The sequence below is a fragment of the Carassius auratus genome, chromosome 26, assembly GCF_003368295.1.
Source record: "Carassius auratus strain Wakin chromosome 26, ASM336829v1, whole genome shotgun sequence".
NCBI classification, from domain to species: domain Eukaryota; kingdom Metazoa; phylum Chordata; class Actinopteri; order Cypriniformes; family Cyprinidae; genus Carassius; species Carassius auratus.
The window spans coordinates 11,680,029-11,823,326 of NC_039268.1; the positions used below are offsets into that span (position 1 = coordinate 11,680,029).

The 143,298-nt window shown below is 36.6% G+C and overlaps 12 protein-coding genes across 20 annotated transcripts in view; 4 read left to right on the forward strand and 8 right to left on the reverse strand.

The window, feature by feature from the left end:
* The window catches only part of LOC113044323 (bifunctional UDP-N-acetylglucosamine 2-epimerase/N-acetylmannosamine kinase-like), a 17,650-nt gene extending 3,377 nt beyond the window's left edge, over positions 1-14,273 (reverse strand). Inside the window, exons 1-8 of one of the 4 annotated variants that reach the window (XM_026204222.1) lie at positions 14,103-14,273; positions 7,327-7,350; positions 5,833-6,041; positions 4,200-4,654; positions 3,890-4,042; positions 1,653-1,865; positions 1,413-1,500; positions 553-763 (exon numbers count right to left, since the gene is read on the reverse strand). In XM_026204222.1, the coding sequence (XP_026060007.1) occupies positions 553-763; positions 1,413-1,500; positions 1,653-1,865; positions 3,890-4,042; positions 4,200-4,654; positions 5,833-6,002 (1,290 nt within the window). In that variant the 5' untranslated portion in view covers positions 6,003-6,041; positions 7,327-7,350; positions 14,103-14,273. Of the gene's footprint in view, positions 1-552; positions 764-1,412; positions 1,501-1,652; positions 1,866-3,889; positions 4,043-4,199; positions 4,655-5,832; positions 6,042-7,326; positions 7,351-9,711; positions 9,891-14,102 lie in introns of those variants that run through there. The other 3 variants (XM_026204219.1, XM_026204221.1, XM_026204220.1) reach the window with 3 other exon arrangements.
* Positions 14,274-20,675: 6,402 nt separating this feature from the next.
* LOC113044324 (complexin-1-like) lies at positions 20,676-29,163 on the forward strand. 3 transcript variants are annotated; one of them, XM_026204223.1, is made up of 4 exons: positions 20,676-21,082; positions 21,800-21,904; positions 26,743-26,921; positions 28,154-29,163. In XM_026204223.1, exons 2-4 carry the CDS (start codon positions 21,874-21,876, stop codon positions 28,343-28,345), a joined length of 402 nt encoding a protein of 133 aa, XP_026060008.1. In that variant the 5' UTR covers positions 20,676-21,082; positions 21,800-21,873; the 3' UTR covers positions 28,346-29,163. The 3 variants fall into 3 exon arrangements, with proteins under 3 accessions (XP_026060008.1, XP_026060009.1, XP_026060010.1); XM_026204224.1 differs by lacking the exon at positions 20,676-21,082 and adding an exon at positions 21,107-21,384; XM_026204225.1 differs by lacking the exon at positions 20,676-21,082 and adding an exon at positions 21,478-21,695.
* Positions 29,164-29,970: 807 nt separating this feature from the next.
* On the reverse strand, positions 29,971-41,070 carry LOC113044326 (tropomodulin-1-like). Of its 2 annotated transcripts, XM_026204228.1 has the most exons (11): positions 40,783-41,070; positions 39,766-39,920; positions 37,850-38,006; positions 37,218-37,337; positions 35,869-35,958; positions 34,455-34,585; positions 34,238-34,345; positions 33,587-33,730; positions 33,305-33,449; positions 32,789-32,894; positions 29,971-31,909 (listed from the first exon to the last, which is right to left on the reverse strand). In XM_026204228.1, exons 2-11 carry the CDS (start codon positions 39,880-39,882, stop codon positions 31,891-31,893), a joined length of 1,137 nt encoding a protein of 378 aa, XP_026060013.1. In that variant the 5' UTR covers positions 39,883-39,920; positions 40,783-41,070; the 3' UTR covers positions 29,971-31,890. The 2 variants fall into 2 exon arrangements, with proteins under 2 accessions (XP_026060013.1, XP_026060014.1); XM_026204229.1 differs by lacking the exon at positions 32,789-32,894 and having other exon boundaries at positions 40,783-41,068.
* A 127-nt stretch (positions 41,071-41,197) lies between these two features.
* Positions 41,198-55,963, reverse strand: LOC113044325 (tudor domain-containing protein 7A-like). Its single transcript, XM_026204226.1, has 18 exons — positions 55,853-55,963; positions 54,616-54,823; positions 54,135-54,279; positions 53,445-53,604; positions 53,312-53,376; positions 52,301-52,479; positions 49,810-50,231; positions 49,282-49,545; positions 48,989-49,175; positions 48,807-48,918; positions 48,390-48,592; positions 48,148-48,282; positions 47,980-48,063; positions 44,054-44,188; positions 43,723-43,833; positions 43,178-43,608; positions 42,902-43,062; positions 41,198-41,915 (listed from the first exon to the last, which is right to left on the reverse strand). The coding sequence occupies exons 2-18, from the start codon at positions 54,820-54,822 to the stop codon at positions 41,695-41,697; spliced, it is 3,222 nt and encodes a 1,073-aa protein (XP_026060011.1). The 5' UTR covers position 54,823; positions 55,853-55,963; the 3' UTR covers positions 41,198-41,694.
* Positions 55,964-56,478: 515 nt separating this feature from the next.
* Positions 56,479-62,089, reverse strand: LOC113044327 (stimulated by retinoic acid gene 6 protein-like). The gene is made up of 18 exons (XM_026204230.1): positions 61,936-62,089; positions 61,172-61,232; positions 60,806-60,906; positions 60,571-60,701; positions 60,350-60,470; positions 60,202-60,247; positions 59,874-60,002; positions 59,576-59,643; positions 59,380-59,491; positions 59,137-59,293; positions 58,974-59,049; positions 58,777-58,858; positions 58,610-58,658; positions 58,304-58,421; positions 58,023-58,142; positions 57,534-57,697; positions 57,095-57,241; positions 56,479-57,019 (listed from the first exon to the last, which is right to left on the reverse strand). Coding segments are annotated over exons 1-18 (1,905 nt in total). The 5' UTR covers positions 61,938-62,089; the 3' UTR covers positions 56,479-56,798.
* A 1,597-nt stretch (positions 62,090-63,686) lies between these two features.
* Positions 63,687-70,811, forward strand: LOC113044328 (beta-1,4-galactosyltransferase 1). Its single transcript, XM_026204231.1, has 6 exons — positions 63,687-64,180; positions 65,251-65,486; positions 67,329-67,516; positions 69,761-69,883; positions 69,974-70,078; positions 70,164-70,811. Exons 1-6 carry the CDS (start codon positions 63,874-63,876, stop codon positions 70,291-70,293), a joined length of 1,089 nt encoding a protein of 362 aa, XP_026060016.1. The 5' UTR covers positions 63,687-63,873; the 3' UTR covers positions 70,294-70,811.
* A 2,269-nt stretch (positions 70,812-73,080) lies between these two features.
* LOC113044329 (probable pancreatic secretory proteinase inhibitor) lies at positions 73,081-75,291 on the reverse strand. The gene is made up of 4 exons (XM_026204232.1): positions 75,161-75,291; positions 74,913-74,944; positions 73,276-73,388; positions 73,081-73,188 (listed from the first exon to the last, which is right to left on the reverse strand). The coding sequence occupies exons 1-4, from the start codon at positions 75,240-75,242 to the stop codon at positions 73,143-73,145; spliced, it is 273 nt and encodes a 90-aa protein (XP_026060017.1). The 5' UTR covers positions 75,243-75,291; the 3' UTR covers positions 73,081-73,142.
* A 4,597-nt stretch (positions 75,292-79,888) lies between these two features.
* LOC113044330 (microsomal triglyceride transfer protein) lies at positions 79,889-91,726 on the forward strand. The gene is made up of 18 exons (XM_026204233.1): positions 79,889-80,146; positions 81,340-81,527; positions 82,295-82,438; positions 82,546-82,653; positions 82,735-82,851; positions 82,943-83,082; positions 83,163-83,313; positions 83,611-83,768; positions 84,147-84,315; positions 84,663-84,770; positions 85,664-85,876; positions 85,965-86,176; positions 86,290-86,387; positions 87,264-87,385; positions 87,492-87,719; positions 88,458-88,582; positions 90,623-90,793; positions 90,901-91,726. The coding sequence occupies exons 1-18, from the start codon at positions 80,086-80,088 to the stop codon at positions 91,037-91,039; spliced, it is 2,652 nt and encodes an 883-aa protein (XP_026060018.1). The 5' UTR covers positions 79,889-80,085; the 3' UTR covers positions 91,040-91,726.
* A 2,738-nt stretch (positions 91,727-94,464) lies between these two features.
* On the reverse strand, positions 94,465-103,973 carry LOC113044331 (uncharacterized protein C4orf54). 2 transcript variants are annotated; one of them, XR_003275871.1, is made up of 3 exons: positions 97,118-103,973; positions 95,319-95,363; positions 94,465-95,228 (listed from the first exon to the last, which is right to left on the reverse strand). XR_003275871.1 is itself a non-coding variant. In XM_026204234.1 (2 exons), exon 1 carries the CDS (start codon positions 101,303-101,305, stop codon positions 97,124-97,126), a length of 4,182 nt encoding a protein of 1,393 aa, XP_026060019.1. In that variant the 5' UTR covers positions 101,306-103,973; the 3' UTR covers positions 94,465-95,228; positions 97,118-97,123. The 2 variants fall into 2 exon arrangements, 1 of the variants encoding a protein (XP_026060019.1); XM_026204234.1 differs by lacking the exon at positions 95,319-95,363.
* Positions 103,974-109,126: 5,153 nt separating this feature from the next.
* Positions 109,127-112,093, forward strand: LOC113044334 (group XIIA secretory phospholipase A2). The gene is made up of 4 exons (XM_026204239.1): positions 109,127-109,771; positions 109,850-109,926; positions 110,077-110,242; positions 111,080-112,093. Exons 1-4 carry the CDS (start codon positions 109,552-109,554, stop codon positions 111,196-111,198), a joined length of 582 nt encoding a protein of 193 aa, XP_026060024.1. The 5' UTR covers positions 109,127-109,551; the 3' UTR covers positions 111,199-112,093.
* Positions 112,004-115,513, reverse strand: LOC113044333 (store-operated calcium entry-associated regulatory factor-like). 2 transcript variants are annotated; one of them, XM_026204238.1, is made up of 6 exons: positions 115,246-115,513; positions 114,421-114,599; positions 113,849-114,344; positions 113,233-113,410; positions 112,516-112,607; positions 112,004-112,348 (listed from the first exon to the last, which is right to left on the reverse strand). In XM_026204238.1, exons 1-6 carry the CDS (start codon positions 115,322-115,324, stop codon positions 112,323-112,325), a joined length of 1,050 nt encoding a protein of 349 aa, XP_026060023.1. In that variant the 5' UTR covers positions 115,325-115,513; the 3' UTR covers positions 112,004-112,322. The 2 variants fall into 2 exon arrangements, with proteins under 2 accessions (XP_026060023.1, XP_026060022.1); XM_026204237.1 differs by having other exon boundaries at positions 113,233-113,413.
* Positions 115,514-118,161: 2,648 nt separating this feature from the next.
* LOC113044335 (sodium/potassium/calcium exchanger 2-like) lies at positions 118,162-136,677 on the reverse strand. The gene is made up of 10 exons (XM_026204240.1): positions 136,461-136,677; positions 133,083-134,139; positions 123,231-123,260; positions 123,002-123,110; positions 122,823-122,897; positions 122,114-122,190; positions 121,849-121,989; positions 121,510-121,599; positions 119,943-120,109; positions 118,162-119,840 (listed from the first exon to the last, which is right to left on the reverse strand). The coding sequence occupies exons 2-10, from the start codon at positions 133,986-133,988 to the stop codon at positions 119,591-119,593; spliced, it is 1,845 nt and encodes a 614-aa protein (XP_026060025.1). The 5' UTR covers positions 133,989-134,139; positions 136,461-136,677; the 3' UTR covers positions 118,162-119,590.
* Positions 136,678-143,298: the final 6,621 nt, after the last annotated feature.

Consider the following 143,298-nt stretch of genomic DNA (forward strand, 5'->3'; position numbering starts at 1 on the left):
AAACACAAGCACACATTTACAAAACGAAATCCTCAATATCTGAAAATATCGGACACCTAATTTCGTGTCTAAGGAAGTGTAAACAACAAACGAACATGACGCAAAACAAAGACAACCAACTATTATATTATAATTATAAACAAATATTTTGCAACTATTTTTAGTTAATGATGAGTAATATTGTAAAATACATAAATCTGACATAAGCAGCCTCATATTTAATTAAACTAATTTAACTAATTAGATATTAAATGGTGAGTCTATCAGTCTGCGGTCAAAGAAACTGCACTATTCACACACAGAAAGAGCTGATTACACAACCCTTCGGATTAAACCTGCCTCTGTTTGTTTTACTAACAGAACTTTGTGCGTCAGATGAATGGAATATTTACATAAGTGCTACATATCCTGCTGGATAAAACACGTCACAGTCTGGCACACAGATCCTGTCATCAGCAAACACAGCTGTACTGAGAACGGAGAGCATGTCCTGCAGCGTTTAAAAGATGAACTGGATCTGAACACCTGACTCTAGAGGTTTGTTCTGCATACCTTCATACTGACAATGGCGACACGAAGGTTGGTTCCCCCCAAATCTACAGCGAGAGCACTCTGGGTCTCCAAAATGTGGTCGATATCTTGAGAGATGCATTCCTTCACCGGTGGGAAACAGAACTTTTTCTGTAGTGGCTCAGAAAGGTCAATGGTCTGCATGAACTTCAAGATACGCTGGACTGCATTTCCATCACCGTAGATCTTGGAGCTAGTGGACAGAGCCAGAACACACAGGATATGTTCAGGGTCCGAGTTTACAGTTGTTACATTTGAGTTATCTAAGAATGAACAAAAATGAGCTGACTGGTCCAAACATAACAGTATGTGATCAAATTTAATTATTAAATAAAAATCTTAACTTGCCTTGGCAACTAACTGAAATAAAATAAGTTCTTAATCAATAATAAAACTTCAAATTACAAAAAAGCTTAAATTCTATATTACTTTGTGTTATTTTTAATGAAAACTATTAAACATTAATTGAAATATATTTATGTTTATAACTATATTAAAAACAACAAATAATAAAAAAAAGAAATTTGTCAACTTGGTAAAATAAAATAAGTTAGAATTTTTGTACTTAGAATTTTACTAAAAATACTATTTCAAATTAAACTGGTACTAATAACTACCACTAAACTATAATGGGAAAATAAAGAAGTCCTTAAGAGAAATATAAAACAAAAATAAAATAATAAAAATCACCAAAATAAAAAAGGAACAAAATTAAACAAAAAATTACTAAAACTTAAAATAAAAATTAAACTGACAACTGAAAATACTAAAATATACACACACAGAGAGATATAAATATATAGAAGGACATATAGTATGAAAGAGAGAGATATATATTTTACCAGGGGTAACGTTTTCCAAACTGCAGCTCCAGGGCATGGTATATTTTATTATGCGTGTCTGCATCTCGTACGTGTAGAACATTTTCACCTAATGCCAAAAAATAACACGAACAAAAGATTTAAACAAAAAGCAGTCTGGGCCTGTTCAGAAGAATAAACATGCCAAGCTGATTTCAAGGATCCTGTAGATCATGGATATAAAAGAACAAACGCTATAAAGATAAACATAACTACTCTGACCTGTTTCTCGGCCTGTCTGGCGAGTGCCCAGGTTAATGACAGGTGTTCCGAACGCTCCGGCCTCACGGACTCCACAGCTGCTGTTCCCGATCATGCAGCCGGCGTGTGCCACCAGCTGGATGAACTGATCGAACGGAACATGCTTCACCGCACGGAAGTTCGGATGCTGTTCGATTCCCTTCCGCCTCATCACACGAACCATCTCCTTACTGCCTACATGACACAAAACACAGCAGTATGGTATTAATGGAGCTGAATTCTACTATACTTCTATAACATTTATTCAGGGAAGAATTCCTAAGATTGTTTCAAATGGTAAAGTTTGTTGAACAATTGAACCAAACTACAGCTAAGATACAGATAAGAGTCACAAATCTTTTTTTGGGGGGGGGGGGGGGGTTGGGGAGTTTACATTTAATTTAAACTACAATTATTACATATTATATTAGGTGTTATTAACTATAACTACTAAATATATATATATATATATATATATATATATATTGAAATAAAGCTTAAATAAAATGAAACAATTATTAGATGAAATACACCTTATTAGATTTAAAAAAGAAAACATGGACAAAAATTAGAAATATTTTCTTGGCAACTAACGAAAATAAAACTTTAGTAGAAACAGTAAAATTACTACAAAAAAAAAACAACCTACAATTTAACGTAACTTTAAAATGAAAGCTATATGAAATAATACAAGTAATACAATGGCAAAAGTAATATTAGAATTGAAAGGCCCTGACATTTGGGGCTGGTGGAATAACCACAAATTTACATCATAGTTACTATTAAAATATATTTATTTTATTGTACGTTAATGCAGTTTTTTATTATTATTAAAGTCCATTGCTCACTGGCTCTGAATACACATAAAGACAAATCATGGGTCACACGAGGGAATGCTCCCGATCAAATTATTTAGGCTAAGCATCAGCATTCACAAACCACTGTCCATTGTTATTTTTAACAGAAAAATATACAACTGAACAGCACTCTTGTGCACCTCTTCCAGCGGAGCCAGGGACTGCTACACGGAATGATCACACTAATAAAACGAACCGGGCTTTGGGGCTTACGATTGGCTAGTGTGAGCACACCCTAAATATTCTCCCGCATTCCACACACAAGGAGTCTATAACCGCACATCAATTGTTGTCCCGTGCCGCAATCGTGCAAATCTCTAATACGAAGATGCGTATTATAATGTTATGATCAATGCTCTGGACTCGGAGCATAACTTGTTTTTCTATAACAAACTATAAAATATGTTCTAGAAAAAAGTTAATGTCCTGGCAGTGACAAATGGCTTGTTTTAGATTTAATTTAATTACATTAATGTTATAAGTTGAGATTTAGGCTACTTAAAATATGTTAACTGCTACTATGTAAAAGGAACACTGCTGTAAAAAGCAAGCACCTTATTTGTTTAAAGTGTTAGCAAACCAAATGTTATTACACTTTTGTTCATATAGCAGTAGACCTACTTGCACAAAAAGTGCACAAATCACTACTCTTGAATGCATTTTTTTTTGTGCATAATGCGATTAATTGCAATTAATCGCAGACAGTAATGCGATTAATCGCAATAAAAAAGTGAAATTGTTGCCCAACACTAAAACAAATATTACATTAGAACATAATTGACACTAAAAGAGCATTGATTATAGTGTCTACATTTTTTTTATTGAAGCTACATCAAAACAACTATATTTTAACCATGTACATAAAATTACACATACTGTAATAAAACTTTGGTGACACCACCCAATCCACCACCCATGTGATTTTGTAAACAGATTTTCTATCAGTAGGTTAGTTGTGTATAGGTTTATACTGTTTTACTTCATTGTTGTTATGTCTGTATTTATGTAGCACCGTGGTCCCGTAAGGCATGACATTTCGTTCCACTGTATGTCCACACATGTAGCGGAATGACAATAAAGCTCAACCTGAACTTTAACTATTCCAATGGAAGAAACAGCAACTCTGCTTTTTGACTGCTGCCTCTAGTAGTGTCTACTCAAAACAAACCGCCAAACTGTTTTGTCTGTTTCTAAAGCCCTTGGTAGTTATCTTACACTGCTGATAAACCACTAAGGCTCACATAAAACCCTTCAATCTGAGAGAAACTGCAGCTGTACTCAGGAAGCAAAAGTGTGTAAATAGTGTTATCAGTCACAAAATGTGGGAAAAACTGAAAAAAGAACAAGAAAAAAAGAGCTGACCTGCATCAATATTCGGGAAGAGAACAAGAGTTTTCTTGTTGAAGGAGATGAGGGCATCCAGCATTAACTCATAGATCTTAATGGAATTCTTGATGTTTGTGGTAACAGGATGCTGCAGAGCTACAATATAGTCCTGTTCCTTCACAGCATCCCCTGTTTAAGACAAAAGTAAAACCACATATTCATAAAAGACAGTGTTAGAAGTTTTTAACAAACTTTAAATTTGTTATTTTGTGCTGTTTTTAATGCACAGTCTTCATTGTTTTTCTCTAGTAACTGCCACCACAACCCATTCCTCTATAGTACATACCAAGCCACGACTTGATGATATCAGTGTAATCATCTCGTTGGTGGGCGGAAAGCAGCTTGTCGTATGAAGGGCAGCCAGCCAATAAAATGTGAGAGTGGTCTTCGCACATAGAAATGAGGTGTCTCTCGGCCGAGCGCGTGCAGACGGCGTGGTAGTGTGCCAGTTTGGAGATGGCGTGACGAATGGAATCATCAATGGTGCCGCTCACTTCTCCACCTTCCAGGTGCAAAATGCGAATGTTCATTAGAGCCGCTGCTGTCGCCAAGGCCAGAGCGTCAAAACGGTCACCGTGAACAAGCAGAACGTCAGGGGCGAGACGCTGGAGTACGTCAGGAAGCTTCACGAGAGCGAGACCCACAGACTCCACCATAGCAGCTTCGTCCTCACCACGAACAATGGTGTGCAACTTAGAGCCGATATCGAACTCATCCTGTTCAATCATACGAAACGTGTTTCTGGGAAAGACAGAAAGAAACGAATCATTAATTATAATTTGCTGCTATTATTTTGACCATCAATTAATCTGATGATTATTTCTATATATATATATATATATATATATATATATATATATATAAAACAATAATTGTGCTTAATAAAAAAAATTTCATCCATTATAAAAATTGCTGTTGCAAATCCTGTCAAACTAATTTGTTTTAAATTATTTTAATGATTATTATTGATTTTAGCGATAAGTTTTTACAGTCCTATTATGCATCAAAGATCAAGAAAGATCCATCACAATTCAGTATGCAAATAAATGTTAAAAAGAAGACCAATTTGGATTCAGTATGCAAATATTACAATAACATCTTAGCTGTATGTTACAGTTAGAATGGGGAACATATTCTAAATGTATTTTATTTTTAGTATTTAGCATTAAAGGCAGAAATGATTTCGAAATGATAAGAGACAGCATGCTGTCCATTAACAGTACTTTGAAAAAGACAGTCTTTGCTCCCTGTAGGTTATGTCAAGTTTAAGTGACCCAAAGAGGAGTCAAGACGGCTTTGGCTTCACTGATAAAAGACAATGTCTTTCAGCCACCATCAGCAGCCCACTGTGAAAGCCAAGCTCCCACAGTCAAGAGCTGCATTCCAACATTTCCATAGCAACAGTGAGAAATAGTGCTGATTCATGTTCTGAAGCTCTCAAGCCCAGGTGAAGATAAGAGTTACTGATATGATACATACTGCTATGATACATTATCACCTAAATTACAGTCAAAACAGATCGGGATCAGATCTGTTCAAAGGAACCGTTCACCAATAAATGAAAATTCTATCATCACTTACTCACAAACATGTCACATTTCAGACTTGCTTTCTACAATGGAACACACAAAAGAATTAAAAATTAAATTAAATTTTGAAGAATGTCTCAAACTGTTGTCTGTTAAATGAAAACCAGTGGGGACCAAAAGAACTTTGGATCACACCAACTTTCAATGCATGGACAAAATGCCTTTGTTTTGTGTTCCATTAAAGAAACAAAAGCATTTAAGTTTTGGAATAACAAAACTAATTTATTCAAGCGCTCATGGTTGTCAGCTGGTCTGATATGCAATATTCCTTAAACATTTTAATGTGGATCAGTTAGACGACTTATGATCAGCATAATCTAGCAGTCTTACCCGTAATCGTCAATGAGATGTGAACCCAGCACCACCACCTCCAGGTCAAAGATTTCAGGGTGAGACTTGATGCCAAACATGATGGGTGCGAGTTTAGAGTAGTCCGCTCTGTTACAGGTGGCCACGCACACACGTAGTCGTTCCTTTGATCTCTTCTCTGATCGCTCCATCTTCGGCTGTGCTTTCTGTGTCTTCAGATAGTAAAGTTCCTAAATGAGGAACATGATTACAAATGAACACAGTATTCTGATAAAGTATAAAGAAGACTGAATATGCAAAATTAGTCACAGCTTAGTAATGCTTTGAAAAAAGTTACTACATAAGCAAATCATTAAAAGCAATGGTTTATTCAGTGCCATCCTTCCACTAGAAGACATAGTCCCTGACATGTAAACTAATGACTTATACACATTACTAGTGCTGGGCGGTTTGAACAAAAATTTATATCATGTTTTTTTTTTTTTCTAAATTATGGCGGGTTCCCGGTTTATGACGTTTTTTTTTTTTTTTCGTGCATAATCAGGTGTACAATGCATTTTCTGCTGGTTGATATTCCAAGACGTGCTTGTAGTCTGACAGCTCTTGCATAAAATGGTTCCTCTTTTTGGCACATGTTCTTCTGTGTCATGTTCTACTAGTTCTGCAGCATCCATCTTCCCTGTAACGCCTGTTTCACACATACTCCGTCTGCAGTGCATATGCAGTCCGCAAACACAACATTTGTTCATTGTTTTGATTTTATATCATCTAATATATATATATATATATATACACACTGGGTATGTAAACTTTTGCTGCACTGCTGCAGACGCACCGCTCCTTGAACGCACTGACGGACCGCAACCCCATGCAATGTGAATGCTGGAATCCATTAACATGGGTGCGTTAAAAAAATACAATACGCACTGCAGACGGAGTATGTGTGAACTGTGAAAGAGTCGTTATAACGTAACACCAGAGCACTACTGTGTTTACCCTCACCACGCCTCGCAGTCGCTGCTACATTGTAAAGTGCAACATTGTAAAGGGTCCTTCTGAAACATTGTCGAATGGCCGCGGCGCAGCATAACGTTCGTTTCGAATATTGAGTAATTAAATACATCGGTATGGCAGTATATAAAAAATTTATATCGAAAATATACAACAGTTTCCGATATGAACCGGTATACCGCCCAGCACTACATATTACTAAAGTATATTTAATTTCAACACAACTTGAACCCTGTATTGACCAATCATCATCCAAGATTGGAACTTGATCTGTTACACTACCGTGCAAAAGACTGGAGTTTGTGTGTGTGTGTATATATATATATATATATATATATATATATATATACACACACACACACACACACACACCAAATTCCAAATCTTTGCCTGTATGCTTAAATGAAAGAAAAAAAAATGAAAAAAATATATGTAATCCTATTGTAGTAAATCAGAGCAAGCTTTCATGCCAGGGGTTTCCAAATTGAGAAGGATCATACTTACATGAGTATTCCTGACCTGAACACTCTGAGGCATGAAAACAGAATAAGAAATGAAAAGAGGTATATTTTGCTATATCACTTCATAGATGAATATAAAACTATGCATCCATTATTAAAGTGACCTGCCTGAATACACAATCCTTTACTGCAGCTCACATTGTTAAATGCTTTCAATGTCAGAGGACACCTTCAAATGCTTATGCATTGTATTTGGACATTGACCATTTCAAAAATTTCAAACCTGTTTTACAGGCATTAAGTAAACAACACAACTGGAAAGTAGCAGAAGCAAAGTACATGGAATATAGTAGCTAATGTTATGAGTGCCAAAGTCCCAACTGCATTATAGGGAAATCACCAAACCTGCCAAAGACCAACTAGCTATATTTGTAAATGTAAATCCTGACAGAATTAAATAACAGTCAGAAGAAAAAAAAAGTTAAATTTTTAGAACGAAATAGTTTAATGAATCTTTACAAAAATATATGTATAAAAGAAAATATTTTTGATACACTAGGCTTTATGGCTCACTTAGTATGACATTGAGAAATACGGAGCTGTCTCATAATATGATTGATTCCATACAACGATATTCAATGATATTAATATTGTCAGCCATTCATTGCACAAATTTAAACGCAAACTATCTCAAACATGGAGGAATGCCACAAGGGTGTGTCTTGTAGCCAATGCAAATATGTTCAAGTTTGTGGTTTTTGGTCGTCTTCTGCCACAAAACCGAAGACAAGTGGAAAATCATGTCAAATGCAAACTGTCACAACTAAATGCCATGACAAACCGGTTGCACAAGAGAGCTGAACCATTAATTAACTGGTACAAAGCATAACAGAGATGTCCTAGAGGTTTCATGCTCTTAAAACATGGGTACATTTCCAAATCAATATATTTTTAAATGTAAATCAATTTTAATTTCTTTTTTCATGTTATTCAAACCACAATTCCTCTGATTTAACAATTTTAAATATTAGTAAAATAAAAAAATGCAACAGCTTTATTGCTGTTTGATCACAACATAATTACTAAATACTACTATTAATATAAAAAATAAAAAAATATGACAAACACCTTAATATCGCTCATTCTCAAAGATTTTAGCCTTTTTATTCTTCATTTAAATATAAGTTTGGTTACGCCAGCTTGACATTATATCTCACAAAAACATTTCAGAATTATTTATAATAGAAGAAGTTTAAATTATATGTAAATCTTTAGAGTATGTTAAATGGGCCGTACATTTATAATTCAATATCATGTGCCACTGAAAAATGTACAGTCGGTACAGTGGTAAGATGTCACAGTGATTTAATCAAGCTAGAAAACACAAACTGGTTAAACAGGATCAAATGAACATTCGGACCAATGATATGAATGAAATAAAGCAAAAGAATGAATGAACATTTTAAGTGTCTTGTGTGTGCTTTACAACAAATCTATGTTTGTTGCCAAGGTTAGTTCAAAACAATGTAGTGTACCTTTAAAATGTTTAAGATTAAGATTTTTTCATATTTTTTTGTATAATTTTTAATCAGGGCTGCATTTTATGATAGAAAAATGTAAAAACAGTAATATTGGGAAAAATTATTACAAATTTATCTAACTTTTTTATTTTAATATATTTGATCACGTAATCTACTCCTGTGATGGCAAAACAGAATTTTAAAGAGCCTTCACTCCATTTCCAGCTGATATTTCTTATTAATAATGTTGAAAAAAATTTTTGTGGAAGCTGATTTTTTTTACACAGGAAATCTTACAGACAACAATGTAAAAGTGCAGTAATCTTTACCTGACATTACATATACAAATATAGGTTATTCACGCAGAAGAACCCTGTATAATAAAGACTTATTCAAAGATTCACGATCACGTGATTTTACTCTCGTGGTATGACATGAACAAGGTCTCAGACAGTTCAGTGTCTGTGCTCTACAGCCAATAGATGTCTACAGAACATCTTCAGGACCAACTGAAAAACGCTTCCTCCAAAAATGAGGTTACGACAGCATATGGCATAGTTTAAGGCAGTGCTAGGCCTTTTGGGAAATCTTCATCACTTTCACTCTTGTCCTACTATGTACTAGAGGGATTCTAGAGCACTGTCCATCTGTCCCACCAGCCTCTGTGTTTGTCATCTATTCCACATAAAAATAAAACATAGTCACATCACTAATACCATTCTGACTAAGTGTCCACATCAAGATACTGAGAAACCCACAATGTTTCCAGCTCACACACTCACCATCTCTGCTAAGAGGCATCACAAGACTCTAGCTGCACCCTAAACATTACAAACGGGGGAGGGAGAGGGATGGACGCAGGCAGAAGAAAGGAAGAAAAGCAAATGACAAAATGGCATCTGACTCACGTGTGGGTTTCTAGCATGTCCTGGCATCATGGTGTGTGCAGTGTTTTCTTTTCCGCTGCTTTCTAATCAAACAGAGACCCTTTCTAGCTGCTCTCCCTCTATTCGGCGTCTCTGACAGCCATTAAAGCAAAAGGGAGGTGGACAACGGCCCTCTGCATGCTTCACACAAAGCAGCTCTGGCAGGACCGGCCCTGGGGGCGGGCATAAGACAACTCTTGCGCACTGATTGGCTGTCTGGGAGAGAGGCGAACTTGTTGTGTCTCCGCCCCCTGCATCCTCTCCACTCAAAGAAGACGTTTAAGTGTTTAAAGGTGGGGAGATGAGAAGGAAATACACGTACACACATTTGGCAAGTATGTGTATTGTGTACACAGAAATATCAGCCCTAAATAATAATTGACAAACTTCCTTCTAGCAGATGAATCAGAAGATGGTGTACATCGTTTGTACATTCCAGCATATAGCTATAATTCCAAAACTCACTTCTGATGACAAATCTGATGTATCACATTCTGTAGCGAAATGGCAATATTTTTGCACATTTAATGATATGAATGATTTTTAGCTTTATTAAACCAGCTAAATAAATACATTTGCTGTTGTCTTTTTATATACAATATTATAATCAAATAATTGACAAATTTGTAATCATTTAAAAAAAAATTAAGAATGATTATCTGTTAAAATATTAATCTGAATATTAATAAATGTATATATAAAATGTATTATACACGTGTATTTTATTATGTTTTGGTATTAATATAACAAATATCATTCTGACTTGCTGACAAAACTATACTGATATGCATTGAAATGTGTGCATTTTAACATTATAGCCACTTTAATTTATCACCAATTATTATTTTCATTTAATTACTTAATTACTTATTAAATACATTTTCATAAATGTGAATGGTTCTCTAGATACAGTAACAGAAATTACAAATACAAAACTTTTTAGGGTATGTTTTCAGTGGTATATTTGACCGAAGAACATGTAAAAAAAATATTCAGTTATGTGTTGAATATTTTTGTATTTAAATAAAACTAACTTCTTAATATAATAAATTATAATCGGACTTGCTGACAAACCTATGCTTATATGCAAAAAAGGTCACTCAAAATTGTCAACGTTCTCCAAAAAAATGCCACGTCCTCAAAACCTGTGACTTCATTGCTCAGAGTGACAGAGCAGGTATTGCTTGCTTCAGTATGTGATGGCATGTGCCTGCATTCATTCTTCAGCCATGCACTTCTTTTCATCTGTAAAGGTGTGTTACGTGTCAAACGTTAAACTTAGGCGTGGTGAACAAGGATCTGTGTTTGTTTGCATTTCAGCTTTTACATCCTAAAGAAGAATTAATGTGTCATATTGACAGTGGTATAACTGACATGATCTGCACCGAGAAGATGCTGCGTCACAAAGTACTGATAAGATATCATCGCCTACAAGGAAGCTTACACAACATTTGTACTTCAAGCTGCCTAGTGCCTACAAGGAAAATCTTTTTTTTGTTTTCCTGAATATCACTAATACTGATCCATGCCATATCTATCTCATTTCTTATTTATTTGGACGTCACAGCTCATACTATTTCCTATAAGTGTAAGTTTCAAATAATGCATACTCGGTCTTAAAAAAAAGTAAAGTGAGGAAGAGATAAGCATAAAGACAACCTTAGTTAAACATGCTGATCAAAACAAGAGCTTCAACCAGAGGTGAGATAGCCGCCCCCCCAAAAAAAATCAGTTCCCTAATGCTGTATCACCGATACTGGAATAATTCACAGTAATACGAACAAGCATCTGGAACTGAAGGCACATCTTTATCACCAGACCTATCAAAACAAAGGAAAATAGTGCCATCTATTGGCAGAACCAGAGATGAGCAACTATCAGTACAATAGCACTGGATGATGAATGACAGTTTCTACCAGAAATAATTTAAAACATACACACATATATATATATATATATATATATATATATATACACACATACTCTAAAAACACTAGAAGATGCCCAGGGTCGCCGATCACCTGTGCGAACATGCCATAGTCCAGGAGGCATGAGGACTGCAGATGTGCCTAGAGAAATAAACTGCTGTGTCTGTAATATAAGATTGACCTAGATGTGGCAGTAATGATGTGTGCCACCAGACATGCTCAAGAACAACTGAACATTTTTTTATGTATTAATAACTCACCCTCATGTCGTTCCAAACCAGTAAGACCTCCATTTATCTTCGGAAAACAGTTTAGATTTAGTCCGAGAGCTCTCAGTCCCTCCATTGAAGCTGTGTGTACGGTCTACTGTCCATGTCCAGAAAGGTAAGAAAAACATCATCAAAGTAGTCCATGTGACATCAGAGGGTCAGTTAAAAAATTTTGAAGCATTGAAAATACATTTTAGTCCAAAAATAGCAAAAACTACAACTTTAATCATCATTGTCTTCTCTTCCGCGTCTGTTGTGAGACAGTGAACACCGAGCCGAGCCAGATAACGAACAAAAGACTGACTCGTTCACGAGTCAAGAACCGTTTCTATCAGACGCGTGCGATTCGTGAACCGAGGAGCTGATGATACTGCGCATGTGTGATTCAGCGTGAAGCAGACTGAAACACAGAGCGCCTGAAAGAGCTACTGGTGATCCGAAAACCGATGCAACTGGTTCTTGACTCGTGAACGAGTCATTATCTGGCTCGGCTCGGTGTTTATTTTCAGTTCTCTCTTCACAGCAGTTCAGTCAGTGTACTGTTTGAGTACCGTATTTTTCGGACTATAAGTCGCACCTGAGTACAAGTCGCATCAGTCCAAAAATATGTCATGATGAGGAAAAAAACATATATAAGTCGCACTGGACTATAAGTCGCATTTATTTAGATCCAAGAACCAAGAGAAAATATTACCGTCTACAGCTGCGAGGGGACGCTCTATGCTGCTCAGTGTAAGCTACAGGAGCACTAAGCAGTATAGAGCGCCCTCTCGTGGCTGGAAAAGGTAATGTTTTCTCTAGGTTCATTTCTCTTGCTTCATGTCAAATTATTTTTGATAAATAAGTCGCACCTGACTATAAGTCGCAGGACCAGCCAAACTATGAAAAAAAGTGTGACTTATAGTCCGGAAAATACGGTACATGAATTACTGCGGGATATTGGTTTGTTTGAACTCAGAGGGAGTGTAAGCCACGTTAAAAAAGTTAACAGCTTAAGTCATTTGTGGATTAATGCATATTGGAGACGCGAACCGTTTAAAACGATTCAGTTCGATTTGGTGAACTGACTCAAAAAGATCTGGCTACATCGAATGATTCGTTCGCGAACCGTATATCACAAACTGCTTTGTTCAGAACTCTCTCACAACACACACGAAAAGACGACAATGCTGAATAAAGTCGTAGTTGTTGCTATTTTTGGACAAAAATGCATTTTCGATGCTTCAATAAACTCTAACTGTCTGATGTCACATGGACTACTTTGATGATGTTTCATTACCTTTCTGGACATGGACAGTATACCGTACACACAGTTTCAATGGGGAGACTGAGAGCTCTCGGACTAAATCTAAAATATCTTAAACTGTGTTCCGAAGATAAACAGAGGTCTCACGGGTTTGGAATAACATGGGCGGAGTTATTAATCACATCATTTTGATTTCTGGGTGAACTATCCCTTTAAAGCAGTTACTAGTAAATAAATCCAGAAGAACTGTGACAAAGCTGCTTCAAAAAGACAGTACTGTGAAAAGCGTAAAAAATTCTGTAAAATGGGGATGTTGTCAAAAATAATGCCATTCATAGATTTTCTTAATTAACTTCAAATAACTAAATTAAATCAACATTTGGTGTAACAGTTTGCATTTAAAGCAGCTTTTGCCCTAGGTGCATAGTTTTTCAGGTTTCTTGAAGCAACTTGGATTCATTCCCACAGTTCTTCTGGATCTCAGTTTGTTGTTTTTCATGTCATTCAAGACAGACTGGATGATAATGATGATGAGATCAGATCTATGTGTGAAGCACTGGCTGTTGTCAGACAAAAATCTCTTTGGATTATTACAATAAATGACAAAATTAATGATTAGATATGTAAACTATATCAGAAATAACTGACTTACAAAAAAATAGCTTCTGAAAATCCTAGTGTTCAAATCATTTTGGACACCAATGTACAAAGTCTGAATATTTGTATCATTCTTACTTATATAAGGACAACATTACTGGCTAAATACACTACAAAGTCAGAAGAGCTGTGAAATAAAGTTATTAATAAACGATGTCGAGTCTTACGTACAGTAACGTTAAATGTAACGTGGCGAAAAGTTTCGCGTGTGCTTTTATAAACACTGCTACTGGACCAAGAAATGCTAGCAAGCTGTGTAAGCACATTACTTACGTTGACACGATTATCTGTAGTACATTCCCTTGCGTGATAACAAGTGTTATAGAATCGGATATACCAAAATGCTGAAAGACTTAGTAAATCAACAGAGGCAGATTAATCCGGCGGCTGAGCTAACGAGGACAGCGCATACAGCGCTGCTGTGAGAAGATTCTTTTTCTCCGTTTCTATTGGAGGAGCGGCCGCACGCGTCACAGCTCACTGCTGCCACCCAGTGACAGGAACTAGCATCAACAGTCGGTTCATTTTCTCCCAAAGCAAAATACTGTAAATGTATTATCAATAATTTCTTGATATTTTTATCTGAAATAACTGTTAGCACAATGACAATAAAAAATGTCTTGAGCACTGTGACTTGATATATCCTTCAATATTAACATGCATAGCCTACAACAAAACGTCCCTTATTAAAACACATTCAACTAAGTATTACTAATTTAAATGTGGATTCTTTTAATATTAGGTGATGATTTTAAATGACAGCAACCACCCAAAAATGAAAATTACCCCATGATTTACTCACCTTCAAGTCATGTGTATATGACTTTCTTCTTTGAGACAAATACAATCAGAAAAAAAGTCCCGGCTCTTCTAAGCTTTATAATAGCAGTGATTGGGATTTTGAAGTCCAATACAGTAAAAAGTGAATCCATCCATCATAAAATGTACTCTATACAGCTCAAGGGGGTTAATAAATGCCTCCTTAAGTGAACCGATGCGTTTGCATAAGAAAAATGTCTGTATTTAAAACTCTATAAACTACGGTATAATCTCTAGCTTCCATTAACCATTGCGCTTGTGTTCATGAGAGAGTGGTGTTCCAGTGGATAATAGGCATAGTGTAAAATCTGGTGAAAATATTCTAGTCTCACGAAAACCTAGTCTCCTCTTGGCTTATAGTGTAATTCTACAACATTTTTCTTTACAAATCTTCATTTTTACTTCTTATTCATAATATCTCACTCTTCTGATATTGTGATATCTTATCTCTCTGATATCCTACTTTTAGATGTTCAGTAAATTCTTATGAATATATAAGAATATAAGTGAAAAAGTTAATTCCCATCAGGCTTGATTTGCCTTGCCCACTTGGGTCCTTTTTGGGGGAGAAGTGGGCAAGGCAAATCAAGCCTGGATGGGAATGAACTTTATTGTCATCATAGTATTATTTTTAAAAGTAATATATTTGTTGTAATTTACAGTGTTATTATTTAATTTTCATGAATTAAATGTACATTTCAGGCTTCTTCATTTTCATGAAAACCTGTGTTAAGGTTCATTTGCATTCATATAGTTGCTTTTATATAAATAAATATGTAAATATTCAAATGTCTATATATGTTATAGATTGTTAAGCCTTTCAGATTAATCTCTTTTGGTGTTCTGCTTACTAAATTTCCTAAATAAATTTGAAATAGAATAATTGATTCAGTATTTTACAGTGTTGACACTTTGAATATATATATAAATATTTGTAAGAATAATATCAAAAGGCATTCATACATTCTGTAAAAGTTTATAAAGCAGGGGTTTCTTAGCCTTATCCTGTTTTGAGGAATTTTGAAGTAAACTACAGTTAAATTAAACAAACAGTTAAATTCCACTAATTAAGAATGACAGAAATTGAAGCTGAGTTGTTGTCTGTTGCTGTAGTATCTATTTAAAAATACAAAGATGTGATTAGATGTGGTAATGACACATCGCTCCAGGATACACTCAACCACTTTTTCACGGTTTGAAATGCAGAATGATACCTGCACAAAAACTGCCCACACCTCCCAACGATCAGGCGCTCTGTGTGTCTACATCCAACGTAATAAAGACCCTATCTAGAATTAACCAATGCAAGGCTGCTGGTCCCGACAAAATACCAGGCCATGAAATGAAAGACTGTTCAGCAGAGCTGACAGATGTCCTAACAGATATCTTCAACACCTCGGTGAGCAAGGCAGTTGTCCCCACATGTCTCGAATCTACAACAATTATACCGGTACAAAAAAAAATCACCTGTGTCCTGTCTAAACAACTACCATCAGCAATGACTCCAATCATGATAAAGAGCTTTGAGAGGTTAGTCAATGCACAACATCAAAACCAGCTTCCTCAACACACTTGATCCTCTACAGTTTACATACTGTCCGAACCGCTCAACAGACGATGCAATTTCCTCCACCCTCCACCTGGCTCTTACCCACCTAAAAAAATAAAGACTCATATGTCAGAATGCTACAACTCAAGCACAGGCGCTCCACAAGGCTGTGTGCTGTTTGTGGATGACACAACTGTAGTAGGTCTCATCAGCAACAGTGATGAATGACACTACAGAGAGGAAGTGGCAAAGCTGGCTGAATGGTGGCACTAACAACCTGTCCCTCAATGTGGAGAAGAGAAAGAAGGTTGTGATGGATTTCAGGAGAAACTCTGTTGACCACCCCCCACCGACCATCGACAGCTCGACTGTGGAGAGAGTCAGCAGCACTAAATTCCTGGGAGTACACATCACAGAGGATCTCAGCTGGAACACCAACACCATGTTACTCTCCAAGAAGGCACAACAGCAGCTACACTTTCTACGCCAGCTGAAAAGAGTAAGCCTCCCTCCACCCATCCTCACCACATTCTACAGAGGAACCAGCGTATCTAAATAGAGAACGCGCTGACCAGCTGCATCACTGTCTGGTACAGGATCTGTAGTGCAGCAGACCGCAATGATCATCGGTGCCTCTCTCCCCTCCATCCTGGACATCTTCCTAACACGATGCTCCAGCAAAGCAAACAGTATCGTGAAGGACCCCACCCATGCCTCCCACAGTCTCTTCCAGCTCCTACCATCAGGAAGATGGTACCGGAGCATCAGAGCCCACTCCACCAGACTGCTCAACAACTTTTCCCCCCAGGCTGTGAGAGCCCTGTACTCAGATCATCACACCCTCCTCTGAAACCCCACACAAACCCCCTACCTCCTGAAACATGGACCATCTCGCCACACACACCCCCAACACCCCCCAACCTTACCACATCACAGAAAAAACTGTCACAGAAAAAAACATTTTGCACAATTTTTTTTTGTGCAGTTAAAATCTATTTTGTGCAATTCTCCTCTATGCGCACTAGACATGTTTCACACCCACTGCTTTATGTACATAATCAGACAAAAGTAGTAATACAAGTAATATGTGTTTACATGCTCATGCTCATGTACAATAGCGGAATGACAGTAAATCTCATCTTGACTTGACTTCTTGCATCTCTCTTCAGTCGAACGTAATTACAGGCATATTCCGTGATTTTAGAAAGTATTTTATAGTCAGTACAGACTATATGCTACATGTGAAATAGCTGCTCTGCACCTGTTCTCAGCAGTAAAAGAAAGATGTGGGAGGTTATTGGCGCGATGATCATAGGCTCACTCTGGCTGCATCATTCCTTATCAATACTCAATACACGCCTACTCAGTACCGCGAGATGATCGCGTGCCGGTAGTGGCCTGCTACTGCAGAACAGCAGCCGCAGCAGCGCGGTCGATGCTGCATTGCAGTGGCACTGGCATGATGTGCGTGAAAGTGGAACAGGTTGCGTAATCAAAAGCACCTCCGTTCCGCAAACTGCGCTTTGTGAAAACCCGAGGCTCAGACGGGAGCGAGTAGGAGGGGTCTGTGGGGTAGAACGGAGTCATTTTGACCCAGCGTGTCGCAGTGAAACGTGAGAGAAGGGAAGGGCACTTTCACAGCAAACACAAGCACTGAACACAGACTACAGTCTTAATGAGGTGATCTGTCAGTTGACAACCACATGATGACAGACTAGCAAAGAAAACATTCAAAGTACACATTGAACTGTTTATTTTATTACACTTTATATATTCACATCTGTAGATTTGATTACAGTTACGTTTAAAAGCCATATAGTCCAAATACCTATATAGCCTTATTTGACTTGCTTAGCTATATAACATTTTACTCATGAAAACTTGGTTAAATTTGTTTGTTTATTTATTTAGACAGTATTTTATGGAGAGATAAAAATAAATATATCCAAAATAACAAAATATTAATAATAATAATACGTCAACCAAATTAAAAAAGGTTTTATCCAATGATCAAATTTCAGACATCATAATTTCTGCCCAAAATATCCATAATATCATCCATAATAACGCTTCCTGCAGTCCATCCTGTTGTCCTCTCACATCAACAACATCCACCAAAATATTTGTTTAGAACAGTTTTGAACTGTTTTCACTTGTAAACAGCGCTTGATCGGTGCAGATTTCTCTCCTGATTTAGACAAATGATTTTCTTTTTATTGAATAATTAAGGATGGAGGACTCATAGCAACAGTTTGATGTTAAAGACGTCTTAATGAATTTGTTCATTATAAACACAAAGCTTTAATAAAACATTAATTGATGGACTGGAGTGGTGTGGATTATCTGGATTATTCTGGTGTTTTTATCAGCTGTTTGGACTCTCATTCTGACGGCACCCATTCACTGCAGAGGATCCATTGGTGAGCAAGTGATGTGGTGCTTAATTTCTTCGAACTGGTTCACATCTTGAAAGTGAAGGCCTGAAGGTGAGTACATTTGAAGAACAATTGAAGGACTGCTGGAACAAATTAGCAAATTAAGTAACAGTATGTGGCAAATAAGTAGGCTGACTAATTTTATTCAGTTAGTCACTCTTGAAATAAGTACAGGTTTAATTTTGACTTCATAACGTTCATTCATTCAGTCTTGCAAAAGTAGCCTATCTCTTTCCTCATCCTGTCCCTCCTTTCTTTACTGTTGCAGTCATAAACTGTTAAAATTGTCCTGACAAGCATAAATGGGGAATGCCATGTATAACTCTTCAGGGACGTGCTAGCAAGTGGAACGGAGATGGCAGAGATGAATATGACCCGTGCAAGGTGTTTACAAGACATTTCAAACACATTTCTCTCTTCCTCCTATTCTTCACCTTTATTTCTTCAGTAATCAGAGTCTCTCCTCTACTCTGCTCTCCCCGCTCTCTCCTCGTTTTGTCCACTCAGCTCTCTGTGCTGAGAGCAAATAAATCAGTGTTTCGCATTTGGCTGCAGTCCAGAAGAGATAAATGCTCACAGAATAAAAAGTTCAGCAGAAACAGTTGGACCATAAAGCATCCTTCCTCTCTCTCTCTCTCTCTCTCTCTCTCTCTCTCTCTCTCTCTCTCTCTCAGTCCTTCAATTTTGATCTACATTCATGATCAATGCAACTGATGATCTCAGCAGGCTTTTCTGTGCAGTGCTTGATTTAAGGACCCACTATATACCTTCTTTGTCAAATTCAGACATGGGAATTTATTTGCGTGATAAAAGAAATAAAATAAAGTAGATGGTTGCATATTTCAAAAAAAAAAAGAGAGAGAGAAGCTGAACTGTGTCTACTGCTGTCCACTGTTTTTGATTTTAGAAACATTGTTAAGAAATACTTTTTTTTTTGGAGCTTGTAACTCTCTCGGTTTGGTAAGTATGCTGTCTCCTCTCAGCAGAGAGAAAACTGAAATACTAAACCTTTTCATGGGTCAGTTGCATCAGTTTTTAACAACACTACAGCAACAGGGAGGTGTTATGACTGCAGGGAGAACCTTTGCGCACTGCAGTGTTGCCCTAAGAGCGAGGGTGTGTTTGAATCATGCAGAGTCATGTGGCGTGTCCTCAGCTAAAAGGTGACTATGTCCCTAAGGTCTAAGTGGATATTTATTCTTTCTGGTGTGAGACAGCTTTTGGCATGAACATATTTTAAAATCAAATGTATTGCCTCTGTGCTTAATTACTTCTACTGCAAGATGCGTTGGATAAAAATAACCTTCTAAATAACACTTCATGTTCTGACATGAACATAAATGGCTGTATTTTTCATAGCTATCTTTTTTTTTCTTTCTCTTTTTTTTTAATGGGAAAGGTGACCTCGTGCATCCAATTTGTAAATGCAGAGCACTTAAAGTAACTGCCAAATGTGCTGACATGACAAACACCATATGAAACATGCATTTTTACATGTTGAAAAATAGTTCATGATCATGTTATTGCGATTGTTTATTTCTGCACACATTAAATTCATTCTCCAAAATTCATTTATTTACCAAAAAAAGTAATTAACCCACAGCTTTTCTCAAAACATTTTTCTATAAGATGTGTCTTATATGCTCGCCAAATAAAATCAGTGATATTGTAAAACTACTGTTTTCTATTTCAGTATATATTTTAATTGAATCCTGCAATGGCAAAATGTAATTTTTTATTTTTTTTTGTATCCATTATTCCAGACTTCCATGTCAGTTGATCATTACGAAATCCATCTGATTTGCTGATTTGGTGCTCAAGTGACATTTCTTATTATAATCATTATTGAAAATAACAACATTTGAGATAGTAAAATGAGTCCTGTTGATGAGTTTATTGCCTCCTTTGTGAATAAAAGTATTATTTCTTTCAAAAGAATTGTTCATTTTGCTACAGGCCATGTTTTAGTATATTGTGGCTGAGTTGTACCTGTAAAGGGAAAGCCCAGTCTGAGCCATAGATTCTGAATCAGCAATTTCTCTTAAGAGAAGCCCAAGTCACGAGGGGCATAGATTCTTCCATCTTTCAGTCTCCAGGTCTGACAGCATCTGTTATAGGAAGCTTCCAACAGCAGTGGAGGGATCATTTGCTAAGCACTGGCAGAGGCGTGTTTCCCACCGGCACCTCCAATCAATTGCTCCTCACTACGGCTGGGGACGTGAGATGTTTTGATGGAAAAAGGCTGCGTGTGATGCACAGGGCTTTCACCGTCTTGCGTTCCGGCTGCAGTTCCCCTGGCCAACGCTCTGACAGGCGCTCGGCGAGCAGGAAGAGACGCCTGGAGATTCTGGGATGCTCATAGCGGGTTAATAATACACATCCTCCACAACTGGCCCACGTCAACTTCCCTATCGGCGCGATAGCCCGTTTCCTTCGCGGACCAAGAGCAGGTATTTACAACCGCTTTTCTTACCGCTGCTAGAGGTGCGCGGGTCACGAGCAGGTGCTGTCCAGCGAAGGTGGTGCTGAAAGAGGCTTGTGGGCTAGATAGAGCCGAGCCTTTGCGGCGGGGGTTCAAGTAAGGCAATGCACCAAGACTACTCAGGTCGGACTATGAACGAAAACACTTTGCATAGATCTTGGTAAGCTTGAGCCATATGACTAAATAGACTGTCCTGAACTGGATTAAGAAAGTCACTGGTCGATAAGTCCAAAGTTACCTTCTGGATCTCTGACCCCCGGGAGTTGATAGGTATTATTTCTATCTAAAATACGCACGGTGGTAATAGACAGTAACGCAAATGAATCAAACTAGCTCTGCACAGTGGGTTTGCTATTGTGACAGCCTGATTGTCGCTTTCAGCAGCAGCTGCACGGAGGGATTTGATTAGGCTATCTGTCATTGTGGAAGACAGAAGTGATATTTACCGTGTCATTTTTGCTCGAAGACCATGCAGCGCTGGAAGAAAATGCATGTGCAAAACTGGTTTCACATTGCATCTTGTAGCTGAAGGACAAAACGTTCCGATCAAGTTGTGCATGTGCATGATTTATTGAACTGCAGTAGGCTATCATCATTTTTGCTATTATTATTACTATTATTTTTATTACTATTATTATATAGGCTATCATTATTAATTATGAAACCATGCTCATTTTGTTTGCAGATCTAAGTGTAAGATCTCTGGTCTCATACATTTGAAGCGCCAAGTACAAGGACAGGAACACTTGAAAAGCCATCATGAATTTCATCCTGAAGGCAGCTATGGGAGGTGAGTGTATATATTCCCGTTGGGAGATCACAAGTAAGAATGAAAGACTGGAGTCAGTGCTGTAGTGCTGCAGCAGTGGTCACGTGCGCGCTCCTTGGAAGTCGTTCGATGTTCAACTTAACGCACCGGAGAAAGAACGTTGTGCTACTGTCTAAAGCGACACTATTTGTCGTTCAGCATCTCCTGCGTGCAGCAGCCCAGAACTGAATGTTGAGCCGTATGAGCAGTAATTATAAAAAATGAATTAGATCAAATGTAGTAAAATTACAATGAACTATGGCATAGTATGGCATATGGATAACAGGATTGCAAATTTTGTTGCAAATTCAGGATCAGGTGCTTTTCTCTTGGGTAACAGAGTTGAGTGGTGAAAGGGATGGTCTGCCCAAAAATGAAAATTCTGTCATTAATTGCTTACCGTCATTTCACGAGTTCACACTTACATATAATTAGCTGAAGTATTATAGTGCATATTTGGCGTGCTGTCCGGGGAAGGGTCTCCGAGCTCGGGAATGGCCCGAACCTAGAGTACCCCCCGTATATGTAAAAGTGTAAAATTAACTCTAGTGGAGGAGATGGGGATGGAGGGGGGATGCTGACAAACCATCAATGGAGACAGGTAGGCTAATTCAGCTGTATTTATACCCTAAGGTTGATTATATTAAGTGGCTCCACCTGTGTTAATTAGGCTAAGTATCTGACGTGCTCCTCCCGAACCTTGTTATGAAACTGCATGTTGTTCCAAAGACCTTCATTCATCTTTGGAACACAAATTAAGATTTTTTTTAATGAGATCCGAGAGCTTTCTGACCCTTCATAAACTTTATTCTGCAATTATGTTACCATGTTACCATCTAACGCCATTATGGAGAGTACCACAGTAATAAATTAAGCTAAATTAGAGATTATTTGTTTGCCATTTTATTATTTGTCATGGCATAGAAATTGTCCATTTCCTGAGTGTCACCAATTTTAAGTAAAGTTACATATTTTGTAACGGGAAAAGACATGTGATAACAGGATTGTATTGCGTAACAGCTAAAAATTCATTTTTTTTTTTTTTACTTTTGTTTGTTAAAATTAGATTCACAACACACCGTTTCACTACAATGAACAATAAACTCAACAGTTTGGCACTTTCTAGTTAGGTTAATTTTATGTAATTTAGTTTACAGTTATAGTTTAACAAACATGTCTAATAAGTCTCACAACACAAAACATATGTCTTTAATATATATTGGAAAAACAAAGTGCACCCTATTTGCAGAACATGCCATGGAATTCTTTAAAATACTATGCAAAAACACATAAGGCATAAACCGTGGTGCATGATTATATTTGTTATAATTTAGGCCAGTGACATCACCACAGAATATTTGTGCAATATTCATATAATAATGGACCATCTCTCATCTTCAGTATGCTGTTATGTGAAAGCTTGTTTGTGTGTGGTCCTATGATGTGGATGCCCAAATGGCAATGCAGTTCAAATATTTGCTTCAGTGCTTTCAGACTCGAGCCAGAGTGTGTTTAAAGTAGAAAAGCTGATGTCACCGCTGGACCGGGGCCACAGAGCAGCTGACTGAAGCAGAGGACAGTGTGAAAAGCACCAGCTGCCCTAACTGTCCCAAAAATAGATACTTCAAAACACAGTACATTAGTGACAGCAAGTCTTCAATCACAGACTCGAAAAAATTAGCAGCTTTGGTTTAACGTTTCAGACAGAGAACCATTTTGATGCCATCTGTTGAGAGGTACAAAAGCGGAAAGGGAGCACATGCAACACCATATGTTAACACTGTAAAGGTAACCAGATTGGTACATTTTTGTTTGTCACCATTTCTGTTGCTGTTGCTCATTTTTTCCATACTCTCCTTGAAGCTAAAATTCAATATGCTCCAAATTAACTCACATGAGTCAAAAACATGGTTTCCATATACATACAACAATATACACTGAAAAATAAACAGGTACTCAAGAGCCTATACAGACACTAAAATATCCATCTGAAAGCTGAATAAATAAATTGACCATTTATGTATGGTTTGTTAGAATAGGACAATATTTTTCTGAGATAAAACTATTTGAAAATCTGAATCTTTGAAATTTAATCTTAAAAAAAAGGAAAAAAAAGAAGAGAAAATCCCCTTTAAAGTTGTCCTAATGAAGTTTTTAGCAATGCATATTACTAATCAAAAAATAAGTTTTGATATACCATATTTTTTGGACTATAAGTCACACCTGAGTATAAGTCGCATCAGTACAAAAATGCGTCATGATGAGGAAAAAAACATATATAAGTCGCACTGGACTATAAGTCGCATTCATTAAGAACCAAGAACCAAGAGAAAACATTACCGTCTACAGTCGCGAGAGGGCGCTCTGCTCAGGAGCACTCAGCAGCATAGAGCGCTCTCTCACGGATGTAGACGGTAATGTTTTCTCTTGGTTTATTTCTCTCGGTTCATGTCAAATTAATTTTGATAAATAAGTCGAACCTGACTATAAGTCGCAGGACTAGCCAAACTATGAAAAAAAGTGCAACTTATATTCCGGAAAATATGGTATTCATGGTAGGAAATGTACAAAACATCTTCATGGAACATGGTCTTTCCTTAATAACCCAATGTATAAAAGAAAAATCGATCATTTTGACCCAAAATGTATTTTTGGCTGTTGCTACAAATATAACTTCTCTACTTGATACTGCTTTTGTGGTCCAGGGTGACATATATTTAAAAAATTATACAATTATTAAAACGTAAAAACATTTATTAATGTACTTTTGAATGCTAACAAAAAATAGCTTAATTAGTAATTAAAGCACTTCCAAAACTATTCATGTTAACATATTCTTAACTTAATATAATAATAATAATCATCACAATTCATAAAGGTCATATATTTGGTCTTTGTTTGTTGTGACTTCTACTATTTACACTTAAAGATAATTTATTAATTCTATGTTCATATTTTTGCAGTTCCCAGTTTCTTTATGAGCGGTCAAATTACTGGAATTCAATAACCCTCTTAACGGATCATTTATTAATCATTTGTTCATGATTTTGTAGTACCTAATCTGAAGTGGGAAATGTTTATAAACGTTTACTAATCATTCTGGGGACTGGACTTTTAGCTGTAAAGGGTGGTTTAAGTTTAGCTAAGTGCTTATTGGGTGGTTTAAGTTTAGCTAAGTGCACATTGTAATTTGGGTTCAAAACTTTTTATTGCATCAAATTAGTGTACTGTATATCATTGAACAGGAAATTCCTTGCCTCATACATTAACAACAGACAAATATATATATTTTTTTATTTTAAGAACTTTAAAAGAACATCCCAATGTAATATAAACAGATTAAACCGTGTTCACTGTACACTTCTGACCTTATAACCAACCTGTAAACCTACCCATAACACCAAACCTTACCCGTATCACATAGCAGCAAAAGTGTTGTACATTAACAAAAACGAATTATCTGTTTAGCATTAATTTTGTCAATGATTTATTAATTAGAGTTATTATAAAGTGTTACCTAATTGGGTCTAGAATGTTGTATTCACTGAAGATCCTTTGAAAGTTTTGTGCCAATTCGTCCACATACAGTGTAACAATGTTTTTGCTGGACATCTTAGCTTTTAACAAAGGCCTGTTCTGCATAGCCACAGGCTTTCAGAGCACTCTTGATCAGTTTGCTCCTTGATATTGCACTTGTTAGTACATTCTTCGCCTTGTGGTGTAATGTTCTGATGATGTTGAGTTTGTGTTTCAGTGGGTGGTGAGAGCCAGACCACACAAATTGAGAAGTAGCACATATCACACAAAGCCAGAATATTGTTGCATATATCCTCCTTTCACATTCCAGACTTTGCTTGGGAGATCTGAATGTGATGTCCTCTGTGTACTGTGGACTTTTGCAAAGTGACGTTCCCTCTGTATATTTTTGGAAGTGTGTTGAGGCATGGTGTGACCAACCCATGAATTATTCCTGTTCCTCCAAGGATGCTCTGTTTAATCCAGTGAACCTGCTGTGGTGAATTTATTATTTACAAGTTAACTTTGTTTTGCCGAGTTGATTGGTGTTTTTTTACTTTTGTTTTGCAGATAAATTGGGATAGTGCTTTTAAGTTTATATAAAACCAATTCAGTTTCAGAACTACCAAAGGCTTGGGAGATTTTTTTTTATTTTATTGTATTTTTTTATTAATACTTTAAATCAGCAAGGATTCATTCATTTGATCAAAGAGAAACCATGCATTACAGTTTCCACAAAAATATTAAGATTTACACAAAAATATACATTGATGAACATGAGAAATGTTTCTTGAATTGGCATATTTGTAATGATTTCTGAAGGATCATGTGACACAGAGGACTGGAGTAATGAGGCTGAAAATTCAGCTTTACATCACAAAAATAAATTACATTTTAAAATACATTTAAATAGAAAATGATTATTTTACTATATAACTTTTTATCATTGACGTTTTTAATAATAATAAAAAAAGTGGTAGGCATGAGAGAAAAAACGTAGCAGTTTTAAATGGTAGTGTATTTGTCATTTTCTTCTATGAAAAGTTTGTATAATTAGGTTTATCATTTTAGCTTCACATCAAATATCAACATATTGTCTAATACACACTATAAGTACTATGCACTTACATCTTCGCTTATTAATTTGGAAATATCTAGGCCTTATCTGTTGAATGAACAGGTAAAATAAATAGTGAAATTGCACATCTTTTTTGTAATTTGCATCCGGTCATCATTTAAAAAACCCAATTTATATAAGCTTTTTGTAATTTATATTCTTTATATGATCTCTTATGTGTTTGCAGGAGGTCCCCCTGATGTTGGTAAAATGTTAGGAGGAGATGAGGATAAAGATCCCGAAGCAGAAAAAGAGAAGGAAGAAGAGAGACAGGAAGCTCTGAGACAGCAAGAGGAGGAGAGGAAGGCCAAACACGCCAAGATGGAAGCAGAGCGGGAAGCCATAAGACAAGGCATCAGAGACAAGGTTAGAGAGACCAATCATCATGGTCAGATCTCTGCTTTTCGGAAAATGATCATTAGCTATCCTCATTGGCTCCCCAAACCTTCTGAAGTCAACTGTAAATATTCTTCTGTAGAACATAAAAGTAGATATTTCGAAGAATGTTAACCAAACCGTCTCTGTTTCCATTGAATTCCATTATATGGACAAAAACTAAAACCCACTGTCTGGAAACAAAACAAAGTATCTTCTATGGACTCTATTCACATTTCCTGTGGACAAAGCCTCAGAAGCTTATGGTTAACAGTGGTGAAAAGAAAAAAAACAACAGATGTAATTCTTGCATTCCCATTTACTCCAATAGGAAAAGAACAAAATCTGTATGTAATTGCATTTCTATATGCTCTTCAAAAGAGAATAAAAAATTCTTAACTGGAAGAGAGAAAGAGGACAAATTGTTGTCACTCCCTCAACTACTGTAAATGCACAGAAACATTAACTAGTTTTCTGTAATCAAACACCAAGTTACTGAAACAAAGTATTGTGTTATAAATGTGCATTACATTTAAATTAAAAATTAAATTAAATTAAATAAAAAATAAAAAAATTAAATGTATGCATTTAGCAGACGCTTTTATTCAAAGCGACTTACAGTGCATTCAGGCTATCAATTTTTACCTATCATGTGTTCCCGGGGAATCGAACAAAGAAACATTTGACTCAAAAGTGCAAAGACAAGCATAAACAGTGTCTTAGTTTCTTCACCTTAAAGGGTTAGTTCACCCAAAAATGAAAACGGTCTCAATTTCTCACCCTCATTTTGTTCCAAAACTCTAAGACCTCTGTTCATCTTCATCTTCAACTATTCATTGTTAAAATAGTCTATGTGACCTCAGTGGTTCAACCTCAACACAAAAGAGTTGTTAAATAAAGTTGTTATTTTTATTGTCTTTGCACACAAAAATTTTTTCTCGTAGCTTTATAAAATTAAGGTTGAACCACTGATGTCACATGGACTATTTAAACAATGTCCTTACTACCTTTCTGGGCCTTGAACGTGGTAGTTGCGTTGCGGTCTATTGAGGGAAAGCTCTCAGATTTCATCAAACTATCTTAATTTGTGTTGTGATGATGAACTAAGGTCTTTGGAACGACATGAGGGTGAGTAATTAATGACAGAATTTTCATTTTTGGGCAAACTAACCATTTAAGCGTTTTTAATTTCATCTTTGTAACTCCCTATGTTTGTGCAACAGTATGGCATTAAGAAGCGCGAGGAGGCCGAAGCAGAGGCGCAGGCGGCGATGGAGCAGGCGAGCGAAGGCAGTCTAACCCGTCCAAAGAAAGCAGTACCATCCGGCTGCGGAGATGACGAGGAGGAGGAAAACATCATGGACACGGTGATGAAGTATCTACCGGGCCCTCTGCAGGACATGCTGAAGAAGTAATTCCCTAAATAATCTCAAGCACACGCAGCTTTAGATATTATTTTAACATGTACTGACTTCGGCGAGAAGAGAGCAACCTAGAGCAAAACACAGACTACACCATTTACCTTTCACACATTTCAAATAGCAAGGAGCTTTAGATATTAGTGACAGATCAATCAATAAAGCAAGAGGGGTTAATTATCAGAATATAAGCCATATTTGATCTTTACAGAGAAACCTGAATCACATCATCTCTTCGACAGTTATTTCTTATTCAATACGTAAAAAGCAATATATATGCATGAATTGTTCAAGTGTCTATTCCACTGTTTTGTATCACCAATCGGTAAGATTTAGCGTTCGATATGAGGAAAAAAGTACTTGGTTGAAGACATTCTAGTCTTGCATGTGTCCATAGTGTTTGTGTGCTCAATGACATCTTGTTTTTGTCGCTGCAGAGATTGCAATCAGATAAAGAAGGCAATAACATTCTCTCATGCTGTAAGCTAAACAACAACTTCTTTGTACGTCTGACACCACGCCATTTAGGTCAATCTGTAGTTTCATCAGTCTGGAACATTTAATGCCTCAATTCAGATTAACAGTCTTGTCGAGACTGCGTTCTTGCACCGTTTTTTGTGCTTTACGACAGATTCTGAATTTACGAAGATTTCTGACTTTAAGATTGAAACTCAGTTTCACAGGGACGCTATGTGTGTTTCAAATGGACTGTAATTTCTCTGGTCTAGAGCCTGTGATCTACAACATTCTCAGCAATAATAACGTATTCTGTTTGCTTGGCTTGCAGTAAAACGAAATAAAATCATAAGAGTGTATGAATGGCTCTGATGATTTAAAACAAATGTCTGTCTTAAGATCTGTTGGGTATATGGTATTGTAATAAACCAATCACACACCTAGTTTTGGTGTTTCAAAAAAAAAAAATTGCAATTAATGGAATCTGCAATATGAAGATGTGTAGTTAACATGATTTATGTTGTGTAATATTATACCTGCAGAGTTTATGAATTGAAGTTTATAGTAAAACTGTACAGAAGTGTGGGTGTTTGGAAATAAATACTTTCATTCAGCTACGGTCCATTAAATTATATATATATATATATATATATATATATATATATATATATATATATATATATATATATATATATATATATATATATATATATATATATATATATAATTATTTTAAATTCATGAAAATTTTTAATAATATGTAAACATCTTACCATTCTTTTGAACGGTAGTGTGTACTTGCATGTTAACAACTGATTTGCATCAGTTGTTAAATCACTGCAGTAAACTAAAAATCTGTTTTTTCACTTTAACCAGTAATATCATAGCATCTAGTATATAGTGAATATTAATAATTTCAATACATTTTAGATTAAACTTCTGAAAAAAGTACATTGCCACAAATGATGTAACACATATAAAGTCTACATATTCTTGGTATTATGCAGCCACTATATAACAAAAAAAATAAAATAAAAAAAAATAAAAAAAGGGTGGCACTGTTGATCATTCTTAAACATTTTAATCTTCTGCATATAAATATTAAAAAAGTATTCCTGATGCAAGGCTATTAATGTGGTTAAAAATAAATAAAAATAAAAACAACATTTCCACACAACTTTTTAGTCTTTATTAACTCAATAAACCACATATAGTAAGGTCTACTAACACTCTATGGCAATGTTTATGGGCCTGCGTCCGAACACAGGACAAGACAATCATCAGTGAATTTTCCCTTTTTGGTTTTGACCAAGATGACGACCCCAAAAGTCCTATAAATGCCCTGTCCTTTAAACAGTAGTAAAATGTTTACATCCATAAAACATACAGACTTTTACTATGTTGGAACAGTGTGAAGAGAGTAAGGTCTGATCACAGACAACATATATCTGAGAAACACACACACACTGCCAAAACACTGCACATGACAGATTGCAAATGATACCCAGTCTCGGGAAAACTGCCAAGAAATGACCAGGGTTCACTTCTTCAAGATGCATCAAAAAGAAATTATATTTAGCAAAATCATTCAGTGCAATTTTAAATGTGCATTCCTGTACAAGAGCTCAACAGAGTGAACATTTCATTCGCAACAACTAAAAATAAATGCATGGAAACTTAAATTAATTTAGGAGCATATCTAAATCATTAAATTTGGGGATGAAAACCTGTACTCACGATAACAACCTAAAATGTTCTCAGGAAGGAATAACTAAAAACATTATTTAACACAGCACAATAATCTGTTTATAACAATTTATAATTATAAAATACCATTTTAAACAAAACTTGTATATATATTTTATTACTGAAATGAGAAATATTAATATTAATATACTTTTATTAATATACTTTTATCCAAAGCAACTTACATATTCAGGCTATATAGTTTTGATTTACCAGTAGCCTATGCGTGTTCCCTGGGAATTGAACCCACAACCTTTTGCACTGCTAACGCAATGCTCTACCACTGAGCCATAGGAACACGATTATTATAATAATTAATTAAATCATTTTCTGATTTTGTTAATATATAATTTCTTTGGATTTTGGAACCTGTAAATGACTTTGTGAGAGCAGGCATAGGCAATAGCACATAGAGTTTTATGAGAAGTTTTCTATTGTGTGTTATTATTCTCACTTAAAAGTAAAAAAGCATTTAATGAGGAAGACTATAGAGAACACATACACATCAATCACAATCATTTAATGATAAGTGGTTATTATAGAGAGAGACCATTAGTATAATATGACAGATATTACTGCTAGTTGTGTAAAATGAAACACAGCTTGACCTAAACATGAAGAAGATAATTTTCCCTCATCAAACATAGAATATAAAATGTATAAATAATTTCATAAATATACTGGAGCGGTGCAAATACACAGAGTTTAGATTTTATACTGTAGTCAGGTGACCAATAAAGGTACTGCCAGTTATTTAAAGGTAAATTTAAGGTAATTTACCAGTTGTTAAACACAGGTCAAAATTATAGCATATCCTAAAAAAAAAACACACACAGTACATGCTTCTACGCGTTGTGTGCGAGAACTGGCCCAGAAAAGGCAAAACCACAGCTACAATCAGTGAAGTTTGAAGTTTGATGTTCTTGGTGTGCATCCAAAAACTGCAAAATGGTTGGCTGGCTGTGAAGATTAATGTCAATTGAAAACAGTGATAAATTGAGCATCATTTTCATCTGTCCTGCTTCCATCAACACAAGTAGGTGATTTTTCCCTGCTAATGTTATGGCAGGTAGTTTACACATTTTTAAAACACTCGGCCATGAGTAACTATGTGTCTGGTAAACAGAGGGTGGTACCTTTGGGTTTCCAGATCTGGGGCTTTGAAAAAAAGCCTTCTGAATTGAATGTTTCCTTTAGATGATTTTGTGAGTAATCTGTGAAAGGGACAGAAATGGTGTGAGGATCTGGGATGAGATGGGGTGTGATGCAGGTCCCAGGCCACAGAGGGTTCCTGATGCTGTTACACGTCTGTCCGACATTTAGGAAAGATAGGTCCTTCTTCAAGCCTTCTCTTTCTTACTGCACACAAAAACAAAAAAAGAGCTGATCAATTTTGAGGACATACAAATGTGAACTGTTTTCATTATAACAGTCTGCAAATACCTTTTAAAAATGCCATTGAAATTTAATTTTTATTTATTTTTTTGTCCTGCCAGCATTTGGTTTTTTAAACGTTTTAATGTTTCTAAATAAATTAAATAAATTAAAAATATTTTAAACCTTTTTTAACAATTTTTTTACATTTAAAAAGACTCTTACAATTTCTCAGACAACCTCTATGCTAGACAATGGGCAATCCTTATTGCATTTGTAGAAAGATACAAACATAAAATTACAATAAAAGAAATAGTTCACTCATTTCAAAGCATAGTTATTATAGGATTCAAAAATGATTTGGACTTAGAATACAAGTCAAATTGACTACTTTTATGTTGCTTTTTGCCCTTATTGTAGCTCATTCATTTTTATTGAAGTTTTCTTTTGCACTGCATAGAAGGAAGTCATATGTCTCAAAAAAGACACCAAATGTAAACATTTTGGATGAACTACTCCTTAAAGAAAAAGGTTGGCATGCACAGCTAGCTGGAGGACATTTTCTATAATATTTTAGTAGAGTTGGCATTAGAATACTGTCTTAATGCAGAAGAAAGTAAAGAATAAACCTTAAAACCTGAAAAAAACATTACACAGCCAAACAAACAAACTGAGAAACAACCAGATGATGGAAAGAGACAGGTTGTGAATTCATTTTGACAGAGAAAAATGCAGTAGCGAAGAAGCGGCAGAAGGTAGCTTGAGGAACAGTACAAAAGTTCAAAACGATCCAGGATTTGAGGGATTGCGAAAAGACAGCAGGTAGTGCCCAGAGGGAGAGAAGGAGGGCAAGACTCTGTTTACTTGGGTTTCGTTGTGAACTTGAACTTTTTACAGAAGGCTCTTTCCAGCTCAGGGACTGACAGAGTGAATGTGATCGCGCCATCTGAGTCCGACCGAACTACACGTGCTGGAAATACATACATGGCATGAAAACAGCAATATACAGTATATACAGTACTCCTTTTAATACGTTTATTCAGTCACACTGCCATAAAATGATCAGAAGTGACAGCTTCCTATTTAATATAAATGCTGTTCTTTTCAACTTTCAGTTCATTAATATTGTAATAATATTAGACAATATTAATTTGAATAGTATTTTTGACCACAATGTTTTTCAAAAATCTCCCACATAACAAACTTTTAAATGGTAGTGTACCCCTTTTTCAGCAAAACTAGCATACAAACACACAGTTATGCATATTTTAACAAATATACGCAATAAACATCAGTAAATGTTAATTCTGAAATACACATACAAATACCAAACTCGACTGCCTTTATCTCAGTGTGTGTGTGTGTGTGTGTGTTTCTTACCCAGATCATTGTTGTTCATCATGGCATTAGATCCACGCAAGCGTGGGCCCTGCTGGGTGAAGTGGTATCCAAACTTTAGCAGAGTAGTGTTCCTCTCCAAAATGTTAGCCATCTCCATCTCAACTTTATTACCTAAAGGCTGGCTCTGTATCCCACATAAACACACAGCTTATAAGAATGGTTCTTTTGCTACTCCTATGATCAGTGCAGATAATGGCTCAGACCTCAAATGACTTTGGTCTATGTACATGTGTGTGTGTGTGTGTGTGTGTGTGTGTGTACCTGATTATCAATCTTTAGCTCCAGCAGTGTAGTGTTACTCTTTAATGATTCCACAAGTGCAAGAATTCCAGCTCCAGTAATGAAGTTTGATTCAACGTTTAGACTCTTCAGAGTGGTGTTCAATTTCAGCATGTCTGCTAGTGCCTGGGAACCAAACAAAATTAAACATTGTTTAATACCTACACTACTGTTCAACATTCAAAACAGCTGTGCTGCTTATTTTTTTGAGAAACCTCAATACATGATTTCAGGATTCTTAGAAAGTTCAAAAAACATTTATTTGAATCCATTTAATGCATTCCTACTGAATAAAACCGTCCATTAAAAAAATTCAAATGTTAGAACAGTAGATGAAGCGTACTCTGTAGAGTAAATCTCAGGAACAACATAGACCCCCCCCCCCAAAAAAAAAATTAAAATGCATTGCAAAAAAATTCTTTAATTTCTTTAAAAAATATTATTAAATTGTTATTAAAATTTAATTAAAATGCTTAATTGTTATAACAAGGTCACAACTCAGATGTAAAAATAGGCTGCATGCTGTATTTTCATTTTGGAAAACATAGCTTATTTAAAAATATATATATTGTATTTGAAATTATTTGAAAAATCTGAATTTTGGGAATGGCTGTGCTTCTTTATGTAACTTACAAAGGCCACAGGATCATTACTTCTGGTGCCAACGATGCTCAGGCGCTCTACAACACTGTTCCCTTTGAGAACTTCAGCATACGCTTTCAAAGTTAGAATTGGAATATTCTACAGATCACCAAAAAAACAGAGGACACATAATGGGGTAAACCATCAAAACATATGAAGACACCATGCAACAGAGAGTATAGTATATATAAATGAGTTAAAGTGGCACCTTGATGTTGTTTAGATTGACCTCAACAAGGTCTGGATCATTTCTCTTGATTCGCTGTAGTGTTTCCTCTACATCTGTGTCATTGGGCTGTTCGTCTGGCACTGGCTTATACTGAGTACACTGGATTACGCCTGTTTATATTATACAACCCTCAATTACAACAAATTATATGGTTCAGTGCCAGATATATAATAAAATACTACATCACATTGTAAAACTCTACACTGTAGACATCAAATCACATCAATCCCAAGCTACACTAACAAATGTATGTGACATTGCATTACATTAATGTAGAGTTTTTTCTTTAAATTCATGCATTCCCTGGGAATTGAACCCATGATTTGGACAATTCTAGTGATGTGCTCTACTGTTCAAGTTATAGGGATGCTTTAAAGAAACTATCACACTAAGATGCATTTATTTTTATAGAATGATAGCTCAAACACACTTCACTAAATCAGCTGGAGACCAGCCGTTTAAACATAATTGCAATAATGGCTCTAAGTATAGAAGGTTTAGCATCATTTGTCTGCAGACGCGTTTGTTCAGGCACATTTAAAGGAATAGTTCATTCAAAAATGAAAATTTGTTTAAAATGTACTCCCCCAATTTAGGCCACCCAAGATTTGGAGAAATTTTGCATTATATAACTTGCTCACCAATAGATCCTATGCAGTGAATGGGTGCCGTCAGAATGAGAGTCCAAACAGCTGATAAAAACATCACAATAATCCAAAAGTAATCCATATGACTTCAGTCCGTCAGTTAACATCTTTTGAAGCAAAAAGCTCATGTTTGTACAAAAATGGATCAAAAATGAAGGCATTTTAACTTAATTCAACTATCACTATACCAGTCCATAAACCATAAAAATGCTTTGTGTAGTCAAAAAGGTCATGCCCTGTTGTACTCTCATGTGGAAATCCACCAACATATTTTCACTTGTAAACAGTGCTTGATCTGAGAATATTTCTCTCCTGATTCAGACAAAACAACCTTTTCCACTGGAAACAGCAGTTTAGATAGAGGACTCGTATTTTTAGCCAAAAGCATAAGATAAAAAAGTTAAAAATGCTTTTCATTAATTGATGGATTGGAGTCATTTGGATTAGCTTGTATAGCTTCATCCAGTGTCGACAGCATTACTATCATATTGTGATGCTTGTATCAGCTGTTTGAACTTTCATTAAGATGGCACCCATCCACTGCAAGGTATCCATTTTTGTCTGGATGAAGAAACAAACTCATCTACATCTTGGATGGCCAGAATGACAGTACATTTTCAGCAGATGTTCTTTTTTCAGGAAACTATTCCTTTAAGTGTAATCTATAATTCGATCAAAAATAATTATTCAAATGTAAAGCATAAAATCAAAGAAACATATTACAGGACAACTGAATGTTCACTTACTGTTCAAGCCCTGTTTGTTGACGATAGTACTGCTGGCCAGAGCTTCGTAATACTGCTGATTACTCATCAGTGTGTGCATGCCCAAAATGGCTTTTCAAATTTAGAAAGAGGGGGAAAAGCATGTCAAAAAAAGCATTTCAAGCATTTTATGTCAGTCAAGTCTTAAAAATGCACAACATATACATATAAATCATCCATAAAATCATGTTTTCCAAGATAACTGATGAAAAAGATCTCAAGGAGAACAGTAATGCCATCAGATGAACTAGTGCAGATTTTTTTTAATTGTACAGCAATAGGGATAGGGAGTCAAGAGGAAAGTGCACTTTATGAGTCTGGAATGTATACTGGATCTGACTGTTGACCCTGGGCCAAAGACAACTGAACTAACCTTATTCCCATATGAAGCTCCAATCTGTCTGGGCATATAAACTGTTCAGACTAAATCAACTCCTTAAATCCTGCTTTCTTAGAAACACGATCCCAAAGAAAAAAAATTACCTCATTTTAAACTAAATCTCTCCTTCACGCTAAATGAGAGCAAGTTAGTGTCTGAGGTTTTTTTTTTTTTAGAGAGCAGGAAAAACTTTGTTCCCCTTTTTTGGTAGCCATGTGTCTTTAGCGCACATGGATGAGTCATCATTGTTATGAAAGAAAAAGAGCTGAAACTCGCACAAGCGGTTTCAAGAATATACATGTGCACGGCTGCACGTCAGTTCACCTAAAAGCAAAAATTAATTATTTACCCTGTTGTTCCAAACCTGAATGGTTTCGTTTTTTTCCCTATTAAAACACAAAACAATTTCGAAGAATGCTGCTGCTCTATGTAGTCTTCCAAAAACAGGAAAGACAGTCAAACAAGTTTGGAAGCAACATGAGGGTAAGTAAATGACAGAATTTTCATTTTTAGTAACCCTGAAATAACACGTAAATCACCATGCAGACATAATATGCTAAAGATGCCATTCAAATAATGAACAAATGTTCGAGTTTTCTGGAAATATTAGAGCAGCATACAAGGTTACAAATAAACCTACTGGAATGATCCGTGGCTTAGAAACCATGGAGCAGGGGAGTGGACAGAGAAAATGAGGAATGAAGATGTAAAAATGAAGTGGAGAAAACTAAAGGACAGACCAGAGAGAGGCACACGGTGAGATACACACACAAGAAGAGGGAATTAGTTCATGAAATTACAGATGGATTCACTCATTTGAATATGCAATAATATGAAAATGAGGATTCAGCACCTTCTGTTCACTAATACATTCATATTTTAAAATAATATTAATAAAGTTGTGTTTTGGAATGCCGTTACATGAATTAAATTGCTAACATTAGTATTGTACCTGCTATATCGCACAATTCTGCGTCAGTAGCACTAGATAGCGCCTCCTCTAGTTCAGGCTCCAGAGTGACATCTTCCAGGATAGGGTCAACAACTTTGGTCTTAGCCACCCACACTTTTCCTACATACGCACATTTACACACATACAGAGATGGAGAGAGAAGGGAAAAAATGTCTTTGTTCATTTTTGCCTGTCCTACATATGAGGCATCATTTCAATATCAAATTTCGTCTCCAAAACAATTTTATAAACATGAGTGCTCTTGTTTAATGAAATGTATATGTAAATAAAACTAAAAAGTTAATATCTCTTTATGTGCATCATTTCCAATGCTATTCATTGGGTTATGCAAAAAATGTCAAATAAAGATTGTTTGTATTTAGTTTTCATAAAAGAGCTACAGTATGTATTTCCCTTAAAAAATGTCAAACGCAAAGCTGGAAATGACAGTGTAGTGGCAATGTTTTAGAACTTTTGACAAAAATTACAATTTCTCATGTGATGTACAGTATATAAATATACACTATTGGACTTTTTAGTTGACAAATTACAAACTAATGAGAGTCTGAAGAGAGTTTATTTCTCTAAAGTTCCAATAGTGCCCATGGTTCTAAATTTAAGTGACTTCTTACCTCTTTTCTCGCCAGTGTAGGGAACAAGATCATCTCGGTCTGGATGCTCTTTGGCCTGTTTCTCAAGATGAGTGAGAAGGTCATCCCTCTGGAACGTTCCGGTCGGAGCTTTCTTGGTCTGATCCCTCTGTCTGAATCCTGCAGGCAACAGTGCGTTCTGAAAACAATATCATTTATGAACATTAGATCTGTTGTCAAAATATCATAACAAAACACACTCAATGTAAACTAATACAATACAGTAAAATATAAAATGGCCATATCTGCTATCCTAAGTTAATATCATTACTGTACATGGTACAGGGGCCTTTTTCCATCAATTTTTCTTTGCAACTATTTGATACAGGCTATATGAGATTGCTGCACTTAACCCGGGTTTTCTCATTTGCACCCACTTACTGAAAACTCCAGCATCACCTTAAAAACAGAGAGCAATGATAACATTCTTCTAAGACAGGGCCTATCAGCCATGAGTAAACGGGGGGATGTGTACGTATGTGCATGTTAAATGCGATGACAGAATCCAGAACACACAACAGCATTTCAGAGAGAACAGAGCTTTACAGGACACCTTAGTATTGTTTATTCTTAGTGCAGATCAAACTGAGCAAATGGAGACTGCAATGGTTTCTAAAGTGACATTTAAAATCGTTAAAGTAGAGATTTCCACTACAAAATTTACAAGCACAGTTTAGTGTTTCGGGAAAGGCTCTGCTTTGGTGGGTACTGTTTATTTTTGTTATACTTGAGCAGATTCACTTTTGTTCCAGCACTAGTATTTATGGTAAACTTCTGCACCTCTGGCTGAACATCTCTGTTTGGGAGAAGAAATTATCTTTTCCCTCCTCACTGTTGCTGGATATTTATCCTACCTCTGTGTCTAAATCTGTCAAGCAGCGCTTCGATGCTGGAGTCAAACCTGATTTCTCTAGAACAAATATAAAACTGTGGTCTGAGTGAGAAAAAGAACACTAACAGTAAAAACACTTCATTCCCTAAAAACACTATACTGCAATACAACAGCGCACACCCCTACCCTAACACAACACAGTCCTCTCAAACTGACTTCACCATGATAGTCTACACTCAGTAATGCCAATGTGATACAACACAGTCCAGACAAAGAAAACCAACAGGAATCAAGTGGTCTTCTCGAACAATAATAGCAATGCTCAACACATAACAAACCAGACTAAGCAGCAACACAGTCGAGTCAAACAAACACCATGATTTGTAATAAAAACCCATTCCAGCCAAACAAACATAATGAAACAGCACAGTGAAACATTGTAGAAAGTGGGTTTCATAAATAAAAATGCCAATGAAACAACAAGACCTAACAAATGATTGTACAAACACACATCCAGTCGAACAAACAACATTATACTTAAAGTCCAGCCAAGCAAACATGACTATGAAACAATCCAGTTACTACATATTAAAGACAAATGGCACATTACACATAAAAACACCGTAAAGGACAAACACTGGGAAACAACACAGTCCAGACAAACAGTCCACATAAACAAACCAGACACAGTAAAAAATACACAGTCCAGACAAACAAACATCGCTACCAAACAACACAGTGCAGACAAAGAATCAGACTTGGTAGCAACACAGACAAACAAACACCACTGTGTAAAATAACACAGTTCATTCAAAACAAAACTAAAATAATAGCCTGGTGAAACTAGTCCCACTACAAAACACAGGACATACAATAGGTCTCCCTTTAGAACATCTTATAAACACCATATTTACAGATCAGGTTTTGGTCAGAAAGTTTTTTTTTTTTTTACTTTTTAAATTGTAAAGTATTCAGAGATGAATGAATTGTGTGAGCACATTTAGGAATCATTTCATTTTATGGAGCTCTTAAAGTCAAATTTTAGATTTGTTTTAAGTTCACTTACATCAGGATCAAGCTCTTCGAGTTCATCCTCTAGTCTCCTGAGCTCTTCTTCACTGAGCTTCTGCAAGAGCTCATCCTCATCCACATCCCGGTACTTATCCATCTCTTTACGGAACATGGCGAAGAAGATAAAATGCAGGAAGGGGACAGAAGAAACTAAAAAAAAAAAAAATTAAAATTAAACAATTTAAAAAAAAGGCGAGAACAGTGGATTTCCCCAGTATTTAAGTGGATTATTCTGGCCAAATTGAAAGCATATGGGTTATGGAAAACAGAATAGTACAGGTGAACTTCATCACATTAACTGCTAACATTTAGCAAGCAGATAATGCACGTTTACATCTATGTCTATGCTTTACCATTTAGAACCTTTTGAATGTCTCTTTCCTAAATATTTTGTTTGAAAACTGGATTTATGCTTGCCTTCTGTAAAATACATGCTAAATATATTTTAAAGAAACATAAACAGTATGATCTTACACATTAGATGAACAGAGTAATTTATTATTATAGGCCTACATCTACACGTAAAGAAAACTTGTCAAACTGACGGCTGGCATCTGTTCTTTACACCATCTCCATTTTCTTTGATGAATCCAATAGACAAGGACATTGACCAGCAAACTCCAACATACTGTATAATGCAAATTGATTATTAACACACTGTCTTGACTTGGAGCCTCTAGTTTATGTTTCCTGAATCAATAAACTAGTTATTATATACACATTTCAAGTTCCTCACACAAAATACTTTTCCACTAGTTAATAAAAGAGCATTCTTGAATAAAAGCGTGTTGATTCTAACTAGGGAAGTCCAAAATACATAACTATTAACATTAGTAAAATAAAGATAAAACAAAGAAAATGTAGATCATACATTCACAACCTCAAGCCCAAATCAATCAAATATAGCTTATTTTCTCAGTCCTGTTAATATACTTATTTGTAGGTTTATGACTATGCAATGATGTGGAAAACAAAGCGTGTTAGGACCGGAGCGTCTATATTTCTCACTTACTTCAGACAGCGCTTATCCCACACTATATATAGCGCATGTGACAGCTGAATACTTTGACCAGATATGGCTTCTTTTCGGAGCCGCTAATTCACACAAATGGGCTGCTGCCTCGAGCAATGTATTCTCAGTTCCAAGGTCCACAGAAGAACAGCGCTCGACACGGCGGAGAAAAGTCTTAACGTTAAAAGCAGTTACTGCTGCAGCCTTCTTTCACAAGTCCAGTAGTCGGTGGCGATCAAAGCGTTTCCACACACCCCGAGTAGCGCAGAACATGGCCCCGCCCACCGCGCGGACCAGCCAACCAAATGACGGCAAATCTCAAGCCCACCAATCAGAGGATTGCACGGGTCCCACAACTCAAGGTTACATTTTTATCTATATCAAGTTGCAAAGACAAATGACAGTCACACAAGTGTTTCTTGTTGTTGTCTTTTTTTAATTCTCCGAACCAATTGTCAACTTGGAAATAAAACAAACCTGAGCATCTGAACACAAATGTTCTATTACAATTAGGCCATTCTCCGTTTAGAAAACACACAATAAGTTGCAAACAAACCAGTGCAAAAATTCAATAAGAGTATAAACAATACAGGCAGCGGTGTCTCACACAATACACACATGAAAAATTACTTAGACAAATGGCCCAACTGTAAAGACACAAAAAGGAAGTTTGGTCAGGTAATAACGAGTTAATTTTGGGAATGCCATTCTAGTAGTAGTATCATTTATAAAACAGCAAAAACTGGTAAAGAAATACCTTTTCCATGGTACTCAGAACGATAACAAGCAATTCTTGACCATGTGGGAATAAAATGACCCACCAAACACATCTAGAGTCAATGCTCTTGAATTCTAGATTCCTTCAGACTCAGAGTTTCAGCAGGGTTCTTGGAAAGGGAAGTGGTGCCAGTCTCAAGCTGCTCTGTTGATCTCATCTAAAAACTCCACCATAATGTTGTGGATCCAGATGTCATTGTCCTCCTGTGTAGTGTCCACTAGGTAGACAGAGATTTTACGCTCCCAGGGCCAATCCCCCTCCTCAAACGACTCGATCTGAGCCACCAGTGGCTTCTTCTCAACATGGTTCCGGAACACCATAGAAGCTTCCTCAGCCCAGACCCCTTGCTTGACCCCTGAAAACAAACATTTCACATACAAATCAGAAGCATCTACAGATACTGATCTGTTTTGAGCAACTTTGCAATAGGGCTGGGTGATGCATCAAATATTTACAAAATATATTATACTTTGTTGAAATCATAAAACCAACTCCATATTAGAGCCCTGCATGGGCCTAAAATCTAGGCCCTAGTTCGGCCCTGGCACAGGAAGCTCAGGCTCTACCCCGGCCCTTGTCCGACAGCTTGTCAGAATTCTGACCAGAGCGGTCTTTCTCCCCACCACCCCATATCCCAAAACAGCTTACACTATTGTCTCAGATATTAAAGTACTTTTTTATATGAAATGGCAAAGTGATTGTATTTAGGGTCATTATTTTATTAAGTTAACTTATATTTAATGAGTAAAAAAATGCTCCAAACATTTTTCTAAGATTATTTTTTTTTTAAAGCATTGACCCAGTGACCAGCAGCAGACAGTGAGTTGATCTTAGTCTATGTTTGATCAATTTAGCCTTTTCAAATCATCACGACTTGTTTAAAATTAAATCTATAGTTATAAAACAGCTCCACAGTGTTAGTTTAACGCTTAACCTATGCAGACCTCTAAAATTCTATTGGTTCAGAATCACTGATTCTACAGTTTCTACAGAAGTCCCTGTGTGGGATTAGAAAAAAAATAAATAATAATCATTCAGTGAAACACTAGGCCTATTTGTTATTTTGTATGTGTTCTACTGGTGTATATACAAATAAAGTTAAATTGTACTCCTTATTTAAAAAAAGGCCTTGTTTTGCTAAATTTTTACTGTACTTCCTTTAAACATGTTTACCGGTACAGCTACTTGCCAACAATAGGCATTTTATATATAATATATGGCTATTTTGAAAGACAATAGCCCTTTCAGAGCAAAGACGTACATCAAATATTAGTAAAAGGGTGACAAATAATCAGAATTAAATAATTTGTTTTAATCCTATTTGGCTCCAGCTTCTCTTACCAGCCAGCTGAGCAGAAATTCCCTGGAATGGCAGCTGCCTGAACTCATCTATGAGAGGTTGGAGCTGGGAATAGTTGATCAACTCATACTTCCCATAATCCAACTCATACACAGAGACCAAGCCATTGGTTAAGACGCCCTTTACCAAAACACGATGCCAACTATAAATAAAGAGAGGTGAAAAGACAAAGGGAGAGTGAAAGAAAAAAAAAAGACAATGATTTAGTTGCCCAGAAGGTTGTGGAAGTATAATCAGAGGTGCCACTCAAATCTCACTTGTTGTCAATCTTGGCAGCGTAGACATTATTCTTCTGGATGTTGATTCGGGTTACTTCCTGTTTGTTGTAGAACAGGACCATTTCTCCCATCAGCACCACCAGCTTGTACAGATCCTGCCAAAGCTGCAACACAAAGTGCCCAGGGTGGCATGCAACCGACACAAACACATCCATGTTTTGTCCGACCACTGGTAAGTCCAGCTGAGGGGGCAGTGTGAGGGCATTAGACAGTGCAGGAGCTGCATAAGGGCTGTCCCCTGCCTCGGGCTGGATAGGTTTCGAAATCCTGGTGATCTTGCTGAAGTAGATATCCCGCTGCCAGAATGGACAGGAGGCAAGCTGACGGTTAACACTGCTCTGAAGGTCCTGGGCTCCATTACAAGTGAAGAGGTAGATATGCACAGTCCTGGTCTCATCAAGCTTCACTATCTAAACACAACACGCATGCCAATAAATAAATAAACTTTACAGTAAGAGTGTAAAAAAAATAATAATAATAATAAAAAAACACATTTGAGTAAACAATAACTGAAAGTGTAAGACCTTCATGCAACTTGGGTCTTTGTTGAGGACTGTCTCTCTCAACCACAGAACAGCTTCAGGAGGCCAAACACTCCCATCTGCATTCAGTTCCTCCAGAATACACTTTATAGCCTACATAGTCAGAAACAATTACTTTCATTCATAAAGCAGACTAATGCAATGCTACAAATTCAACTTGATGTTAAAAGAGTTATTTTATTTATCAAACAAGTGGAAAAACTCACTGCTTGATTTATGATGCAATTGAAACAATGACCTGCACACTAGTGGCAAGCCATGAGCATGAATGGAAACAAATATGCAAAAAAAAAAAAATATATATTTATATTACCTGAGGTGGTATGGTGATGAGCTCTTTGAGGTAGATTGGCGGGATCTCTCTGAGCTCACTAACCTCCAGAGAAGCAGGAAGTCCCAGATCCAAAAACAGAATGTCCAACACCTGACTACCATGAAGGTCAATGATCTATACACAGATGCAACACACATTCATGCAAGCAATGGAAATATGAATCGCTTTGTCTAAAATCTCTGAAGTAAAATTGTGTAAAATAAAGAAATGGTGAAAAATGTCTGAACAATGAAAAAAAAGTCTGAACAATGACATTTAATCAAAAGACTTAGCAGACCATCCTTTTACAGGGTTCGTTCGTACTTCTTTGGTTTTCAACGACTAAAATCAGAGATCTCACTTACAAAACAATATTATCTTTCAAATTCTAATAAACTGATAAAACAAAATGGCACCAATAAAGTGCAGCACATAAGCATGCAATGACTGTGGCAGCTGCAACATTTGAAATGATTTTATGGCAAAGATTCCTTATTCAAACAAATTTTCTTTTTCAAGAATATATGATTGACCTGAAGAATGAAAGCTGTATCAGCTATATCACCTTTTATCAATGCTTGGGTGAGTGACGATACACTTAGCTCATGAGATATACAGTTACTTGGTTCACTAGAATGAGACAATACTTTAATACTATTTTTAAGTTTATTTTTTTAAATGACAAAATATTTGTCTTTTAAACACAAATCAAAACAATGCAGTTGTATTTTGAAATATTTTAACTAATCAAGGGCTGTAACTAATGATTACTTTGGTAATCAAGTAATCTACAGATTAATCTCACAACTGAGTAATCTGATATTTTTTAATAATACAAATAGACCCAAGTGAAAAACAGTCTTTAGGCAAAAAACAGCAATTTAAGACTGAACAATGTAAGCACTATCAAAAGTTTTACCACAAACACAACTTATACTAATATCGTGAGTCCGCTTTTCACCTCAGGGACAGGGAGTAATATCGCAAGATCTTGTGCACGAAACGACTCTGTGCTTATATCAGATGCGCTGCATTGTTGATTTTGCTTTAAAATATTGTTTTATATAGAATAAAAATAACTCTTATTTCATATAATTTCAATAACACTTATAATGCACTAAGGATATGCAGGTATCAAATTTTCCTGTTGTTATTAATTGCTCATGCTTTTATCACGGTATTGAAATTTTCAAGTTTCAAAAAGGGGTCATAAAACAGTATAACAGGTTAAAAAACCTTTTTATAAACAAAAATAACTGAACGTTTAAATACAATAAAGCATTACAGAAAGTTATATAAAGTTTAAAGTTTTACACAGATTAATGTGCAAAAGATCTAGAAAGACCATTAGGTATCATTTTACAATAAGACCTCATTAGTTAAGCATTAAAGCTGCGGTAGGTAACTTTTGATGCTCTAGCAGTTAATAAACAGAAATGCTTGCATCTTGCGGAAGAACATCGTAGCCGGAACTACTTCTATCTGTTTATGTCTATGAAGAATCACAAAGGTACTGGGTTACTCCGCCGCGGTACCCCCGAAGCAATCTAAAATAGTCTGAATATAAACACTTATTATAGGTGCACCCTAGTGATTCAGGACAAGCTAAAAACACGGTTTGGAAAATGGATTCATGGTGTACTCGCTTATTATGTTCATTTTTCTACATTTAGAACAAACAAAGTTACGGACCGCAGCTCTGATTGGTTGTTTCTTACCGGGAGTGGATGAATTTCTGCAAATGGCAATAGGAGCACTTGGAGGAGCCAGAGGAGCTTGATTTTTTTCCACAGATTATCTGTCTCATATTCTACTGTCAGGACATAATGACAGGTTTAACAAATATGTACAAAATATTTTTACAAAAGTTACCTACTGCAGCTTTAACATTCACAATGAGCAATAGCTACATTTGCTACACAAGTTATTAATCTTTGTTTAAAAAAATAATAATAATAATACAAGTAGGGCTGCCCCCAAATAGTCGACTAAACGTTAGTCGATATGAAGAAGGTTTGGTCGAATACATTTTAATTAAGTGGTTAGTCGCAAAAAAAAAAAAAAAAAATCAAGTGAAAACATTACGCAATCAGTGGCTGCGCAAACATCAAAGCAACGAGAGATCAACGAGATCTCGTGCCTCGCGGTATACCAAAGCACACTTGATGAGGAGGAGCATGCAAGAGAAGGATGAACTAAAAATGTACTTGGCAGATAAAACAAAGGTCGATTCGGGACCATTGGCATGGTGGCAAAAAAAATAACATCGATATCCAAAGCTCACTAAAGCAGCTTAGCGCCTCCACTGTATCCCTTCCACATGCACTCCATCAGAGCACATCTTTTCAAAGGCCGGCTTCATTGTGAACAAGTCAAGAAGCTCCCTTCTTCCTAACAATGTAGACAAGCTGGTGTTCCTCTCACATAATATGAACAAAATTAAATCGAATTGAAAGCTTAGGTAAGAATGCTTAATTTCCTTTTTGTAGTGTTTCTGTTTGCTATCTGTTAGGCTATATATATAAAAAACGGGTATTTTTATAACGGTTAGGCTATACAAATAAATAAATACATATTACTTTTATTTATTCGTTTTCATATAATGCAGAAGTTGTTTTTTATTCTGTAAGAAAAATTAGTCTGATGTTTGCAATTTGCTGTTTCAGGTCAAGACTCGTCGTCTTAATGGCAGTTTGTGGCTTTGCTCTGATATTTTGGATTACTAGTGTTCTTTAAATTATTTGTTCCACATTTTGTCTTAAATATAGTTGTTCTAAACAATTTAATCAAATACTTAGGCTGTTGATTTGTTTGCCGCCTTCTTTTTTTTGGCGTTGTGCGATGTGCCATGTGCATTTATTAAATTGTTAGTTTTTGTTAATTTTCCTTTTGAACAATATACAAATTATATTAATTTTCCACTAATTTTATACCAAACAGTGTTTTTGCTACAGACTTACTATTCTGTTTTAAGCGCTTCATTTTCATTTTGAAAGCGCTAACATCATGCTTAGCATATTCTGTCATATGGAAGTGTTAAACTTCAACTTGGACTATACCTTTCCTTGTATATACGCAAGTTTTTATATTAATATCATAAATTAACGATTATTCAACTAATTGCTAAAATGCAGGTGTGTTAGTCGACTAGGAATATCTTTAGTCGGGGACAGCCCTAAATACAAGTCTTAGTTCTTGTTATCTCATTAAATAACACAGTTGTAACTTTTGATTCTAACAACGTGCTATTAAATATTGGAATACCTAAGATTTCAGAAGAATTTTTCATTTGCAGTTTAACCAGGAGTTTAACCAGGAGTCAAATTAAAATACTTCAAGCACTTTAAGCACCTTGTATGAACCCTGATTTTAGGGTGGTTTGCACACTTTTGAAAAATCTGAGTGTTCATACTTGGGTACATTCTTACTGGAACCAGTTCAAACTCTTTTTTTTTTTTGATTAATCAGAGGCCACATTTTCACAGTTTTTGACCATTCTTTGTGATAATTATGATTACAAAAATACATAAATCACACTGTGAAATACATCTGCAAAATTATAGTACTAATATTAACAGCTAACATTAATATTCTTCACTTTTAAGTTAAACATTTAAGCTTACTTTGGTGGAAAACCAAAGTAAATACATGAATAATTTGTTGCCAAAATCTAGTGAAATAGGCGACACACTGGGCTTTAAAATGCACATTATAAGTGACCAACTCCAGAACTGAGAACCAGAACTGTAAATCGAACCTTTGAACATCATATCAAGAAAAACACTTGTAAATGAACACAGTGCCATGCTTCACTGTAATTTGATAATATTCAACATTACTTCAATATATTGTGCAGCCTTAACTGTCATTGAACAAATGCCATTTTAAATGTGTGGATGAAGGGAAAGAGTATGCCATCTTCTCACCTCTGCTCTTGCCCATTTGCCTTTGTATTTAGCTAGACACACTTTCCCACAGAACGGTTTGGACACCAACAGCTCCCATGTTAACTTAGAAGCAGAAAAAATATTTAGTGCCCTGACAATCATTTGTACCTCCTAAAAGAAGCCTAAAACTGACTTTATCTATTTTACCTGAGAGATGAAGTGTGCTTCAATCTTGTCCATGATGTCTTTGAGTTTGGCCTGGCCTCGAGAAGGCAACTGACAGTAAATACTGCCGTCAGAGCACACATTTGTCACGCACACATTTGTGTACACGCTGTTCACCTGAATAAATAGAGGAGAGGGGCATTATTATTTATTCATTTTGTAAATACAAAGAAAAGAAATTATTTTCTGAAAATGTGCAGAAATTTTATGTCATTTTGACAGACCTGTAGAGGATTCTCCATGGACTTATCCTGCAGGGCTTTCAAGCATACAGCATTCACATTCACATCCTCATTTTCAGAAGTGTCATACAGCACAATAGCTGGTGTGTCCTCTCGCTCCACAATCTCAACCACTAGCGTACGGCCAACAGCTAATGACTCCAGAGTCTTCAGAATTACCCCATCTGTATTGAACGGCTCCAGACCTAACATTCAAGACAGTGAAAATGGAAAAAAATGACATCACATATTACTCTCAAACATCTAGAAGCTTACTTCACCACAAAATAAAAATATAAAAAGCGACTTTCGCTCTCACAATGCAGAAAACTCAGACGAAGTTTGTTAACTTGATAACTTTTTTTTTTACATTTTTAAGCTTCCATTGTCACAAACATAAAAGCCTCTGATGAGTATTACCTGCAAGTTGGCACGTGGTTGCCTGTAAGGGAAGAGTCAGGAATTGATCCCTCAGCTGTAGTATCTTCTTCCTGCTGACCACCTCAAAGAACCCATGATCCACACAGTACACCTATGAAAAGGGAAAAGTTAGGATTGCATCTAATGCAAACGGACTTTGTCTTTTGCACAGACTCTGATACCTTTACACTGTCCTCTAAGACAAGGTGGACCTGAGCTCTCAGTACTGCATCATCCTCTATAGCAACTGCCACGAGTTGTCCAATTTTTGGAGAGAGAAGACAAAGTCCAGCTCCAACTGTATTATAGAATTGTAGCATGGCCTCCTCCAACCCCTCCAGAGCTTTAGAGTAGCCTTCCCCTACAAACCTGAAAAAGAAGACATCATCATGAATCCACAACCTTAAATAATCCAATGATACAGAACTAAAGAGGAATCTTGTAACTAGTAAAATATTGGTTTTGTGAGCTCTACCTGAGAACAATATTGTCTGTGCTGCTGACCTCCATCACCAAAACTGAAAGGAACTCTGTTGTTGGGATGGTCAGAGGAGGTACATGTGGGTTGCTGGTATAGGGCAAAACCAGCGGTGGTGGGCGAGGACGAGGTGGTGTCTGCACCTGGCATGGGAGTGCATACAGTATGGCCCTCTTTCGATTGTCTGGCATGGGGTACTCAACCATACATGCATCTGCCAACAGAGACAGATCCTCCAGCACATTCTGTGGAAACACGCACCTGAGAGACAAGACAGGGAACAAAAAAAAAAAAACTTTCACTGGGAAAAGTAAACACTGTGATACGCTCTCATATATTACATTACAAACTGACAGCTAGAAATGATTGAAACAGTGTCTGTCACAACAGCGTATTAATGTCTCTTATGCATTCAAAATCATAAGTACACTACGGTTTAAAAAAAGGTCTTTTTTTTTTTTAAATAGCACTTTTATTCAATATGGATGCATTAAATTCATCAAAAGTGACAGATGTCAAAAGTACCCAAAGGCCTCCTGGAAAAGTTTTGGAAGTGCATGGGCCCAAAGGCCCTGGCTGTATTTATTGAGCAGCTGCCTCAGCTTCTGCTTGATCTCTGGAGTCAGAGGCTGGTGAGAAGGTGGTGTGGAAGGAGGGGTGATGGGTGAGTGAGGGTGAGCTTTGGGTGTTTCAGGAAGACTAAAATCCAGCTTGGTGGAATTGGGTGATGTTGGGCTCAAAGGTGGCTGAGATTTCTGGGCTGATGGAGGAATGTTAATGGCAAGAGTTCTGAGGATACGGGTAGTTTGCTGGGCAGGTGTTGGCTGTTTTGCATTGGGAGACTGCTTGCATGGAGCTACCGCAGGCACAGTGCTTGGTTTTGGGGCAGGTTCCAAGACAGGATACACCAGACGGTCAACTATGTTATTGCTGCCTGGCTTTTCAACCTAAGGAGAGAATCGAAAAAGAAAACAAAGAATCATGTACCATATAACAGTCAACAACTTTATTACAAAAAGGCACGGTCCACTTAAAATTGTAAACTGTAATCAATTCTTCATCCTGTATGGCTTCTTTTTCATAAAATTATGGGTTATAGTGAACATAGCTCACCATAAAGACATTAAACATAATTGAGCAGGGCTCCAGACAATAAAAATAAAAAACATTGAATTCACATTGTCATGGGTTTGTGTCTCATCTTTCTTGACTTTATCTGCATTTTAATCCATCTCGTAGATAACCTGGAAACTAAATATTGATGAAATATACAATCACAAAGAGTTGTTCATTACACAGAATCTGTATCAATATCATGGACCATAAGCATGACTTGGCCATTGTGTGTAGTCTGGGCTCCTCCTCAATGCATCCTATAAATGTTGCCATATGTCTTTCACACATTCAGTCTGTTTTCATTCATTGACTTTTTTATGAGTTGTTTCATGTAGACAACAGGTTAGGTAAAAATATAAATATGCAATAAGCTGTTGCATGAGTTTATTAATTTCAAGTTAGTAAATTTAATGCTCAACTCTGACTTTTAATTAGTTGACAAAGCAACATTTTTCAAGTTTTTCATATAATATCTATCTAGGTTTATTTTAACAAATGTTTTTTTCTAGTTTTAGTTAAAGGGGGGGTGAAATGCTATATCATGCATACTGAGTTTTTTACACTGTTAAAGAGTTGGATTCCCATGCTAAACATGGACAAAGTTTCAAAAATTAAGTTGTGCGTTTGAAGGAGTATTTCTGTTCCAAAAATACTACTTCCGGTTTGTCACAAGTTTCGGAAAGTTTTTTTCGAGTATGGCTCTGTGTGACGTTAGATGGAGCGGAATTTCCTTATATGGGTCATGAGGGCATGTCTGCCGGATGAGCGCACGCTCTTTACTAGAGAAGAAGAAGAGCGCGCGCTCCCGTATAGCACAGCACTGAGAGCACAACACACTTCACTGATCAGAGCGAGAGCGTCGCGAAATGTCACAAAAGAAGTGTGTTTTTGGTTGCCAGGGCAAGACAACCCTGCACAGATTACCAAAAGAGAAACAGCATTAAGGGACCAGTGGATGGAGTTTATTTTTACAGAGCATCAACGTAAGTGTAAGTGTTTGTGTTTGTTCCCTGCATTTCGAAGATGCTTGTTTTACAACAAGGTCCAGTTTGACGCCGGATTTGCACATCGTTTATTTCTTAAGGATAATGCAGTCCCAACGAAAAAGGGTCACGATCGTGTGTTGGAACCGCAGGCGGTGAGTAAAACTGCTTCAAATATCTCTGTGTTATTAACTTAGCTATCCGCGTGTAAGCACATCAAGTAAACAACATGCGATGTTGTCATCAAACTGCACGAGTAAAACTGCTTCAAATATCTCTGTGTTGTTAACTTAGCTATCGGCGCGAAAGCACATCAAGTAAACAACATGCGATGTTGTCATCAAACTGCACTTTCCACATCTACAGCTTAAAAGAAAAAAAAAAGACGACAAAGAAAGTGGAACTTAGTCATTTTCCAAAACCGCTAAGCAAATATATACAGTTTAAGTACATACCACATAGAGACTGATTGCTGATGCTGCTCTTGTTCAATTTCAGCCTCTGGATCTGATTCTGGATCATAAATATACGCTGAATCTGACTGTTAGCCGTGGTTTGTTTTGGTTGGTTTTGTCCTCACGGTGTCACAGCTTCCAGACGCGCTCAACACAAAAGCCTACTCGCGCTCGTGATTCTTTAGCTCCGCCCACACGTCACGCCTCCAGGCACTCGTGTTTTTCCGGGAAAAATCGGTACAGACTATCTTTCTCTTATGAATATAATAAAACTAAAGACTTTTTGGAGTTATTAAGGATGCAGTACTACTCTATAGGTACTCAAGATTAACAGGATATTGAGTGAAAACGAGCATTTCACCCCCCCCCCCCTTTAATGATAATAGCACCGATCAAGATCTAATTACAATTTGAGCAGATAGATTGATTTTAGGTTGTGTTTGTTTATTTAAGTTTTCTCACAGTGCAGATGTGCGTCCATGTTGCCAATTCTTTGTGCATATGGAGCTCTTCCTGGAACATAATCCTATAGAGTTGAGGGATTTTTGACAGCCATACTCCACTGCAGTATTTCTCCAAAAGCTGTTTAACTCGACCCTGAACCACCTCAACATCAGCACTGTTTGCAGGCTTTTGCTGAGCTGAAGAAACAACACACAACAAACGTCACACAAGGTAACCAAATAACAAAAACAGAGATGAGTACATAAGTACTTTACATACATGTATTTTCACTACTCATATTTTGCACAGACTGCACACTGTTCTAGCTATTACTGTAAACTGTCTAAAGTTGTTACTGTACAAAGCACAGTAAACCATTTCTATAAAAATATAATTGCACTACTGTTATTTTGCATAGAATACATTAACAATACTTTTGCACACTCATCCAACTGTATTTATTACCACTGTTCTCATGTTGCTGCTCTTCATAATGTGTATATAATCCTACATTGCTCTATTCATAATGTACATAGCATACAATCCCCACATTGCATTCCTCTTTATATTCTCTATATACTCTGCTCAATACTGTATATACAGTAGCAACTCCACTGTACATTCTGTACATCATAGCTTCACTTACTCTGCACTTTTATGTATTTAAAACACTATATTCTTGCACTTCTGGTTAGATGCTAACTGCATTTCATTTGCTCTGTACTTGTACTCTGCATAATGACAATAAAGTTGAATCTAATCTAATCTAATGAGTGCTGATTTTTCTTTTTAAGGCCAACCTTAGGACGAAGTTAGGATATAGGCGACCTAAACCACAGATGCATGACTTTTCAGCTTTAAGGCCTCATTTCTTTATCATCACTTGCAAGGCAGAAAAAGAAAACTAGGTTTAAGCATTAGGTTAAGTACTAAGTTTATGTTTCAGGATCCTGTTTGTATCTGATACAATTTTGCAATTGTCATGAAGACAAGCTGAAAGATATTTAACAGGGCAAAACAGAGATTTACCTGGTGTCCCACTGGTCTTTATCCCTGTATTGACTTTGCTGGTTGCAAATGTTTTCTCCTCAAACCTAAAAATTACACACAGTGTAAGTTTTGGGATGAGTGTATTGAGAATGGTTTGTCTCACGTCACCCACCCTGGTGACTTCTTGTTCAGTTGCCAAGTAGGAACCCGGGAGGAGGGGAGGTCAGTACTGTAAATCTGCCGCTGGTTGGGGTAAAAACTAGACTTGGATGCAGAGCTTCGAGCTGGATGAGTCATGTGGCCCGGTTGCCGCAGAGACAAGCGAGGTTTGACTGCGAAGACCAAAACAGTTAAACCATATCAATAAACAAGCACATACCTCGAAGGGCTGCATAACAGAGTGCAGGATCCTAAACGGCTCGTAGCAATAGTGCGTAATTGAGACTGACTGGCATAGATGTATCAACACACATATACAGAAAAGCTTGGTGGGCAAATGAACAGCAATATAACATTTCATAAGGACCCTATTGGGATGTGGACAAAAACTAGGATGTCAAAGAGTTAATCCACTATGTAGATTAATGTGGTTATTAAGGTGATGTGTGTTTAAAAAATACAACTAAAGAAAACCATTAGAATTTTTTTTTCACTACAAAGAATGTCTAAAAACAGGTTTGCACCTCGCACAATTTACGCTCAAGTTAATTTTAAAATGTACACTGTTAATTTACTAAGTGCAGAATAATATAATTTACATTTAAATTTAGCAGATCCATTTCTCCCAAACGAACCATGAAAATGATGTGATATCAGTCAAATAGTATCTATTTCACTCTGGATTTTTGTTTGTGCCTGTTACCCGTATGTGAAAACAGAGATGAAGACTTCGCTCTCATTTGAAAGTTCAGTAATTTAGAGCAGCCGGACTTCTTAACATTCTTCTGCCGGGCGACCAGCTGTGCGATGTGTGCCGTTTCCTCACACACACCAGCAAAACACATGACCTACAAACATACAAATAAAGTCCATCATAAAAAAATACAGTAAAAACAGTAATACTGTGAAATATAACTTAAAAATAACTGCTTTCTATCAGGGCTGTGCAAATCTGTGATTTCTGTCAATTCCATTTTAATATATAAATTTTAAGCAGAACACAGTTATTCTAAACGGCAGTATTTGAAATATTACAGTTTTTGCTGTATTTTTAATCAAATAATTCTGACCAGTATTGTGTATGTATACATATCATGCTATAAATGGATAGAATAATACACTATATTATCTACCAAAACACATAAAGGTATGTGGTGTATCATCAGATTAACTGAAAGCATCACCTCTCCAGCACTGGAGCGCTCGAGCCGCACCACACCGGGAAGGCTGCGCAGAAAACTCTCTAGACTGCCGTGTCCAAACTGCCGGTAAGGGATCATCTCTCCTGTCAGAGTCCGGTAATCTCCCTGCAGACGGGCCATGGCCACACCGTGCTTACTGCTCTGAAGAACAGCTCGCAGCATCTTCTTCACCAACTCCACATCACTCATCCTGCACTCAAACACAAAGTCAATCTAATGAAGACAGGTCAGATATAGTAGCCATAGTAAAACTTCCTGATATTAAAAATAGCCAATTTTATAATGAACCTTAAATAAATGATTGCACACATGAAATCAGTTTGTTGTTATTGTGTGTTTTCACAACAAGGGTGTGCTTCACTCTTCTCCTTTTGAATGTATGGAAATAGCATAAATATACATATAACAAACCTGACATATGAAGCACAGGTGTATTTGTGACGCTAGCCAACAATACAGGATCATATGAGTAAAAAATACTCTATTTTTCTTTTTTCTCAAAAATCATTAGAAATAAAGTAAAGATCACGTTCCATGAAGATATTTCGTAAATTTCCTACTGTAAGTATATCAAGACTTAATTTTTTTATTATTAAAATGCATTGCCAAAAACTTCATTTGAAAAACTTTAAAGGCGTTTTTTTTTACTCTCAGATTCCAGATTTTCTAATGATCTCAGTCAAATATTGTCCTATCCTAACAAAACCATACATAAATGGAAAACGTATTTATTCAGCTTTCAGATACCTTCAGAATTTACCTTTATTGGCTGATTTTGTGGGCTTGGGTCACAAAATACATTAAAACAAGTTACCACGAACACTATTTGAAAGACTGGCCATCTTACACAAACTTGTTTCTCAGTTTACGCTTGCTAACCGTGATATCCTCCATTTTTCTCAATCCTACATTGCATCCCACAATATTTTATACTGTTAATTTAGACGTTAACGTTGGTATCGGTCAAAATAACCATACACTTATGGAAAACATGTACGTTTAAGTAGTCATTTGAAAGAAGACAGGCGGGAAGACTGGAAGGTTAACGTTAAATAAATTTCATCAGGCAATTTCGTAACTTAACTAATCAAACAAACGACATAACGTTAACTGATTTAACTTAATTACTCTAGTTCTTTTTTTGCTTGTAAGGACGATTCTTATTCCTAAATTATAAAAATATATAGACAATTAATCGAAGTCTTGACACAAAACTCACCTGATTGTCTTTTTGTCACTCTAATTTAGCCGCAATATCGCGCGCACATGCACGTGCATTCGCTATGACTCCAACGACGTCATACGTCATCGGAAAAAGGACTGAGGTCAAATGTCAGACAGAAATAAAAGAAAATAAAAATTAACGAAATGAAAACATGAACGTGAATTAGCCTACTGGTATACTTAGTAAATAAATAAATTAATTCCAAAGTCTTTTAATAGGCTTAAATAGGGCCAGTCAGCCATACTTTAGGATAAGAGTAGAAGATTGTTCTCAATCAATTAATATTGCGAACACTTACAGTATTAAAACGGATAACTTCCTCTGTTAAGGTGCTGAAGGCAAACAGTGATAAATAAAACTCATGCTATGAGAATTCAGGGTGATGACAGTCTGATTAGCTATTTACAACTATTCTTTTTTTATTAAAGTTATTATAATAAACATTCGATATTATGCTGTTTGGTTCATTATAGATTTTTGGGAAGGGATGAAATCCTTTTTTTTTTTTTTACTTTAATATACAAAGGCATTGTATATTAGACCAACATATACAAATAAATATATTTTAGTACCTTATCTCTTTTTTTTTGACATAAACCATAAAATTAATTCACCCAAACTAAGCTTTCACATTCTTTATTACAAAATACTATTTGACCAACAAACACATAATCATTCAAATTTGTTGCACAAGTTCACAAAAAGCATTAGACCTCAAATGTATACGTAATTTTCTCAGTCCAGTTCTTAATAAAATCCTGCGCAGTTATGTATTATAGGAAGGTAGCTTCTCATTCCTGCCCTTTGTATCAAAAAGGAAAGAAAATATTTTTCAAAGTCTATATCCCAAAAAAATTAATTTCATCAGTAGTGCAATAGTCACACGCACAAAAAAAACTCATGCAATCATGGAGTCTGTGTTCACACTGAGGAACCGGTTTCAGATGTCTGACTGTGTTGGTTCTGTTTCTGGAGTTTTTTTGCTGACCAGATCAGCTATTTGTTGAGTCTGTGAGGTGATGGCTCGGGCTAAGAGGAGTGGGTCTTGGTTGTCATTCTGGTTGTTTTTTTTCCTCTTTCTCAGCAGGATGAGTGCAGGGTTCCTCAGCAGTGTGTACAGCAGGAGCCAGCGCACACGGACTCTGCCCCCTACTGAACCCCCTGTCAAACAGCAGACAGGCACAGTCATTTCATGGGATGACATTTGTGCTGTCATGCATCTGGAGTAATTCTTACCAGTGTTATTTCTAAAGGTTGCATAGGAGGACTCTGCAGGTCCTCGTTTGTCCAGTGTTCTGCGAAGCAGTAGATGGCAGAAAGACACCATAACTGGGTTGCTATGATAATGATCAGCAAATATCATCCCAATCCATGTACTATATCCTGCCCAAAAGAAAGTAAATTATGACCGTTGTACAAAAATATTAGAATTCATTTTAAATTCTACAGGCTTGTAAAGGCAAAAAAATATTTAATCACCCAAATATATTTAATAAATAAAATATAATTAATTAACCAAAATACTCAAATATAATAATAAATAAATTAAATTATAATTGTATTCTATTCTAATTTTAATCTAATTCTATTAAGGTTCCTCTGATCTACTTTGTGATAAAACTGTATTAAGAAAATGAACGTTTTTTTTTTTCACTGAACTGGACTGCATATGTACCTGGATCCATCGACTCATAGCCCCGCTGCATGATGGTCCGGTCAATACGTGACACCAGCCATGTACCCACAATGCAGCTGCTTAAAAGGCGTAAAATGCAGTTGCTCAACCCCATAACCACATTATAGAAGAAGAAAAAGTAGTTAAAGCAGTGGAATGCTTTTCTGTGGAAGGAGAAGAAAAATGTCGGTTATTAAAAAATAATTAAATAAATAAATAAAAATAGTTTTTATATACACTAAAAAAAAATCTAAAACTTTAGCATTAGGAAAAAAAATGTATGTCTTTAAATGTAAATGAAATTTCACATTATTATTGTTTTTACTGCATTATATATTGACTATTTGCAACACATGGTGACATTACAAGAGACCTCTTTCAAAACATTAAGAAACCTGGCCCACCCAAAATTGCTGTTTAAAGTCAGTGCATATTTACAGCTTCATATGTTTGATTTTCCTCTAAAAAGGTGATTTGTAGTTGTCCTACCTATTGTTAAGAGCAAGGGGCTTTTCTTTGTCCCCAGGTGAGAGTTTGTCCTGCAGGAAAAACACTTGGACCAGAATAATCTGCACTACCACCAAGGCTATCACTAAGAGTATTGTCAGCCTGCAAACACATAAAACACAGTTTATTGCTATTCAAATGCTGCTTATGCTAATAATTATGTTAGCTATAAAATATGTTGTCATACAAGTAAAAAAATACGGCCTGATGATTGTGCTTATGAAACATGAAATTTGTCATGAGATGTCTTTAAGGGAACTCACAGAATGATGCCTACACTAGAAAGCCAGCTGAGAAAGTGTCCCTTCTGGATTGGTAGAACGACTGCATACACAAACAGCAAGGCAAAAAGAAACTGCACAAAGTGAACTATCAGAAACCCTGCAGAAACAAACAAAAATAACAAATGAAATCAGTTTAATCAATACAACAAACATTTGATGTCACTTCATCATCATATTCTTTCATATATTTGAGTCACTCTAGCTATGACAAAGCAAAGCATACCAAGGACAGATGTCAGCGAAGATACTGACAATAAATCAAACTTTTTAGAGAAATTCGCATACCCCACATAGTGAAGGCAATCTGCCAGCCTGAATATCTTGTAATAGCAGCCTGAGAAAGAAACACATTTGGCATTTTGATCAACAACTTTTCTTAAATGCTTTTTTGATGGTTGTCCTCAGTCGTAGAGGAAACACAAAGAAACCCTTTACAAAAACTCTTTACTTACCACGCTAACGGCGGGGCTTGGTTTATGGAACTTCTCTGGAAGAAAAGTTTTCTGTCCCTTCCACAACCTCTTTAAATGTTTCCTGCAGTCATTGATCCAAGTTCATTGTTTGGTAAAGTTTTTAATGATACTACCTTTGGGTTATTAAGTGCTTAATTGTTGAATTTTGTACATAAAGAATGCTTAAATAACCATACCTGTAACATACTAGCACGTGTAAAGTGTAAGTAACAGATGTCAGAGTGGAAAAAATAGTTGTTGCCAACCAAGACCCTGAGAAACAAGAAACGGTAGTGTAATATATGAGCAAAGACAAAAACAAAAAGACAAGAAGAAAAAGAGGTGGATCTTATATCTTACTTCTTGCAACAAAGCTGAACTCGTTCATCCTGGGAATGAGTGACTTGAACACATTGTTTGTTTCATTACAGGATGATGCAATCTCTCCAAGTGAGTCTATCAAAGCATCTAGCTTGTCAAAAGTGTAGGCGCTCAAGCTGTAGTCCGCTAGGGTCAACTAAAAACAGACAATAACATTGGCATTTTTTAGCTTTAAGTAAAAAATTCAATAAACAATGTGTACATTAGTGAGTGCTGACTGACCGTGTACAAGCCAATCAAAGAGATAATGGATGTGCCAATCATCCTGTTAGGGAATTTGAAGTGAGGATCCCAGTCATACACTTTCCTTCGAAACCAACTCTTTTCCTCTGGCCTTAAGGGGCAATAGCAGAATGAGTATTGGCTGATTGGTGTGAATACACTAATAAATGCATGTCAATGTTGAATGAAAGTGTACCATTCAGGGGGGTGTTTCAGTAGAGTCTGTACATATATGAACTGATGGCAGTTTAGATCCTCCTCGTTCTATATATCACAGAAATATTACTCATTTTATAAATACTATTGTTAAATGTTTTTCCATTATGCACGTTAATTTAACACGCTAAAAATGTACTTACATATGAACGTGAATTTAATGTTAACCTAGATTAACAAATGCTGTAAAAGTATTGTCAACTATTGCATTGACTAATGCTACCAAATATAACCTTATTGTAAAATAACATAAATGACAACAAGACTCATGATCTGACCTCATCCGTTAGTAGCTGCAGGTGGATTCTTACTGCCTTCACAATGATATACACAAACCGTCCCAGCAGGAAAAACAGACACAGGAAGAACGGCCACAGGATGATCAATTTCTCATAAGGACCTAAAATCTGCAACCAGCGAAATGTGCTTTAATTCCGCATTCACAATTACAAATTATGAGTATTATATTATATCATCAAAGACACTATTGCACATTTTGAACACTGACAGAAATCGAACTGCACCTAATCTTCACATGAGCATAATAATGTGATAATAAGTTAATCATTAATAAAATAAAGTTAATTATTAATCATATTCACCTACCCTTCCAGAGGGACAGCTTATCGTGTCATACAGTCTCACAATGAGCCTAAAAGCCATGAAATGTTAAAAAATTATCAGTCACTTCAACAACCCACAAATGTTTTTAAAGCTACGACAACAAACAGAAAACTAGAGTGTTTCTGTGTACCACGTGAGTGTGTAAAGAAGACCTAAAACCCCTCCTAGTATTCGGTGTGGCGTTGAAAGACAAGCAAAGAATGGCAGGTAGGCCACACCAACTTCTATTGCCCCTACCAGGTACACAATGGCTGAAAGAGACACACATGCAGATGGACTGTAACTTTCCTTTGATCAAAACTAGATAATAGAACTTATCATAGGACATATGCATTGTTATATCTAAACTACCTTTAGCCCAGTTAGGCACAGTGAATGGTGTGTAGGACTCAGAGAAAAGCTGAATCACACTGGGGGCAATAGCACCGAATGCGAAACCATAAGACCATCGGTTACTTAGACTGCAAATGAAATCCAATGGCCTGCAAAGAAAAACACACACACTCAAAACTTAAAAGGGCACTTAGACATGTAAAAAAATCTATATTAAACTTAGATCTACAGATTTTGTTCAAATATCACTCACACCACAATGCCAAATCGACCCCTGAGATATGGAAAGCGATTCTCAAAGGGCTGAGCCTTCGCTCTGCGCTGTACAAATGAGAGCAGAAACACAATGCAGACCTGAAAAACAAAGGAATACAACTATATTACGTATGCACAAATGACAGCTGTCTAACGATCCTAATACACCACGGAACCCAAGGTGATATACAAGATGATACACCATCTGACACCAACTAGTAAGTATAGAAATATAATCTTAAATTCATGTAATCATGTCAGTTCTTATCTAACAGTGAAGCATCACTTCCTGTTCTAGAAAAAGGGTTGCATGTTTGTCTTGAGGGAAGAGAGTTTTGTCTGGACAAATGCAGGCAGCACTCACAGCAGGAACAAGAGAGCAATGCAGGAACAAGTCCACTGCCATTCCATTCTGACATTCCTCCCTTAGAGAACGAGGGAGAGAGAGGGAAATGAGAACGAATGAGCGAGGGGTTAGAGCACAGCATGAATGAAAAACTGAAGCTGAATGAAAACAGCTTCAGTGATTAATTAAATTCTGTAAAACTGTGATCAAACTGACCCACTTACTAATCAAAGTAAGCATTATTTTTAGGGTAATTATCATCATTTATATTGTTATTATATAACACGTTGTGCCCTAAAAACATACTTTATCTGCACAGATAAGAACCAGTGACCTAAAAACACTTCCCCTTATCAACAGAAAAATGACCCCACTTTTTTTTTTTTGTATTCTAGGTCATTTTTAATAATCATAATTTTTTTATTTTATTTATTTATGTTACTTCTCAATAGTATTAATAATCAATTCAATTTGACATTTTAACAATATCTATATAATGTCTTTGGAAGTATAAATGTCTCACAGAACATACACTAACCCACTTTTAAAATTTGTTTAAAATATATATTTGCTTATTTTTTCATAAATATGTTAAAATGTTATCTTAAATCTAAATGTAAAACTAGTGAAGATTTGACTCAGAATTAACAGTATCTAAAAACAGTTTATGTAAAATGCTTCATTTAAACAAAAATGTGCATAGAATGCAGAATATCAATTATACTGTAAAATATTCTCTGTCTGTCACTCTAAAAAGTGTTTCAAAAGCAGAAGTAACTCACATGATTTCCGACGACTACCGTTCTGCTGTTGGAGTACAGGAGCGATATTCTTCTCCTCAGTCGCTTGTAGGCAAAGATTATTTAGACCATAAAGTTGCTCTCCTTCATAATAAACTCTAGTCCCAGTGTACTAAGTTATGAAGTAAAGCTTTCACTTCATGAATCAGGATATAGCTATCTAGTCACATGACTGGATGACCTTTGACCCAGGCCACACACTAGTGTAGCTCTCTCTGTTTTATTGACTGTACTGTTACTGTGTAATAATAGTCCAAACTTAGATAAGACTTGCTGTTGAACTAGAGCAGATGATTTAGGTCTTGCCATTTCTCTGTTTGCATGTTACTCACACACGGTGCTCACTATAATAATAATAATAATCTGATTTATATAATTAAGAATGATCTAAACAATCATGATCAGAAATTATCAGAGAAATCACAATCAAATTTGTTATTATCTTTCATAACACAGCATTTTTCTTGGATATGTCTTGGCAGGGACTTTTCACATAAATTGCATAAAATGTCCAGTGTTTGGCTTTGTTTTCCTGCTGTTTCCATACTTGCTGACGGTAGCTATCACCACTGTGCAGGCATTTATCAACCATTTGTGGCTAACTAGCTAAATAAATGACAATAGTCTTCCACACATCAATATTTGCTTAGGATAGTAATGAAACTAGATGCAGAAGTAGGGCAGATAACATTTAGTCATTTAGTAGATGCTTTTATCCAAAGCATCTTAAAAATCAGGACAAAAGAAGCAATCAAAACCAACAAAAGAGCAACTATATGTACAAGTCTTGGTTAGTATAATGCATTAGGCTACATATAGCATTTTTTAAATATATAATAAATAAAAAGAAAAAAAGTAAAAAGATTAGAAATCGAATCGATAACGCTGGAGTGTAATTTTTCAAATAAAAGAAAAAAAAAACAAGTAGATACAATAGAAAAAGAATAGAGAGAGAGATGTGTTTTGCCGTTTCTTGAAGTCGGAAGGACTGAGTTGGGCAGGTCATTCATTCTACTTGGAGGGAGCGAGAATCGGGAAGTGCTGCTGGTCACGCGGACCAACACATGGGGGCGCTGTTGATAAGAAGAGAAGAGCTCAACACAACAGTAACGATTCACGTCAACCAACAGAAGAAATATTAACTATTATAAATAATATGAACAGTAGCTATATGAGTGTCATTGCATTGTTTAGGAAAATAACAAGCTTATTAACATATATATTAACACTTTCAGGTTGTCAAACGTTAGTGAATATTTCAGTGTATGTTAGGCCTACTGCACCTCTGTGTACTTGAAGGCACTTCTAAGAAAAGTTGAGTTCTGAGAAAGTCTGTTTGCGAATGTTTTGCTAATGCAATAAAAATGGCTACATTTTAAAGTGTGTCTCAATTTTTCAAATTCTTTCTCGGGCCTCTATATTTCCAAATACAAGAGCGATTTGTAAAGACTTATATGTTTGGCAAATTATATGCAGATAGCCTACGTTGTGTGTGAGTTGTACCTTTTTTTTTTTTTTAAGACGTTTTCGGTTTGTGGTTTTATTGCATTATCAGCCTTATGATATATATATATATATATATATATATATATATATATATATATATATATATATATATATATATATATATATATATATATATATATATATATTTATTTATATATAATATTAGGTCGAATCCTGTTACAAATGAGTAAGAAACGCCCACTGCTGTCACTCCAGTGGACCTGCGCTCAAGACTCCTCACCAATGACGAGAAAACAGTGATTTACATTGACCAGACTCTATCAGCACCATCATAAAAGGTTTTCAGGGAAAGGATTGTCCTGGTCATCTGATGGACGACGGGGCAGAGGTGTTTCTTTTCTTTACAGAGTTTTGTTCTTCGTAAATGAAGTTGTCTCCCGTAGTTTTGTGAGAATGCAGGAGTCGGTGCTTCTCAATTTCTTCACCAAATACTGCGTCGTGCTCGTGTGCCTCTGCGGGGTTCACCTCGTCGTTGCACTGTTTTTTTATTTAACAGAATCGCCCATAAAATTTACCTATTACCGGAAAATTAAATTAGACCCCGATATATTTAGTTCTCAATCTCATAGAACAGCAGCACTTGGCATCCATGACAATGGAACAGAGGCAGAAGTAAACAAACTGCTCTATGGAGATGTCATTAAAGATGACGTAGATGAGGAACCACTAGAACCATGTCCTGAGACCTCACCACTTTTGGGTAAGTTAAACTGAAATTTGAAAACTTTGTGTGTGTGTGTGTGTGTGTGTGTTAACTTTACTTCCAGAGACTAGGGTTAGTTTCACAAATTTTACTCAAAAAAAAAAGGATAAGCCATATCCTATAGAAATTGTTTTTTTAACCAACATAGAAAACACACATTGTGTAATTGGACTTTTGAGTCAAAATCTTAGACCATGGTCTCACCCCAACTCTCTCCTAAATTGCTTGATGTTCAAAAAAGTAGATTTTTCTTTCATTTGTTGACTTACCTACTATTAAAAAAATATCTTTGTGTTGGACAGACAGAAGAGATTTATATTTTAAAGGCTATACTTGCATCACCTGTGATTTGCTATCTACTTGCTAGTATAGGTTTTAGGTGGTTTTAGTGGGAGGGACATTCTTATTTTATAAATAATCTAATTGGATGAAATCTGTGTAGTAGGCCTACAGGATGAGTCATAAATATGTATGTTCCCCTTTCCAGTTGAGAATGACTTTAAATTTTGAAGGTAAATGTCTGCCTTTTTTAGCTGTACATTTAGCATAGATGAACAGAAACTAACAGCCATGAACTTTAGGTTACAAAATGTCTTTTTTATTATTATGTGTCACACCCCTGGACTGTTTGCTGTGTTTTCTTTCCACATGTTCATTATGTCATTTGGTTCAGGTTTTTCTAGTTAACTATCATCATTTGCCAACCTACTTAAGTTGTGTTCTGTTCACTGTCTTCAGTCTATGTCCCTACATGTGTCTCATGCCGGTTCTGTCCTGGATTTACCCTTGTGTGGATTTATTAAAGACTATTTGCATTCATTTTCTTTGTGTGTTTATCTCGTCGTAGTGTGACATCATTATTGTCTTTGAAATAATTTCCAGTGTTAGGTAATGCATGTCCTTATATTACAAAGCTTTAGAAAACGAGCAAAAAATGGGGAATAGACGTTTGTCTTGTTTGAGACAGGAAGTAAACAGTTGTTGCATAAGAGGAGTCTTCCTCTTTCATATCTGTAAACCCTCTGACACCCACTTATGCTCACTCTTTCTCCCCATTCCCCTTTCAGTGGGTCCAATGCGAGTTGACTTTTCAGAGCCTGTTAATTTGGATATGGTGCGTGAAGAAAATCCACAGCTGGAGATGGGTGGCAGGTATAAACCTAGTGATTGTGTGGCTCTACAAAAAGTGGCAATAATCATCCCATTCAGAAACAGAGGTGAACATCTGAAGTACTGGCTCCACTACCTTCACCCCATCCTAAAGAGGCAACAGCTCGATTATGGGATTTATGTCATTCAACAGGTACAGCACTCACAAAATATTTATGGACTTGTACTGTGTCTTACACAGGGTGGAAAAGAGCTATCCGGATCTCAGAGACACTCACTTTGCACACATATCAATTCATGCTCATTCCAGTGAGCTAAAATCCACACCAGATCTCACCACACAACCCTCCATCAGATCTAGGGATAGATAGATTGATAAATAAGTAGGAAATGATTTTTGAAGAATTACGTGACAGTAAAGACTTGAGTTATGTCTGCTGAAAATTCAGCTTTGCCATCACAGGAATACATTTCTATTATATAAAAATGTTAAAACTTTTTTTTATTGTACTAATGTTTCACACTATTATAGCTTTTACTGTATTTTTGATCAAATAAATGCAGCCTTGATGAGGACAAGAGACTTCTTTCAAAACATTAAATAAAACTTACAGTACCAACTAGATAGATAGATATATTCTTTTGCAGGGTGGACTTTCACCTTGAAGTATGGAAATACGGTGGCTTGGCTTTGCTTAGACAACATGCTTGGTCTGACATTGTACTGCTTTGAACTTTGCTTTGCAATAACAACAAAAGAGAAAAAGAGAAATGCAACCTGAGAACATGCACAGACATAGGATAATTAACATGGTTTGTTCGGGTGTGGAAAATGTTGTGTAGTTGAAAGTACTTTTTATGACACAGCTTGGGATGTTCTACGCTGGATTGGGTCTGATCTGCCTCACAGACTACTGCTATGTTGAAGATGATCAATCTGGGTTTTGAAATAGTTGTTACTTGTAGGAGCTGCTCGCTTCAGTAAATGTACCTTTGTTCAGATTTATTCAAAACCATAATTCAGTGTCCATCAGTTTTTGTTAGATGTAGAGGGGAGTTCAAAAGTCTGAGGCCAGCCTGAGAAGAAATATGTTTTTAATGTAAAACAAAACCTGAAAATGTATTTATAAGGTCTTTTTTTGAAGGTCTGCAATATTTTTAGGTGACTATTCAAATGTAAACAAACCTATGCCACTGTTTGAATTCTGAAGGACAAGGCACACTTTGGAACATTCTCAAAACATTCTGGATAACATAATTTGAAAATGTTTAAATACAGTATATATTCCCGTTTAAAGGTTTGGGGTCATTAAGATTTTATGTTTTTTACATAAGTGTCTTAAAACTGCAGATATTTAATCAAAAGTACATTAAACGGTAATATTGTGGAATATTATTATCATGTAAAATAACTAATATTTTTTTATTTAAATATATTTCAAAATGTAATTTATTCCTGTGATGCCAAAGCTGAAATTTCAGCAGACATGACTCCAGTCTTCAGTGTCCTCATTGGAGAATCCATATACAATTCCATTAAAAATACTTTGATGAATAGAAAGTTCAAAATTACAGTATTTATTTGAAATAGGAATCTATTTATTGTCACTTTTGATCTTTGATCTAAAAAAAAAAATATATATATATATATATTTAAACATGTCATCTATACATACACCAATACATAACTCCTCTCTGTGTTTTCTTGTCATTTCCATTCCCTTTCCTCCACCTGTTCACAGGAAAATCAGCATGCAAACTGTAATGCAGATTAAGCAATCCATGCTTATTTGCCTATTTTGTTTTGTGTGTATCCCTGTGTTAATAACACAAAAGTGAGTCATGCATGGCTGATTGACTGATTTAGCTGTGATCATTAGGGTCCTATCATTGTCAAAGCAATCTCGTTTGCATTAAACCTGTGTACAATGAATCTATTTACATGCTAACTTTACATTTCTCCTAAAAAGAAAAATGTTTTCTTCTGTGTGAGTCATGAGGTTTATTTCAAATGTGCTTTGTGCTGTTTGTTTAGGATGGAGAGGGGACATTCAACAGGGCGAAACTGCTCAATGTGGGTTACGTAGAGGCACTAAAGGAGTATGATTATGACTGTTTCATCTTCAGTGATGTAGACATCATCCCCATGGATGATCGCAACACCTACAAGTGCTCCAGCCAGCCGCGCCACCTCTCTGTGTCCATGGACAAGTTTGGTTTTAGGTAAGAGTAAGCACCAACTACATACAAGACGATATGTAACATAATATTTGTTAAGTGACACCAGTATCTGAAAGTTCTAGTGCTACCTCAGTTCAAGCTTAAACAAAACAGCTGCTCATGTTGCTCCAAAAGGTATATTTACCTAAACAAATGACCTAAAGTTGAAGAACAGGAAGCAAATTCAATGCTACATATATTATATATTCTGTAATGTTAGTAGAAAAATGGCTCAGTGATTAAGGTTAATTTGGATCAAATTTGGATCGCAGTGCAACTGTTCAAACCCTATATGCAGAGCATGAGAGTTTCCTATAACCCTCTCTGATGTGTTGTAATAAAAAGACAACCCAAGAAAATCTTACATGTTGGGAAGCTGGTAAAGAGCAGGAAACAACCGATACTGTAAATCACTACAGTGATTGCCCTCACTCTCTAAAGATTTCACAGTGTCTGGCCTGTGTTTCCCTGGGTGTCCACTAGTGGTCTCACTTCCCCATAGTGTCACCCCACTGCATGCACTACATTTCCCACAAGCCTTTGTCCAATTCATCACTGTTAATTGCACAACTGTTAATTGCACTCAGCTGTCTCCACTTTCATCGTTTGCACCTGTCCATATATACCAGCCTGTCTCTATCTATTTAATGGAGTCATGTTTTTTTTTTGCCTGTTTTTGGATTGATTTTTGGATTCCCCATTAAATACTGCAATTGGATCTCTCGTTTCCTGTGTGCAATCGTAACAAAAGGCTGCTGTGTAAAAATAGCACCTTGACAAAGCATTTACAGAATTTAGGGGAAGCACTTTGAGAATGCACTTATGAGTGCAGAATCAAATCGTTAATCGTCTCGAAACAAATCGTTCCGAATTTGCTAAATAGTTCTTGGATTGGATTCAATATTAGTTTAGGTCTTGGGATAATTCAATGAGTTTCGATGTGTAAGGAATGCAGCTCTTCCACTAAGTATTATTATACAGCTATTTCTAATTTTAGTCCACTGATGAGTGCAGCTTTATTGAATACAAGTAAACCAACTACTGTACAAAACAATTAGAACTAAGACCTAAATAAACAACATAAATAGGACTATTTGAACATCTAGCATGTGTAGCCATCTGCTCTCTAATCACTCTCACACTATTTTGATTTGCTACACTGATCTGCGCAGCACCGCTTCACACTGAACACACCTATTGAAAACATGACATGTGAACAAAGGAGCACATGTAAAGATCACGTGAGGGACAAAGTTTGAGTCAGGAACCATGATTGTGACAACTTGAATGCATTAAACTGATCAAAAGTGACAAATAAATACTGTTCTTTCTGAACTATTCATCAAAGCATAAAAAAAAAATCTGTTTTCACAAAAATATTAAGCAGTACAAATGTTTTCAGCACTGATTATTATAAGACTTTTTTTTTTTTATTGATGTGACAGAATATATATTTTAATGTATTTAACAAACCAAAAATAGGCAAAGAGCACCATCAATTTAAAAACCATACTAGACAATGAACTGAGGAAACTAAGGGCAATAAATACACAGGTTAATGAGGAACTAAACAAGACTCAAGTGAAGATAATGGGTCTCTACAGAAAAAACAAGAATAGCTGGAAAAACTAAAGCCAACAGGAAACCAGGCAAACAGGAACATGAACATAACATCAAAATAAGAATCTTACAACTGGGTGGTAAATCAGCATATGAGAAAGATTTCTGAAGGATCATGTGACCCTGAAGACTGAAGAGTAATGATGCTGAAAATTCAGCTTTGCGTCACAGGAATAAATTACATTTTAGAATATATTAAAATTGAATTTTAAATTGTAGTAATCTTTGACAGTATTCAGTGTTCTTATCAACTAAATGCAGAAGTGGTGAATATAGAGATTAGAAAAATTACTAAGCCCAAATTTTTGAATGGCATAGTAAAAACATTTCCCATTAAAAAACTATATATGAAAAAAACTACACTTCCATAGTCATGATTCAATTTGCAGATAAAGCATTGATAACACAAAATGTCTATCTGTTTTCTTAATTTTTTTTTTTATATTAGCATAAGAAAATCTTCCAGTTGCTCCAGTTTTTTTTTTTTTTATCACTATATCGTAATTATAACTTCAAACTTGTAAGTAGGAAGTTCCCAGGGGATTGTTGCACAAACAATTCTACAATATCAAGATTGTCAGTATGACAATTTTTTCATTCAAAAATAGTTTATTTCTTTAAATGCAGGTTGCCATATAAACAGTATTTTGGGGGTGTATCAGCAATGAGTAAAGAGCAGTTTCAAAAGATCAATGGCTTTCCCAATAACTACTGGGGCTGGGGAGGAGAAGACGATGACATCTTTAACAGGTGAGGAAAATATATCATTTCCTTACTATTTATTACAAATTCTAAGGTCAATTAGATAATGGAAGAGTTTGAGGGTCATTATTTTTGAAGGCTGGTATTTCGAGGCATGAAAATATCAAGGCCGAGCGGAGACATCGGTAAATGTAGAATGATTCGTCACTCAAGAGACAAGAAAAATGAGCCAAACCCACAGAGGTAATCTCTCTTTCACAAACACACATGCACGCAGTAATACAAGACAGACTGAGCGAAATGCTAAAGCTGCATCTCTGTTTCATAGATTTAAGAGAATTGCTCACACACGACAGACAATGAATACGGATGGCATCAAGTCACTCAGTTACAAAGTGGTAGATATAGATATAGACCTGCTCTACACCCAAATCACAGTGGATATCGGCAAGCCATGAAGACTCTATAGAGCTCACAAAAAAACGGTTAGCTCACTGCAACCTTTCAGAGATCTTTAAACTGCACATCTGACTCTGAATCGGTTCAACCTCGTGAACAACAAAGAAAATACTGTTGGAAAAACTACGTCTGAATGAAAGAGACATTCTTCTGAAGGGCACACTAAGTGAAAGAACAAGTGAATTGTAATTTTTTACATTATATGCCTGTTAATTGTCTGTTTCAGACCTTAATGAACATTATTTTTTGTAAAGCTTCCATGCAAAGCAGCCTCTAAAAAATTATGTTTCAGGGAACAACTGACTACTGTGTACTCCAGTTCAAACCTGCACACTCAAACAAAACACTTTACAGAGTTTTTAAGAGAAGACAGTTCAATAAGTAGACTGACTTTACATTAGTGCCCTGTGGTAAATACTCAGGCTCTGAGTATTATTAAAGGAATAGTTCACCCAAAAAATTATAATTCCGTCATTTACTCACCCTCATGTTGTCACAAACCTGTACGAGTTTCCTCTGTTGAACAAAAAATAAGTTATTTTAAAGAATGTTGGTAACCCAATATTTGATCAAATATTTGGTTACCATTATTCTTTAAAATAACTTATTTTTTGTTCAACAGAGGAAACTCGTACAGGAACCAATTAAGGGAGAGTAAATGATAATTTCAATGGAAAAAAAATACATATTTAAATACAAAATATTGTTTTACAATATCACTATACACTCATGTGAAGTGTTGTTTTTCTAATAGAACATCATTTTGATTGGTGGAGGTTTAGTGTTTTGTTTCATTTGGCAATGAAAAATGTTTCACACTTAGCCAGTGGGACCCACTGAATATTGAGTGAAAATATTTTGAGATATTATTTGGTGTGGGGGTTGGGGGGAATAGCTGTAGCTAAATAAATAAACAAATAAAGATCTATTTGAGGCTGTTTTTATCTTTACGACTATGCAAAAGAACTGAAAAGGCAAGGGCCACTGCTGATGAGAGTATTGATACTCATGTTGGTAAATACTTAGAGGTTCTTGTTGTTTCTTATGATCAGCTGCCTTGAAAAGTAATTGTGAAATATTATTGAAAGTTACAATAAATGTTTTTTTCTTTTTCATTTATATTTGAAAATGTTATTTATTCAAAGGTGTATTTTCAGTGTCACATGATCCTTCAGGAATCATTCTAATATGCTGATTTGGTGCACATTGAAAGCATTTGTGCCAATCAATATTTTTAGTATTTAGTACAACATATTTTGTAATTTTGATGAATAGAAATATATAGTATAGTATATTAATGTTTATGTTTATGTATGCATTTGAAGGGCTGTTTTTTTTTTTTTTTGTCTTGTGCTGGTCTCTGTTGGACGCAAGGCAGTCACTGAACTTTCGGCCAGAGGGGCTATATTTAAGGAGTAGTTATGAGTAAATCTTTTGAGATAATGGATTGCACAATCCAGAGAGAGTACTATCTAAAAAAAGAAAGAGAACAGTTCACACTGGTTACAAAACTCCTGTACACCAAAGTGCAATATTGGGTTCTATTTACAATATGTCTTATTATAATATAATATACACTCGCTGGCCACTTTATTTGGATCCCTTTTGCCTTCAGAACTGCCTCAATTCTTCATGGAATAGATTAAACAAGGTGTTGGAAACATTCCTCTGAGATTTTGGTCCATATTGACATGATAGCATCACGCAGTTCCTGCAGATTTTTCGGCTGCACATCCGTGATGTGAATCTCCCGTTCCACCACATCCCAAAGCTGCTCTACTGGATTGAGATCTGGTGACTGTGGAGTTCATTCGAATAAAGTAAACTCATTTTCATGTTCAATAATCCAGTCTGAGGTAAGCTGTGGCGTTTAAACGATTGGTACTAAGGGGCCCAAAGTGTGCCAAGAAATATCCCCCACACCATTACACCACCACCATGCTTTCATGTTTTTAATGCCAAATTCTGACCCTTCCATCTGAATATTGCAGCAGAAATCAAGACTCATCCGACTAGGCAATGTTTTTCCAATCTTGTATTGTCCTTTTTTGGTGAGCCTGTGCAAATTGTAGCTTCCGTTTCCTGTCTTTAGCTGACAGGAGAAGCACCCGGTGTGGTCTTCTGCTGCTGTAGCCCGTCTGCTTCAGAGTTCAATGTGTTGAACCCTGACATCAACAAGGCATTTTCGTACACACAACTGCCGCTCACTGGATATTTTCTCTTTTTCTGACCATTCTCTGTAAACTCTAGAAATGGGAAGATCAGCAGTTTTTGAAATACTCAGATCAGCCCATCTGACACCAACAACCAGTCCATGTTCAAAGTCACTTGAATCCCCTTTCTTCTCCATTCTGATGCTCAGTTTGAACTTCAGCAAGTCGTCTTCACCACATCTAGATGCTGCCATCTGATCAGCTGTTTTAACAATTCGTGTTACCAAGGAATTGAACAATTGTACCTAATAAAGAGGCCAGTGAGTGTAATATGTTATTCATTCATATATGTATATCTATATATATATCTATATATCTATATATCTATATATATCTATATATATATATATAGATATATATATGTATATATGTATATATATATGTATATATGTATATTTAAAGATAAACGGAGGTCTCACAGGTTTGGAACTACATGAGGGTTAGTTATTAATGAATAATTTTGATTTTTGGATAAACTAACCCTTTAATAAATGAATAGTATAACAATGATACTAAATAAAACAGCGCATCTAAACCAGAGAGACCTTGAGTGTTGAAAAAACAAAACACATATTCCATTCCAGATGCTTTATTTTGGCCACAGATCTTAATGATCATGTATTTTGTGCAGGAGCTCAGCAGTCACCATCTCTTGTGATTAAAATGTCAGATTTGGTTTTCCTGAAAAAGACACAAATGCTATAATTTCATAAAAAAATTTAATGAATGTATACTCCAGTTGTCAGTGTGTACGTTTATGTGACCTACAGTCTTTCCACACACAGTAAGCACTCGTTGTCATAGCTGTTCCCATCGCTGCCACATACAGGTGCGAAGTTAATGGGACACGCGTGGATCTCAGCCATATCAGCACACATGGGCTACATAACACACACACAAAAGCAAACAGTGTTTAAAATAAGTATTGAACACATCACAATTGTTCTCAGTAAATATATTTCTAAAGATGCTTATGACTTAAAGTCAGTAACAACCCAAGTAATCCATACATACAAAGAAAGCAAATAAGTTCAGAAATTAAGTTCTGTTTAATAAAATGGATTGACGACGAGAAAAAAGTATTGAACACTTGAAGAAAAGGAGGAGCAAAAAGGCATGGAAAGCCAAGAAACCAGCAGTAATCTATAAGTAATTAGAAAGCAATCCTGCCCCTTGTCAGTGGAAATGGCCGGCAGCCATATCACCCTGGAGCCCAAGACCGGTTGCCCACTGAAGCTAAGCAGGGCTGAGCCTGGTCAGTACCTGGATGGGAGACCTCCTGAGAAAACTAGGTTGCTGCTGGAAGAGGTGCTAGTGAGGCCAGCAGGGGGTGCTCACCCTGTGGTCTGTGTGGGTCCTAGCGCCCCAGTGTAGTGATGGGGACACTATACTGTCAACAAGCACCGTCCTTCGGATGAGACATTAAACCGAGGTCCTGACTCTCTGTGGTCATTAAAAATCCCAGGATGTCTTTCGTAAAGAGTAGAGGTGTGACCTCGGCATCCTGGCTAAATTCGCCCATTGGCCTCTGACCATCATGGCCTCCTAACAATCCCCATATCCGCTGATTGGCTTCATCACTCTGTCTCCTCTCCATCAGTAAGCTGGTGTGTGGTGGGCGTTCTGGCGCACTATGGCTGCCGTCGCATCATCCAGGTGGATGCTGCACACTGGTGGTGGATGAGGAGATACCCCTTGACTATGTAAGCGCTTTGAGTGTCTAGAAAAAAAGCGCTATATAAATGTAAAGAATTGTTATTATTATTATTATTAATGTTACTGGTTCAGTCCCTACACCTACCAGATTAATGATGATGAAGATGAAACAAGGCTGGACATTTCAGCAAGACAATGATCCCAAACACAGTCAAGGAAACTCTTGGTTAGAGAGAAACTTGGTTTCAGAGAATGTAAATAAAGCTGCTAGAATAGCACAGCCAATCACGTGATTTGAATCCAATAGAAAATAAGAACTGAAGATCAGAGTTCATAGAAGTGGCCCACAGAACCTTCAAGATTTGAAGAATGTGGAAGAATGGGCCAAAATATCACCTGAGCAATGCATGTGACTAGTTTCTCCATACAGGAGGCATCTTGCAGCTGTCATTACCAACAAAGACTTTTGTACAAAGTAAATACATTTCAGTATTATTAAACATAATTTATGAACTTATTTGTTTTGCATTGTTTTATTGTTGTTGTATGGATGGATTACTTGGGTTGTCACCGGCATCTGGTGAAAATTTCAAGTCGATAGCATCTTTAAAAAATACATTTACTGAGAAAAATGGTGATGCGTTCAATACTTATTTTACCCACTATGGCATTGCATAACAATAATTGTATCCTCTATAAATAAAAACACTAGTTAATCATTCACTGTGAACACAAAAAATCCTCCATACCTTTCGGGATGAGCCAGGTTTTCCTTGTGCCCCTGAAACAGAAGTAAACTTTAGTTCTAGATATTCCTCTGTGATAGAAGAGGTTAAAGCTGTTTGTTTTTAAAAATCTCTTACAGCACACAGAACAGCAATGAAGATGTGAACTATGTTTTACACACCTCAAGCTTTAGGTGTTTACAAACAAAGACATGAAGTGATTAATCATAATGAACAGTCATGAGTGTCTAGGTTTTGTATTTTTACTGTACCTGAAGTGAGCAGCAGAAATAGTCCGAAGAGAAGCACTCTCATAGACATACTGACACAGAATGAGCTTTGTGGTGCTCGCATGACTTTATATGATCGCAATGAACTGTGGGAATACCAACACTTGAATACACACACGCACGCACACACACAAACACACACACACACACACACACACACACACACAGATTCCTGCCTCTCAAAGTACACCTCACATAAGATAAGACAGTTAGTTCAGAACTTCATGGAGTGTAAAGAATGTTAATATAATTTGAATTTAAAAAATGAAAGTATTATTTGTAGGCTATAAGTGAATTAAATAGACTTGACTTTCTCCACTGACAACAACAACAACAGTTTTAGTATAAATAAAAATAGATAAAACTGGTCAAATTAAACAAAACTAGTGGTCAAAAACGTAATAATATAATATTTTATATAGTATATATTGCACGCACGCGCACACACACGTTTGTTTTTGTGAAAAGTGGGGACATCCCATAGGCGTAATTGTTTTTATACTGTAGAAAATGTATATTCTATCGCCCTTCACCAACCCTACACCTAACCCTAACCCTCACAGGAAACTTTGTGCCTTTTTACTTTTTTCAAAAAAACTCATTCTGTATTATTTATAAGCATTTTGAAAAATGGGGACATGGGTTTTGTCCTCATAAGTCACCCTCTCTTACATATCTTGTAATAACTGTGTCATACCCATGTCATTATACAGAGTTGTGTCCTGATATGTCACAAAAACAAGAGCACACACACACACACACACACACACACACATATGTGTGCATGTTTTTGTGACATAACAGGACGCTCTGTGTGTTACTCGTTGTGAAGTTATCCTCAATCTGCGGTGTGGAGAATTGGTCACTGATGGTTCTTGTGAAGAAAACTGCAAAGTTGTCAGCTGTAAGAGTCGATGGAGGCGGAGGTGGAGGTGGATTAAGAAGAGAAGAGAAAGTTTGGAAGAGTGTCAGAGCGTCTCAACAGTTGTTCATTTTGTTGTGGTAGTATATTGTTTTAGTTATTAAGACATTTGCAGAGAAGGAAGAGAGGAGAGACTTTCTTGATTTATGCCATTTCCTCTCTGCAGCCCTGAGTTTAGAGCAATGTTCACGGAGAACAGATGGGCAGATGAGGTGGTGTGTGCTGGTCTTTTTATAAAAAAAAACAAATAAATAAATAAATACAGAAATCATAAATTAAACGTTTCCAAAAAGTAAAACGACTAAATATGATAAAAATAACAATACTGGTAAAATTAAGTTCCAAACTCTAAAAACTAGTAGACAGTAGTTTATATTGAATGTGAGCAGACTTTATTGAAATTGTTAATTGGAAAAGATTGTCTCCATCTACAGGCTAAAACAGGTTAATGCAAGTGGATTTAATTAATTTACTGTATGACAAAAAGCCACTCAGATGAGATACCGCTACTCTTTGATAATTATGACAGCATTAGATTTGAATAATATTCATTTTAATACTTACATGAATATAATGTTATAACAACATTCTTATGTGGCTAGACTATAGTATTACAAACACAGTTCAGGGATTGCAGTCAGTGCTATTGACATGTCACTAGGGGTCACTTTATAGTGCACTTAACAACCTCACAATGTCAGTTGAAATTCCCTTAGTTTGATAATGGAAATTAAAAGGAAAATGCATTCTGTTCTTAAGAGGTTACCTAAAGGTTATCAAAATTATCATTAGAAGGTTAATGATTACAAGTATGGTTATAATAGGCAAGGTAAAACCTGAAGCTCTGGTGCAACAGTAGAAATAAAAAACCAACAGACAAAGAAGCAGCAACACAGCTGCACTTACAAACTAAACAAAAACAAACAACATTTAAACTTTTTTAAAATTGTACTTAAAGTAACAGAAAATGCATATATGGGAAATCATGGCCTAGTGGTTAGAGAGTTTAACTCCTAACACAAAGGTTGTTGGTTCGAGTCTCGGACTGGCAATACCATGACTTAGGTGCCCTTGAGCAAGGCACTGAACCCCCAACTGCTCCCTGGGTGCCGCAGCATAAATGGCTGCCCACTGCTCTGGGTGTTTGTTCATGGTTTGTGTGTGTTCACTTTGGATGGGTTAAATGCAGAGCATGAATTCTGAGTATGGGTCACCATACTTGGCTGAATGTCACGTCACTTACTTATGTATTATAATAATATTGCTATTAAATGATAAATGCTACCTTAGATCAATGGTGTTTGAATAAGCTAACCAGCATACTGTGATTCACAACTAGGGCCAAAAGGTGGTGATGAAGCACTATGCTATCTTTCAACAGATTCCTGTCTTATATACATATAATACAGGCCAGCAATCTATTGTATATTATTCTGTATTATTTCTAGTTCTTTATTTTTATTTTCATAATATATTGCAATATATTATTTAATATTATATATTTAATTTAATTAACTATTATTTATTGAATATTTTAATATCATTTATTTATTTATAATTACATTTTTTATATAAACAAAAAATCATGAAGTTCTATCATGGTAAACAGATTGGCCTACATTTGCTAAAATAAAATGACTCATTCCAGAACATTCACAGTACAGATGTGGAATCTAATCTATGTTTGTGTAAAACATCCTTAAGTGCAGAATATTCGGCAGTTAGTTTGTTGAACTGCTCCATGAGCTATTATACTCGGTACTAATCTGATCACTTCCTGACAGTGGTTTTGTTCTGGGAAAGAATTGAAGATAAGCAGCATCAACACCATAGCATTGTAATCACAGCTGATTCAATCAGAAGCTCTTTCTGTCTTGTCTTCAGGAGTCTCAGTGTTTACCTGAGCAGAAATCCTAAACTATCTCTCTTAGCTTATAGGCCATATTGTACTACATAAGGAATTTTTCTTCTTTTGTATAGTGAATGACATAAAAGGATATGTGATTGTGTGATACTGTGATGTGATGTTTTAATGTGATGAGATAATACAGCTGCAGTCTAGGTGAAAGGTACCACAGTAAAATGAAAATGACTCTCTTATCACTTTGGATAAATGGTTACGCACACGTGCAATCATGCCATACATCAAAGATCATCGACCACATCATCCACATGATTGATCCATTATCCAGTTTCTTATTGGTTGTCCAAACATAAGTCTCAGTGAAATTGTTCAAAGGATTGGCTGTTTAAATTTACACATAACGAGAGACAGAGAGAGTTATTACATTTAACTAAAAATAAAATAAAATAGGCTATAAAAATGTAAACTTTCAAGGCAACATTTTTTTTTTTACATTTCATGTTTATCCTGATGTACTAAAATATATCCCATTAGTAAAAATATAATACAATTAATTAAATTAAATAATTGTAAAGTAATAAAATAATGAACATTTTTTAATTTAAAAATTGAAATGGTAAAATAACTCTGATATACTGTACACTCACTGGCCACTTTATTAAGTACACCTGTTCAATTGCTTGGTAACACAAATAACTAATCAGCCAATCACATGGCAGAAACTCAGTGCATTTAGGCATCTAGATGTGGTGAAGACGACTTGCTGAAGTTCAAAGCGAACATCAGAATGGGGAAGAAAGGGGATTCAAGTGACTTTGAACATGGACTGGTTGTTGGTGTCAGATGGGCTGATCTTATTACAAAAACTGCTGATCTCCTGTGATTCTCACACACAACTATCTATAGGTTTTACAGAGAATGGTCAGAAAAAGAGAAAATATCCAGTGACCGGTAGTTGTGAGGACAAAAAAAGAATCTGATGATTCTTGATTTCTGCTGCGACATTCAGATGGTAGGGTCAGAATTTGGCATAAATTGGCTGCCTTGTATCAATGGTTCAGGCTGCTGGTGGTGGTGTAATGGTGTGGGGAATATTTTCTTGGCACACTTTGGGCCCCTTAGTTCCAACGGAGCATAATTTAAACACCACAGCTCACCTGACCATATCCATCCCTTTATGACTACAGTGTACCCATCCTCTGATGCCTACTTCCAGCAGGATAATGCACCATGTCACAAAGCTCAAATCATCTCAGACTGGTTTCTTGAACATGACAATGAGTTCACTTTACTCAAATGACCTTCACAGTCACCAGATCTCAATCCAGTAGAGCAGCTTTGGGATGTGCTGGAATGGGAGCCGACAAATCTGCAGCAACTGTGTGATGCATGCTATCGTGTCAATATGGACCAAAATCTCTGAGGAATGTTTCCAACACCTCATTGAATCTATTCCACTAAGAATTAAGGCAGTTGTGAAGGCAAAAGTGGGTCCAACCCGGTACTAGCAAAGTATACCTAATAAAGTGGCCAGTGAGTGTATATGTATTGATTTTTATTTTTTTCAGGTGTTTCACCTGAAAACGTCTAGTTTACTCTGAATTGTCACTTTGAATTTTTCACATTGAATTTTTACACACACACACACACACACACACACACACACACAAATGTGTTTGTGTGTGTGTGAAACCATAAATACAATATAATATAACATAATATAAGCTAATATAATACAATGTGATTGAGTGAGAAAAAAAATCGCTAATCCTGTCAGGAAGGATGCGATAATCGCGTTTGATCATTATGAATGACAGAAACTCCCTGGTTGTTCTGTCAATGGGCGCTGATTGAAGCGTCCTATCGGCGGGATTCTGTCATGCCGACCCCATTATAAAACCAAACCCCGTCTCTGAGGAGCATTTATTCACCAAATCTCGACGAGCTCTGCCGGTTAATCATTAGCCGTTATCTCGTACTTAGTACCGGAGCGTGGAGTTTGGAGTCTGAACCTCAAATCTAGATAAACAGAGAGAGAGAGAGAGAGAAAGCTGAAGGATCAGGCAGCCATCCTTTCTCTGGCCCGCAGACCTTTAACGAGCACAGAACAGCGAGCCAACCATGCTGCGGCTTGCTGGACTTCTACTATGCGTCACCTCCTTTTTAAGCACCTCATCCCTTGGTAAGTGATTTTTTTAAGTTCGAAGACAAAATTAAGTGTTTAAAAATAGGCTATATGTTTGTTTGTTTGTTTGCTTGGTTAAAACTAGTAAATGTTCTCAAGTTTTCAGATTTGAACTTACAAATATTTTCACCATCATATTGATTTAAGGGGTTATACAGTTCACTGGAGTCTAGAATAGTAATTTTGAGAGCATTTAATAATCATGTGGTTAGTCACACCTTTCATTCATTCTGTGCCCATTCATCTATTCATGCAATTACAATCATCAGTATCTTTATTAAGTATCAGTAGACAATCATTTCTGAAATATTTGTGTGGTATTTTTATTCTTTCTCTATTATGTATATGTAAATATAAATATATAGCCTATTTAAAAAAAACATTTATTTATTTTAGAAGGGTAAAATCAGGGCATAATCTCTGTATCAGTAGATGTGATGCAATCTGAGTGTGACACGTCAGTGTTTTCGGGACAAGACTGAACTGTGCTAGCGGAGAGGTTTTGCAGAGATACTTTTTATCAGTCACTTTATGAATCAACAATCCTTAAACCACAAATTCAGACAAACCTTTTCGGAGCAGAGCATTAAATTGCAATGTGAATTTGGATTTTTTTTTATTTGTTCAGTGTTTTGCCCCTAACATCTCAACATCATCTTGACTTGCACAAATGTTACCTTGAATGATTCGGACTCGTTTAAAACAAATAAGACAAAATAAATTTAGTTGTGTCATATATTGAGGTTACGAACATGTTTCATATATAATGACTACGGAGGATTAATAGCTCATAGTACACTGTTATCTGAGACCCACCTACAATACAATTACAGATAAGACTTAATTCCTTTTCCTTCTGTATTACCTTCAGTGAAAGGCTATGGACTTCCTCTAGTGTGCTTTCTTTTTTCTTTAGCTTTCTCTTTCTCTTGAACAAATTATTTCTTGTGGGTGTAAATTCTTTGGAATAAAACAGTGGATTCAATTCAGATTTCAGGTAAAGTAAGTGTTTCCACCAGCTCCATTACTGGATTTAAATCGGTGTGATTTTTAGGAGATGGTCAATCCACTTCCTGCCTCTCTAATTTCACATTCCTCTCTTGTCTGGCTGTGTCTTACATGCCACTGACTGAAAGTCGGCTGAAGCTCTAGAATGTGTATCACAGCATGAAATGTTTGTGTTTTTTCAGGTGTGAGTGCTGGGCCTCGGCTGGATAATGACAAACTCTACAGATATAGCTACAGTACTGAGGTCGGGCTGAACAGGCCGACGGGATCCACTAGGGGGAACACTGGATTCAGGATTAGCAGTGATGTGGACATCAGCCTCGTCTGGAGGAAGCCAGAGATCCAGGATGAACAGCTACTTCGATTGCAGGTATAGGGTATAAGAAGGTGCACTTATATTGAATGCACTTGTAGTGTACTAAATTTTAAAAGTGCATTCAAAAAACTGTACTGGCATATAATATAATAAATATAAGAGAATATAATAAAAAGTACATTTTTTGACTACATTTTATTTCTATTTTTTCTATTTTGTCACGCTGTAAAAAGAATACATTTTGATGTGTTGACTAACATTTAAGTCACATGTATTTTTAAGTGTAGTGTTATGTAACTGTATCATTACAAATCTAAAAAAATAATAATAATTTCTACTTGCTTGTCAAAAAAGGCCTTTTTATAAGTTGAACTAATTGCATTTAATAAGAAAAAACATTTTATCAGATTTGTCTAATTGTCTGGATTCTTTATTTGTATTTTTAAGGTCAGTTCTGTAATTAGTAGTCCGATTAATTTTGTTAACTTTTTAATGCTTTGAGTTGATTCTTATATATTTTATTTTCAAGTTTTAGTACTTTTGATGTGTGTTTTGTCTTTTTTTTTAAATACTATAAGTGTCAGTTTTAAGTGTTAGTTTACTTTCAGTTGTTTTGGTGCTTCAATTGAACAGATATCAGAAATAATTTTAAATGTATTTAATTTCAAGTGATGTGATAGTTATTATATATATATATATATATATATATATATATATATATATATATATATATATATATATATATATATATATATTATATATAATATTAGTTTTTAACTGATAACCTTTGTGCAAATCACCTTATCCTATCCTGTATTCAGATTTCAAATGTTCAAGTTGAAAGTGCTGGAAAGCGCTCCCGCAAAAACAACATCTTCCACGGCAGCTCAGCAGAAAGCATTCTGGGTAAAGTCAGGCTTGAGGCACTTCAGAGGCCCTTCATGGTGGTGTGGAAGACGGGCAAGGTAATAAATATTTCATAATGTATAAAAAAAAATTATATCCATTTTAATTTTGAATTTTTTTTATATGTATTCCAAAGTGATTTGACTTTTTGTTTGATTTTACTTAGATCAGAAGCCTTTATGCCCATAAGGCGGAGCCTGCAACCATCAAAAACTTGAAGAGGGGTGTGGCCAGTATGCTAATGATGCAGCTAAAGTCTGGGAAGATGTCAGAGGTAAAGACTATTACAATTCTCTATTGAAGTGTTTAAATTCTTTAATTTTTTCAGTTAAAATACTCTGTCTGTAATCTGCAGGCTGATGCTTCAGGTAAATGTTTAGTTGAGTACAAAGCTACCAAAGATCAGGTGATCCGTACAAAACACTTGGATACTTGCAAAACACAAGAGATGGGATTCACTACACACAGCCCAGTAAGACAAAGACTAATTTTCTCATCCTACCTCATGCATTTATGCACAATTGCTGCCACTTTTTACTGACCTTCACTCTCTTCCCTTTCAGGTATTGGGCATCAGTGAGAAGTCTGCTTCTGAAACCGTCATCACTCTGGAGAATGGCATCATCAAGTCTGCTGATGTTGAGGAAACACACATTTTGTCCATCAATGCTCGTCACAAAGCTGCAACTAAAGTCCTGTCCAGGTACCAAAGAAATATGAAAACAAATCACTCAATCAAATCAAGTAATGAATGAAATTACAGTATCTTCTCATTTCCAACAGGCAGTCGTTGACGCTTAAAAAGATTGAGGTTGGCCCAGCAGAAGTAGGGGGTAAAGATGTCGCAAGTGTGGTGAAGTCTCTGGATGACAAACTCATGTCTATTGGAGTCATGGTGGAGAAAGTTAAAACCAAATGCAAGGGATGCCCCAATGTGAGTTACTATGCTTTTCTTTTACCAACTTTTGTGTTTGTGTTTAAGGATCTGATGAGAAACCCTTATTCCACTTAAAAACATGTACTCAGCTTACATTGAAAAAAACTGGTGTGGAATTTACTTTGAACAATTTTCTTACAGTTTTCATTCACGTGTTTTTACATTTCACAAATAATTACCAATACATGTTGAATTAAACAAAAACAAAAAATGTTATCACATTATTTAATATATTTTTAAGCATGTGTTTATATTTCTACTAACTGTATATTGTATTGTTTTGGTGTACAAAAGCTAATGGACACATGGAAAGCGGTGAGATCTCAGCTGGAGCCAGGATCACTCTCGAAAGCAGAAGCCCCAAGAAGCTTCCTCACACTTTTACACAGCCTGCGCAAAGCCAGCAAGTCAGAGATCCTGACTGTCCTGCGCAACTGCAGTAAGACTGTTCTGTAAGACCAAACTCTTCATTGTGCTTTTCTATTTCTCATTTGTATACATTATTCGAGTCAAGCTAGCTACAGTAGCTAGTTACATTACAGGCTGCTAACAAAAAATTCACTGATGATATTTAAGACTTCTGTGCAGAGAAACTGAGAATCAGTTTTTTCACTGACTCGCTAATATGAATCAGATTTGCCATTTAAAGAACACAAAATAAGGTTTTTAACCTTGGTTTTGCTTTTCTTTTAAACATTCTATTCATCAAAGAATCCTGAAAGACAGGTATCAGAGTTTCCACAAAAAAGCACCAGTGTTTTCAACAATAGTATTGATGAATAAACACAGCCTTAAGCTTTCCAGTTTACACTGTTTCTCTGTCTTTCTAGGCCTCAGCTGGTGGATGCAGTAACATCAGCTCAGACTCCATCTTCTCTCGCAGCCATTCTAGAGTTCTTGAACTTCACCAAGAAGGAAGGTTTAGTGCTGCAGGAGCGCTTTCTGTATGCATGTGGCTTTGCCTCTCACCCTACAGAGACCATGCTGCAGTCCCTGCTGGTAAGAGAACTGCAATACTGCAATTTCATGTTCACACATGCAATTAGAGCCTCAGCATTGTGAATGTTAATCTTACAAAGATTTACTGTGGTAGTAAGATCGTATTTCATATACAGGTATATTTTTGTTTATATGTGTGTGTGTGTGTGTTTATATTATATACTGTATACAGTGTGTGTTTGCGTGTATATATATACACACACACACACACACACACACACACACACACACATACATACGTTTTGGTGACACTATGGTGCAAAAATGACACATTTCACCATAAAATGTGTTTAGATTTTCATAATTTTCATTCATTATTCTAATTTATGTGGCTTGTTCCCCCCTAGGATTTATCTCAAGGAAAGATTGGTAGTACAGAAATCAAAGAGTCAATTGTGATTATCATGGGAGCTTTGGTCAGGAAACTCTGTCTGAAAGGAGCGTGTGAACTACCGGTGAGTGCTCACACATTGGATTATTATTTCTTTACTTATAAATGTTCACAAATTATTCATATATTTAATATCAAAACTGCAAACAAAACTTTTCCAAAAATTATCAAAGACATTTCATCCAAAAGAAAGAGGTACAAGAGTTCATCCAAAAATTCTAATAAACACTGTTCCATGTGTTTCATTCATGATATTTTGACAAATTTGGGTATCCAAACACTTGATGGTCCACACTGACTTCAGTAGTATATCAACAAAAATATGGAACAGGGAACATCAACTGTTTGGTTACCTACATTATGTAAAATGTCATCTTTTGTATTTAACACAACAAACAAACTCAAACAAGTTTGGAACAAATTCGAAGTTCCGTCATGAAACTCTGTATGAAGTAGTCCAATAGGTCAGACTGAATCTGACATAATGACATCATTATCATGTGCCACAGCTGTTTGGTTCTTTTCGTATCAGCAGCCAATGAGCTCACTGCTCAACATTCATATACTTAATTAGTGCTTGCTGTAACAGTTGCAACATGGTTTAGAAACCCTCCACCTTCCCCCAGCTCCACCTGTATAGATCTGCTGCAGGGTGATTCATGTATGCTATTTATGGGGGTTATTTCATATATGTTACATGTGCAGCAGCAGTACATGCTCACAGCAGCATGTTGTGGATGTTGCTCTGCTGCGTAGCATAGCAGATCTATTCCGCAAAGACCACCACAGCACATTATGATCATCATGTACATATTTTATCATGCCAAAACCCCCCGAGAGTTGTCATTGTTGAACTTGAGGGAGAGTAAATGATGACAGAATTTTCATTTTTGGCTGAACAGTTCCTTTTAACTTTAGTAATTCAAGCTGACCATGTTTCTTCTGTTTGATGTGTAGACAGTGCTTAAGGTGAAAGAGATCCTGTTGGCAGGGCCTGACAGCACTCAGATGGAGTCTGAAGTTCAGATGTACCTCCTAGCATTGAAGAACGCTCTTCTGCCGGAAGGTGTTCCTGTTCTAGCCAAATATGCTGAGTCTGAGGTGGGAGCGTTTAGCACCATTGCCATTACAGCACTGCAGAGATATGACCCTCAGCTGATCACACCAGAGGTAAATTATCAATCCCTCATGACCTAGAGGGACACAAAAAACTATTCTTCAGCTACTCTTCAAAATATTTAACACTGTATTTCCACAGGTGAAAAAGACACTGAACCGCATATACCATCAGAACAAGCGTATTTATGAGAAGAACGTTCGTGCCGCGGCAGCTGATTTGATTATGAGCAGTAGTCCATCCTATATGGAAGTGAAGAATCTTCTACTCTCCATTGGACACCTGCCACACGAGATGAACAAATACATGCTGTCTAAGGTCCAGGATATATTGCGCTTTGAGATGCCAGCCTGGTGGGTCTCACATTTACTAATCACATCCCCTAGACTCTAAATAAACAAATGTTTCTCCTTAATGATTATCTGTGTGGCACTTGTGTGACAGAAGTCATATGTTTGGTTTACAGTAAATTGGTACGACAAGTGATGAAGGACATGGTTTCCCACAACTATGACAGATTCTCAAAGACTGGGTCATCCTCTGCTTTTTCAGGCTTCATGGCACGTAAGTGAGCTCATGTCCACTCCTGGCCTTTAAGCTTAAATCTGTGGCACTATTATTTTTATATAAAGCTCCCTTATACAAAGTCTGCATAGAGGTTTTGCAAATATATATTACGAGAGACATTCCACTTCATTGATTCACACTATATATAAAATAAAGAAGAGGAAAAATAGTTTTATATTTTTCTAAGTAATTTTACCTGGTGTATGATAAACCAGCTAATATTATATAAATAAATAGCTGAGTTACATTAATATCTAAATATTAATATTCTAACATACACTAATATAATAACATAATATATGCTATACATTCAAATGTTTGGGATCAGTAAGATGTGTAGACTGATGTGTAGTATTTTTGAAAGTCTTTTATGCTCACCAAGGCTGCATGTCTTTGATCAAAATTACAGTAAAAAAGTAATATTGTAAAATATTATTACAATATGTTCTCTTTTGATATATTTTCAAGTGTAAATTATGCCTGTGATGATAAAGCTGGATTTTCAGCAACATTACTCCAGTCTTAAGTGTCACACGATGCTTCATAAATTATTCTAATGTGCTGATTTGCTGTTCAAGAAACATTAGCTAGTTATTATTATCAGTGTTAAGCTGTTCAGTATTTTGTAGAAATTGCTACTTTTATTTCCACAGGATTCGGAAAGTCCAAAAGAACAGCATTAATTTACTGTAATTTTTATTTTTTTACTGAATAATAAGATGAATAAAACTACATTTGAACAATACTGTTAAACCACGATATCTTCGAGACTTAGGCCAATAAGCAACCACTTTGGCTCTTACACCTAAATTTTTTTTATAGAAGAATAAAGTGTGACTTGGAGCAGTGTCTGAATTTTCAATCTTTAAATAGGAACTGCTGATGTCACTTGCACCTACAATTTGGACATCCTGTACTCTGGCTCTGGCGTATTGCGGAGAAGCAACATGAACATTTATGGTCAGAGCAACAGTGCTCTCCTTCATGGCCTTCAGGTACTGTCGTCATTACCAGAACACTGTGTTGTACAGCATATTCCATAAACATGCACTGTGTGTCCTGACATCGATTGTTCTTTGCATCTGTCATGCTGTATTTCAGGTGACAATTGAAGCACAGGGTCTAGAGTCTCTAATTGCAGCCACGCCGGATGAAGGAGAAGAAGAACTGGAGTCTTTTGCTGGAATGTCTGCTCTGCTGTTCGATGTGCAGCTCCGGCCAGTGACCTTCTTCAAGGGCTACAGTGACCTGATGTCCAAGATGTTCTCCATGTCTGGAGATCCAATCAGTGTGGTGAAGGGCCTTATTCTGCTCACAGACCACTCACAGGTATGGCATTCACCTCAATGTACACTTTATATTATTTATGTTATTAAAAACACTATTTTTATTATTACAAGGAAATAACATGGCTATAATTTTAAAATAAATGCTGTTCTCTTGAACTTTCTATTCATCAAATAAACCTAAAAAACTACTCTATAAAGCAGCACAACTCATTGAATGTTTTTAACATTGATAATAGGAAATTTTTCTAAAGTAGGGCATCAAATCACCATAACAGAATGATTTCTGAAGGATCATGTGACGCTGGAGTAATAATGCTGGAAATTCAGGGGACTAAATAACAGAAAATGGTTGTTTTAAATTATAATAATAATATTTCACAATATTACTGTTTTTACTGTAATTCAAATTAAAACATGTAGCCTTGGGATGCATAAGAGACATTTAAATTATTCCAAAACCATAAATGCTAGTGTATACTGTAAAAAGATATTACCATTTAAAAATCTAAAATAGAAATACACTATATGTGCAAAAGTATTGGGACACCTCCTTCTAATGAACAGGTTTGACTACTTCAGTCATTTCCATGAGTACAAATCTTAATGTTTAAGCATATAATATTCTAGGGAATTGTGTGCTTCTAATTTTATAGCAACAGTTTGGACCCTTTTCTATTTTAACATGACAGTGCCTCTGTGTATAAGGCAAGGTTCAAAAAGAAATGTTTGATTCAGTCGGTGTGTATTAAAAAATCTTGCTTTCTGTCATTCTTTGAAGGTGATTCCTCTACAGTCTGGTCTAAGAGCCAGTGCTGAGTTCCAAGGTGGTCTGGCCATCGATATCACTGGAGGGATGGAGTTCAGCTTGTGGTACAGAGAGTCTAAGACGAGCGTCAACAACAGGTAGATCTTTTAAAACTCCTTATATGGGGACTATGTCGTGCATTTAGATATAGATCCGATCCAATTTAAACAACAGCCCATGATGTCCTAATGGAAGGCATTTCTCCCTTGGTTGCTTTGGATGCAATGAAGGATTTGTTCAAATCGACCACATAAATTGCTTATTTAGAAACCACTGCCAGAGGTTTTTCTTCACTAGGTTTTCCAAATGACAGTAAATACGATGCCGGTGCATCTTATTATAACCTCATTAATCCTTCAGAGAGATTCGATGCTAATCCACATCTTTAGCCACAGCTGCACCTGCTTGCTTACTATTAGTTTGTGGATGAAAGCAATGGCAACTTGGCTGAAATGAGCCAGGCGGGAAATGAGGGCAATGGAAAGATGCTGTGGTAGGAGTAAAAGATCAGGTGGTGAGGGTAAAATTAGTTTATGATATCGATTGTGAGAAACCGAATCCTCTCAGGGACCGATTTCTGATCTTTACATTCAAAGCAGTGAAGACATTTTATGTTAGAAATCTTGGTAACAAGGGAAAATGTACATGTTTTTACCTTATGTTTAGCACTGTGGGTTTGCTGTCCTTTGTGTGATGATGGGTATTTCTGGGTGGCATCTGGTTTTCTACATCTGCCAGCCCTCAGGATAGGCAGGGGCAGGTGTATGGATCAGGGCGGCAGGCTTCACCTTCTCTGAAAACACACACACACACACACACACACACAAGAAGACAAACAAAGACTCATTAACAGACAGACAACCTAATACATAAACACATGTGCATATGGGCATACAGAAGCGGGGAAAACCGATAGAAAGATAGTTACGCACACAGACACACATAGTCAGACACAAGTGGGATATGTTTAGAAACTAAATAACCACAGCTCTCTCGGGTGCACAAGATTAGCATGCCTCTACTCAGCCCACTCATCACGGGCAGCCATGCTGAATAGATCATTTAAGGTGGTGTTGGAAAGCATGGAGCCAGACAGTCTCATGTGATACGTGAGCCTAAACACCAAAACTGACTCAGCAGAGCCCCTGAGAAAGAGACTATGGCAATAAATCTCTATCTTAAGTTATTCTCTGGAGCATGTGTTGTAGGAGGAATGAGTGTAAACATCTTGAAATAAAAAAAGCTAAAAAATAAAGTTGAGAAAGAGTTTAGAATCAAGTTATAATGTTGTCAGTGCATCCGAAGAAAAAACATTGAAACTTGGGGTGGAAAATTTCAATTAATATTAAAAACTGAGTTGACTAATTGTAGCAAAAATGGCAAAAAAAATATGTGTCAATTTGATATTGTGTACCATTGTTTATTAAGATTTTTTTATATTTTCATTTCTTCATATTGTTGTTTTTGTCTTCGTTTGTCTTTAAAAAAAATTTCTATTTAGCTCCCATATTTATGTCAGTTTCAGTTGTAGTAATTTTAGTATTTTAACACACATATTTCTTTCTGTTAGCTGTCAGTGAAACATTTATCATTTTCATTTAAGTTTTTAAGTTTAAGTTTTTCCAACTAATATTTTAGTTTATTTCAGGTTTATTTCAGTTAAGGAAAGCAATAGTTTTGCATTTACATATGCAGTAATCATCAAACAGATGCATTTATCCAAAGAGACTTACAAATGAGGAGTTTTAATTAGTAATAACACTAAATCTAATTTATATTTGATCTAAGCAACTCAAATTCTGTTTAAAATTATTATTTGCTCATTATTAATGTCAGTTTTATGTCTTTTTTTCATTTAGCAGCCAAGTTTTCTTAGCTTTTTAAAAAAAATAATTTTTTTAATAATTGTTTTTTTTAATTTATTTTTTTACTCATGCTTCTAAATCTAAATTAATTAATAAAAATAGAAAATCTAAACAGAGATGCATTGCTGTTCTTGAAAGCTTTTAGAACACTGAAGTAAAAAAAAACAGGTAAAAATGATTCTAACAGTGCTGAAGAAATAACTGAAGATTTACTGAGTGCTTTCCAAGATATTTTAGCATACTTTCTAAGCTCATCCTTGACATTGTGTGCAGGGGAGCGTTGGTCGTCATTGGTAATGTGACAGTGGATACAGACTTCGTAAGCGCTGGAGTGGAAGTAGGTTTTGAGACAGAGGCCTCCCTGGACTTCATCACCACGGTGCAGTTCTCTGAGTACCCGTTCCTCGTCTGCATGCAGATGGACAAAACCACTTTCCCCTTCAGGTATCTGTCAACCAATCAGATCTTAGAGCTAGAAAATGGTTTATATTCTTTTGAAAAATGTGTCAAATGAACAAAACTAACCTGTTTTTGCATCTGGCGCGCTCTAGAGAGACTGTGTCCAAGCAGGAGAAACTGCCCTCAGGACAGACATTCTCCTCAAAGAGGAGCAGAGATCAACTGGTTCCAGGCTCAGAATTTCCTCTACACCAGGAGAACTCCAACATGTGCAAGAAAGTCTTTGAATAGGCCTGGTAGACAAGCTGGGACTGCACTGGATGCTTTGGCTAGCAAACATAAAAGGTTTTCATGCAAAAAATGCCATTACATTTTGTGTCTGTATGTACTGAAACCTTGAGTCAGTCAGGGATGCAAAGGATTGTGCACTATTAGAAATAAAGGCTATTTTTAAAGAATATTTTTCCACTATAAATTGCAATAAAGAGGTTCCATAGATGTTAAATGTTCATGATGGAACCATTAATGCCAATAAAAGACCTTTATTTTTAAGAGTGTACTATAAGAGTCCATACAATATGCCCAGCCCTGTTTTCTCTATTTATAAATGATTAGCACAAATTCAATTCATGTTTTCATCTTTTTTTTAATAAATAATAGGAATGTCTAAAAATGTTGTCAGGATAACCAATGGCACTCTCGTCATGTGACAGAATTACTGGACACATAAAAACAAAAGTGAAATATTTATAAATGATAACATTATAGCATTAAAACAGGACTGTGTATTTGAGGTGCTACTGTGTTATTTATTTAATCGGAGGGCTTTCTGACACACTTCATCCCTCCACTGGCAGTTCATGCTGTCTGGTTTCCATGATTACACCAGATGTTTACATTCTTGAGAATATTTATGGCAGTCTTGTACATGGGAAGATAATCAACCATGAATAAAGTTTTTGTCTTTTTTGGATTTTATTTTATTTTTAGTCTTTTTCTATTACAATGTGATTATCATTTTAATGCATCTACTGAGTTTTTATTAAAATAATGATAAATGCAGACTATGTTAGACCTTTGTCAGCATGTCTGAATTTAAAATATAGCCTATTTATATAATGAATTATGGAAGACATTGTTTTGAATAAATCTAAATGAAAACAAATTTAATTTACACAATACATGTTTTGAGGTTTTGGAAATGAAAGTTGATTCTTTTGTTTAATAGTCCTAAGAACACTGTAAATAATAATAATAACCCATCTATTGAGCTCAGTTTTTAAGTATAATCAAACTGGCCATATAAGTCATTTTATAAAAATTGAGTTGAATCTCATATTGGTTGGAAATTGGTTTGAAGAGTTAATGGAAACCCATATGTGGCCATGGCTTATTGAATTTTTTTTACAAATATCAAAGTAAAAATAAATAGTACACCTAAATCTGAAATGTTACCAATTTTCCTGTATTGATGCATTTTCTCTTGGAAAAAGGTTTTATTCCATTTCTATTTAATTTATTGAATTCCACCTAAACTCTCAAACTTTGACGAAGATGCAGGAGTGTAACAAATATATTTTCATAATAAGCTACAGTCTACAGAAAAATGCCACGCTGGCCTTGTCCTTTGACCTGCTGTTTGAGAAAGTGTTTTGTTGGTCATCATTATGTAAAGTTATTAGCAATAAGAGATTAATGTAATATCATAGACTGTAAAGTCTGATATGAATAAACGTTAAAATACGTAATTTTAAAAAGCCACCCTAGATTTACATGCCCTCAGTAACAGACATGAACTAAAAACTCCCATTCTGCTTTCAGCTGCTCTTCATTTATAATTAAATGCGGAGAAGTGTGTAAATAACATAAATAACAAGCGGCTTTTTTTTTCTTTTTTTTTTAACAAAAGCTTACTTGGTATAAACGCAATAGTTGGAGTTCCGCTTGGTGGCGGCTGGCAACTGAAAACCGCCAACTGTGCTCTCGTGGACATTCCAATCGCGCGGCGAACAGCAGCTGAGCGCGCGTGTCTGTCACTGGCGCTGCCGCCATGGCGACCGCGTAAACAAACGCACAAACTGTCAGCTCGAGCTAATGCCTCTGGCGGGTGAAGTTTCAGGAGCTCACGGAAAACGTACCTAGCACGCTGGCATCAGGTCAAACGACCCTCTGCCAGCCGTGTAAATCAAGCAGGCCCCACAACAACTATCTGTTCTCTTGAAGATTTAAGGCCTTTTGAGGTCAACGGCGCTGCATGAGGCTGTGAGAAAGGCTAGGTGAGGTACTACCTATGGGTACTACAGAGAATCTGAAGAGAATTCTCTTAGCACTAATATCAGAAATGTGACCCTGTATTATTTTATTTTATTTTATTTTGTATCTGAAAGCTGAATAAATAAGATTTCCATTGATGTATGAAGTTCTTAGCGATGCATATTTCTAATCAAAAATTAAGTTTTGATATATTTACGGTAGGGAATTTACAAAATATCTTAATGGACCATGGTCTTTACTATCCTAATGATTTTTGGCATAAAATAAAAATCGATCGTTTTGATGTTATAATGTTAAAATAATGTTGGTTATTGAAAATATATATATATATATATATATATATATATATATATATATATATATATATATATATATATATATATATATATATATATATATACAAATGAGCTTGGGGACATTTTATTACTTTTTAAATCTGTGCCATTAATACACATTAAAATGGAATACATTTTTTTCATGTTTCATATTGCTTTCTACACTCTACATTGTTGTTACCTTAAAGATCAATTTTATATATACACATATATTCACTTTATTAAAACCATTTAGATGTTACTATATATCATGAAATTTTAAGTTACCTGACAAAATATTTTCAATAGGCTATATTTAATAGCAGTCTATCATTGTATATGGCTGTCATGTATTTGTTTTTGTTTTTTTGCATACAGTGCAAACCAACCAAAATAATGATATAGCACCTTTTAACCGCTTCAACATGCAATCCTCAACTTATAATGGAACATTCAGAGACTGGGTGATCTTTTTAACAGTCCTTACAAAAGGCAGCTGAGTGGGCCAATGGATTCCTCCAATGTTACTCGTATACTATTAACATCACTGGAACTAGACGTATAAGTGATTTTAATAGTGCAATGACGTGCATGTTCCACTGAATGTGTTTTAATGTAGGTTAAGGAGGCTACTTGATTTATTCTTATACAACTTATGCAAGTGGATGTTTTATTCATATCCACATTATTTGGCAAAACTCTTTCAAAATACTGTGAAAAATCTTTAGCACACCAAGTACTGTATTTATGAATCACGGATGAGTAAGTAGGCTCATGATGGAACAAAATGTAGCCTATTTGTGATTTTTTTGAACATTAAATTAAATTGATTAAACTACAGACCTTGTTGTTATATTTTTATATACTCACATTCAGAAAAACTAACAAGTTCATGTATCATAATCATAAGTGTTATAATTTATTACTAATTAGGTTTAATTTGTGTTTTGATTTAATAAAAGAATCTAATACCATATATTATTATAAATTATGTTTAATCTGTTTTTCTATGTCATATTTTTATCTGTTAGCAACACTCATCATGTATTATTATAACTAAGTGTTATAACTACGGAATTAGTTTGAATATCACATTTATGATAAGCATTTTTAAAACTGACAAAAATAACAATGAATTCCTTCTAAAATTGGTACATAGATTGGCCTGCAGATCCATATACCTTTAATATATGATCAATGTAACAAAAAAGACAAAAAATGAACAGGGAGGACAGATGATGGAAAAGAAGGGGTAAAACAGAGAAAGCAACATGCCTGCACTGCAAACTGAGGTAATTGGCAACATAAAGATTGAGACAGTTTTTAAAAAGTACAAGTATTTTCAGTTCAAGCATTATTATTATTATTACACTGACACTATACTGAACTCCCCAATGATCCGTCCGTCACTATAATAACAATTCTCATCACATTGAGAGGAAAAAGACACACATTTACTCTGTCTCTCTCTCTCACACACACAACATGGGCACCACACAAAATGTTTCTCTTTCTCGATCTCTTTCTCTATTTCTCTCTCTTTCACACAAGCCATGCTTTACTCAATCAGAACTTGCTACCTACAGGTATAAAGGAGTCCATAAAAATGTAAAAATACAAACACTTTATACAACAAAATGAAAACTTGAACAAGAAACATTTTCCCTTAACTATGCAGTGCTGGATGGCCAAAAAGATAGTTGCCTCAAAAAGTCTACATGCTACATATGTGTTGCACAAAGTTTGTAAAGCTGCTTTCATCTTTAGCTTTTCAACATTGTAAAAGTCAGAGATCAAGAGGCAACACCGGGTAGGAATTGATGAAGACAGATGTGGGAATTTTTTTTTTATGAAGTGGGAGGACTGACTCCGACAGACAGACACGGACCATCCTGAGAAGGAAAAAGAGAGAACAGAACAATCAAAGGAACAACAAATATCAAGGCTTAATTATATTAATCTAATAGTAATATTTAACTCACTTATTTGGGTGTTTCTTTAACTGTGCATATTTTTGGCCCTGAGGACTTTCAGTAAAAAAAAAAAAAAAAACAGTGATTTTATTTTGTCTGATTAATGTTGAAATACATTTGCAATTGTAATAAATTTGCAATTCATACATTTAGAACCGTATATATTTTTTACACTTTTTATCTATACATAAATCTCAACATTTTTATCAATAAAAATGGGTTTTCTTTCCTAATTTCTTAACATTTTATGTATCATAGACAATTAAATATTTTCACTTTGAATAATATATAAAAATTACAATTTGTAAAAAAAAAAGTTTTACAATTTGTATTTAGGCCAACCTTGATTTTTTCATTTTATAAAAATGTCATCCCAAACATATATATATATATATATATATATATATATATATATATATATATATATGGGAAACCTTTATTTAAAATTTCTAATAAAAATATTTAAATAAGTCTTTTATAACACACATTAAATATGCAGACAATGACCATATTGCTTTCATCGCTGCATCCAGTATTGCAGCAGACTGTAGAATTTCTAAAGTTCACATATGAATGTCCCTCTCACTCTGTCTCTCTCTATAAAAAGGTTTGACCCTGCTGCAGCTTGTTGGTCCTCTGACTGGCCCCAGCAGCTGTCATCCTACTGCCTCAGCACAACAAATACTTTACTCGCCAACTGACCTTTCCACACACATACACACGCTCCAGCTCACACTCACACATGCATACTGTCAAGTGCCAGCAATAGTTGCCACTGTTTGGTATTTCTATGATTTTGTTGATGTGCATCATGAGAAAAACATGATACTTACGTATATTCATTTGCAAAGACTTTACATTCACATTTTGTGTGTATGAGACATTAATTGTTGGTTTCTCTGTAGATTTCTTTCTCATCTTACCTAAACATCTTAGAAAGCGTTTTACTTGCCACAGTGGCCTTTATTCTGCTTGCTGACACTATTCTTTGTCAAGCTGCTTTAATTCTTTAATTGTTCTATTTTGCCTCTCCAGATGTTTTATAGCCTATACCAAATATTGTTAATTTGTCATACCATTATAAAATCTTCACTGTAAGAAGAGAAACAAGTTGTTGAGATTCATACAATCTGGGTCCCACTTTATATTAGGTTGCCTTAACTACTATGTACTTACATTTAAATTAATCATTTAATACAATGCACTGTACATACAGTACGTTTTCTTCATTGTACTTATATTTTTTAAATACCTGCGTGTAATTGCATCCATTTATAATAACCCACCCTTAAACCTATACCACCAAATATGCCCTAAAAGTGTTTTACAACACGAACACAATAAGTACATTGTACTTTTTTTTGTAAGTACATAGAATTTAAAGACAGCTAATATAAATATGGACCCAAATCTATTTTATTCAACAACAAAAAAAGTACACCACACTTGAACATTTATGAATGAAGTGCTACTAAATTGCAATTGCAAACAAATGACGTTTGGCCTCTTTTTTTTTTTTGAATTATGTGTATAATAATTGTCCCAAAAATCTTTACACTGAAGTTTCACAAGTGTCATTTTTAAAAGCAAATTATTTATTTTAGAATTGAAACATTTTTGTTTGCCTTCATTTTCAGCAGCAAATTGCTTGCATTATATATTGATTAAGCTCAAAAAGCTTCAGGGAAAGCAATATTTGTAATAAATGATAATTATATTATAATTGTAATAAATTATACCTGAAGACACTTATAAATTTTTTAGACTATGCACACACACACACACACAGCCATGCAGTGGCCACTTACCTTCCGTTATCGATGCTCCACCACAAAGCTCATGGTTGTGCCGTCAAAGGAGGGAGGAGCAACAATACGAGCACCTTGCTGGGATGTAATACTGATGACAGGTTTAGTGGTGCTGCTGGGAACTGCGGTGCCCTGGGGGATCAGATACATGCCTCCCGTCTCGACCGTGTCTTCTCCCTCCGAGCAGGTGGAAGACTGGGACTGGGGGACCGGGTGCGGATGGGGTGGAAGCAGGGTCGAGGGGTAGACCAAGTAGGTTGGGGGATAGGCTGCCGCAGGTCCGAGGGCGACCGGCGAAACGGACACAGGCACTGGGGTGAGTGATAAAGGAATGTCCAAGTACTGACCAGTCTCAGGATGGTAAAAGCGTTGGGCGGCTGGCTGCATGGGCACAGGGGTGTCCACTAAGTAGTACTGGCCTGTGGAGGGGTCCAGCAGGAGCTTGCGCTGGATGTGAGGCGGTGGGAGGTCCGCTGGGGGGGTAAGGCAGAGTAGCTGGGGTTGAGCAGCAGGTACGGCCGGCAGGTGCATGGCGTGGTGATATATCATGGCCGTCTGACTATCAGGAGACCAAGACTCCATTACGATGGGCGAGCGTTGCAAGGGCTGATGGGAAGGCTTTGGGTGTGATGCTTGTGAGGGTTTCAGTTCGGAAGCGTGAGCTTTGACAGGGATTGTTAGGTAATTGTCAGAATCTGTATGCTGGTGCTCTTTCTGGTGCTTTTCCTCACTTTTCGATTTAGAAGGACAGATTTTCAGCGACAAAGGAGCTTGGTGAGATTGTGTGGAGAGGATGCAGTTTTTGCTTGAAAACATTTGCGGAGTGCTGTCATTTGTTGTATTTATATGTGGCGGTGCTTTGAGGCTACTGCCCAGACTAAAAACACACTTGTCACTGAAAGAATCTGCCCTTTGGGTTACAAACTTAGCCGTGTCTTCCTGGCCGTGAGAACCTGTTGGCATACATGCTTTATCCTTGTCAACACCAGAAAACGTTGTCGCGGTTGAGTTTTCAATGTGCAACTGTGAGCTAGTGTCCGCTTTCCCATATTCATTCTCAAAGTCTGTTTTGATTGTGACTCCTTGCTCCTCTCGCGTGATGAGTGACAGCACGTGACTGTCTGTGATTGGTCGTGGAGCTTGCGTTTTGCGCTTCCATTCGTTCCTATCAAAAAAGTACAGTTGCTCCATAGTTTTCACAGCTGCCTTCAACTTTTCAAGAGCTATTTGATTCGAAACCTTAGACTCGGGTTTCTTCTCGCTGCCTTCTGTTGCTTTTTCTGGTTTTTGTTTTGATGCTTTAGCGTCAATTTTTAAGCTAAGCTCTGGTTGTTCATTCACAGGTTGCTTAGCACAAGGCACTTTGGGTCCAGTGCGCAAGGTTTCACTTTTAGTAGCCCACTCTGAGAGATTTGGTGATAATCTCACCATTTCACCGACATTCTCGCCCGTATTAACAGGCTCGGAGGGTTTTGCAGCATTATTTGTGTTCACAGACTGGCATTTTATTACCATTGGTGTAGGAAATGGTTTCTTGTCAGGTCCCCTATTAACAGGTTTGCTCTCCTCTCGTAATGCTGTGGATGTCATCCCTGATGAACTGGAAGGATTTTCTAGCGCTACAAACCGATATGAGCTTTTTACCAATTTGCGCACATCTCGAACCTGATGAATAGGTGTCTGGAACTTACATTTATTATCTCTAATATCCCTTACCATAAAATGTGGCACTTTTTCTGATATGGTCAATAAATGGCTTTTAGATTCTCTCATCGCCTTTTTAGTGTTGGTGTTATGATTGATATTGGGCCTTAAGAGATTGGTGATATTGAACTGATTGTTTTTGTTTTCTTTAACACTTCGCAGGTGTATTTTGATTTCGGGGGCTTTTTGACACGGTGAGGTTTGGTTTGTGTCCGCAGGGCTACGGAGCTGGTCAGAGCTCAGTTTTCTGCACCCTCCCCCATCTGACTCTGCAAGCTCTCCAGTCCCTTTCAGATTATGTAATGAAAGCCCGACAGCTTCCTTTTCCTTAGGCATAAGCTGCGAGCTAGGGACATACAAGTGAGACATCTTAATCATCTTACTACCCTCGCCCTCAACACTTTCACTGCTTTCCGTCACAGGTCTAATTGAGGTGTCTGACAGTGGCGACTCCTCCTCCAGTGCGTGCTGAGATTCTCCATCATCTTCTGCTTCCTGCTCTCCATCTTTCCAGGTCTTAAAAGCACTCTTTTGGCTGGGGGTCAAAGGAGTCTTTAGTAGTCCGCTTGAGTCTAATTTAGAGGTCATTTCTGGGTCACAGGGTGACTCAGCAGCATGGGAACACAGATTCTCTAGCGGCTGGTCTGTTGCATCACCAATCTCCTCTTGAGAGTGTTCTGAAATCTGTCTTTCCAAGCTTTTCACAGTCTCTTTGCAATCCTTAGCATGAGGGCACACTTGTGGAACGGGATATGTGTCGCTTATTTCACCTCTTTCCATTTTAAGCTCTTGCTCGAACTGCATTTTCTTGGAAATAACATTTTTCAAAAGACTAGAGGCAAAGATGGCTTTCTTGTGGGCATCTTCTGGGGTCTTACCGCTAGGAGTTTCTACTTCACACCCCTCCTTGGCTGGCATGGTTCCGGTAACGTCGGCTGTGGCACTTGACAATGTGGCATTCAAAGCGCGTTTCGCACGCCTCTCGCGCGCAGGTATCCCTGCACCGACGTTACAATTAAAGTTCAAGGTTTCAGTAAGTGTTATAGTTTCACCCGGTTTGCTTCGTAACTCTATTTTCTTCGACGCCTGCTGCGAGTTCAAATTATTCTTCAGCGCCACTATTTTAGTCTGTGGGCTAGTTGTATCAGTTTGAACCATGTCTTTAATGTTTGTAGATTCTGTGCTATTATTTCCCTCCATAACAGGCGTAGAGTTCTTGTGCGCCTCACGTGTCAAAGTGCCATAATTCAAGTCGACTAACGCGGACCATTTGTTAAAACTCAGTCCGTGTTCTGACACCGAGGACTCACTCGAGCTGCTCAAATTGATGGCATCAAAGTAAGGGCAAGCCAAACTCCGGAAGGAGCGCGCGGTGAGGTTACGCACCTCTTTATCAGCATCATCCAGTTCGCTGACGGAACTGGAAGCGCCACTGGAATATTCGTTAATGTCTTTTCCCCTCAGTTTGCTGGCGAGGTGCTGGCGACCCGGAGGAGGGATGAAGTAGCGGTCAAACATGGTCTCGCTTTTGGAGTCAGCGCTTTTAAACGAATAATGACTCCGCTCACCGGCACGTCTGGTGTGAAAGCGGACATTCCTGTGTCCTAACAGACTGCCGGGATCGTTGACCGCGCGCGAAGACGTTTTGATTGACAGGTGAATATGTCCGGGTGAATTTCCAAGCTGTCCGGCGCCCTCATCCGAGCTGGCACATTTGTCGGATTCACAAAGTTCACTTTCGGTGCTGACCAGAGCCCCCGCGGCGGAAAGCTTCGCTGCGCGTGAAGCGAGAGGAACTTTATTGCTCTTGGACTTGCTTTGGATTCTTCCGTGAGTCGTCTCGTCGCTGTCAAATGATGCGTAGTCAACAAATGAATACACCAGATTATCATCCTCGAAATCCCAGCAGGATCCGCGTCCAAGCCCGAAATCCACATCGTGATCCAACTCCGTCAGCTGAATCTCGTGCGTCGTTATATAGTGTGCCTCCACGTCCGCAGCGCTCGCGATGTCCTCGGGTTCGCAGCGACTGTTCAAATACATGTCGGTGTATTGTAACTCCTCCGTTTCATACGAGGAAGATTTTGCATCTTCGGATTTTGCATCCGTTCCCGCGTCCACATAGTCATCTATCAGCGGAGCGCGCCCTCCATAAAGTCCCTCGGAATGGCACTTCCCCGCGTGACAGTCTTTCGATGAACTTTTATCAGCATTTCCAGTCTCCTCTCGCGCCCCAGGACTCTTAATCCCGGAGATGGATGCATCGCCTTTACATTTGAATATTGCCAGCTGGTTCCCTTCGCCTGTGAATGTGACTTTTACTGTCTTTGTGCTGTCTGACTTCATGTCCGATGGATTGCCCAGGTCTACATAATTCGTTTCGCTGTGATCGTCACTTTTGCAGTGCTCTTTCGTGTCTTCCAGAGGCTTTTTTAACGGTCCGGTGTCCTCTCTGCTCGAGATGGGCTTTTGAAGTATCTCCATCTGCTCTTAACGGCGTCCCGCACGGAGATCAGTGGTGTTGCCTCTGACACCGGACCGCTGCACGGTTTGTGTGAGTGAGGGGAGACACTGCGACGACGACGCTAGATGTCGAGAGAGGGAAGGAGAGAGAGAGAGAGAGAGAGAGAGTGAGTCTCACCGCACAGGTATGATCCCCTTACCGCTAATCATAGTTCTAGTAATGATAATGACGTAATGCTATAAATGATGTCTATATAGTTGACATTAACTTGACACTTTTCAGGCTGTACTCTAGGCAAGGAGTAATTAAGGACGTAAAACCAATACGCATAATGCTATTTTAGGATGTCTGGAAATATTTTAACGTTAAAAGGTAAGCTATGTCATGTTAAGCGGTAGGTTTAGTCACTGGGGAATAAATAATTATTATTATTTATGTTCAGTTATTATTCACATACTGCTACTATTAATATAAAAAGTGACATCCTATATTTTACTTACAAAATGTAACTTTGTTCAAAGTTTGTTTAAAAATATCCATAACATAATATCCATTTTACTTTAATGGAATGAACAAACTAAGCATTATAATCAATAGAATCTTGAGGACAGAGAATTCCACCTGCAACTACAAGTAATATTTAATATACATTTCCATGCTGTCCATCCCTTTATCTTTTTAATATTAAAGATACTCCACCCCAAAATGAACATTTTGTCCTTAATCACTTACCCCTATGTAGTTCCAAGCCCATCAAAGCTTTGTTCATCTTCGGAACACAATTTAAGATATTGTGGATAAAAACTGGGAGGCTTATGACTGTCCTATAGACTGCCAAGTAAATTAGACTGTAAAAGTATAGTCCACCTGCCATCAGCGGTTCAACCATAACGTTATGAAGTTACAAGAAAACTTTCTGTATGCAAAGAAAACAAAAATAATGATTTTATCCAACAATTTGTCTCCTCTGTGTCTATCCACATCACCGGAGCACCATTTTGGAGAACACCCACTTGGAATGACATGGGGGTAAGTGATTAAAAACAAAATCTTTATTTTGGTGTGGAGAAACCCTTTAAGGCTTTCATTCAAATTCAGGAACTATGACTATTAATTCAACCACTGTCACAGTTTACCCCAAGCTTCAGACACAGTTATAATTTTAAGGACGGATGTCTCGTAATAATTAAAAAGCTAACATTTACCAAAATAAATGGAAAATTCATCACGCTTTTTTTGCCTTGATAAATTCAATTTCAAATAACATTAGTATAGAATAATTATTTTGATATTCAAAGACATTTTTTAGAATTAAAAAATACTTCTACAATATTTTGTTTTTACATGTGCATCTCTTAATCAATGGCAGCTGTATATGAAGTGTCCTTAATTCACATGACAAATTTTGAGGCAGTTTCCTAGATCAAAGTGATGACACATCACACCCCATTCCCCACTATACAGGTATTATTAGACATCATGTCATAGTCCACAAAGCTTAAAGCAAAACACTGTGCTCAGAAGAGCCGTGGGTCTATTGTGGGCGCTCACCTAGAAGCTAGCTCACATAGCGCGAGTATAGAAACATTTGTTGTCAACTGAATGTTATCAATGTCTGCCTCTGGGCCACAACAGCTGCATGACCATATTAGAGCCAGTGCCCGCTGCCAACCGTTCAGAAAGCAAGTTGGCACAGGGAAAGAGACATGAGAAGTACAAGCCAACAAAGAGAGAGAGAAAAGAACAACTGCAGAGGTGTGAGGGAAATGACAGGCTGAAATCATGCCATCCATTAAGAAAGAAGGCTATACAGACATTTACAATAAATCTAATTTGGTTACATCCAGTCTTATAACAGCACATTAGCCTATAAATCATAGTTTTCAAAATGCAATGTGAAATTTTGACCTGGGTAGCACTTTAAAGTAAATAGTGAAAGATCGGGACTAGAAAGATCGGTGTCATTTAGTATGTTGATTACAAACACAGAGAAATATTAGTAAGGTAAGACTAAATAAAAAGAGTCACAATTAGCTACATCATAAATAATTTACAAACTGACATACAAATAGTATGCCAACATTTAGAAATGCTAACATTTTGTCAAACAAAAATGGAAAATACCCTATACATTTATATATACATATTTATAGTAAGGTTTAAAATTGTAACATTAATTAAAGGATTAGTTATCAAACTTTTTATGTCAATGTTAATTTATAAATATTGTACTGTTCAATTTTAAATAATTTGCATTCATGATACAATACCAAATGTTACTTTATCTGTTTTAAATAGTAAAAACTCATGTGTAGAAATTACCATTTTCCGTAGATAATAAATGCCGTAAAATATTGTTTATTCATATTTTATATAAACTATTGAATTACTAAAAACATGTAGAACTTAAATGGAAAAGAATGATCAATTACTCATATCTGGAAGTACTTGAATGAAGCATTTTACAGTGTTTATCAGTTTAACTGATTAAGAACATTGTTATAAACTTTTAGTTTAACACTAAATAAAATGGAAACTTTTGCAAAAATTGTGGAGTTTTGTTTATTTTGTTTTGCAAAAAAAAAAAAAAGTTCACTTTCTAAGTATTTGCAAGGGGTAGAAATCTAAACTTTTGTAGTAGAGAAAGATGCCAGGCCGCACATACCCCTCCCTGCCAGTGGTTAATCTATCCTCCAGAGCTGTGGAGGAGCCGGGTACGAGGCTATTTGGGACACCTGCTAACAGTATGTAAAGTATTTGCATATGGAGTAAATGGGCCTGCACATCTCGTGTATTACCATCACGTGTGCGAAAGGGTAAAAGATGGATCCACTATGACAGCTGTATATATAACAGACTACACTAAGCAGTTCAGAGCGGCCCTTTTCACACCAGAACGCACGCTGCTTACAAACTTGTCGGTGTCTGAATTTTTAACGACCTCCACAAAGCTGTTAAATTTAGGCAGCTATTTAAAATGCGGACGCCACGCATGCAAGCACTTCGAGATCAGTTACTCACAGAGGGCCATATAAAATAGCAGGTGGCAAATCATGAGTGCCATTAATCAAAGCACAGGCATTAGCGTGGTATGTCCTTCTCTCTTTCTCTCTCACTCTGCTGTGCTTTGCTGGTCTTTTGGCCTTACACTTACCCCAAAGGTCAGCAAAGGTTATGGGACATCAGCTGCAATGCAAAGACAGTAGGCAATTTCTATCTACAAAAATCAGCAGCAATACATGGCACTAAATGTATGTGTTTGTGTAAATGCATCAAGCAACGTACGTGTAAATGCATCAAGCTCTTCTGTAGTTTATGTTCCAGCTCAAATTAAGCTATGCTATATATTATAAATAGTGTGTTTTCAACTGTAACCATCAACAAACAGCAGATCTATTATTACAATACTTGTGTGATTGCAGGTGGACAATTTAGCAGGCAGCTCATCTCATGTCCCTGTGTGCAAACTGTGCATTAGTTGAGTCAGTGTGAATGATGATAAAAGCGTGGGGGGTTTTGGATTTCAGAACTGCTATGCTGAGACTTCACAATTAGGTCATAAGAACGCACCAGGCGTGAGAACAGAAATAAAAATGCCCCACTAAAGGAGCTTGAGGAATGAATTCATTACCATTTGTGAGATTGACACTGTCAAATACTTTTGCATCCGTAGTTTGTCCACAGTTTACATGAGTTTTGACATAGCTTGACAAAATGAACATGCAGGCCTTTAAATCAATGGGAGGAAAATTTACAGTCTGAGGGGGTGAACGTGTCTTTTAAATTATGGTAACAGCTAGAAGAATGGAAAACCAGCCCACAAGCCCTGCTCTCAACTGTTTTCAATTCTGATAATAATAAGCAATGTTTTTTGAGCAGCAAGAGTTCTAAAAGATCATGTGACACTTTTCCATCACAGAAATAAATTAAATTTAAAAAAATGTTAAAACAGAAAACAGGTAATTTAAATTTGAATAATACTTTAAAAAAAGTATTTGTATTTTTGTATTTTGTATTTTCTAATAAATGCATCCTGTGCGAGCATGAAAATCATAAAAAAATAAAAATTAATGCTAAACAGTATAATACATATTCCACATAAACTACTTTAGTAGTTTTTTAGAAACCAAAACCTTATTATAACAAATGTTAAGCATTACTGACATTAAAGGACATTGTTGTCCTTCGTTTCTACAGTGGCCCAAAGAGGCAAAAGACTAAAAAGCTAACAAGATATAGGGCGAACACAAATAATGGCAGCAATGCATGGCATGTGTAACCCTGCCTTAGTGGACACCATGACAAAAGTAACATTCACACATTCACGCTCTTACTCACTTACGCAAGCTTTGCCATGATAAAACAAGGCAAGTGGTCTAATCATACAGTGTGTCCCTGAAGAATAATAATATGCATGTTTGTGGTCAATGAGACATCAGTAATAAAAGCAATGTTAACACAGAATGGAGAAACACTTTATAATAAGAAAAAAAATTATTTTAAATTATTTTAAATTATATTAAACACACAAAAGATCTTTTTAAACAAACATTTCATTGACTAAATTCATTATTTCATATACAGCATAGAGTCAACCTTGGCATGACAGGTGAGGAAAAAAGTGTTCATTAAGGAATGTGTGCATTCATGCTTCTTGTAAATTAGGAAGCCTGGTACTTTCAATAGTCACACAGACAGACTGAAACACAACACCGTGAAAGGATCTCTAGTCTATGCGTGGAATAACCAATATCTCTCACTGAACAAACAGGCACTGGACTTTACGAGGCAGGTGTGTGAAAAAAAGAGATCCTGTTACTGGTTCAACTTTGGACCAATTTTATGCTTTTGCCTCATCATTATGATAATCAGGAATGATGATGCCACAATTAAAAGGGCAGAGGTTTGGTAATCACATTCTAAATAAATTATCATTTGTATTTTATTTTACATTTCACAGATTTAGAGTATATTGAACAGTGTGCTTAACCCCAAATAAACAATAACTCAACCTTACATCTATAATTTTGATCATCCAGTTTTCTGAAACCAGTGGCTCTAAAGTGCCCCCTTGTGATCAATTCTAGTGCAACACGCTGATCTTAAAGAAGTAGTTCACTTTCAGAATGAAAATTTCCTCATAATTTACTCACCCCCATGTCAACCAAGATTTTCATGTCTTTCTTCTTCAGTCGCATAAAAAAATAAGTTTCTTGAGGAACACATTCCATTACTTTCCTCCATATACTGTGGCTCAGCATTAGAGCATTATGTTAGCAGCACAAAAGGTTGTGGGTTCAATTCCCAGGGAACACGCATACTGAAAAATAATAATATAATGCATAATAATGTATAGCCTGAATGCACTGTAAGTCGCTTTGGATAAAAGCGTCTGCTACATGTAAATAATGGACTTCAATTTTGCCCAACGATTACTTGTGCTCGGAGCATTTGCATCAAATGTTCACCGAAATACCTGCACGCTGGGAATTCTACATGGATGTGCTTAGATACTTCTGTCAGCGGGCAGCAGAAAACTACCTGAAGTTGTTCTTGAAACTGCCCCGCACACCACATGAAAATCACATGGAGGAAAACTTGCACTCTGTTGGGCCCAGGACCATGACGAAAGCTGAGAGAAGGACTCTGAACATCCTTAGCAAAACAGTGACTGATATGATAATGAATATCGTGGATCAAGCCACTGAAAATCGTCTGCGGGCTGCTGAGATAGTCAGGAAAGGTAGTACATGCTGTTTTCAGTCACTTGATGTGTATGTACAATATTCACCTTCTTTCACCCTCTGAGAGGTCACTAAGGTGCCTGTAGAGACACTAATACTATAAATAAAATAGAATATAATGAAATACTAACAATGAAAGTTCATTTAATTTAATGTAATTATTTCATTTTACTTAATATTTTGATACAATAATAATATTTTATAGACACAAGCAATATTTTTTTATTTTATTTTATGATACAACAGGAATGTTTTTATTTCATTTAATTTTTGTGGTTATACAAGCAAAAAAATTTTTTTTGATGCAACTGCAATATTCTTAGTTTACATTGTTTTGATAGAATAACAATATTCTATGTATTTATTTAGTTCTATTATTAATCTAACATAGCTATCTTTTTATGCCACTGTCTGCTATATTCCTGGAAAATCCCCATGATTTCAGTTTTCATAATTCATGTCAACTACAACAGCCACACAACTACAGCTTGCAGTGCCATTCTGACATTCTAAAGCAGACTGTGAATTAAAAAAAAGTTTGCTAATTCCTGTTGTTCTTTTAGGGAAGAAATCAGGTGCACAATCTACTGAAGAGTCAGAATTTGGGGGAAGTAAGCCTGATATAGTGCCTGAGAATGAGGTGCTTGGACCAAGTTCTGGAATAAAAGTGGAGGACCTTGATTCAGAGGAGGAACTGGAGCTTGAGGATATCGTTTCTAAATGCTTTGAAGAGCTGTAGGAGCTGAAAAGATTGAAAAGTGAAACTCCAAAGCATTATATAACCCCTGAGAATGAGCTGTTCACACCAAGACCTGGAATAAAGAAAAAGACCTTTGATTCAGAACAGAAGATGGAGCTTGAGGATATACTTGATGAAGCTCCATTTGAAAGAAGCAGCCAGTCAGGAACAGAAGAAGAAGACCTAACTTATTTGCCATATCATCTTGTAAAAAGTGTTGTTAATGGACTGCTTGCAGGTTTTTGCCATTTTTGCCATTTATCTTTCTGATGCTCTTGTCTCCAGTCTGGTAAAGGGCCTAGCAAACCTGGCAGGAATTAATGTTGCTACCTGCAGTCTTAGAAATAAGTGCTTCCCTGATGAGAATCATATTGTTTTACAAATTGTAAATGAAGCTCATAGTATCCTGGCACATAAGAACTACTTGAAGTCAGTATGGCATGAAAACGAAATAGCTGTAAGCTATCTGACAGCTGTCCTATCTGCAGTTATCCTCGACTACACACTGGTGCATCCTAAGGCACAAAACAATGGCTTGACCAGCGAAAGCTTTACCTTATGGAGAAGAAGGGCTGGTTCCTGCACACCTAGAGTAGGTAATCAGTTTTCTGTTGAAAAAGAGCTGATGCAGGATGATACGGATTCAAGTCTTTGCAACGCCACTCAAGCTGTTTTTATACCTACATCTTTGCAACTTATTAAAAACGTACTAAATTAAATATTTCTAGATATTTAGTTAAATTTTACTTTCTTTGATTTAAAAATGTAAAGATTGTTTTGATCATTGTTACATATATTTAATGATAACTCAATATATGGGTCATTCTGTCTCAAAATCAACCAAATTTCGAAAACATTCCAGCTCAGTTATTTTGTAAAATTGATGAAAGCCAAAAATAATAAATGTCACAGGTGTCTATTTACTGAGTAATCCACTATTTTGTAGAAAGAGCTCAAAATTACAGTTTTCACCTGAGATTTGTAGCCAAATTCCAGAAAAGGAGAAATTATTTACATGGCAGCATTATCATAATATTTTTACATACCTAGATTCAAATCTGTTGACTTGTCATATCTTGCATTATATGCCAATGGTGACCATTCCATTTGCAACCCTTCTATAGCTTCTTTAATATTTCTGTTTTTCATTGAGAAACTATGCAATATTTTATTAATTGGGAATTTATTAGATTGTCTATACCAGAATAGAGCTAGATCTGAATCTGTTGACATTTTCTTCCTGCAAGAATTTGTTTTCTTTGGAATATTATTTATGAATCATTGCAGAATAAGGCAAGGCACTTGAATTAAGAAAGTAAATAGGGTCCATTTTGATTCAACAATGAAAAAAATATAAAAAATATCATATAGATATATGATATATATATGTATATGTTGTTGTTTTATACCCATATATTATTTTAAGAATTTTTAAACCATCATTGTTCTAGTGTTTTTCTTCATGGCCTTTATTTGATTTATGTATGTCCTTATGTCCAGTAGGTGGCGGAGATGCACCTCGAGTAACTTACCAAACCAAACGTCATTCAATAGAAAGGTAGTAGAAGAAGAACTTCGCCTGTTTATCAACAAGAAGCCGGTGCTTTCGCCGACGTGTACTTGATTAATAGTACTTATTAACTATTTTTATTAGTGGTAACAACTTTACGATAACATATCTATTTAAATATGTGGATTCTCTTTTTGGAAACGTAAATAACACAACTACTTTACCGAGAGACTTTACAGTTAATAACCTGTCAAAAGTGGGATTTGTTGAACTATGCCCTGTCGTGTCACCTGCGTCACACTGCTGCTCTCTGCTGGGATACTGATCCATGTGATTAAAGCCGAGGAGTATACTGAAGAAATTAAGCCTCCAGACTGGAAAAAGACCCTAAAATCCATCCGGAACGGACTCCACAAAATAGACCAATACCTTAACGTGGCTTTAGACATGATAGGAGGTTCAGACGGACACTGTGTCTTTAAGTGCAATGACGGTAGGTCAGTTTAAACATAAGAACTTCTTCTTGCCTCATCATCTGGTTCAATTGTTCATGGGATTTGGCTCTTTATAGGATATACACCAGTTCCTCGTCCCAACTACAAACCATCTCCACCCAACGGATGCGGATCCCCTCTGTTTGGATTCCAGGTGAAGAGAGAACAGCTATTACTCATATTGCAGAATTGTGGTCTTCATTCATATGTATTGGGAGAATTCATTGATCGCTTCTCTACTTTGAATACTGCTTATTCTTTTAATATTCTCTCTGCCTCTGACTTGTGTTGTGTTTGAGTGCAGTTTGATATTGGGCTCCCATCAATGACCAGATGCTGTAATGAGCACGATCTGTGCTATGATACCTGTGGAAGAGAGAAAAATGACTGCGATGAGCAGTTCCAGGTCTGTCTGGGGACCATTTGTAGTTACTTACAAATGACACTGGGTTTGTCCCAAAGTGTGCAAGGTAAGCTGAAACAAATTAAAGGTTGACCCAATTAAATTTATTAAATAGTAACAGCGTATTTTTCAACAGTGTGTACAATATATATGTGTGTGTGTGTGTGTATATATATATATATATATATATACAGTGTGGCTCGAAAGTTTGGGCACCCCTTGCAGAATCTGTGAAAATATGAGTAATTTTCAAAAAATAAGAGAAATCATACTAAATGCATGTTATTTTTTATTCTTGTTTCCTTCTGGAGCATCAGTGAATGTTTGAATCTTTTTAAATAGTTGTGTTTGAGTCCCTCAATTGTCCTTAGTGTGAAAAGATGTATCTTAAAATCATAAAGTCACTGCTGGAAAGGGTTCAAATATGCAAAGATGCTGGAAAACTGAAGAATCTGCAGGACCTTAAAGATTTTTCTGAAGAACGCTGCTCAGTTTAACTGTTCAGAACAAACAAGGGACTCATGCACAACCATCACAAAACAGAAAGACAGTCGAGGATCATCAGGTAACAGCACACAGTATTAAGAACCAAGGGTTCCCAAACTTTTGAGTGGGGTTATTTTAATAATTTCAACAATCTTTTTGTCTTGTGGACTAAATGTTAATATATTTTATGTACAATATCTTACTCAGGACAGTACTAAATAAAATATAACATGCATTTAGTATGATCGCTCTTATTTTTTGAAAATTACTCATATTTTCACAGATTCTGGAAGGGGTGCCCAAACTTTCGAGCCCTACTGTATATATATGTGTGTGTGTGTATATACAGCATATCCTACTGTATTTCTTGTACATTTCGCTGAGGTCAAACCTTATACCCATTTTTTTGTTTTCCCAGCCTGTCAATCAGCAGTGACTTTGCTCTTCGATACTGTGATGCACTTGGGATGTAAGCCGTACCTGGACAGCCAAAGATCATCCTGCATTTGCCACTATGAGCAGAAGGATGAGTTGTGAGCAGTTAATATGTTAATGTAGAAGTTTGATTGTTTATCGTCTCAGGGTACTGCAAGATGCAACACAATTTGTTTCTTCACTTTGTATGTATTCATTGCAATGTCATAGTATACTGTGTATTTTGTAATTACAGGAAAAGTTAAATTATTTTATATAATTCTAAAATTATACATGCTGATGTGCCTTATATATATATACACTACATGTATATTGAATATATATAGTAAACTTGAATGAGACTTGATGAGCCAATAATCTGAATCCGTAGACACATTTGTGGAGTTCATGTTCAGGTGAAAAGTCAAGAAGAGCTTTAACAAATCTGAATTTTAATATCAAAAAGCAAGCAATACATAATAGAGTGAGCCAATAGACACATTATGCCTTAAAGAATGAGAACGTTTTCACAACAGCCAGTGGCTAAGAACTTTATCACAGTATGACCAGTAATCTCTCATACACACACAAATAATAATAATAATTTTACAAGCTTTTGTTTAGAACAGTTTTATCAAGAAAAAAAAAGTCCACTTTAAATTGCATTTGCAACCCTTTTGTTTTTTTCATATTTCAGCATTAAATTTCTCCAATAACTTTTTCATTGTAAATTTATTAGATTGTCTATACCAGAATGGAGTCGGAACTGAATCTGATTAAAAAAAAAAAATAAATAAATAAATATATATATATATATATATATATATATATATATATATATATATATATATATATATACTTTTTTTTTTTTATTAGAAGACATTTTTTCTTTGTAATATTATGGGCAAATCATAGGGCTAAGAACTTGCATTAAGAAAGTCAATAGGGTCCATTTTTATTTAATGTTGACTTTAAAAATTTACAGAATATTTATCCACAGTTTTTAAATAACCTTAAACTCTTAATAAACAGTAAGATCAGTTGTATTTGGGTGTGTTGTTTTTTTAAACCCATAGTGAAGCACATGATAATAAAAAAGGCAAGTTGTTTTGAGAGAACTGCAATAAATCAATCCAATCAATTAAAGCTATCTAGTTTAGTCTTGGGCAATAAATGAACAGTAGTATGAATAAAAAGTCGTAATATGTCTGTTGATCATGTCCAATCTGAGAACTGAGGTTGCTCAATCATCTTCTTTTAGTTCCTCCAAAACCTGCACCAGAAAACACCAGAAATAGATCTCATTTCCAAAACACACATCTAATTGACTTCTGATAGCTTACTCATGGCATTATGCAGCACAGTGACATTATAGGAGAGAAATGTGCTTAAAACACAAAAGCACATCTGGAATCTGTAACTAAATTTGCTATAGTTTACCTGAGGCGGTGCGTGTTCCTGAGCTTGTTTTTGGTGCTGGAGAAGGTGTGGTGGTGTAAGATGGTCCAGCGGAGCCCATGGGTGGCTGGCGTCTAATATCAACAAAAGTCAGGTGAAGACTGAGCTACAAATGACTACATTTAGAATAATATTAATGCTGTTAGCTTGGCAGATCATTTCTTACAAAAAAGGCTAAAACTGTTATGTTATTACCAACAACATTTGCAAACAAGTCACTATACCAATGCTGTATATTTATTTGATGTGTGGTTAAGTGAGTTGTGCATACTGTAGTAGGGAGACTATGAATGATCAATAATGACAAGTTATATTTATTTTGGGAAATATGGAAGCCTGTACTGTAGCAATTGAGAAGATGATCACTTACAGGTCTTATGCAATGCATCTTATTTTTGTAACTTTTTTCCTTTATTATGTTTCACGAATTAGCCTCTGTTATCTTTTGTCTTGACTGGACTTATAGTATTTTACATATCAGGGATAGATAGATATATATATATATATATATATATATATATATATATAGACATCTTTTACATTATTTTGTTTCCACTTTCTTCTTTTTGGACCTCACATTGAAATTGAAGTGTATGCCTTGTCAAAAAACTCAATAAAGGTTATAAAAAAATATGTAGACTTGATACATACAGGTGCTTGCTGTTAAGTGAATTATGTGAGGATATGTTGCTTGCTTACCTCTGATTCCCAAACAAATACCCCAGAATTCCACCTGTGCCCATTCCAGTCCAGAATCCACCCCCACCACGTCCACCAGTGTGTCCTCCAGTGTTTCCACCAGTGAAACCGGTCCAAGAACTCTGAGGTTTGGTGTATTCATCAGAAAAGCCATACCCGGGCCTTGAGTTGGAGTGATCTGCTGAGGGAACCCACAAAACATTAAATGTTACACAGTCCTCATACATAAATATGCAAATACCATGCATATTTGGTTACACTTAGACTTTCAATGCCATCAGTCACCCTCATGTTGTCTAAATCTTTATTAGTTTCTTAATTCTGTGGAACGCAAAAGATGATATTTTGAAGAACGTTGGGAACCAAACCGTTTTGGTTTCCACTGACTAGCACTATATTTTTGACCATACAATGGAAGTCAATGGGAGGTGAAGCTGTTTGGTTACCAATACTTTTCCAAATGTAATTTGTGTTCCCCAGAAACCAGAAGGTCATACAGGTTTGGACTGACATGTTTGTGAGTAACTTTCATTTCTGGGTGACTGATCACTTTAAGTCTATAATAATAATCCTATTGAAAATGAGAGACAGATAGATTGACTGGCTCACTGAGTACCTGAGTAATAATCCGGTTTGAATCCAGGCGGAGGCGGCTCCGTACCCTGGCTGTTATCCCATGTCCCGCTGTATCCCTGGGGTCCATCTCCACTGTAACCTTGGTGGCCGTGAGTAGGACTGCACAGAAACATCTTGTACACAGCATATGCCACCACCAAAAGGAAAGCTACCACTATAAGCCCACCCACTCCATCACCAGACGGGCCATTCTGGTAGGGATACTGGCCATTAGACTGCTGAGAATGGCCTCCGCTCTGCTGCTGCTTATTGTTGGAAAAGCCTTGGAAGAAGTTTGAGGCAAAGTCTGAGAAGCCCGACGAGCCCCTGGAGCCGTGTGTGTGCTGCTGCCTCCCTTCTGCCGTGAGCTCCAGCGTGTACTCCAGACCACAGGAGCCTCTCAGCACATACGCGTCATTGGGACTGTTATAGCCTTCACAGGATACCTCCACGCGACCAAACCTGTATGCGTTGTCCATGTCAGCCTTGCATTCCCACTATAAGAAAAGAGAGAGTAATACTATAAAGAGTGTAGAGAAATATAGTATGCAAGAGTCAGTTCTGGAGTCGTACCTGTGTGTCTATGCCATCTGATCCTCTGTTGTAACACTGGACCACCTCAGGAACGAATGATCCACAGCCAGCGGATCCTCCGACACACTGCAGCTGTGGGACAGGACTGGAGCGCCGTGCAGTGGTGTAGCGTCCTCTGTTGAGCGTGAGCACCTGAACATCACGCAGTAACACGGCCTCTGTCACAGGAAAATAAAAATGTATCTGACCACACCCCTAAAACATTTGGTATCACACAAAAGCATCGGATGACTTCTTTACGGTACGAAGATATCTTATAGTTTACTTAAATATATTTTAATAATATTTAATATTCCTACTGGTTCAGATTATTTACTGCATATTTTATTGTCATTTAAATAAAATATATTTATATTATCATTTTGGCAACACACACAACTTGAATGACAAAAAGCACCACCAATTCTCCTTTTATATTATTATAAAGAAAATATCAAAACACAAATTTATTTTGTCATATTGGCCCCAAAGTCACATAAAACCACCAACTGTAAATTACAAAACGTTACATGATATTTAATGTATATATGTGTGTGTGTGTGTGTGTGTGTTGTCATATCTGCCACATCCCCAAACTTAATCTGTATTACGTAAAAGCAAAATTAGTAAAATATTATCACAGTGGGTCACAACATCCACTAAAGCTGCAAATTTAGACTAAAACTTTAATGAAAATACTGTATGAAGTAGATCTAATGCGCACTTATTTTACTCAGACTGACGACCAGTCTATCTTCTCTGACATCCTTGACTTGATTATGATACGTTTAATTCTTTATAATGTTGATATAAAATATATTTTACCGTCATTCCAGCAGCTGATGTGAGGTATAATCAACAGCAAGAAGTGCAGAAACAAAACCCCGGAAACAAAGCTCCTCATTTCCACCGTTACGATGGAAAATCTCCTCTTTATGCTCGAGTATTGAACGGGATTGAAATGCCCCACTGTAAGCCAGTGCGTGGCTTTCACCAAAAAGCGAAAATAAAGACTGATGTAAACAAATGTAACTGACAGTTTAGTGCACCATCATTCTTCTCACGCTACTTCCGCTTCCGTGTTTCTGCTGAAGTTATGCAGATGAGCCTCTCATTATCGCCATCTACTGACAGCTGAATTGAATTGTATTACATAACTGATCTCAGAGGTGGTTTATAGAATGGCTAAGTTTAGTATCCTCATCCTACATTCGTTTATCCTTTCGAGTTAACATTATCTGTTTAAATCACACCTTTTAGTAGTGAATATAACTTTTTAACTATTTATTTCACAAGATGAAAATAACCATTAGAGAGGACTGTTTTATCTCTATTTACAGTTTTCTAGAATAATTTTTGCACTAATAACAGAATTTACATGTTACTGTTCTATACTCTTGACACATAATTCACAACCGATGATCAAAATGCAATTTTTTTAAACTGCTTCACACTTTTTCCAAATGCTTGGATACAATAAAAAATATATATTTTGTTAACTGAACTAAAATCACTGGTTCAAAATGACACAGCTGAACATCAAAGTATTGCTATTTCAAAATGCAACTCATGCATCACATCTGAATTCAGTGTCTATTCATTTCATTACAATTATCTAACTATTAACTGATACAACTGCTCAAAATAATACATAACTGTTGCATTACTCTTAAAGCATCGTTTTTATGGAAAATGATGAATTATATTAAATGTTTAGATTATGAAAGCGAATCAACTAAACTGAGTATGTTCAGGTATGATCAGTTTCAGTATTTGTTTTTCCTACAATACGTGTCTTTTTATAGGGTGAAAGAGCTGGAAGCTGAAAAAACTATTCATATATTTGGGTGAGGCAGGCTGTAACCTGGTCAAGACATGGAGGAGAGGTTTAGAGTGGCCGCCAATGATGTTCGTTGTATATTGTATTTGCTTGTTAGCAATTGAAAAAAATATAATGATGTCAGTGTCTGTCTATTACGAAGATGTATGAATGTACCATAATGAAAGCTGCATCGTGTTTAGAAAAACTTAAAATTTAATGATTGTACTAAAACTACACAGTGAAACTTTGTGTGTGTGATCTTAACTAATGTTCCTCTTTGATATTTCATAATAAATTTGTTTTTTTGAACCAATGCTTCTGCAAATGCAAGACTTCTTTAAAGATATGAATGCAATATGTAAAGTTTTGTATTCGACAACTCTGATTTCCAAAGAAATTACATCAAGGTTCTCAAACTGGTGATAAAATGATTGTAAAAAAAAAACTGTACTATTATATAAAATTATGTAATATCTGCTGTGATAATTGTTTAATCTCAAAACAAAGGTTTGTGGGGGGAAAAGTGCTAAACCAAGTCAAGACAATATTAGCAATCCAAATGTTAATTAGACAAAATTTCAGCTGAGCGTATGAGGTGGAATTACAATTTATCATAGCATTATATGACTTTACATCAATTATGATTGTTTTTATGGCTGTGCTTAAACTTGCTTTGTATTCAAATATTTATAGTACATCAAACACTATATCATCATCTCAAAGTTCTCAAATTTAAACAATGCTTATGCAATATTAATCATCACATACTGTATTGATCATATTGGTCAAACCCGTCAACAATTTTGTATTGCATAAAAATTCACCATGTAATCACAAAAATCTAAGGACAAAAGTATTAATTTCTCAGTTTTTCACATCACAAACAAAGTTTAGGCACTTAAGCTCAAAATTGAAATTTTGAAGCCCCCCCCCCCCCCCACCACACCCCCCTACATAAAATTTGAAGTAATACTGCTTTAGTGTAAGTTTAGAAATAACTTTATTTTGCCCATCACTCATGTAAATACACAGATATTATGAATGGATAGATACATATGTATTTAACTAAGAGTACCAGTCAACTGAAAAGCTGTTGGGTGCTCCATTCCTTTAGTACTTTCACTTCCAAATTTCATTCCATCATCTGAAATGATTTAAAGGAACACCCCGCTTAAAAAAAGAGGCAAATTTCCCCCTAAAAACTCCCCTAGAGTTTAACAGTTGAGTTTTACAATTTTTCGAATCCATTCAGCTGATCTCTGTGTCTAGCGGTAGCACTTTTAGCTTAGATTAGCATAGATCATTGAATCTGATTAGACCGTTAGCATCTTTCCCAAAAATTACCAAAGAGTTTCGATATTTTTCCTATTTAAAACTTGACACTTCTGTAGTTATTTTGTATACTAAGAATGACGGAAAATGAATATTTGCCATTTTTATGGACTAATATGGCTAGGAACTATACTCTTATTCCAGCATAATAATCAAGGAGCTTTGTTGCCGTACCATAGGTGCAGCAGGTGCTATGATATTATATATACCGGTATAGTAAAGTGATATTATAGCCTGAAGATAGTCCCCAGCTAGTTTGTGTAGTTGCAGCAATAGCAGAGGTGTAGGAGACTATTTTCAGGTGCTGTGTAATATCAGTGCGCCTGCTTCACCCATTGTACAGCATCAAAGTTCCTTGATTATTATCAAGAATGAGAGTATAGTTCCTAGCCATATCAGCCTAGAAAAAAAAATATATACATTCTTAGTACAAGATGTAACTACAGAAGAGTAAAGTTTAAAATAGGAATAATATAGAAACTCTTCAGTCATTTTTGAGCTAGATGCTAACGGTCTAATCAGATTCAATTATCTATGCTAAGCTAAGCTAAAAGTGCTACCACCAGACCCGGAGATCGATTAAATGGATTCGAAAATGGTAAAACTCAACTGTTTAACTCTAGGGGAGTTGGAAAATGAGCCTAATTAAAAAAAAGTGGGGAGTTCCTTTAAGACAGGAATGAGAGATACAGGCAGGGATGAATGATTGGTAAAGAGTTCTGAAAAGTGCACTAAACTCTCGAACACATCTACTCACATAAACACCAGCTGGCAGCTCTGATAACAGTGGAGTCTGTAAAAGTTCATGAACACTGCAGTCTAGACAGATGATGATGGTGCTGAAGATGATGATGATGATGATGAAGACACCCTTTATCTCAAGAAATTACAGCTTTTGCTAATTGATTGTGAAAAGAGTGCGATAACTGGTTCTCCTCTATAAACGCAAATGACTTGGACTATTCATTCATTTATTGGATTTTGCTAAACGAATCACACAAAATTAAATATCAGTCCCAGAGAATAAACATATAAAATATTGCATTTGCAAATAACAATTAATGTGGTTAATTATATTCAATAGTACAGCAAGCACTCCAAATCGTTGAGCTGGATACTGATTATTTGCTGTTAGACTTGAAAAAAAAAAAGATTGGACCTAAATTTAAGATTTATGTATTGACATTGCACATAAAAACTACAGAGTTTTAACAAAATCCAATGAATGTAATGCACATTTGCCAATCATACATGAATGAAAAGAAACAGGTTAGATTTCTGCACTCAACAAAAACATTTTTGTTGTTGTCGTTCTAGTTATCCTATAAAAACCCTCATACGTGTTGCATGAAGTTTATAAGATTGTTAAAACTTTTTCATCCAAATGGACAGTGGGAAGTTTTATATGCAATTCAGCAACATAAATCTTACATTTAGTCCTAAAATATTTTGTTAAGAATAGACTTCTGACTTTGTCTACAAATATATTCAATAAAATGAAAATGCTGAAGTAACAATCAGAAAGGAACCAGCGTTCAGGCCAAGCAAATATAAAGCTTTGTTTCGTCCTTCTTTTAAAGTTACTGTGCAACACAAGGCTTATGCTATCGTGAGCTTAAAAGTACAGTACCAGGATCGTGATCGATTTATTATTGCATATTTTCACCAAATGTCCTTTCCTGAGTCTGTGGACATTCACCATAGATGTCCACTTCCTCTCTGGAAGTTGTGTCTCTTTGCTCTTAAAGTCCATCCTCTTCATACAGCGTATTGGAAATGGCTTAAATCTACAGTACATCAAGTCTATATGTACTGCTTTTGAGAGTGCATGCAGAATATTGCACTACTTTCCCATTACAAACTACTGCTTGGAAAGCCCTGCTACTCAGACTTCAGTGGATATAAATATGCAGTGCCACAGTGCAGCTGCAGTCAAGTTCTCATGTTATCATTCGGATGCCCAATAAATAAGGGTTTGTTCCCAGAAAATGAACAACGGCGTGCGCGATAAAGAAATCAAATGGAGACCGGGCAGATGATGATCTTGTCCTCCAGCATTACGCTGACCACCAGGAACACAAAGTAGAGCAGGAACATGAGGAAACCCAGCAGCTTGCTCATCTTCCACTTGCACACAGCGATGGAGATGATGACGAAGAGGAGCATGAGGAAGAGCAGAACGATGGCGCAGAACAGGCCGTTGCTGCTCACGGTCACTGGAGTCAGGTCGTTCAGGAATGAAAAGAGCAGCCATGGAAAAGGCAGGCTGGGGACAGTGAACAGACACAGGGAGATATTTCAAAAAGTAGTTTTACATTAGGGAGTCTATCACATGATGTTTCTTGTGTTACTGATGAAGATCTCTCACCCCACAGTGATGTCAAATATGTTGGAGCCGACTGAGCTGGAGACGGCCATGTCGCCGAGACCCTTCCGAGCAACAATAACACTGGTGATGAGATCAGGAATGGAGGTACCAGCCGCTAGAATAGTCAAACCCATGATCTCTTCTGTGATTCCAATAGTCTCACCAACCTGTGGGAGAAATTTGCACTTGGTGTTTGAAACTTCTTATGAAAATACTATGAAAAAACAGTGTTAAATAAGCATTTCCTCAGCTGTTTTCTAATATCTTACATTAATTTATTATGATTTTACTCTAGTAGTACTACAGGTATCTTTGTAAGGGCAATTTAACAGGAAAACAGGCAGTAAAATAATTTGTCCTTCTAAGATCACAAAATCACATCTATAGTTTGTGTAAAATTGAAATCCCAGAGAGCACAACATCTGTTAGGAGCTTTTGTCATTTTATACTTTTTTTTTTTTACTTTTTTTTTTTCCAGTAAATTGTTAGGTTACAATCCTAATGACATCTTATTTTTAGTTAATTCTTAATTCTAATATTCTTATTATTATTTCAATGGAGCCCCGCACATGACTTTCAAGAAAAAATAAATAAATTGTGCACACGATTAACTAATACATTCCCTCGATGTACTAAAATGTGCACAAGGATCACGATTACTATTTCATTCCCTCAATTTGCCAATTCGTTCCCTCGATTTGCTAAATCGTTTGCACAATTCATAAACTGAGGGAACAAAATAGTAATTCATGCGCACAATTTATTAATCGAGAGAACTAAATAGTAAACTGGCGCAAAATTAATAAATCAAGGGAATGAAATAGTAAATCGTGTGCATAATTTATAAATCAAGGGAACGAAATAGTAAATAGTGCCACAATTTATTAATCAAGGCATTGAAATAGTAAATTGTGCGCACAATTTAAAAATCAAGGGAACGAAATAGTAAATTGTGCGCACAATTTATAAATCAAGGGAATGAAATAGTGCACAAGATTTAGCCTATTAATTTTTTCCTGCATTCATGTGCAGGGCTCTATTTATTTAAATGAACAAAAAAACATTTAGTTATCATATTAACATATAGGAATATTATAATTTTTGGTATTTCTCAGATAATTATTATAAAGTTGTCTAGTTTCAGACGTTTTTTATTACCAGAAACTCATAGTACTGATTTACTATGTTAAGTAACCATAATCGATTTAGTTGTTTCTAGTTCTGGTAGCGAATCAATGCAATGGGTTTAGATGAGTTTCTACAGAGGGAGCTGAAGAAGAGCTACAGAACAGTTCCCTCTAATGGAAAAGACAAGAATAGCTTATTGGCTTTGGGATTTGGCTGGTTTTTAATGAACGTCTCTGAGATATAGATTTAGAGCAGTGTTATAAGGAGAGATCACTCCTCTATCTCTCGCAGTTATTTTCTTTTTTGGACATACATTCAGCATGCCATAGCATTACTTAAAGTAATATAAAAACCACTGGTGAAAAAAACTGCATTATAACAGAAAAGCCCAGGATGTGTGAAACTGGTTGAGTGTGTTCTGTTGGTGAAGATGAGGTACCTGATGAGCCCACCAGACCATCAGGTAAGAGAAAATAGCAATCCAAGAAATAGATCCCAAAAATGTGATCGGAAATAACTTTTTTGATGTCTATGGAACAAGAGAGGATAGAAAGGAAATTTAGGAAGGGACAGCTTGCTATTGAAATATTTAAAAAACACCAGTCCGTTTGTTTCAACACACTGAAGACACTTTATATTATCTATCTAAGTGATATTAACTGGCTGATGAAGCTAACGTCTTCATTAGAGCTGCATTATAGCTAAATCAAATTTGTTTATTTTGCATTAAATGGATGTAAAAAAAAAAATAATAATAAAAAATAAAAATAAAACGTACATCTCTGCGAACATCTGGCAGCGACAGCCACAATGGAAAGACGATGGGGAAGATGAAGAGGTATGTTGCTTGCTTCCTCGGTGTGTCTGGCCAAGCCAAGCTCAGAGGCTGGTCTTCATCTTCCTCCTCCTCCTCAGCAGCCTTTGAGATTAGAACCACAAAAACATGATGGCATTCAGTTGCCTGTGATGTTGTAATATTAGAATTTTAAGGATTCCATTATATTTGAATAAATCACGATGATCTAGCCGTGTTGCGACAGCACCTCAGCTCCAGCACTGCCATTCATAGGTGGAGTGACTTCAACCTCCACATTAGTGCTGTTCTGAAGATTCTTGTCAACTAGAAAATGAAACAACAGAAATCTGAAATGAAATATTATTTCATTATTATAACATGTAATGGTGTGATTTAAACACTGAAATCCACATAAACCACAACACTAACAGCATATAATCCCTTTACTTTTCATATACTTGCGCTGGGGGGAAGTCGTGGCCTAATGGTTAGAGGGTTGGACTCCCAATCGAAGGGTTGTGAGTTCTAGTCTCGGGCCGGACGGAATTGTGGGTGGGGATAGTGCATGTACAGCTCTCTCTCCACCTTCAATACCACGACTTAGGTGCCCTTGAGCAAGGCATCGAACCCCCAACTGCTCCCCGGGCGCCGCAGCATAAATGGCTGCCCACTGTTCCGGGTGTGTGCTCACAGTGTGTGTGTGTGTGTTCACTGCTCTGTGTGTGTGCATTTCGGATGGGTTAAATGCAGAGCACAAATTCTGAGTATGGGTCACCATACTTGGCTGAATGTCACTTCACTTCACTTCACTTCAAACAGAGTTGGAATGGAAAGACCACTCTTCAGTGGTTAAAAATTCCAACCCTACAGCGATTATGCTGATTTTACTCAGAAACATGTCTCATTATTGAAGTAAAATGGTTAAGGAATGCTGTTACACAAAATATTAAACATACCAACACCATTTGCCTCATCTTGTCCCTTTTTTCTTGCAATCTTGTGTAGAATTGATGCCTTCTCCTTGAACCTCCCTAGAATATATGCCATATTTTATTAATAAAACTTAACGAATCTATGATGGAAGTCAATTGTGTATATTTGTAATTTTGGAGTGTATGTATTTGCACACTATTACCTTCGCTGAGAGGATCGAGAGTGTGAATCATTAGCTGGAAGATGCTGTTTCTCATGAGGGTGTTGTGGAGGGAGGCGGAGCTTCCTCCCCTCTGGAGGCGGGGTTTAGCCTATAGGGATAAATATAAGAAATGTCTTTAGATGTCTAAATGTACTGTTATGCATGTTACACTGATAGGGTCCTGATGATGATGATGCTTCCTGTTGATGATGATGATGATGATGCTTACCGAGAGTTTATTCTCATCATCAGGGATAACCTTGGGAAAAAAAGAGAGAAACAGAACTCAGTAAATTCACCTTAAAACAACTTCTTAAAGTCATTTTCAGAGAAACTCAAATACAGGAAATATACATAGTTTTGCTTACACAGAAACAACACTCTGATATCAGAGCAAAAATCTGTCATTTATTTCCAGTGATGATGAATTTTACCTAGTGGTCAAGTTTTAATCTAAGTAAGATAATTGTTTTATCAACACTAAAGCAGCAACAGCAGCTCCAGCATTATCAGGACTTTTTTTAAAAAGTATTTTACTGAAAATGTTAACAGCCATGGTTTTCTGCTCACCATATTAAGTTTAATTGTGGTATATATACAATCATACATACTGTACAGTAAACACACACTATAAGTTTGGAGTTGGATTATGTGTTGAAATGACCAAGGCTGCAATTATTTGATCAAAACAGTACTACATTGATACAGTATTATAATTTTAAATAACTGTTTTATATATATATTTAAGATGAAATTTCACCAGTCCTCAGTGTCACATGGTACTTCAGAAATCATTCTAATGTGATGATTTGGTGCTCAAAAAATCTCTTATTATTATCAATTTTGAAAACAATTGTGCTGCATAACCAAGATACTTTTTTCAGGATTCTTTAATAAATAGAAAGTTGAAACAGAAATAATTTTAAACATTAAACATGTCCTCACTTTTGACTCAGTTTAATTTGCCTTTGCTTGTGTTTGTTTGTGTAGATCAACGGACAGTGCTGAATATTTACCAAGTTTATATGTCTGCATTAACAAAGATTTGACTGCCTTTAATTACTATAAATACAGGAAATAATATGAAAGAGTCAGTTGTTAAATCTGATCATATTTGTAATAAATAAATAAATAGAATGGGAAAACCCCATTGCTTAAAAAAAAAATGTAATTAAATAATGCAGTATGCAGTAAATAAATGGAGTGAAACAACAATAAGAGGGCATTTAAGGCCACCTTTAGTTCAATCAGTTCAATCTATCCCCACCATACAGGTAACCAAGAACATGTTAAGCTGTTACACAGCACTGCTAAAAACAGCTAAGACTTATGCCTGAACCTAAATAGCACTTCTTGACTATTGTATAGGAGGCCAATAATAGAATTTTGACCCATCTCTAAAATACCATCAATAACAGTTTCTAAGAAACCATTGAAACTAAAAGATGAAAATGACAAAATCTGCCCTCAAAATCTCAGCAGGAACTCAATCAGTCTACTGTACATAAATCAGTATAACGTCAGATAAATATACTGCCTGTTACATCACAAAAGCATAAGAGCACATAAGATGGAAGAAAGTTTCTGTTGGTCTCCTGGCTCGATGCCTTAACTAATGAAGATCATTCAGTATGATGTAACAGAGAGACTCAAGATGCTGAATCATCGTTGTGTTTAACCTGTTTAATGTCACCCCGTCCCGAATACGGGACGCCTACGTTGACTATACTATATTACAATCAAATCTAATCTAATCTTGACAAACTATATATCGTTGGAAAGGTCTAAGACTCCCAAATATATATTATACCAATATTTTTTGTTAAAAATTATGTAGGAAAAGTTATAGATCAATTTATGACAAGAGTGCACCCTCAGAAATCTACATTACGAAAGGAGCTTTGACCTTTGTTTAAAAAAAAGACTTCCTCGTTGCCTTTTTCTCTATCACATTTTAGAAATCATCAGAAGTTATATATCACTTGAAAACATAAAATCTCAAAATTCATCCTTCAAAACCCATTTTAAAATCGGGGGGGGGGGGGGCATGTTTTTTTGTGACATATCAGGACACAACTCTGTATAATGACATGGGTATGACACAGGTATTACAAGGAGAGGGTGACTAATGAGGACATAACCCATGTCCCCATTTTTCTAAATGCTTATAAATCGTACAGAATGAGTTTTTTTTTTGAGAAAGTAAAAATGCACAAAGTTTCCTGTGAGGGTTAGGGTTAGGTGTAGGGCTGGTGTAGGGAGTAAAAATCATTACGCCTAAGGGATGTCCCCACTTTTCACAAAAACATAGTGTGTGTGTGTGTACATATATGTGTATGTATAAGTATAGTATAAATATACATATTTGAACCCTCTGCATATTTGAACCCTTTTCAACATTGGCTGTATGATTTTGAAATCTATCTTTTAACACTGAGGACAAGGGACTCATGCATAACTATTACAAATGGTGAAAATGTACTGATGCTCAAGAAGACCACACAATGAGACGGGGGGTGTAAACTTTTTAAATTGGATGATCAGGATAAATGGTACTTATTTTGTTTTCTGCTAACATGTAAGTATTTATGTAGCTTCTGAAGCACAGAACTTAATGAAAAAATATGATTGTTAAACAATATGAGAAAAATATACACATCATCATCCTGTTTAGAATTGACTTCCCCCAGCTCTTAAAGCATTGTGTTGCCTTCTTGAGCATCAGTAAATGTTTCCACCTTTTGTCTCTCAGTTCCTCAGTTGTCCTCAGTGTGAAAATATGGATCTCAAAATCAAACAGTCACTTTTGGTAAAACCAAAGAATGTACAGGAGGCGGTGGATTTTTCTGAAGAACAGCATGTAGTTAAACTACTCAGGACTAACCAAGGCACTCATGAACAACTATCACAAAAACAGTTGTGGATCATGCAGAAAATTACCAATTGTATTAAGGTTGAAAATGCCTTTAAGGGAAATTTTTATCAATTCAGTTATGATTTTGTCTTGTGGAGAATATGCAAACATCTGTTATGTGAAATAGCTTCTTCAGAACAGTACTAAATAAAAAAGTAACATGCAAATTTCATGATCCCTCTTAATTTGTTTAAATTATTAACATTTTGCACATTCTGCAAAGGGTAAGTAAATTTACGAGCACAACTGTAGCTACATACATAATTGACTATGACACACACACACACACATATGAATATAATACATTTACATTTAGTAATTTAGCAAATGCTTTTATTTTAAAGGTGAAAAAGTTATGGCAGCACTAGCGGTGTCCTCAAGAGAAAATCAGTTGGCCCAGCAGAGACACACGAGCAGCCTTAATTAAACCTAATCAGCCTAGTAGAGCATAGAGGATAAAGCACATTTCCTTCATGGTTAGCGGGCTCTGCCATTCGCTCTCTGTTCATGTTCCTCCCTTCCCAGCTTTGGTCTTTCTGCAGGTGGAAGATAAGCTCTGGCCTATAGCCAGCATTGCCTGTGGAAATACAGCTGAGCTCTGTGTGCTCAACGAGCTTTAAAGCAGAGGTCAGCCAACCAGAGACCAGCTCGCTGAAGCTCTCTGACATTACCGGACGTCCTGCTGCTAGGACAACAATCTTAAACGTCTGAGATAAGGCTGTTCGCACTAAGAATTAAAACTGAACTACATTAGCCTCCAGACAAATGGATTGGCAACATTATTCTAACCCACCTTCTAAATACTGTCCAATTAAAGTAGGATGGATTCTTATTTCCTGTTGATGTTTTATCAGTCATAAGATGAAAAAAATTGCCCAGAATCTGATCCCAGCAATATCATTTCTCTGTCATTATTGTTATAGTTATAGTTGTGGTGTGGACTTCGCTATTCTCTTACAGTTTTAAAAACTTGATAGTTACAGGAATTATAAAGATGAAAAAATGGTGTAGAAACAATTTCCACTCAGAAATTGCTAGTACATTTCATAATTACAAAGAAATGGCATTGGAGTAACATTGAAACAAACGTGAATTTTTAAAATAAGACTGAAATAGAGTTTTCCTGCAAAAGATTCTGCAATATTTACAAATTAAAGTTATATTTTACTACCAGATGGAACTATATTCTCACATTATAAAATTCATTACATGCCAATCATGTGAACACCATTTTAAACATTAAGCAGTGCATCAAACATCAAAACTACACACAAGACCTTAAAATCATCAGACTCTCAAAACTGAATCCTGAATCAAAAAGAGCACACACTTTTAAACAAGTTGAAAGAAATATTGAACTGATCATTTAATTTATCAGAAGAGATCTTTAAGCACTATCTGAGACCAAAAACTAAAGCAGAAAAGTATTAGCTCCAAGATTAGAATTGCCCTTGTTTTGGCCTTCAGTTGTCTGGAGTCTGGCGAGCTACCATATGTGTTGCGTAAAAAAAAAAAAAAGATTTCTTACAGATGTTTCACCAGGCGTGCACACAGTGCTTAAATTCTAACCTGTCGACACCATGTGAAAATGTTAGAAAATAAACAACTGACCTTGTGAATCCTTCAATTTAAAACTTTATGCATGACTACAATTTGATTGTGGGGGGAAAAAAACCTAGAGAAATATTTTCCAGTACTGAAAATCCAAAACATAATTCAAAAATATTATATAAATTAGTAATCGGATTTGATATGTATTTTACACAAGACATGAATGCTGAAAAGGAAGTCCTGGGGATCAAGGGCAGTCTTACTAAAGAGCTGCTAATGAACTTTGCAGAGTAACAGTTTAACAATCAGTTGGACCAATTAGCATGCAATGCTGGATCCATGCAATGCCACCATTACAGTTTTATCTATAGAGTGGAAAGAACGTGTATATATAACTTCTACATTTTAAGCAGTGATGCAAAAGTCACAATTTTCTGCTTGGATATTCATACTTTTCTTCCACTTTCAATTAAATCATTAAAAACTTCATCGTTTCACTTAAGATTTACAAATTAATATATTAAACATAACAAACTTTTGTAGCAGCAGGAACTCAATCAGTCTACTGTATATAATTCAGTATAACATCAGATATATAGACCACCTGTTACATCACAAAAGCATCAGAGCACATAAGACAGAGCAAAGTTCTTGTTGGTCTCCTGGCTCTATGCCTTAACTAATGAAGATCATTCAGTATGATGTAACAGAGATACTCAAGATGCTGAATCATCTTTGTGTTTGAAAGATCCAGTTGAACATTAATTTCAGTTTTGCAAACTGTGACAGACAGTTTTAAAAAAGTCATAAATCATGTGGACTTCATTGCAGGTTTATTCATGTGGGTCATCTAGGAACTTGAATTGCCTATAGGGTGTCTCTTAGCAAGAGTCCAGTAGTTAAACAGAGAAGGCAGGCCAGCACGCTAAAGCGCCTAAAATTGACAGGTAACCACTTTTAGAGACGGAGGCAGAAGGATTCACAAATTAACTCACACAACACATGATGCCAGGTTCTTACACTCTCCTTTCTTTACTTTTCATATAGAGTTAAATATGGTTTGAATTACACCAGCAAAGATTTGCCTTACTACAGAGATTACTAAGTAGCGTTTACTGTTTACTCACTATACTTTGCCAAACTCTAAGAGTTTTCCTTAGAGTTTACTAAGGCACTGAGAATATTATACAGTATTACAAAATGCAAAATAGGTTTGATAATTCAATAACATTTAATAGATGGGAGTTTTTTTTTTTTTTTTTTTTTTTTTCACTGGGATGTCACAATACAGAAGAAAATATCTGTGGCTAGTTTCACTGCAACTTTAAGTACACTTTGGCTCATCTTCCAAATACTTCTAGCAATCACACTGAATTTTCTTCAGATTTTCCTCAGTTTATAAAATTAAAGGTGAACATTTTATTTTTTATTATTCACTAGTTTTACACTTAAAGAATTACAAATTATACTTAAAAAAATGTACACTGAGATAAAGACCACAACAGAAAAGCTGTTTTTATGGTGAATTATGATAACACTTTATTTTAAGGACCAATTCTCATTAGCTAGCATGCATATTACTAGTATGTCGGCTGTTTATTAGGATTTATAAAGTACATATTAATGTCTTATACTGCATGACCATATTTTAGATCTCTTGATCCAATCCCCATACCTAAATTTAACAAGTACCTTATTACATATAGAGCAGCATATTAAGAGTTTATGAAGGCAAACTAGAAGTTAATAGTTAATAGTGATAATTGGACCGTAAAATAAAAATATGACTGGAATTATGTAATTATATTACAGATGAACGGCTGCTTATTTAAATGTCATATCCAAATTTGCTGTCAATTTTCTATGAAAATCATTTAATATATCCATAGCAGCATCACTCATTAATTCATTAAAATATGCTTTCCAGGAAATTGTGTGATGTAGGACAGATAGTGAAAAGGGTTGTTGTAATGTACAATATTCTCTCAAAAGTCTTCTTCAGAAGCCAGGTCACTCCCCTAAGCACTAAGAGTCTTCTTACTTTGGTTGGCGTCACCCCTTCTAAGCAGCTGATTTGGGATTACAAAGGATTTCAGGTTGGGAGTCACAAACCACAAGCAGAAATGCAGATATCCACCATGTTTCTACATTAAATACTAAGTGACTAGGGTCTTCCTGCAAAAAATAAATGTCATTCAAAAACCTGAAGAGCTTCCCACAACACTCCATATCTGAGCACAGTTTAAAAAGAACAGGACACTCATCTATACTTAGAGGTACTAAAAGGATCACATCTTATTGGATTAACCCGAGCTTCAGCTCTACCACAATTCATTTTAATTTTAGAAGTCTTAAACCAAAGCCATTTTTTATTCCAATCCAGAAGGGTGAAAATCCAATGTGAATTGTTCTATAATATGTTTTTTTCTATATGGCTCTAACTGGCCTCATTAGGGCCTCTTAAATGATCAATAATACATAATACCTGCATGGCATATAATAATACATTATTAATATAACCTGCAGCAATGGGTCAATATTATTCACTATTCAGGTGCATCTCAATAAATTAGAATGTCATGGAAAAGTTCATTTATTTCAGTAATTCAACTAAAATTATGAAACTTGTGTATTAAATAAATTAAATGCACACAGACTGCAGTAGTTTAAGTATTTGGTTCTTTTAATTGTGATGATTTTGGCTCACATTTAACAAAAACCCACCAAATCTCAACAAATTAGAATACTTCATAAGACCAATAAAAAAATGTTTTAGTGAATTGTTGGCAATCTGGAAAGTGTTCATTTACTGTACATGTACTCAGTACTTTAGTAAGGTCTTCTTTTGCTTTAATTTCTGCCTCAATTCAGTGTGGCATGGAGGTGATCAGTTTGTGGCACTTGGTTTTCAAAAAACACAATGGACCAACCCCAGCAGGTGACATTGCATCCCAAATCATCACAGACTGTGGAAACTTAACACTGGACTTCAAGCAACTTGGGCTATGAGCTTCTCCACCTTTCCTCCAGACTCTAGGACCTTGAATTCCAAATGAAATGCAAAACTTGCTCTCAACTGTAAAGAGGACTTTGGACCACTGGGCAACAGTCTACTTCATCTTCTCCTAAGCCAGGGTAAGACGACTCTGACGTTGTCTGTTGTTCAGCAAATTCCTTGACACGTCTGTGTGTGGTGGCTCTTGATGCCTTGACCCCAGCCTCAGTCCATTCCTCGTCAGATCAGCAGTCTTCCCCATGATTGTGTAGACTAGTGAACCAAACTGAGAGACCATCTTGAAGGCTCAGGAAACCTTTGCAGTTGTTTTGAGTTGATTAGCTGATTGGCATGTCACCATATTCTAATTTGTTGAGAAATATTTTTACTGGGTAAAAAAGATAGAGGAAATACTGGTTAAGACTCACAAATTTAAACACAACTCTGTGAGGTAGTATTAACAAAGCTAATTGTGCCAGGAAAAGACAAAAATAGATATCTATGCCTCTTGAGATGTCTGGCTGACAAAACACAGGTTTCAGCAAAAGGGGAAAGTAAAAGATTTTAACAACTTTCTTCCTTAACTCCATCTTTCCTCATCTCTACTACTTTTTCTTTTTTATTGTCTTTCTGCTGTCCATCTCTGTCTATACAGCAGTGGTTCTGGTCTTACTCAGCTAATGGTGCTCTCTCAGAGCAGTGTTGTCTGCTCTGTCAAGGTGACACCTGATATAATGCCTAATCCGGCTCAGAGAGGTGATAAAACTGTCTGTGTTCTTTTCATTGGGAACATTGATTCTCAGCCAACAGTTGGGTTCCGCTCCAACTGCTGTTGCAATCAGCTTCTTTTTCTGTTAAATGGGTCATGTGATGCAAACTTTTTCCTTTCTCTTTGGAGTTTTACAAGCTCTTGGTGCATGAAGAATATCTATAAAGTTTCAAAGACTAAAGTTTCAAACCCAAAGAGATTTTCTTTATCAAAGTTAAGACTCTGCCATGCCCCCCCCCCCCCCCCCAAAAAAAAGTCTCATTCAAACATGCCCCCACATGTCTACATCAATATGTGGAAATATTGGCGTAATGCCGCCCGAATGTTCACACAAAGAAAGAAGGCCTGGTTTCAGAAACTGTAGTTTGTGTTGAAGCAGCCATGTCAGAGAAATGCAGTGTGTATCTAGGCAATAGCAAAAGCAATTTATTTGGCCTTCTGAAAGTAGATGCATTTAGGAATCTTTAAGATTACTTACAACAGAACAGCAACACGTTTTATGGGACAATCGTTTTGTGAACCCAGAAGAGGAAGTAATTCTGACTTGGCTACAACAATCTTGTGTTTCTGAATCAGCTACTGTAACTATGTTTTGTTATTAGTTTAAGTATTTGCTATTGAATGTTCAAATGCAGAGTTTTGTGCATCGCGCGCAAGCGTGTGTGTGTGTGTGTGTGTGTGTGTGTGTGTGTGAGAGAGAGAGAGAGAGAGAGAGAGAGAGAGATGGTCACACAGTGGAGTCAGCTGTCTTAACCATCCGTGGCTTGTGTACTGCAAACACAAACCAGCTTCATCAATGTGTCGGTCACGTAACTCTGTTCCCCTTTTGGACTTGAACTGATGGTAAAACTAAGGACGTTATTAAGTATGTTTTCATTTATTTTGAAAGATGACGCTTGCGATTATGAAAAGGGGGGCTACATTTCCGAAGATTGCTTGCGGTATTCTGCCAATCACAATGCACTGGGTCAGCTAGCCAATCAGAGCAGACTGTGCTTTTCAGAAGCAGGGACTTTGTAGAAAATGTCACGTTTGAGAGAGGTGGGGCATAGAGGACCTACAATAATGTACAGTATTTGAAAAATAATGTGTTTTTTGAACATATTCTGTTACACCAAATACACAAAATAATGATCTTTTAAAAAGCATCATACGACACCTTTAAGTGCTCAAGATCCACAGAAATTCCCAAAATGCACCATAAAAACCAGTGAGAATGAGCTTAATAATTGGAACTGTTGGAAGATAAAAAAAGTAAACTTTTTTTTATGTTTGAATGCCATTATGTATGCATGCATATAATGCTTTGCAGATTATAGCATTTCCCCGAAAAAGCCATCAAAGCATTGAAATATAATTTTTTCTCCATTCACATTCTTTTTATCATCACCATGACCTTTTAGGGGCTCTGTACAAGTATATATTTAATAAGTGGTACAATACTTTTTTTTGCACAATGGCATATTTTAAGAACTAAGGTGTTATTAAATACTAGTTATTTCATTAGCACTTGGGTTCATCTTAAAATCACAAGTGGTTCTCAATCTATCTATCTTATCTATCTATCTATCTGTAAAATATTATAAACAGAAACTGAAAATGTCATTGTTTTTTCAGCATTTCAAATAATAATAGTTAATAAAAAATAATTTAATAGTATTTAATAGCAAAATAGCTAATAATATTTATTATATCATATTAATTATGTTATAAAAGTCATCCTGTGTCCCGGCACCCTGGTTGAGAACCACTGTGATATACTGATTCCTAACAGGAGTGGAAGGAGACATGAAGGAGAATGCAACCTTTGACCTGGGAAGCAGATTAATTCACCTGGAACACTTTGACTTACCTTAGGAGGAGCTTCAATGTCGTCCACTTGATTCCTGAGCAATTTAGTCTTGATTACAGTCTCTACAGTCACATTGTACTTCATGAAAGTGACATAGCTTGCGTAACAGAGTAACAGTCCAATGCTCTCGACATAGGTAATGTAGTTATCCAGGAAGAAAACGATAAGCATAATAAGTCCAATGATATAAAAGGTGACATCTCTGAACAGAGGCCACCAGGTGAGGTTGAGGATCTCGCGTGAAAAGAGAGCGCACATCCCGATGACGAACAAGATGTTGAAGACAGCAGAACCCACGATGGTCCCGATGCCCACGTTGCTGTGTGAGATGAACACACCGATCACAGAGGTGAAGAGCTCGGGAGCAGAGCCTCCAGCGGCCATAAAGGTGGCACCCGCTACGTCATCCGAGATCTGCAGTTTTTCTGTGATTACGGTGAGAGCGGGGACAAAAAACTCGTCGCAGACGATAGCAAGGGCAATGAACATGTACATCATGCCGAACATATGCAGCACGACTGCACCTTGCCTCCTCTCCTCCAGTGTGAACAGATCCTCTGGATAGTCTCCCTTGTGCTCATTGGATGAGGCCATAGCGATGGGCACATCTGCCGAAACATTGTGCTCAGAGACAGAAGATAGGACAGTTCTGTGTGGCACTGACTCTGCAAGTCCATCATGGTTGGTGAGAAAGGTGAGTGGCGTCCATCTTGGGAATGGGCCCAAAGTGAAAGTAAAGGCACTCCAAGACAGGAACAATGAGAGGGCAGAGATGCTCAGAATAAAACCAAAAATCCGAGAAGGACGTAGTTTCCTCCTGACGTGATGCACTCGGTGACGCTTGCTGTTCCGCTGCAGAGGGGTACGATCTGACCCCAGTTTAACACTGGGGAGCACTGGATCCATGGTTGACGGGCAGCTCAGGGGTCCGGTGGTCGGAAAACTATGGAGTGCCGGACATGATCACACGCCCACTCTACTTAAACCTGACAGGAACAATATACTCCCCGATTCCTTGCAGGGTCCAGAGTATCTAACGGCTTCCTCATAATAATCTCTGAAACACAACACATCACAAGAATAAAAAAAAAAAAAGGTTAGATTTCTCTGGATCAGAATACATTTGCCTTTGAAAATTCTGATTTACCTCATAATTTTGAATCAAAACAAACATGATGAAAAATATCAACTTTTAGTATGACAATGGCATGGATATTCAGTTTATTTCAAATTTATCCTACGTCATTTAAGTAGGATTAATATAACATGCTTTCATCAGCCAATCAGGTAGCTGGCTGTCAGTCTCCTCGCTGCAACCTATTAACTTCCAGAGTATGTCTTTGCAGTGGCAAAGGAGTACAGTGTTTCTCAGACTGATCCCACATCTGCCCCATAAGGCTGCTGATTGTTGATTTAAAGCAACACTGTTGACTTCTCTTTAATGTTAGCACAAAAGAGTTCCAAATTCTGTTTTAATTTTGGACATGTTATTCCAAATCTTTCTTATTCCAAATGCAAAATAACAAAAAAGTATTTAGAAGAATTCTGGTAAGCAAACATTTTTAGTAAAAAAAAAAAAAGAAGAAATTAAAAAGAATAAAATGAACACTCTCAGCCATTTTAGCTACAGGTTCCCATACTGGTAACAGAAAGGTTAAGGGCAATGACAGATCCTGCGGTTTTTTGTTTGGTACACATCACAAGTTCTCTTTTCCAGTATAATAGAGCCATTGAGATGTAAGTCTAATTGGTGTGACAACTAGACTGTTACTAAACTCTTCCCACCTCATTTACATTTACATTATTAGAGCAGATGACTTTTATAGTATTGAAAAGGGTCAATGGCTACTGTTAGCTATTTGGCTACCAGCATTTTCATAATATCTTTATTTGTGTTCAACAGAAGAAAGAAACGAATAGAGATTTGGAAGAAGTGGAGGGTGAGTAAACAATGACAGAATTTTTATTTTTGGGGCCAACTATCCCACTAAAGTCACTTAAATTGGTGTATAGTCAGAATGATTCAGCCATACCTGCATTGAATAAAACAAATTCAATCATATTAGTCTTGATAAAAACTAATTAATTTAGATGTTACCATATTAGCACATTTTATTGCGCATAAATAAGCATGATACATGCTTACACCATCACTTTAAATCACTTAATCATATCAGACAACACATACAGTTACCTTTTTCTTTTTTGAAGGCCTACCGACTACCATGTGAATCCTACAATAGAATATCATCCCATATAACTGCCAGTCCACAACAGTCTAAATATGACAGTGAGTTACAGTTAACATTGCCAATGATTGAACCCAGTATCTAAATATAACAAACCGCTTCCAAAAATTGACCAACCAAGAGAGCCACTTTTGATCCTATCTGGCATCTATAGGTTATAGGAGGACATGTGCTCATGCGTCTTAACCAGTATACAATCTGGCTGACACCTCCTGATACTCACACAATGCATGCAACTAATAGTACAGCAATTAATCATTCACACAAAACATGAGATATTAAACCAATAATCTATATGTCTTGCATTGCTTAATACTCATATAAATCAGAATGACAAAATAACAGAAACAACCAGTTATTGGTAGTTACATGTATTATTTAAAATAATTAAGCAATTCTTCCACCAAATAACACCATTCTATAGAAAGACATATGTGTGCATACTGTGAACTGGCTGTTAGCTTCAAAATGGCTCATCTAATATAATTAACATTTTAATTTAAAATATTAACACTTTGACCTACAAGTCATTAATGTTATTTGTATTTATATTTATTTTTATTCATATAGTTTATTGCATAGACTTTATTTAATATTATGAATATTTTTTATACTTATTTATCATTTATATTTACATTTTTCAAACTCCTGGCTACTTCCTCTGATGAGTCCATCTGTCAAGCTAAGAATTTAATCGGATCTATAGGCCACAGTTATCCTGGTTTACACAGCCTTTACTTTTACTCATCTCACACTATATGTCAGCACATACTGTATCACACACACTAATGTATATTTATTACCAGTGATCACATCTGCATCATAGGAACATTTAGAAAACAGTGACCAGTTAAATGCACCTGTACAGTAAATGAACACCATCTGCATCAGTCACCTTGATTTTAATACAAATTTATAGATGGTAAATGGGGTAAACGATCATCCAATCATTTTATGTTAATATAAAATAATCACATTATGTATTTTTTGTATGTATGCATTGTTCCTTAAGCTAGGTTTATAGATATTTTGCATTTACATGAAAAACTCTTCATCAAGAAAGAATAAAAGCAGAAAAACAGGAGAGCACACAAATATCAGAATACTACTACTGAATAAATCAATTTACCTTCCCATCTGGTAGTTTAGCGTGGATGGTGAATCCTTCAGATGAATCCTACAGACTTATGGACACTAAGCACTTGCTGTTTCACTGTCATGGATCAAGAATGCTGCTTCTGCTGCCACAGGTTAAAGGCTAGGTCTGATCTTTCCTCCCTCCCCCGTCTCAATCTCTCCTTCCTTGCACCATCCCTTCTGCATTTGTTCTGTCCTTGACAAGTTGGGTACAGTACATAACCTGCAATGGTGAAAAGAACACATTATGTGTCATTGTGTGTTTGTTTTAAATTATGATTTTAAGATTTTATGCACATTTTTTGCATATGGGATACTGTAACTGGTCTCACAAGTTTGAAACAATTTTACTGAACTTTTAGTCTTCACTAGTTTAATTTTTAAATTATTTAAAGTACAAGCATTGAAGTGCAAATCTATCCTGTGCTGTCACTCAATATGTGTTGAAAAGAAACGGCATGCATTTAAAAGACATTAAAAAAAGCAGACTCTTTGTAAAACACGAAAAACTTTCCAAAATGATTTAACCCCTTAATTCCATCTACTTATGTTCCATTTGTATAATCATAATATTATTATTGTGACACTTCATACTTTGATTTGATGCCTTGAAGCAAATAGTATTAATTATTATTCAATTAACTATTATTTCAGAATGCAAAGACAAGATAGCTTTTATAATCCAAAGTATTATATTTGCATAACAAAATACCATATTTTCCCATACCCCTATATTTTCTAATCTCATCATCACATCAGGTATGTTAACTCAACCACTATTCTTTCTCTATGTGTTCCAGAACTCACTAATCTAGCTATGATCTCAGCTCTTGAGTGGTCATCTGTGTAGAAAGGTTAAGATTACCTTTAGCCACTCTCTTAAACCATGGTGAATATTATGTAATCTCCACACTGTTCCCCTCCCACTCCATCCCTCCCTTTCAGATAAACTCTGTTTTTCCTCAAGGGCCTGTTCCCAGAGAGCGATGCATATCAGCGAGACCCACACACAAGGACAAGATATACACAAATACTATTGAGTCCTGATGCAGCTGTAATCCATCCCACTCTCGCAGGACATAAATCTGCCATCCAGCCCCATAGATTGAAGCCATAGATTAATGCATCTTTGTGAAGAGAAGATTAGGCCTGTAAGGCCACAGCTTTCGCTCGGCTTTAAATAGCATTTGAGCGCAGTATACTGGATGCAACTGAACCTGACCCTGCACTGTATAGAGGACATTTCAGCTTAACTATTGACTAATTCCACCTCCAATCAACCACACAATCTTCCAGGAAATGGGCCAGAAGACTGGTCCATGCACTTCTGTGGAAAATCATGCCGAATGTGCGAACACATCTGCCCTGAGGCTAACTGTGTTCTGCAGGGTGAAAGATCCTCCTCCTGCAGTTCTTGATGCCTCTGGAGAACCACACTGCACTATAAAGACATTACAGTTACATTCAGCCACTGTGGTCACCTCGCCAGTAATGAGTTTAGACATTGTATGATTGGGATGGCATGGTATGAACATAAAACATTCATTATTCTCATTTAACTAAAAATATCTGCTTAAAGCTGCAGTAGGGAACTTTTGACGCTCTAGCGGTTAATAAACAGAACTGCTTGCGTCTTGCGGAAGAACATCGTTGCCGGAGCTACTTCTCTCTGTTTATGTCTATGAAGAATCACAAAGGTACTGGGTTACTCCGCCGCGGTACCCCCGAAGCAGTCCGAATATAAACACTTATTATAGGTGTACCCTAGTGATTCAGGACAAGCTAAAAACACGGTTTGGAAAATGGATTCATGGTGTACTCACTTATTATGTTCATTTTTCTACATTTTGAACACAAACAAAGTTACGGTGTCAGGTATTGGTAAGGGAGGAACTCCGGTGCAGACAGGGATTCTCAAACAAAGGGTTTATTACAAAAAGGGGAAAACAAAACCCACGAGGGGGAAAACACGGAGCAAGGTGCAGACTAAATAACTAAAACGGGACTGGACTGACAAGATAAACAAGGACTCTAAATACTAACTAAAAACACTCACGGTAATACAAGGACTTCAGCGGGTACAGCACAATCTCACACACAATCACAATGTAGGACACAGTTGAGGTACAATCACAATGACAGGTACAATGAACCGACGCAAGACAGAGCACACTAGGAGATCTAAATAGGGGTACTAATCAAGACACGACAGGTGTTACAGATAGGACAATCAAGACACGACTAGGTTAACAAGGGGGGCGGGGCAAGGGAACGAGACAACACAAGCACATGGCCCAAAGACAAGGCCATGCGCTTGTACACAAAACATGGGTCTGTCATGATCCTGCCTCAAGACTAGGAAAAATCAAGGACACGAGGGCAGAATCATGACAGAACCCCTCCCTTAAGGAGCGGCTTCCAGACGCTCCTCAAGGGAACATCAAACACGGGACACGACTGACATGACAGACTGGGACACAGACACAAACCAACAGGACATGACAAATAACAACAAAGGCAAACATGAGTACACAACGGCAGGGTTGGGGTGACAAATCAAAAAAAACAAACAGGGAAGGGGAGGGGGCGGGACCACAAAGTTCATGGGGGGTCAGACCAGGGCGGGTGGGAGGGGTAGGAATCCTAGGAGGACAGGACGAAGGCTGACGACGGGGGGTACGGGCAGGTCTGGGTGGTGAGGGGCGGGGAGGGGTCTCGGGACAACTGACAGGGGACATGACAGGACCAGACAAGGGACGCGGGACAACACTTACGGGACGCGGGGAGACGACATCTACTGGACACGGGGGGACCACAGGACACGGGGCCACATCAACAGGACACGGGGCGACAACGGCTGGACACGGGGAGACAACGGCTGGACACGGGGAGACAACGGCTGGACACGGGGAGACAACGGCTGGACACGGGGAGACAACGGCTGGACACGGGGAGACAATGGCTGGACACTTGGGACTTCTGGGGACAGGGTCAGGGGACAAGACAGGACTGACGGGGATTTCTAAAATTTGCACAAGACGGGACAAATAATCAGAAAAGGCTTTAGCAGCTAGGATGATAGGCAGCTCCTTATGGGATGAGACCGACTGTACAAGAGTCTTTGCTGCAGAGTCGGCCGCGGCTCTCTCCTCCGCTCTCACGACTGCAGCTCTCTTCTTTGCCGGCTCGGGCACGCTCACTGTTGCTGGCCCGGGCACGCTCACCGCTGCTGGCTCGGGCACGCCAGCTCTCTCCGCTGCTGGCACGGGCACGCCAGCGCTCTCCGCTGCTGGCACGGGCACGCCAGCGCTCACCGCTGCTGGCACGGGCACGCCAGCGCTCACCGCTGCTGGCACGGGCACGCCAGCGCTCACCGCTGCTGGCACGGGCACGCCAGCGCTCACCGCTGCTGGCACGGGCACGCCAGCGCTCACCGCTGCTGGCTCAGGCACGCTCACCGCTGCTGGCTCGGGAGGAGACAGGGTCACAGGACCGGCAGGCCCCTTCTTCTTCCTCTTCCTCCTCGGGCGCGGTGCAGAGGCTACAGCTGGGTCAGAGGCGGGTTGGGGGAGTTTGGTCTCGGACAGGGCAGACTCGGACGCCGAAGACTCTGAAGCCGACTCCCATGAAAACCGTCTCCCTCGTTTCATGGGGAGACTGCTGGCTGAGGAGGGCACCTCAGGACTCTGGGAGGGGCTTGCCTGACCCCCCAGGGTTGCCACGGCCAGGACACGACCCTCCGGGATCGCCGGCAGCTTGGTAGGTGGGGACCTCTGGGGCTCCTCCTCTCGCCCGCTCACTCCGGAACGACCTCCCCTGGTCCCCCGGAACACCACAAGGCGAGAGCCCTCAAAAAAATCTCGCTGGCTGGCTGATGCCATCCAGCATTGCCTCCTGTCTGCTGAGTTCCTTGGTGGTCGGTTCATTCTGTCAGGTATTGGTAAGGGAGGAACTCAGGTGCAGACAGGGATTCTCAAACAAAGGGTTTATTACAAAAAGGGGAAAACAAAACCCACGAGGGGGAAAACACGGAGCAAGGTGCAGACTAAATAACTAAAACGGGACTGGACTGACAAGATAAACAAGGACTCTAAATACTAACTAAAAACACTCACGGTAATACAAGGACTTCAGCGGGTACAGCACAATCTCACACACAATCACAATGTAGGACACAGTTGAGGTACAATCACAATGACAGGTACAATGAACCGACGCAAGACAGAGCACACTAGGAGATCTAAATAGGGGTACTAATCAAGACACGACAGGTGTTACAGATAGGACAATCAAGACACGACTAGGTTAACAAGGGGGGCGGGGCAAGGGAACGAGACAACACAAGCACATGGCCCAAAGACAAGGCCATGCGCTTGTACACAAAACATGGGTCTGTCATGATCCTGCCTCAAGACTAGGAAAAATCAAGGACACGAGGGCAGAATCATGACATACGGACCGCAGCTCTGATTGGTTGTTTCTTACCGGGAGCGGCATGACTTTCTGCAAATGGCAATAGGAGCACTGGGAGGAGCCAGAGGAGCTTGATTTTTTTCACAGATTATCTGTCTCATATTCAACTTTCAGGACATAATGACAGGTTTAATAAATATGTAAAAAAATATGTTTTTACAAAAGTTCACTACAGCACCTTTAATACTTGTAACCATAATCACTATAACGCCATTTGATGTCAAAAGTGTCTTTTTAGTAACCATGGCCAATATTCATTACCTATACCACCTTTTTCTTCAACACGGAAGTAAACCTATGGGTGAGACTTCCAGATCATTAACAGCTAAAGGTAAATAATAGAATAAAAATGTGCAGTAAATGGTAAAACTGCACTACAAACCAGTGTGTTCATAATTAAGATAATACATAAAAATAACATGGTAAAACACCAATTTTCATTATCAAGCAGCAAAACAAACTGTTTTGTACATCTAATAAAAGCTGAACACGGACGAGACTGGAATCTAGACTCATAGCTATCTGTACAAGAGCACACATGAAATTAGATTAGGTCAAATCGAAAATTTTTAGTTAAATTAAAAATCTGTGTTGAAAATTTTTCATGTAGGCTGCGTCACTCGATGTAAGTAAGTAAGGAAAGAAGGTCCAGCTAATTTATCTGCTAAAAAAATAAATACACAAAATTGGTGCCTTCTGTCGATATTATTTTCAGATATACTCTCAAAACCTATTAAAAATGTGTGTTCTTAATATTTTTAGTGTGTGTGTAGGCATTGATTTTAACATGTTTTCTTGTGAAAGAATGCACTCTCTCTCTCTCTCTCTCTCTCTCTCTCTCTCTCTCTCTCTCTCTCTATATATATATATATATATATATATATATATATATATATATATATATATATATATATATTGTTAATCATAAATGGTAAAACAACTATTAGTTGCCAAAGCCCTAGAAGTTACAGTTTAACATTTACATATATGCGAACTCTCCATATGAAATGTTTCTCTGTCTCCCAATAGACACAATTTTGGTGATAATTGTATTGTTGTTCCAAGCCATTTGCTCAAAATATTTAAAATTTGGTGCCATAAAGGCTAAATAAGTGGACACTCCCAGTCAGATAAATTGAATAAAAGTACGTCTGTCCTTTTGACATTTCCAACAAACATTATTATTTGTCAGATGCATTATTTTATTAAATCTAAGAGGTGTCAGACCTGTGTATGATGTTGAACTGTGTATGATTGCCTTCTGCCTTCAATTACATATTTACCAGTATTTAACAATATTTTTTTCTTTTCCAAGAGCCCTAATGTCCTTTTCTGTCTTTAAATTTGTGCAGTCATTGCTGAACACATTTTTGGTCGTCCTGTAGAATACTGATTTACATATTTAAACTGTTTAATTATTCCCATTAATCTTATCTGTCAGTGTGAGAAAAGTGTCACTGAAAAGTGACATAATGACAGTTCAAAACACAGTGACCCCTATTGCTATGCCTTTGCTCCATGGGACAAAAAGACAGAGAGTATCAGTGCCACTGAGCAGTTACTGTGATACTGAGGCCAAGAGATGAGTTCTTATCCCATCCTAATCATGGTGGGATTAAGAAGAAACAGCAGATCCTAATCTGCTCAGATTACTAATGCTGCTTCCAAAAGGAAGACCAAGGGTTGTATAAGCAAGTGCACTTAAGGTGATTTAGGCATCGCAGTTTCATTCCCAGCAAGGTCTCAAGGTGGACACACCCCTGAAATTTAGTTAAGTGTGTGTTAAACCTTACCAATGTCAAAAAGTGTTTCATATTTATACTTTAATGTTAATTGGTAGGTTTCAAGAAATAGCCTTATAGTGTTTAATCACACCTCTTAAGGTAAAGATCTATGTTTGTGTTAACTGTGAAATTAATGCAGTTTATTTAACCAAAAGACCCAGACAGAGGTTAATCTGCAAGCTTTGTCATGTTACAGAATCACTAATAAGTATTTTATAAACGAATCGTTGTTTGAAATGTTGTCACTGTTTTTGTACAGCTGTAAATTAATATTCATTTCTATTTAATCGTCACAATTAAATCCTGCTTCATCAGCTTCTTTGACATCTTTCCTAACATCCTCTAGCGCCATCTAACGTCTAAATGCACGAGGAACACAGGATATGAAGTCTTCAGATGTAGCTAAAGCTACAATATAATATGCTCAATTCTACTACTTTAAACACAAGCACATTTTAAAAGATTGTAAATTAATATTATAAGTGGGTGAATAATAAGGTTTTTTATTGTCTTTTAACAATCAACTTCATTAAATATATAAAACTGCATGGCATGTGAGCCTTATGTAGACTG

What these genes read in the sequence shown, in the direction of transcription:
- LOC113044324 (XM_026204223.1), top strand. Translation starts at nt 21,874, where the DNA reads ATGAATTTCATCCTGAAGGCAGCTATGGGAG. An exon ending in CCTGAAGGCAGCTATGGGAG is followed by an intron (nt 21,905 to 26,742) that starts GTGAGTGTATAT and finishes ATGTGTTTGCAG; the next exon opens with GAGGTCCCCCTGATGTTGGT. An exon ending in GACAAGGCATCAGAGACAAG is followed by an intron (nt 26,922 to 28,153) that starts GTTAGAGAGACC and finishes TTTGTGCAACAG; the next exon opens with TATGGCATTAAGAAGCGCGA.
- LOC113044326 (XM_026204228.1), bottom strand. Translation starts at nt 39,882, where the DNA reads ATGTTCCGTAAAGAGATGGATAAGTACCGGGATGTGGATGAGGATGAG. An exon ending in AGAATTGTGCGATATAGCAG is followed by an intron (nt 35,959 to 37,217) that starts GTACAATACTAA and finishes AAATTTGAAAAG; the next exon opens with CCATTTTGGGCATGCACACA. An exon ending in AGCTAAAGATTGATAATCAG is followed by an intron (nt 33,450 to 33,586) that starts GTACACACACAC and finishes TGTGGGATACAG; the next exon opens with AGCCAGCCTTTAGGTAATAA.
- LOC113044325 (XM_026204226.1), bottom strand. Translation starts at nt 54,822, where the DNA reads ATGAGTGATGTGGAGTTGGTGAAGAAGATGCTGCGAGCTGTTCTTCAG. An exon ending in CTGAACAAGAAGTCACCAGG is followed by an intron (nt 53,377 to 53,444) that starts GTGGGTGACGTG and finishes TGTAATTTTTAG; the next exon opens with GTTTGAGGAGAAAACATTTG. An exon ending in CATGGACGCACATCTGCACT is followed by an intron (nt 50,232 to 52,300) that starts GTGAGAAAACTT and finishes TTCTCTCCTTAG; the next exon opens with GTTGAAAAGCCAGGCAGCAA.
- LOC113044327 (XM_026204230.1), bottom strand. An exon ending in CTTCTTTACACACTCACGTG is followed by an intron (nt 60,248 to 60,349) that starts GTACACAGAAAC and finishes CATGGCTTTTAG; the next exon opens with GCTCATTGTGAGACTGTATG. An exon ending in CTTTGATTGGCTTGTACACG is followed by an intron (nt 59,294 to 59,379) that starts GTCAGTCAGCAC and finishes GTCTGTTTTTAG; the next exon opens with TTGACCCTAGCGGACTACAG.
- LOC113044328 (XM_026204231.1), top strand. Translation starts at nt 63,874, where the DNA reads ATGCAGGAGTCGGTGCTTCTCAATTTCTTCACCAAATACTGCGTCGTG. An exon ending in TGAGACCTCACCACTTTTGG is followed by an intron (nt 64,181 to 65,250) that starts GTAAGTTAAACT and finishes TTCCCCTTTCAG; the next exon opens with TGGGTCCAATGCGAGTTGAC. An exon ending in AATGAGCCAAACCCACAGAG is followed by an intron (nt 70,079 to 70,163) that starts GTAATCTCTCTT and finishes TCTGTTTCATAG; the next exon opens with ATTTAAGAGAATTGCTCACA.
- LOC113044329 (XM_026204232.1), bottom strand. Translation starts at nt 75,242, where the DNA reads ATGCGAGCACCACAAAGCTCATTCTGTGTCAGTATGTCTATGAGAGTG. An exon ending in ATTTCTGCTGCTCACTTCAG is followed by an intron (nt 74,945 to 75,160) that starts GTACAGTAAAAA and finishes CTTCTGTTTCAG; the next exon opens with GGGCACAAGGAAAACCTGGC. An exon ending in TTACTGTGTGTGGAAAGACT is followed by an intron (nt 73,189 to 73,275) that starts GTAGGTCACATA and finishes TGTCTTTTTCAG; the next exon opens with GAAAACCAAATCTGACATTT.
- LOC113044330 (XM_026204233.1), top strand. Translation starts at nt 80,086, where the DNA reads ATGCTGCGGCTTGCTGGACTTCTACTATGCGTCACCTCCTTTTTAAGC. An exon ending in GATTCACTACACACAGCCCA is followed by an intron (nt 82,852 to 82,942) that starts GTAAGACAAAGA and finishes CTTCCCTTTCAG; the next exon opens with GTATTGGGCATCAGTGAGAA. An exon ending in AAAACCACTTTCCCCTTCAG is followed by an intron (nt 90,794 to 90,900) that starts GTATCTGTCAAC and finishes GGCGCGCTCTAG; the next exon opens with AGAGACTGTGTCCAAGCAGG.
- LOC113044331 (XM_026204234.1), bottom strand. Translation starts at nt 101,305, where the DNA reads ATGGAGATACTTCAAAAGCCCATCTCGAGCAGAGAGGACACCGGACCG.
- LOC113044334 (XM_026204239.1), top strand. Translation starts at nt 109,552, where the DNA reads ATGCCCTGTCGTGTCACCTGCGTCACACTGCTGCTCTCTGCTGGGATA. An exon ending in TGTCTTTAAGTGCAATGACG is followed by an intron (nt 109,772 to 109,849) that starts GTAGGTCAGTTT and finishes GGCTCTTTATAG; the next exon opens with GATATACACCAGTTCCTCGT. An exon ending in CCCCTCTGTTTGGATTCCAG is followed by an intron (nt 109,927 to 110,076) that starts GTGAAGAGAGAA and finishes GTTTGAGTGCAG; the next exon opens with TTTGATATTGGGCTCCCATC.
- LOC113044333 (XM_026204237.1), bottom strand. Translation starts at nt 115,324, where the DNA reads ATGAGGAGCTTTGTTTCCGGGGTTTTGTTTCTGCACTTCTTGCTGTTG. An exon ending in CATCAGCTGCTGGAATGACG is followed by an intron (nt 114,600 to 115,245) that starts GTAAAATATATT and finishes TTCCTGTGACAG; the next exon opens with AGGCCGTGTTACTGCGTGAT. An exon ending in TATTTGTTTGGGAATCAGAG is followed by an intron (nt 112,608 to 113,232) that starts GTAAGCAAGCAA and finishes TGTTGATATTAG; the next exon opens with ACGCCAGCCACCCATGGGCT.
- LOC113044335 (XM_026204240.1), bottom strand. Translation starts at nt 133,988, where the DNA reads ATGGATCCAGTGCTCCCCAGTGTTAAACTGGGGTCAGATCGTACCCCT. An exon ending in ACATTGAAGCTCCTCCTAAG is followed by an intron (nt 123,261 to 133,082) that starts GTAAGTCAAAGT and finishes TTTTTTCCCAAG; the next exon opens with GTTATCCCTGATGATGAGAA. An exon ending in TGGTCTGGTGGGCTCATCAG is followed by an intron (nt 120,110 to 121,509) that starts GTACCTCATCTT and finishes TTTCTCCCACAG; the next exon opens with GTTGGTGAGACTATTGGAAT.